Below are 144,179 nucleotides of genomic sequence, written 5' to 3'. Positions count from 1 at the left end.
TGAAATTATTTGTGTATTCGTATAAAAGAGTTGTGTATCCTGACAATCTGTAAAATGTAGGTTTTGGAGAAACCTCCAGTCATGTAATATTAAGTAGCCTAACTAAATGTCAATGATACTGGGTCGTGTTTAACGCAAGAAACCATGTTTATGTGCATTAAACATTCCAGGAGGCATTGTACCATCTCCTGGAATATAATAAATAAAATAACACCATGAATATATTGAATGTACAGTGCTGCGAGATTAAAGACGTATCAATAACCAGCAGACAAATAGTCTCTCAGAGATGGTAAAGACCTTATCAAAAATAAATGGTATTGTCTGTTGTTATGTGTGAACATAACCATGATTCTGATCTTTTTTTATTAGACTGAATACACGAAATGTCTGATTGCTCTCAACTGCTTCTTAAGGTCTGTAATGTACCGAGTTCACTGGAAAAAGTATTGCTTATGTGTTTCTTTTATATTTAATAATTGACCACACATATTGTACAATCTTCAGTTTAGTACATGGCTACTTAGCCACTAGTTACTTGAATCAGAAGTTGTCTTGTGACAGCCAGAGCGAGAGCACCAGCAGCAGCGAGTACTGTTTGTATAAAGCGTTTATTTTGCATTTTGTTTACGACCTTCCACTAAGGAAGGGATTCTATTTGTGTTTATCTGCTCTGCATAGTAACTAACAGTTCTTGATAAAACTTTACGTAGTTTTCGTGTTAGATTTCTTAGTGTTTTCTTGATCGTTTAGAACAGAAAGCGCCCTAAAACCGTCTTTTGTTTGTTTCGCGGCCGTTAGCCACTAGTCACTTGAATCAGCAGTTGTCTTGTGACAGCCAGAGCGAGAGCACCAGCAGCAGCGAGTACTGTTTGTATAAAGCGTTTTTGTACTTATTTGCTGCGCTTAGCTTTTAAATAGTTTTTCTGGGAAAACCTAGCGTAGTTTTCGCGTCTCGTATTTCAGTGAGTGTTTCTTGATTATCAGAGTAGCTCATCAGAAGATTATCTTGGGAATTTGTCACCGTATAGAGTAGGGTAAACATAGTCATGTGTAGGGACTGTGGTTGTTGTGAGCGGACGCAAGGAGAATTGGCCACTCTTCGGGGGCAGGTGGAGGCTTTGTCTGTTAGGCTCATCGAGCTCGAGGCGCAGGCGTCGGCTCGTAGTGGCGTTGGGGCAACTGTGGTGAGACCTATGCCTACTTCGGTGGCCTTGGAATCACATGGAACCCCTGATGTCGCTGCGTCTTCCGGCAGTGAGCATCTTACCGGTCAGCCATCACTCCAGGGTGAATGGCGGACAGTGGTGGGCTCGCGCGTGCCTGGCCGAAAGGCGAAGGTGGGATCTGGCCGCGTGGCAGCTGCCTTACCCCTTTCCAACAGGTACGGGGTGCTTCCTAGTGGTGATGACATCGTTTCCGAGCCACCACAGGATGCCTCGCCTGTTGGGCCAGTGGCCGATTCTCCGGCAAGGTCCCGACAGTCACAGAGGGTGGGCCTATTAGTTATAGGGAGCTCCAACGTTAGGCGGGTTATGGAGCCCCTCAGGAAAATAGCGGGTAGGTCGGGGAAGAATGCCAGTGTGCACTCGGTGTGCTTGCCGGGGGGTCTCGTCCGTAATGTGGAGGAGGCCCTTCCGGCAGCTATTGAACGCACTGGGTGTGACCGGCTGCAGAAAGTAGCACATGTCGGAACGAATGACGCCTGCCGCTTGGGTTCTGAGGCCATCCTTGGTTCCTTCCGGCGGCTGGCTGATTTGGTGAAGACAACCAGCATCGCACGCGGAGTGCAAGCTGAGCTTAATATCTGCAGCATAGTGCCCAGAGTCGATCGCGGTCCTCTGGTTTGGAGCCGTGTGGAGGGTCTAAACCAGAGGCTCAGACGACTCTGCGACTATAATGGTTGCAAATTCATCGACATCCGTTATTGGGTGGAGAACTGTAGGGCCCCCCTAGACAGGTCAGGCGTGCACTACACACCGGAAGCAGCTACTAGGGTAGCAGAGTACGTGTGGCGTGCACACGGGGGTTTTTTAGGTTAGAGGGACCCCCCCTTGGGCGAAACGATAAAATACCTGACGGCTTACCAGAGAGGACATTATCATCGTTGATAAAGAACATCCGTCCTCAGAGACCAAAAACAGGAAAAGTTAACGTAATATTGGTAAACTGCAGGAGTATCCAGGGCAAGGTTCCTGAATTAGTATCTCTTATTGAAGGAAATAGTGCGCATATAGTATTAGGAACGGAAAGTTGGTTAAAACCGGAAGTGAACAGTAACGAAATCCTAGACACAGAATGGAATATATACCGCAAGGATAGGATAAACGCCAATGGTGGAGGAGTATTTATAGCAGTAAAGAATTCAATAATATCCAGTGAAATTATTAGCGAATGCGAATGTGAAATAATCTGGGTTAAGTTAAGTATCAAAGGTGGGTCAGATATGATAGTCGGATGCTTCTATAGACCACCTGCATCAGCAACCGTAGTAGTTGAGCGCCTCAGAGAGAACCTGCAGAACGTCGTGAAGAAGTTTCGTGATCATACTATTGTAATAGGGGGAGACTTCAATCTACCAGGTATAGAATGGGATAGTCACACAATCAGAACTGGAGCCAGGGACAGAGACTCTTGTGACATTATACTGACTGCCTTGTCCGAGAATTACTTCGAGCAGATAGTTAGAGAACCAACTCGTGAAGCTAATGTTTTAGACCTCATAGCAACAAATAGACCGGAACTTTTCGACTCCGTGAATGTAGAAGAGGGTATCAGTGATCATAAGTCAGTGGTTGCATCAATGACTACAAGTGTAATAAGAAATGCCAAGAAAGGAAGGAAAATATATTTGCTTAACAAGAGTGATAGGGCACAAATCGCAGAATATCTGAGTGACCACCATCAAACGTTCATTTCTGAGGAAGAGGATGTGGAACAAAAATGGAAAAAAATTCAGAAACATCGTCCAGTACGCCTTAGATAAGTTCGTACCGACTAAGGTCCAAAGCGAGGGGAAAGATCCACCGTGGTATAACAATCATGTACGAAAGGTACTACGGAAACAAAGAAAGCTTCATCATAGGTTTAAGAGTAGTCGAATCATAGCTGATAAGGAAAAGCTGAACGAAGCGAAAAAGAGCGTAAAGAGAGCAATGAGAGAAGCATTCAACGAATTCGAACATAAAACATTGGCAAACAATCTAAACAAGAACCCTAAAAAGTTTTGGTCATATGTAAAATCGGTAAGCGGATCTAAATCCCCTATTCAGTCACTCGTTGACCACGATGGCACCGAAACAGAGGACGACCGAAGAAAGGCAGAAATACTGAATTCAGTGTTCTGAAACTGTTTCACTGCGGAAAATCGTAACACGGTCCCTGACTTCAGCCGTCGCACGGACGCCAAAATGGAAAATATTGAAATAAACGATATCGGAATTGAAAAACAACTGCTATCACTTAGTAGCGGAAAAGCATCCGGACCAGACGAGATACCCTTAAGATTCTACAGTGATTATGCTAAAGAACTTGCCCCCTTTCTATCAGCAATTTATCGTAGATCGCTGGAAGAACGTAAAGTACCTAGCGACTGGAAGAAAGCGCAGGTCGTTCCCATTTTCAAGAAGGGTCATAAATCAGATGCGAATAATTATAGGCCTATTTCGCTTACGTCAATCTGTTGTAGAATAATGGAACATGTTTTGTGTTCTCGTATTATGACGTTCTTAGATAATACAAATCTCCTTCATCATAACCAACATGGATTCCGCAAACAGAGATCATGTGAAACTCAGCTCGCCCTATTTGCCCAAGAAATTCACAGTGCCGTAGACACTGGCGAGCAGATTGATGCCGTATTCCTGGACTTCAGGAAGGCATTTGATACGGTTCCGCACTTACGTTTAGTGAAAAAAATACGAGCTTACGGAATATCGGACCAGGTTTGTGGTTGGATTCAGGATTTCCTAGAAGAAAGAACACAACATGTCATTCTTAACGGTTCAAAATCTGCAGATGTGGAGGTAATTTCGGGAGTACCGCAGGGAAGCGTGATAGGACCTTTATTGTTTACAATATACATAAATGACTTAGTTGACAACATCGGTAGCTCCGTGAGGCTATTTGCAGATGACACGGTTGTCTACAAGAAAGTAGCAACATCAGAAGACTCGTACGTACTCCAGGAGGACCTGCAGAGGATTAATGCATGGTGCGACAGCTGGCAGCTTTCCCTAAACGTAGATAAATGTAATATAATGCGCATACATAGGGGCAGAAATCCATTCCAGTACGATTATGCCATAGGTGGTAAATCATTGGAAGCGGTAACGACCGTAAAATACTTAGGAGTTACTATCCGGAGCGATCTGAAGTGGAATGATCACATAAAACAAATAGTGGGAAAAGCAGGCGCCAGGTTGAGATTCATAGGAAGAATTCTAAGAAAATGTGACTCATCGACGAAAGAAGTAGCTTACAAAACGCTTGTTCGTCCGATTCTTGAGTATTGCTCATCAGTATGGGACCCTTATCAGGTTGGATTAATAGAAGAGATAGACATGATCCAGCGAAAAGCAGTGCGATTCGTCATGGGGACATTTAGTCAGCGCGAGAGCGTTACGGAGATGCTGAACAAGCTCCAGTGGCGGACACTTCAAGAAAGGCGTTACGCAATACGGAGAGGTTTATTATCGAAATTACGAGAGAGCACATTCCGGGAAGAGATGGGCAACATATTACTACCGCCCACATATATCTCGCGTAATGATCACAACGAAAAGATCCGAGAAATTAGAGCAAATACGGAGACTTACAAGCAGTCGTTCTTCCCACGCACAATTCGTGAATGGAACAGGGAAGGGGGGATCAGATAGTGGTACAATAAGTACCCTCCGCCACACACCGTAAGGTGGCTCGCGGAGTATAGATGTAGATGTAGATGTAGATCACCACTGGTGGCTATACACATAACAGAACGAACGCGGGTTCCCCAACTACGTCAGTCAATGTCACAGTGGCGATTGCAGCACGTGTTGCTGTATTCTCCAGAAGAAGTTCCTCCAGTGTGCGTGGCTTATGTCATAGACATTATCTTTCACAGTTCCCTATAAGTAAATGTCCATAGGTGTTAGATCTGGTGACTGCGGAGGGAACTCAATGGGTCGTCTTTGTCCAATCCAATGCCCCAGAAAATTGTGATCCAGGAAAGCTCGTACAGCTAGGTGGTAGTGCGGTGAGGCTCCATCCTGTTAGTAGAAGACCTCTTCATCAGCTCCACAAGAGCACGTATACCTGGCAAAAATTGATGTGTGGAACATTTCCAATTACACTTCCTCAGTGACAGTAGCATCAAAGAAAAAGGATCCTGCTAAACCCCTAGATGATAGTCCACACCACATATGAGCCCCTGGTAGACTGACCGCTTTATCCACATAAGCATGCGGATTTTCCGTTGCCAAGTATACACTGTTATGCTGATTCACCATTCCATTGAGTTTAAATTGTGCCCCGTCACTCCACACTATCTTTGTCACAAATTGTTCGTCATCAGTTACTATCTGCTGATACCAGTCGCAAAATTACATTTGGCTATCAGGATCATAATAATTAATCGTGTGCAGTAATTGTGGAATGGAAACTTTCAGATTGCTTTGCATGCTTGTACTGCTAACCCCCCACTTCACGTGCACATTGCACAGCAGACTTCTGTTTCCAACATGAGAGCCGACGAAGCAGGACTTGTAGCTATATGCTGTCTTCCTGATCTGTCTTTGTGAATATCACAAATTGTTCCATGCAATTCAAACTTTTCAATTATGCATTTAATTGCTACGCAGATTGGCGTTTCTATTTCAAACTCCCGCATCCACTGACATTGCACTTTAACGGCATTATCAAACTTGAAAAACACTTCACAATACATTTTCGTTGCTCAAATGTCAAGCATGCTCCAGCCATCTTGTCCTATCAATACCGAGATGAAAGTTCTAACATCTGTTGGGAGCTAATAAGTTCACCGGAATTGGATACGATGTGACGTCATTATGACGTATACACGCTACATCGAAAACGATAGAAACCGTATATCGACTATTCGACTTTTGTGAACTTTCGAGAGGTTGTGACAGGGTAGCGCTGTGCTCTGCGCCATTCGCTTGTGAACAGTAGACTCCAAAGCTGAACAGAGTTTATGATGACCAAACACATTGGTTCTTCGAGTAAGAGACCTTTACTGGTGCCATCTTCTGCAAGCTGCATCCAGCAAAAGTAACGAGACTTCTGCATAGTTTAAGGTATCCGCTCATGTTGTGATGCAATTCGTATTTTGCATAATCTTGTCTAGCAAATTATACTGCTGACATAAACCACATTGACATGGCCAGGTACATGCTAAAACTATTGTGGTTGTATACATAACATAATATACAGTACGTCTGGTTTATCATACCACCATGGAATGCTTTGACAGTGCATTCAATCATTTCATACGTCAATCAGTACTAGACACTGACCTTTGGTTAAGATTACAATGAGAAATCCACTTCCCCTCCTATTTCATCTCCGGTCGACGATTTTCCTTCAACAATGCCTCATATTTTTCTTTTTAAGTTCGAAATTCAATCATTCTACACACCAGTCATTACTGGACACTAAGGTACCCGTCTCTGTGGTCCGAGTGTAAAATTACTTGGAATTATGGTTGATAAAAGACTGTCTTGGGATGGACATATAAATTACTTAGCTAACGAACTTGCACGAGTTCTCTTTCAGCTATATAAATTAAGAAAAAAAAGTCAGCAAGAGTATGCTGCTGCAATCTAATATGTACTGACAAGACCAATTGTATGAAACCATACTAAAATGTTGATGATAAATAAATATTATTTCCGGCGTAAGCATTCAATACAACAATCACACAATCTATTCTGGTCGGGACATAAGAAGACTTCACTTTTTTACGAAACGTGTTGTCCATGGTGTTTTCAAGGCCCGGTCGGGAATATTTCCATTAATATCCAGCTCTTTTACTTTTATTTTGGAGAAATACGAAATACATATACGCTGCCACACTGAGCTGTTTTCAGAATCGCACGTGTCAAAACAAACAACTAGCTGACAACAGTTTAGAATCTCGAACGTTCGAAAAAGTCGATATGTGTGTTAATCGACTAAAGCGTATATACGTCATAATGACGTCACATCATAACCAGGTAGGGTGAACTTAGCATCATGGAGGTAAAAATAAGAGGAGTTGTCATGACGTCACAAACTTGAAGCCGACCCAAGAGAAGGTCCGCCATCTTAGCTACCCCAAAACATTCGCTTCTGGTGGTTTGATTGCGTGTAGTCGTGAAGTGTTTTGATAAAAAAATGCCGGCTTGCGTCGCTCACGGGTGTACTAATCGTTCTGATTGTAGTCTAAAGTTTAAACAAATCACATTTCATTCGTAAGTGGACTTATTTAAGCGATATTTTCTTATATATACTTGAAATTCTGATGCACTGTAAAGTTTTACAGTATGGTTTTATTTCTGTGATTTAACTTTCCAAGGCGAAGAGCTGTCTGGAAGTGAGCATTACACTTGGTTTTCACTGTGTGGTTATTCTGAAGTAACTGAAAAGTCCTGGCAGGAAATATCCTGGAAATGGGGACTAATGTTTTAAAATGCAATAATTTAATATAAAACTAATGTAACTACATGTAGTTAATTAAATCTTCAGTAAAATGTGTGGAACACCTGTTACAGTGGTTAAATTATAAGTACTTAAATGTTACACATTTGTTAAAGCAAACTTCCCTATCGAAGTCCAGGCTTAGATAATTACATTAATCACTGTGTTGTCGTATTACCCTGTAAATTTCTGTTCTTTGCCACACTGAATGTCATTTGGTAGGTACAATTTAAAAAGAAAGCAGATGTGGAAATTGCAGTGGGCCTGACAATCTTAAATTCAGTTCTGTTCCTTCGTAATTTAACGTATTTTTCACTTTGTTGACATGACAGCTGGCTTGTTTATATCATCCCTGCATACATCTATGGGACACCAAAGGAAATAAGGTAAGTTTCTTGCAAACGTGAACATTTAAAATTTGCATTTGACTTGAAAATGCAACGAATACAAATTGGTGCCTCTAAAGTATCAATAATTGTTTTTGGAATTCCGGCTTTATCAATTATCGACACAAACACAATGAAATTGAATAGAAATGGATTACAAAAGCACGCTTTTCATAGCACATACGTCTCTTCTCGGTTATTCTAAGTGTATAAACAAAAAGGAATTACAGTACTGAGGCAAGAAGCGTAATATTTTTACGTATTACTGTATTGAATACGCATTTAAGATCAGAAAAACGTTTGAAGTTGCGTTCCTTATGCTGTGTTGTTCACTAAAACCGAGTAACATTTACTATATAAAACAAATATCACGTGTACACGACATAAATAACGAACAAGAAGCAATTGTAAACACTCGTCTGCTAATGTTTTGGGGGATCCAAGATGGCGGCAGGCCCCGCCCACTGACTTCAAAACAACGTACAGCGCAAGTCTGTAGCGCCATCTCCCCTTATTCTACCTCCATGCTTAGCATCCTCCCATCTGTTGAGCCAAAGACCATACTACAGCACACTCGTAACTCAACTCGAACGACAATATCGATATCTCGATAGAGCCTGACAAAGAGTGTATACATTTTCTGGAGGACTCTGTGTTATAGTGATAAGCGAGTTTCGAAATAAATTAAGTCTTGTTAAGTAGAAAAGACTTTCCCTTATGTAGATATAATACTCTAAACTCTTTATCAGGGTAATAAGAGTGTTTAAATTAATTTCATTGTTACCCACCATTATGGCACATAATAAGATTTTTTATAAATGCAGCCAAGGAAGCTGAATTCATCTAAATATTAATACTGAATTTTCTAAATATGGTAAAACTCTAAATATATATTGCAAAAATTTTAATAATTTTGTGTTCAATGTGTCCTTATTGGGGTACATAAGCCGAGTACATTGTTAAATGGTAACCTGATGACAAATCACTTCTATTTTATTATTTCAGATGTTTCAAGAGTAATAACTGCAATACTGTTCTTTTTTGTGCCTACATTTTTAATGATCTGTGACTAATGCACATTTATGAGATGATACTCTAGATTTATGGCCTTGGATTTAAAAATAGTTTCGTGACCTACATCAGATTAGGTATAATTTAGAAAAGACAGTCAAAAGCAACATTAATCAATCTTTGCTCTGAATAACTTACAGTGAATTGATGAAAGATTTATTTATATGGATTCAACGGATTTGCACCCACTAGAAACCAAGAACAAGAATAAGTTATCATTACTTAAATGCATAAGCATATACAACTTACTGATGCTGGTGGTATCTCATGCAGGAAAAAGTACACACAGTGGAGAAATGACAGCACTCACGCAATCGAACTGTAATAATTAAAATTCCTCAGTGGGATGGTGGCGCTGAAATGTCAGTGCTCCAAGACCCTGACACAACTTGCTGACAGTGTGGTGACATCAGTGTACATACACAGCACAACTGGTCACAGACGGAAGGGGAGAGGGGAAGGGGGAGTATGGTAGCCTTCACAAAACAGTGAAATGACAATGTCAGTAATGATTATAAAGAATCCGCCTCGATTGCAAACAGAAACCGGATGTTGACCTAGGTTTCGGCGCGGATAACCACGCCTTCTACGGAACACACTAAATCTAGAAACTGCCTAAAGAGGCATGGTCCAGCATTAATACAGAACGCCCAAAAGGGCAAAAGACTCGCATAAAATGTAAAATAAATGGTACATGCGTACCGTGTCAATAGCTGCGCTTAGCTCAAACGTCAGAAGCGTGTTTCCTCACCCCAGCCAACATTCAGTGGGCCGCAGGCTCTCAGGTAAACTGAGGTGGCGACAGCAGCTAGGCTGTGAGAATGTTGGAAAGAAACGTGCATGCGCAAATTGAGAAATCGTCTTCTTCGATGTGGCTGGCATAAAATATGTTATGAAAGTGTTCCGATGACTGGGTCGAAGGGGCAGGAAGTTAATGTGTGTGTATGTATAATGTCCTAGCTTGAGGACGATTTTATAGAACTATAGAACGTGGATAGGCTGAAACTATATATGTGGGATAGCAAATTCCATGGATGGTCAAAATGCATGCTCGCAGGATAGACAAAATACCATCAGCTATAAGCAGGCTAAAAATATGGGGGATGAATAATCCATTTTTCACTTACTTTGGGTCAGTGATAGTATTTGATGACTTCTCTTGGATAAGTGTGTAAAGTTACAAATTAAATTCTAAGCACTATTGACCAGAAAAAGGTCAAATTAGTATGACAGGCTTAATGTAATTCCGTACAAGGATGTACAATGCCACCTTCATCACCCTTAATACCTAATGACCGACAAAGGTCATTATGTATAGTGCTATCAGACATGTACCAAAATAGTGTAAAAAGAACCTAAAGCTAAACTAGTTCCTTAAAATCGGGTACTTGAGGTACTGAACCATGAAGGTTAATCAAGTGAGGTCTGCGAACGTATATAGCGTGGAATAGACAAATTACCTCTATGTTCTAATAGCTGTTGACGTGAAAGGTCAAATAATGTAACAGGGTTAATATACATGTGTGAAAGGACGTACAACATCGCTTTCATTGCTCTTATTATCTATTGGCCGACAGATGTCAAAGTGATTAGTGCTGTCAGCTGGTACCAGAATGGTATGCAAAGTTATGTGTATATGCATGAAGAGACATACGATGTCACATCAACTTTTTTTTGGAAAAAGTTAAGGATTATTTCCTTATTTTAAGCCAGAGCTCAGACTTGGAATGAATATGACTAAAAACATCCTTGCATCGCCATATTCAACTTGGATAATTATAACTAAGAGGGAATGGCTATTTGGACCATATCAGAAATGTTGGAGCTTGTAAGAAGTGTGAATACTCCGTACATGTACAAGAATCACTCATTACAAGACGTTAAATGAAAGAAAAAAGCATGTGTATTGCATTAGTATGCCCACATTTGTAAGGACAGCTGTAATAACCTAGAGTGTGACTGAACAAATTGACCACCCGTGACACCAAATGACCGCATGAATGCATCGGCTATCTTCTGTGTCATATGGTGGAATGTGAAGCACTGAGCAAGGGAATAAAAAAACCTTCGAAAAAATTTTTGTTTTTTAACTGGTGCTGGTGGTTAAGGATGCAGTCTTTGTCATACCATAGATGTTTGAAAATCACCTTTTCTTCTAATATGTCTAATTTCATACTCTTAACTTCAGAATGAAGCAACTCGGTACTGGCCAGGGGATTAGGCATGTGTGCCACTTTTTGTCAGTCACATGGAAGAAGACGATTTCTCAATTTACACATGCGCGTTCCTTTCTGACATTCTCACAGGCTAGTTGCAGGTGGCACTTCAGTTTACCTGAGAGCCTGCGGCCCGCCGAACGTTGGCTGGGGTGAGGAAGCACGCTTCTGACGTTTGGGCTAAGTACAGCTATTGACAAGGTACACACATTTTACATTTTATGGGAGTCATTTGCCCTTTTGGGCGTTCTGTATTAATGTTGGACCATGCCTCTTTAGGCAGTTTGTAGTTTTAGTGTGTTCCGAAGAAGGTGCAGTTATCAGCGCCAAAACCTAGGTCAACATCAGATATCTATTTGCAATCGAGGCAGATTCTTTATAATCATTAAATTATTCACGATTGCTGATGTGCTGCAATGTTAAAAGTTCTCAATGTCAGCAATTATTGGGATGCTGATGATGCTGTCAGCAACTCTGGGAGTGTTGATGCTGCTATCAGCGAATTCCTTGCCAGAGCCCTCAGTGATCCCCTACAAAGAAGACCATTTTCTACACTGCAAGAAGTTTCTGCATCAACCATGTCACATCCAGAAATTTATTGTGCTGCACCACGGAGCACTGTTTCCACATTGTTCATTTCATCATTTTTTAAGCCTTTTTCTATATAAAATAGACTTTACTGCAGTTTTCAAGAGTAAGTGACTTGTTTCTCATCAATGTGTATCTTGTAAATAAAGTGTTGTTTGGAGTTCTATGAGTGCTCATAAATTTGTGTGCTATAATGGCTGATTACCTGAAAAAACAAACGAAATTTGTTTGGATGGTTATTTGTCTACTGGTTCATAGCTTGACTACTGTTAGTGTAGAGTAAGTTAATTTTGTAGTGTAGCTTCTGCTCAGCTTAAGCACTATAGTCTTCTGATTTACTTGAATTCTGTGATCGTTGTAAGTAGTAACGAGTCCATAGGGTTTCAGTTATAGCACAGAGAAACCCTCACAGCAGCATCAGTAGTAATTAATTTGTATATATAATTTAGTTTAGCAATTTTATTACGTGATTCTATATCAAAATGAACAATAATTATCTATATTTCTGCTTTAAATAGTTGTATTTATTTTGTTGTAAGTGTTTGCATATTTTTGTGTAGTTAGTGCACAGTCAGATAATTTTGTAGTACAGATTTTAGATTTTTTAAAAATCTTGTTTATATTTTTGTGCATTACAATTTGTTGTGCCACAGCTATGTAATGTTTATCTCTTCTTGAGATTGTGCATATATATATATATATATATATATATATATATATATATATATATATATATATATATATATATATATATATATATATGTGTGTATGTATGTATGTATGTATAATTAAACAAATTGCTTGTATACTGTTGACATATTTGATTTCTTTATTTTTTTGCAGCGAATAAATTGTCTTTTCTTTTAAGCCACAAATTTCGTAATTTGTGCACCAGTCATGTTGTGAACTTATTTCTGGTATCCTTGGTTATATTCATCTTCTTCCACCATAACTATTTATCTCTTGACCGTGTGTATAACAGTTCTTAATCGGGCTTCTTCTTCTGATGCAGGCCTGACATTGAGATGATGCACGGAAGAAAAGAAAACTTTCGTGGTTTTGCACAAAAAACGAATTTTAAGATTTCATATTTTCATATGATTATTATTCAGACAACACTGTATTACAAGAAAAACGTCTTCTCGCCATGAGAACTAAAGACAAAGTCTCTCTATTAATTGAGAAAAAATTGAATGTGGTTTCCCTCATTGGTTATTGCCTTCCATCATTAGTGGCACAACAACTGAGAGAAAATTTGGAATACATTTCACATAAATTTTCTCAGCATGTTATAGTGCTCCCTGCCGCCGTTGGATAAGCAGCTGCAGCAGCAAGTCGTATACTCCTAGCTCACTCATTTGTTACATAGTTTAATTCTTAATTTCTTTACGTGTTTTTGGTACTTGCATTGTTTAATTCATAAATTTCGGGCGTATTATAGTATTTGGGAGTTGTAGCATCGCGTTTTAGTACCTGAATAGTGCAAATTCGCGTAGTCGTTTGTCTTCTGTTTTTGTTTTGAACGGCCAGTGTCGGTTGGTCACAGTCAGTGTGCTCCCTGCCGCCGTTGGATAAGCAGCTGCAGCAGCAAGTCGTATACTCCTAGCTCACTCATTTGTTACATAGTTTAATTCTTAATTTCTTTGCGTGTTTATGGTACTTGCATTGTTTAATTCATAAATTTCGGGCGTATTATAGTATTTGAGAGTTGTAGCATCGCGTTTTAGTACCTGAATAGTGTAAATTCTCGTAGTCGTTTGTCTTCTGTTTTTGTTTTGAACGGCCAGTGTCGGTTGGTCACAGTCAGTGTGCTCCCTGCCGCCGTTGGATAAGCAGCTGCAGCAGCAAGTCGTATACTCCTAGCTCACTCATTTGTTTCATAGCTTAATTCTTAATTTCTTTGCGTGTTTTTGGTACTTGCATTGTTTAATTCATAAATTTCGGGTGTATTATAGTATTTGAGAGTTGTAGCATCGCGTTTTAGTACCTGAATAGTGTAAATTCGCGTAGTCTCCTTCCGCCGCCGAGCAGTGTCAGCAGTGCGCAAGTAGCAGCATTACTGCATTTACTAGGCAATCTTGTATTTTAATAACCGTTTAAATTTTGTTGATTTGTTTGCGCTCTCAGTAGATTAGTTCAGACGTTCTTTGCAAAACAGTTTTTAGCATGGATAGGGTCTGCAACTGCTGTGTTCGGATGCAGGCTGAGTTGGCATCCCTTCGCTCGCAGCTTCAGTCTGTGTTGGCTTCGGTCACACAGCTTGAGGCTGTTGCCAATGGGCATCACTGTGGGGGTCCGGATGGGGGTTTGTCGGGGACGGCCAGCTCGTCCCACGCATCCCCTGATCGGACTACGACTGTGGTTGCCCGGGATACTGCCCACGTTGAGGGTGATCCCTCACCTGTGGTAGAGTGGGAGGTCGTCTCAAGGTGTGGCAGGGGGCGAAAGACATTCCGGAGGGCTGAATGGAAAGCCTCTCCAGTTTGTCTGACGAACCGGTTTCAGGCTCTGTCTCAGGCTGATACTGATCTTCGGCCTGACATGGCTGCTTGTCCTGTTCCAGAGGTTGCCCCTCAGTCTGCAAGAACCGGGCAGTCGCAGAGGGTGGGTTTACTGGTAGTTGGGAGCTCCAACGTCAGGCGCGTAATGGGGCCCCTTAGGGAAATGGCAGCAAGAGAGGGGAAGAAAACCAATGTGCACTCCGTGTGCATACCGGGGGGAGTCATTCCAGATGTGGAAAGGGTCCTTCCGGATGCCATGAAGGGTACAGGGTGCACCCATCTGCAGGTGTTCGCTCATGTCGGCACCAATGATGTGTGTCGCTATGGATCGGAGGAAATCCTCTCTGGCTTCCGGCGGCTATCTGATTTGGTGAAGACTGCCAGTCTCGCTAGCGGGATGAAAACAGAGCTCACCATCTGCAGCATCGTCGACAGGACTGACTGCGGACCTTTGGTACAGAGCCGAGTGGAGGGTCTGAATCAGAGGCTGAGACGGTTCTGCGACCGTGTGGGCTGCAGATTCCTCGACTTGCGCCATAGGGTGGTGGGGTTTCGGGTTCCGCTGGATAGGTCAGGAGTCCACTACACGCAGCATGCGGCTACACGGGTAGCAGGGGTTGTGTGGCGTGGGCTGGGCGGTTTTTTAGGTTAGATGGCCTTGGGCAAGTACAGAAAGGGCAACAGCCTCAATGGGTGCGGGGCAAAGTCAGGACATGCGGGGAACAAGCAGCAATCGGTATTGTAATTGTCAACTGTCGAAGCTGCGTTGGTAAAGTACCAGAACTTCAAGCGCTGATAGAAAGCACCGAAGCTGAAATCGTTATAGGTACAGAAAGCTGGCTTAAGCCAGAGATAAATTCTGCCGAAATTTTTGCAAAGGTACAGACGGTGTTTAGAAAGGATAGATTGCATGTTAGTAGTAGTTTATCCTGTAGTGAAGTAGAAGTGGATAGTTCCTGTGAATTATTATGGGTGGAGGTTACACTCAACAACCGAGCTAGGTTAATAATTGGCTCCTTTTACCGACCTCCCGACTCAGCAGCATTAGTGGCAGAACAACTGAGAGAAAATTCGGAATACATTTCACATAAATTTTCTCAGCATGTTATAGTCTTAGGTGGAGATTTCAATTTACCAGATATAGACTGGGACACCCCCCCATGAACCATGGACCTTGCCGTTGGTGGGGAGGCTTGCGTGCCTCAGCGATACAGATAGCCGTACCGTAGGTGCAACCACAACGGAGGGGTATCTGTTGAGAGGCCAGACAAACGTGTGGTTCCTGAAGAGGGGCAGCAGCCTTTTCAGTGGTTGCAAGGGTAACAGTCTGGATGATTGACTGATCTGGCCTTGTAACAATAACCAAAACGGCCTTGCTGTGCTGGTACTGCGAACGGCTGAAAGCAAGGGGAAACTACAGCCGTAATTTTTCCCGAGGGCATGCAGCTTTACTGTATGGCATGGAGAGCTGCATCAAACCAGTTTCAGGACTGAAGACCACAACAACAACAACAGACTGGGACACTCAGATGTTTAGGACGGGTGGTAGGGACAGAGCATCGAGTGACATTATACTGAGTGCACTATCCGAAAATTATCTCGAGCAATTAAATAGAGAACCAACTCGTGGAGATAACATCTTGGACCTACTGATAACAAACAGACCCGAACTTTTCGACTCTGTATGTACAGAACAGGGAATCAGTGATCATAAGGCCGTTGCAGCATCCCTGAATATGGAAGTTAATAGGAATATAAAAAAAGGGAGGAAGGTTTATCTGTTTAGCAAGAGTAATAGCAGGCAGATTTCAGACTACCTAACAGATCAAAACGAAAATTTCTGTTCCGACACTGACAATGTTGAGTGTTTATGGAAAAAGTTCAAGGCAATCGTAAAATGCGTTTTAGACAGGTACGTGCCGAGTAAAACTGTGAGGGACGGAAAAAACCCACCGTGGTACAACAACAAAGTTAGGAAACTACTGCGAAAGCAAAGAGAGCTCCACTCCAAGTTTAAACGCAGCCAAAACCTCTCAGACAAACAGAAGCTAAACGATGTCAAAGTTAGCGTAAGGAGGGCTATGCGTGAAGCATTCAGTGAATTCGAAAGTAAAATTCTATGTACCGACTTGACAGAAAATCCTAGGAAGTTCTGGTCTTACGTTAAATCAGTAAGTGGCTCGAAACAGCAGATCCAGACACTCCGGGATGATGATGGCATTGAAACAGAGGATGACACGCGTAAAGCTGAAATACTAAACACCTTTTTCCAAAGCTGTTTCACAGAGGAAGACCGCACTGCAGTTCCTTCTCTAAATCCTCGCACAAACGAAAAAATGGCTGACATCGAAATAAGTGTCCAAGGAATAGAAAAGCAACTGGAATCACTCAATAGAGGAAAGTCCACTGGACCTGACGGGATACCAATTCGATTCTACACAGAGAACGCGAAAGAACTTGCCCCCCTTCTAACAGCCGTGTACCGCAAGTCTCTAGAGGAACAGATGGTTCCAAATGATTGGAAAAGAGCACAGATAGTCCCAGTCTTCAAGAAGGGTCGTCGAGCAGATGCGCAAAACTATAGACCTATATCTCTGACGTCGATCTGTTTTAGAATTTTAGAACATGTTTTTTGTTCGAGTATCATGTCGTTTTTGGAAACCCAGAATCTACTATGTAGGAATCAACATGGATTCCGGAAACAGCGATCGTGTGAGACCCAACTCGCTTTATTTGTTCATGAGACCCAGAAAATATTAGATACAGGCTCCCAGGTAGATGCTATTTTTCTTGACTTCGGCAAGGCGTTCGATACAGTTCCGCACTGTCGCCTGATAAACAAAGTAAGAGCCTACGGAATATCAGACCAGCTGTGTGGCTGGATTGAAGAGTTTTTAGCAAACAGAACACAGCATGTTGTTATCAATGGAGAGACGTCTACAGACGTTAAAGTAACCTCTGGCGTGCCACAGGGGAGTGTTATGGGACCATTGCTTTTCACAATATATGTAAATGACCTAGTAGATAGTGTCGGAAGTTCCATGCGGCTTTTCGCGGATGATGCTGTAGTATACAGAGAAGTTGCAGCATTAGAAAATTGTAGCGAAATGCAGGAAGATCTGCAGCGGATAGGCACTTGGTGCAGGGAGTGGCAACTGACCCTTAACATAGACAAATGTAATGTATTGCGAATACATAGAAAGAAGAATCCTTTATTGTATGATTATATGATAGCGGAACAAACACTGGTAGCAGTTACTTCTGTAAAATATCTGGGAGTATGCGTGCGGAACGATTTGAAGTGGAATGATCATATAAAATTAATTGTTGGTAAGCCGGGTACCAGGTTGAGATTCATTGGGAGAGTGCTTAGAAAATGTAGTCCATCACCAAAGGAGGTGGCTTACAAAACACTTGTTCGACCTATACTTGAGTATTGCTCATCAGTGTGGGATCCGTACCAGATCGGTCTGACGGAGGAGATAGAGAAGATCCAAAGAAGAGCGGCGCGTTTCGTCACAGGGTTATTCGGTAACCGTGATAGCGTTACGGATATGTTTAATAAACTCAAGTGGCAGACTCTGCAAGAGAGGCGCTCTGCATCGCGGTGTAGCTTGCTATCCAGGTTTCGAGAGGGTGCGTTTCTGGATGAGGTATCGAATATATTGCTTCCCCCTACTTATACCTCCCGAGGAGATCACGAATGTAAAATTAGAGAGATTAGAGCGCGCGCGGAGGCTTTCAGACAGTCGTTCTTCCCCCGAACCATACGCGACTGGAACAGGAAAGGGAGGTAATGACAGTGGCACGTAAAGTGCCCTCCGCCACACACCGTTGGGTGGCTTGCGGAGTATAAATGTAGATGTAGATGTAGATGTAAAATACACCTTTTGCTGACACTTACAGTAGTCGCGCTAATAATTATTAGCGTTGCTTTTCTTACGTACCAATACAATAGCCCCCACACTCTGCGGTGACATGCAATGGAAGTGCACAGTGTTTTGTATTTCTTCTTGTATTTTTGCGTTGGATATGTCAGCTTGTCTCGCTTACACATTACCTTACAGGAAATACATAACTTACATACAGAATGATAGTTCACTAAGTGTTTACATGAGAGCGCTGCTAGAGCGACTACATGTCCTTTTGGCAATATTGCTAGTCTCTGTGCGCATGCACGCTAAATTTCTTTGGTCACTTCTCAACAACCATTAAATGTTCCACATATTATTGGGTATGGTGGTCTGCCCTTCCACTCGTACGTTTGTTGTCATTTTCACTCTGAGTGCCGTACTATCTGTCTAATAATTTGCAGTGGCGTGGTCTCCCATTGTCTCCAAGAACCGATGCTGCAGCAGATAATTCACCGTTGATACAACCCAGGAAGGATCTTCTCCGTCGTATCCACATTTTCAGTGGATGAACACTGCACTTCAACACCCGACATCAAGGTAAGTGATGCTTGCACAATTGTAGTTTGCTGATTAATATATCAGACGTTGTGCAGCATGACATTACCATAACTGATTAGTTGCACTACTGCACATACGTCTGGATACCACTATCTGTTTCGTCGTTCACTTTGGCGTAAGAACTGTTTTCAGTCCTTGAGGTTTTTTCCCTTTCTGTTAGTTTTTCAAGTTCATCTCTTACACATGGCTCGAGACACACATAAAATTCACTTAAACATTTTGACATAACAATGCACATTACAGTAGCTTACATCTAAGGCTGACACTCCACCCCTTATTTGCATCGAACACAGAAAATTCTTAAGTACTACAACATTACAAAATTCCTTCTTCAATTACTGTTCCTGGTTAGTATAGTTTGTTTGTTAACTTCAAAAAAAATTCCTTTGTGCATAAGTACAAGTAACTTCTTTACATTAATTTACATCATGTTACGATCTATCAGTGTTCAGAAAGGATAGATTAAATACAGTTGGTGTTGGAGTATTTATTGCTGTCAGAGGTAGTTTAGTTTGCCTTGTAGCGAAATTGACGTAGATAGTTCGTGTGAAATAGTGTGGGTAGAGGTTATACCTGACAATCGGACTAAACTATTAGTTGGATCGTTTTACCAACACCCCAACTCAGAAGATATATTTGCTGAACAGTTCAAAGAAAACTTCAGTCTCATTTCAAATAAGTACCCCGCTCATACAATTATAGTCGGCGGTGACTTCAATCTACAGTCGATATGCTGGAAAAATTATACATTTAAAGACAGAGGCAGGCACAAAACGCCATCTGAAATTGTACTGAATGCTATCTCAGAAAATTATATTGAACAATTAGTTCATGAGCCCATTCTAAGTGTAAATGGTTGGGAAAGCATACTTGACGTTTTAGCAACAAATAATCCTGGACAAATAGTGAGTATTGTGGCGAATACAAGGATTAGCGGCCACAAGGCAGTTGCTGCTATGCTGAATAACGTAACACCTACAATCATCAAAAAGGCATGCAAAGTATATCTATTTAAAAAACCTGATAAAAATGCTCTATTTAAGAGACCGTCTTCACTCCATCTGATCTGATCATGTGAAAGTGTAGAGGAGCTGTGGAATGTTTTCAAAGAGATAGTATCAACAACAATTGAGAGATATATACTACATAAATTAATAAGTGATGGTACTGATCCCCCATGGTACACAAAACAGGTTAAATCGCTGTTACAGAAGGAACGAAAAGAGCATGCCAAACTTAAAAGAACATAAAATCCCCAAGATTGGTGAAGTTTTACAGAAGTTCGAAATACAATGCGTACTTCAATGCGAGATGCTTTTAATAATTTCCACAACGTAATTCTGTCTCGAAATCCAAAGAGATTCTGGTCATACATAAAGCACACCAGTGGCAAGAGGAAATCAATACCTCCACTACGCGATAGCAACGCTGAAGTCACTGATGACAGTGCCACTAAAGCAGAGTTATTAAACACCAAAGACGACGAAGTAAATATTCCTTAATTCCAATCAATAACAACTGCCAAAATGAGAAACATAGAAGTAGATATCCTCGGTGTAGCAAAGCAGCTTAAATCACTTAATAAAGGGAAAGCCTCCTGTCCATATTGTATACCAGTCAGGTTCCTCTCAGAGCATGCTGATAAAATAGCTCCATATTTAGCAATGATATACAACCACTCGCTCACAGAAATATCTGTACTTAAAGACTGGAAAATTGCTCAAGTCACACCGATACCCAAAAAGGGAAATAGGAGTAATCCGCTGAATTACAAGTCTATATCACTAACGTCGATTTGCACTAGGGTTTTGGAACATATACTGTATTCGAACATTATGAAGTACCTCGAAGAAAACGATTTATTGACACATAGTCACCACGGATTCAGAAAATATTGTTCTTGTGAAACACAACTAGCTCTTTATACTCACGAAGTAATAAGTGCTATCGACATGGGATGTCAACGTGATTCCATTTTTTTAGATTTCCAGAAGCTTTCGCCAGCGTTCCTCACAGGCGTCTTCTAACCAAACTGCGTGCCTACGGAGTAGCGCCTCAGTTGTGCGACTGGATTCGTGATTTCCTGTTACAAAGGCCACAGTTCGTACTAATAGATGGAAAGTCATCGAGTAAAACAGAAGTAATGTCCGGCGTTCCCCTAGGAAGGGTTATAGGCCCTCTATTGTTTCTGATCTATATTAAGGACATAGGAGACAATCTGAGTAGCGATCTTAAATTGTTTGCAGGTGATGATATCATTTACCATCTTGGCCAAAATGAATTGCCAAATGATTTAGATAAGATAACTGTATAATGCAAAAAACGGCAATTGAGAATAGAGAAAAGCATGAAGTTATTCACATGAGTACTAAAAGAAATCCACTAAATTTCTGTTACGCTATAAGTCACACAAATCTGAAGCCTGTAAATTCAATTAAATACTTAGGGATTACAATTACATATAGCATAAATTGGAACGATCACATGGATAATGTTGTGGTTAGAACAAACCAAAGACAGTGATTCATTGACAGAACACTTAGAAGGTGTAACAAGTCTATCTAAAGAGACTGCTTACACCATGCTTGTCCGCCATATTCTGGAGTATTGCTGTGTAGTGTGGGATCCGCATCAGGTGGGACTGACAGATGACATCGAAAAAGTACAAAGAATGTCAGCTCGTTTTGTATTATCGCGAAATAGGGGATATAGTGTCACAGACATGATACTTGAATTGGAGGGGCAATCATTAAAACAAAGGCGTTTTTCGTTGCGACGGGATCTTCTCATAAAATTTCAATCACCAGTTTTCTCCTCCATTTGCGAAAACATTCTGCTGCCACTCACCCACATAGGGAGAAATGATCATCACGATAAAATAAGAGAAATCAGGGTTCGCACAGAAAAATTTAAGTACTCGTTTTTCGCGCCTTCGAGAGTGAAACGGAAGAGAGACTACTTGAAGTTGGTTCATTGAACCCTCAGCCAGACACTTTATTGTGAATAAAAGAGTAATCACGTAGATGTAGATGTTACGATATATGCATTTGCTGCATCCGCATTTTATTTTCCAGTCATGCATGCATCAGTTATGAGAGTTTAATAGGGAGAAACAGAAAGAAACATTTACATCAGGATTTTACTTTACGCGTTGCTGACTTAACTTCCATTTTTCGCCACCACCTGCGATAGGGAGGGTATAAGGAATACTATTCTACTGGTTTATGGATTACTAAGGAAATGCTATTCGTCCTTTCTTAAATCACTTGTCAGGGAACTCCCTTTTCATGGAACAGAAATGCGTTAACGACTCATGTACTATATACCAATGTGTTGCTTATAATTGTTTACATGTAGCTTTGTGTTCGTAAAGCAACAGTTTTCTTTTATTTGCATTACGTTACGCTCACCTCTTTACGGTTAGGTGGAAATGTCGTCGTATATATTCGCATGTGACGCGATATGAATTCGTTAGTTTTATTTGAAGTCACATGCCTCTGTGTTTAGGTGCACTTTATAGTCAGGATTTGTGGGTAAATGTTTTGTAGTTGCACTTCGACGATGTATATTCTTATTCTTCATTTGCTTGATGACCAAAATATACACATAGACATACTAATAACTACAACATTTCTTTGAGATGCGGCCCGTTTTTTCGTCTGGTACCTATAACACCCTCGTAAATCTCTTCTCCTGCGCCGTGTCGATGCACTGGTGTCGGCCGGTGTGGCCGAGCGGTTCTAGGCGCTACAGTCTCGAACCGCGCGACCGCTACGGTCGCAGGTTCGAATCCTGCCTCGGGCATAGATCTGTGTGATGTCCTTAGCTTAGTTAGATTTAAGTAGTTCTAAGTTCTAGGGGACTGATGACCCCAGATTTTAAGTCCCGTAGTGCTCAGAGCCATTTGAACCATTTTGATGCGCTGGTTGCTGTAATATAAAAAATTTATAACTAACTTAAAAACTAATTATGTTTCGTAGCTCACAGGCCATGCGTATACTCGGTCATCACATTCGTTTGCCAACGTTTTTTATATTTCATTGTTATTTGTTTATATATTTATTTACTTGCATTTGTATTCCTTTGATTCATTTGCCCTGCAAAGAAAATTACTTTGACATCTCCCATGGTATCTTATCCTTTTGTTAGTTAACACGTCCTGTATGTTTCATTGTAATGATTTCTTTTAATTCTAATTACATTGTATATATTTTATTATTGATGCAACTTCCCATATTGATATAAATCTAATATTATATTCCTTCGTTCTCTGATAGTAAATATAGTTGTTACATGTTATTATTTATTTCGAAATTGGGCTTAATACTTGTGCAGCTTCGCGTTTCTATTTGGTTGCGCCACGAGTTAGTCTGTTGTGCTTGAGTAAGGTCAATATCTCTTCCATAGTACTGACGTAAACATGCATTGTTGAGCGCGCACAGCTGAGTTGTACGCTGCTCCAGTTTGCATTTCGCTCCTCGTGAAGCTGTGTCTCTTCACTTCCCCCCAAACAAATGTTTATCTTTGCTTGCAAAACAAGAAAATTACTTTAGTTTATACACATTTAATTTAAAATACACATAATAAAACAACTTACTTATAAAACTGTGACATTACTTATAAATGAATTTTATGACAAGAAAACTGCTGTGACTTTGTGTCACTACTCATGAAAATCTTTTAAGTCTTTGTGAGGGTGGAGACCTTTGACTCTCCCCATTCTTTCATATACCAACTTATAAAATCCAGGATAAGGTATTTTTGCAATAATATAGGGCACTGAGTATAGTAATTACCATTTATTGTTCACCTTACCGATTTTTGTCGATTTGGGATGTGTTCTCAAGAGGACTCGTCCCCTATTCTTGCCTTTCCAAGAAATGTGTAACTCGTTTTAACTTTTTGTTGTATATTCCCTTTCTGTATTCTGCAGTATTCTCTAGTGTAATTACTACCATTGGGCATGGATATGTGTGATGTCCTTAGGATAGTTAGGTTTAAGTAGTTCTAAGTTCTAGGGGATTGATGACCGCAGCAGTTAAGTCCCATAGTGCTCAGACCCATTTTGTAATTACTGCTAGCTTGATTTTATTCTGTACAGTCATCTCTTTAGTAGATAATTTTGGTAAAGGTGAATCCCATTCTCCAGTTTGCTTTGTGTTAAACGTAAGTTCATTAGGGGCGAAACCTGTGGAAGAGTGGGGAGATTGTTTACTATTTGCATAAATGGAGTCACGTATTCAATCCATCGTGAATGTTTTTTATGAGCATAAGTCCTTATAAATCTATTGAATTCTTTAAACACCCTCCCCACAGGACTTGCTTCTGGGTGGAAAAAACATATCAAGATGTGTTTAATGCACTGTGTACTCATGAATTGTTTCGATTTTCTTCCCACGAAATAGGGTGCATTGTCTGTTAATATGACTTTGGGTTTCCCTACTCTTCGTAAATAATCCTCTTCAATTATCCTTATGATGCTACTGGCTGTAGTGTTTTGATACCATAAAGTTTGATTTATTTTGTGAAAATATCATAAACAGCTATTACGTATTTGACATCACATTTTGCTCTAGGATATGGCCCTGCGATATACAGAGAAACCATTTCCAGTGGAGCTTTGGTTGGTATTGGGTGTACTTCTGTAGACTTTGAGATATTGGATGGTTTTGTTCTTTGACAAATAGCACACTTTTTTAATATTTTGAAACACGTCGTCGTAAATTAGAAAAGTAACAAAGTTTGGAAATCTTGTCTGTACATTTTGTTACTCCGTAGTGTCCCCATACTTTGTGTGTGTGTTTGATAAATTCGTGGATATATTCCTCTGGAAGGCATACACACCAAGGGTTAGACCTTTCGTGCTTTCGGTGGAACAAAACGGCTTTGTATAACTGATACCATTTACTTACCTTGTGCTTTGCGTTCTGGTTAAAATTTTGCATTGCCTTCTTCCAACTGTTATCTTGCTGTTGTAGTATTCCCATTTGTTTGCAAAAAATTTTGTAGTCTAATTTTTGTGTACTACTTTGCATCAATAATGTACGGATTTCTGAATCGTGTTCAGACAGTTCACTGAACTCGTCTCTAGTCCCTGTGGTAATCTGGATAATGCATCTGCAATAACATTCCTGACTGCCCTTTATGTATATTATTTCAAAATCGAATTCCTGTAGGTACAAACACCACGTCGCTAGTGTTCGGTGTAACAGTTTACATGTTAAGAGAAAAGATAATGATTGGTGATCACAATAGACTTCAGTGTTTTTACCCCAAAGAAAATATTCAAACTTCTTAAACGCCCAAATTACTGCTAAACTTTCCAGTTCTGATATGGAATATGATCTTTCTGCCTCTGGTAAAGTTCTGCTGGCAAAGCTGGTGACTTTTGGTACTGTTTTTCCTTCTCCTTCCTGTATCTGAAACAAATATCCCCCCAACCCCTGAGACGAGGCGTCGATTCTTAAACTAAAGTTTTTGGACATGTCAGGATGACTCAAACTGTTTGCTGATATTAATGCATTTTAATTTTGGTAAAGTCCTCCTGGCATCTGTCATCCCATAAACAAGGCTTATTGGTTGGGATTGGGGTTGTTTGGGGGGAAGAGACCAAACTGCGAGGTCATCGGTCTCATCGGATTAGGGAAGGACGCGGAAGGAAATCGGCCGTGCCCTTTCACAGGAACCATCCCGGCATTTGCCTGGGGAGATTTAGGGAAATCACGGAAAACCTAAATCAGGATGGCCGGACGCGGGATTGAACCGTCGTCCTCCCGAATGCGAGTCCAGTGTGCTAACCACTGCGCCACCTCGCTCGGTGTCAAGGCTTATTCTTTCTTAACAAGTTAAGTAGGGCATCGCTATTCATAAGCTGCTGTGATATAAATTTTCGGAAAAAGGAAGTTAGTCCTAGATATGCTTTCAATTGTTTTCTGTTCCGTGTGGGTGGACAATTACGTATGGCATCTAGTTTCTTTGGGTCTGGTAATATACCCTGTTCTGATACAGTATGTCCTAAAGATTTCACTTGTTCTTTGCCAAAGTTAGATTTTTTAAGATATTCTGTTACTGTGTAATCCCTGAAATAATTTTTCCATTATACTCACGTGTTCTGCCCAAGTTGATGTGGCTATTAACATATCGACAACATAAATGGTAATATTAGTGAACAGTTCTGGTCCTAAGACCTTGTCCAAGGCTGATATAAATGCGCCTGCACTAATGTTTAAGCCAAAGGGCAGAACTTGAAATTCATATCTCCTGCCATTGCAGACAAATGCTGTGTATTTTCTGCTCTCCTCACGTAACTTTATTTGCCAGTAAGATAATTTAAGGTCTAGGGTGCTGCAATATTTGGTGTTATGAAATTTTAGTAACTGTTAATCTAAATTATCTGGCTTTGTTCTTCCTGGTACTAGGATTTTGTTTATGCCTCTAGCGTCTAACCATCAGGTTTGCTAACTGGTAGTATTGGGCTGCAATATGGAGAAAATGATGGCTGTATGATTCCCCATTCGCACATGCTATTGATTTCCCGCTTAACGGCTTCACGCTTTGCCCACGGTATAGGGTAAGACATAACACAAAATGTTTCATCAATAAACACTTCCAGGCTAAGTTGCCGTGGTCGATCTGTAGAACTTCTTCTCCCTGATGTTTCGTTCTCAACTACGGAGAACATCTTCCGAGGTGAGTCAACGACTGGCTGCTAGGAGCTGGGGCCGCCGCTTATATGGATATCGTAGAGGGCGCCACCTAACTCGTTGGCGCCACCGCACGTCACCTGGCGTCGATGTGCAGCTATCTCTGGCTATCGTCTGTTCTCTCGATTGCAGGCAATCGATTGTCACGTGATTGATGCAACGTCGACCGCCATAGCTTATCCAGTTTTAATCCTTCTTCTTTACGATTAAAATTGTATTGATGTTTGTGGATTTCAATTGCCTCTCTATACATACGTGTATAATAATGCGACGTCCTCGCTAGCACGCTTGTTTCACCAAATTTTATTTCGTGATCTCCATCCTTAAAAACATGTTCCGCTACTGCCAATTTGTCGATATGTCCCAAGCGACAGTTTCTTTTGTGCTCCATCAACCGTGTATTGATGCTTCTTTTTGTAGTTCCTATGTAAACCCTGCCACAACTGCATGGAATTTTATATACCCCTGGGATGCCTAGGGGGTGACGAGCATCTTTTGTTGATCTTAGGCATTCACTAATTTTCTTAGTAGGTCTGAAAATTGTCTCTACCGGAAACTTGGCTAGTACTTTCCCAACGCGATCCGTGATATTATGGATGAACGGAAGAAATACTTTTCCAGCTGATGGTTGTTGCTGTCTCCTATTTTTAGGCATTTTTCTATTTGGGTAAAGTGCTCGGTTAATGTCGTTTTTCGTATAACCATTTTTCGCAAAGGCCATTCGTAAATGATTTAGTTCTTCTTGTAAGTAACCTGGTTCACAAATTTTATTGGCCCTATCCACTAGTGTTTTTATGATCCCCCTCTTTTGCCTAGGGTGGTGGTTTGAGTTCTTATGGAGGTAGCGATCAGTATGTGAACCTTTCCTTATGGCCTAAGGTCCCATCCACCCGTTTGATAACTGATACATCCAAGAAATTAAGTTGTCTGTTCTTCTCCTTCTCCATAGTAAATTTAATCTTTGGGTTGATGCTATTTAAGTGTACCAGGAAATTACTCAAGTCTTCTTCCTCATGATTCCATATTACTAAGGTATCATTCACATACTGATACCACTTCGAGGTGCTTTTTTTGGCCGACTGCAGTGCTTGATGTTCAAAATATTCCATGAATAAATTCGCAATTGCGGGACTTAGGGGGCTTCCCATGGCTACCCCATCGATCTGTTCATAAAATTCACCATTGTACTGGAAATATGTCGAGGATAGACAGTGTTGGAACAAAATGTTTTGTGAGGATAGACATTAAGTTTATGTTCATAATCTTTGATTACTCCTGGATTCTTGTTAAAACCACTTGCATGTTTAAAAAGTAAGTCAGAAAGCTCTTGTCGTTGTGTAGCATCTAGAATATTTGATTCATTCAATTTTTGTTCTACTAATTCCTGGTTAACTTCAGTGTTGGTCTCGTGTCCGTTATCACATTTGTTCACAAAATACACGGTGGGATATGAATACTGTACAGTGACATGCGGTCCTGGGTTTACTTTGTCATACCTCTCAGGTGTGTTAATCAGGCTGATAGAAAATCTTTAGTCCTTCACAAAGAAATGGCACTTACCATTACCTATGTCTGTTTGTGCTTTGTAGGTTCTAAATGTGTCCATATCTATCAAGCAGTTGAAAATAAGTTTGTCTACTATTGAAAAACTACACTGCACAGAAAATTGTTCAATGTTCATGGTGATAAGAGCTTGGTGTTTTACTAATTTGGTTTTGCCGCCTGTAGCGGTTTGTACTTTGCAGTTTTGTACTGGCAGAACAGGAAATTTATTCCGTCTTTTTAATTCAGTGAAAAATGCTTGAGACGTTAAATTAGTCGTGAACCCTGTATCGAGTATTAACTGTGTGTCTACAGCAAAAATTGTCATTCTGATTACTGCTTCCACTTGTTGTTCAAGTGTATTTTTCGCCAGTTTTAGTTCATGTTGGTATAGACCGTCTTTTTATGTCTCCTTGTTCATCGAATCCTACGAAACATGTTTGCAAATCTGGTTTGCCCCAATCGCTTATAAGGTCTGTAGTATGGGGCTCAACTATGACCAATTCGGGTTTTACTGCGGTGTATTCTGATCTACTTCGGGACACTTTCTTGCTGTGAAATGTTGTCGCATTGTGATTTTGCTGCGTGAAGGTTGGCTGCGGTACGGCGTGTTCTATGTAATTGTTGTTGCCGCGCGCCTGCCATCGATGCAGCTGACTGTTTTCATTCACGCACGGCGCATAATTTTGAGAGGAGGGATTGAAATTAGCTTGTGGATGGTAATCGTTCCTGTTATACGGACAGTTTTGTTTAAATCTCTTGTTCCTATCATTTCCATTCCCGTATCCATTACCATGGTTAATATATCCTTCCGGTTGTGCGTACAAGCTTTACTGGCTTTTTGTATTGACCATTCAAGTTACGTTGATGTGGTGTCTGGCTGTCTGACGCCCTATTTGTTATTACTTTCTCTTCATATATTAGGTCGATTATTCTAAAACGAATAGAAAATATTCTGCGTCGTGCTCAGGTGTAGTAATTAATTTTTCACAAATATGTGATGGCAAAAGAATTTTTACATTTTTTAAAACGTCCACATGAGAAACAGGATTCGTCCAATATCGCTTTTTGTTGAGATACTTCTCAAGATATCTTCGCAAGCTACCATATTTTTTATTAAAAGGGGTGGAGTTAAAAACCTCTCGCCTAAGTCTCTCCTGTATGGCCTCTGACCAGTATTTGTCAAGAAATGGCCTTTCAAATTGTAAATACAAGGAACAACGCTCAGCTACCTCGGTCGTCCACAAAAGTATATCGCCTTGCCTGTACCAAAAAAAAAAAATTATCTTTTGTGCTTCCGTCCAATTTCTAGAAAACACATGTCGAAAAGCACTAATAAACACAACAGGATTCATCTTCTTACCTTCACTTGTAAAGGTTGGAAATTGATGGCGTCTTAATAGACCTTCCTCAGCAAATATAGTGGACAAGCTGTGTTTACATAGCTGTCGTAATTATTTACATTTCTTGTAGTTACTCGTTCTTGTGTTTTGCCCTGTAAACTTACACTCTGTGGTCTGTCATTACTATTGGCATTGTTTGTACGGTTTGCAATGATCTGTGTGCATACATTACTTTGGTTTGCTGTGGCTGTCACTTTATTTATGAGTACAACTGGTGTTTGTATCAGTTTCACCTAAGTAGTTACGTATCCTCTGCTCTGTAGCTTGCAAATTGGTGTTCACTTTGTCGATAATGTCATTTTCCTTTTGCTGAATAAGCTTTTCAACTACATCATTGATTAATTTACATTATTTCACAACCTTTTCTGCTGCAGTACTGGTTTTGTCTAAAGTACCTGCTTCAGCTTGTGAAATTACGTCAGATAAATTTTCTTTAATTTTGTCTCTTTCCTTTTTGGCACAGAGTGATTCGATTTCAAGTGATGCTACTTTTAAAGTGAGTTCATCAATAGCTATTGGTATATTTTCGTAATTCTTGTGCAGTTTGTTTAATATAGTAGAGATGTTCTTTACTGTGGAAGTTAATTGTGTTTGTGTAGGTTTGTGTGTGTGTTTTTCATCGCTTTTATTTCCTGCTCTACTGTATCATTCTGCTCGTTAAGAGTGTCTAATTTCTATTTTATACCCGTAATGTCATTGGTTACTTCGGAAAGTACATCTTGTTTTAGCTGTTTTTCCATGTCTAAATTTTACATTCATCTCCTCAAGAAAATTCTTTGTCAGATCACTGTTCTGCTGTGTGACTGTGTCCTGAAAATCTCTTAAAAACTTTTTGCTCATGTTTTATGTGGTTTATGTCTTGTGTGACTATGGTGAAGTTTTGCGACAAACTGTCAAATTTTGTATTTATGTCCGTTCGCAAATTGGTGTTCATATTTTTTATATCTGTACCTAAACTGGTGTAACTTGTGTTCATAATATCCAGTTTTTGAAGTATCGTGGCAAGTGCATCAGTTTGTCTGCTATTTAATGTACTTTGGTTGTTGAGAACTGTACATATCATCAAAGTTAGTGCTCTGTGAAAGCTCACTAGTACATGTCATTTCGGTCATGTTCATCTTTGAACTATTTAATAAGTCTAATTGTGGGAGAAAAAAAATGGTTCAAATGGATCTGAGCACTATGGGACTTAACATCTATGGTCATCAGTCCCCTAGAACTTAGAACTACCTAAACCTAACTAACCTAAGGACATCACACAACCCCTAGTAATTGTGGGAGACATGGCGCTGGTACTTCACATGTTCTATCCTGCAATTATACGCCATCTAAGCTCATTGCGTTTCCGCCATTGTCAACAATAATGGAAACTGATATTTGTGTCATTTTGTTTGAATATTAGAATTAAAATTTTTGGAAAACAGAAAACTGAAATATATTATTGTGTGAATTTAATCATACGATTTACGTGTCGTCTAGCGTTAAATATCTGCTTTTCTGACGCACGAAATGTTCTGACACAAAATCTTCAAACTTTTCTCTCGCTAATCATTACATAAAAATTCTGAAAAATTCATTACAATACATTTAGGAAGGGAAATTGAGGAAAGGAATGTCTAATTATCATGCAGGAGATGCTACCAAGCATAGAGAAGCAAGAGAATGCGTAGCGGTCCTACCTTTGCTGCGATGAAACAAACAGCGTATTTCCAAAATTTTCCGTAAATTCCGGTTTCACTTTTACTCATTTTGAATTGGTTTTCTCCACAAAAATTTTTGCTTCTGGTTATTTTGCTCCCAGTCGTGATGTTGCACATGAAAATTTAAAAATAATTAGTACATGCAAGAAAATCTCATACAATGTCGTAAATAATTTTGAATAATTTACACAACTGGTTTTATGGCTTTCTCAATGTCATGTCACGGTCGCCAGTTGCTCAAATTTTTATGTATATTTGAACAAATTCCTTGTATACTATTGGCATATTTGATTTTTTTTTCAGTGAATAAATTGTCTTATCTTTTAATCCACAAATTTCGTAAATTGTGAACCAGTGGTGTTGTGAACTTACTTCTGGTGTCCTTGGTTATATTCATCTTCTTCCGCCATAACTATTTATCTCTTGACCATGTATATAGCAGTTCTTAATTGGGCATCTTCTTCTGATGCAGGCCTGACATTGAGATGATGCGTGGAAGAAAAGAAAACTTTCGTGGTTTTGCCCAAAAAACTAATTTTAAGATTTAATATTTTCATTGGATTATTATTCAGACAACACCATATTACAAGAAAAACGTCTCCTCGCCATGAGAACTAAAGACAGAGACTCTCTATAAATTGACAAAAAAATTGAATGTGGTTTCCCTCATTTGCTATTGCCTTCCATCATAGTAAAATATATCTTTTGCTGATGCTTACAGTGGTCGCGCTAATAATTATTATCATTGCTTTTCTTATGTACCAATACAAGATCTACTTGTTTTTCCTCAATTAATCATGACTAGTTTCGTTACTATTTTTTCGTTATTTTATGTGGCACTGGTGGCCTGGTCTGGAAACGCACCTGTCACATCGTCTTCTGATGGCCGTATATTGTCCTTTCTCTAAGGTAAGTGACACACAGTGGTTTGACCATATCTCTCTGGACTGAAGGCAAGTATGGCAATGGTTGTGCACCGTGCGTTTACACCTTATCGGCAAGTATGAGGTGATGTCCAGCATCGATAATACATCTGAACCAGCACATGACATTTCTTCTATTGGGCTAGTGGCCAATTTTCCTACCAAGTCTTGAGCAACACTGTTGCATTTTTCTACAGGCATGTGCATTTCTCGTTCTTGCTAACATTAAAAGAATGGAGTGTTGTGTCATAAACAGACGTTAAACAAGGACATGTAAAAAAATGTTGTAAAGTATTAAAGTGTTAATATTAACCTTATCCTTGAGAGTTCCACCTTAGAAATGTTGCCTTCCTAGACAGCAAAAACGTCACTCTCCCATTTTCCACAACACTAGGCATACATATCTTCATAAACCTCAAATAGCTACTTGTGTAGCAAATCAGTTGCATGACAATATCCCATCAATAGGAACTTATATATTATCAGATAAAAGGTATTTGGACACCTACTAGCAGACATTAATATGGTGTTTATGCACCTTTACGATGGCTGAAACTCTGCTGGGGACACTTCCAATGAGGTGTCTCAACGTCTTTGAAAGAACAGCAGCCCATTTTGCCTCAAGAATCGAAACCAGAGAAGGTAGTGACTTGGGATACTGACTTCTGGAGCGAAGTCAACTTTCTAAGTCATTCCAGTGGTAATCCATAGGGTTCATGTCAACCCTCTGGACAAGCTGGTCCATTTCACGAATGTTATTCTCCCTAAGAACCATTGTCTCACATATGCAGTTTTATGACAGGGGCATTGTCATGCTGATACAAACAATCACAATTTCAGAACTGTTTCTCTACTGTAAGTGGTACATAATGTTGTAAAATGTTTTTATATAGTTCTGCATTGAGCGTTTTCTTAAGTGCAATAATAGGATAACACATGAAAAAAACCCTTATACTGTATGTAAGACCACCTGTTCTGTACTCCACTGTTGGCATTACACATGATGGCAGATAAAGTTCTCCAGGCATTCGTCAAACCCAAACCTTTTGGTCAGATTGGCACAGGGTATAGTGTGCTTCATCATTTGAAATCACTTGTTTCCAGTCATCCACTGCCCAGTGGTGCCTGTATTTCCCCCAACTCAAGTGTGATTCACATTGATTACAGAAACATGTAGCTCATGAAGAGGTAAGTGCCCGATCATTGTACCCCTTTTTTTAAAATCACTACTCATAATCATTGTGTAATAGGATGACTGGAGTGGGTGACGTGGTTGGGGTTGTAGGGCGTAGCTGGGTAGAAGAAGGTGGCTGTTTTTAGCAATCTTCCTCTTTATTGTTGGTTCGTCATATACATTTTCAAGTAGCTCAGCCCCACTGCTCGTGTCGTGGTGGAGACGTGCTGATGCGCGCAGCCCTGGGAACGCGATGCCGTGCTCGGTCAGCGGATTCGCAGGCAGTAGGAGGTTAGCAGCACGAGGTCGGGCCTAGCTCTCCTCCTGCAGACGCTGCGGGATGTCGGGAGTCGCTGGTACAGCAGAGGGCAATGCCCTCCGCTGACCGGTCCTCGGATACAGCGTTACTGATGACGATGACGCGTAACAGCGACCGAACACCCAACTGGTTGAACCCATGCCGACGCCCACCTCTGATGCCCTTAAATAGCGCAGACCACTGCTAAATCCGCCGGTTACACGGCGCCGTGTTTATTAGAATGTTCTCGATGAGTTGGCTAACGCAACCGCGCCACACGCGGCCCGCGCCTGCATAATTCTGTTAATGCTGCGTTCTGACTGTTGATGGCTGCCATGCACGTACACACATACCGACGCTCGTTGCAAAACTGTGTCACCTGCATAACGCGCCAGACAACCTTCGTTCACCGTCTGCCGTGAGGCTGGCGCATTGCGCACTGAAACACACAAATCACAATTTTGCACCATATTTCCTAAAAATAACCCCTTGTCCTCTACAACTGTATTAGCTGATCTGCTGATAGCACTTCAAAACTCATGGGTGATTCTTTAAACTGATTTCATGTGAAGTTTTACAGCCATCCTGCTGCTCGACAGGCCCGCATCTCGTGGTCGTGCGGTAGCGTTCTCGCTTCCCACGCCCGGGTTCCCGGGTTCGATTCCCGGCGGGGTAAGGGATTTTCTCTGCCTCGTGATGGCTGGGTGTTGTGTGCTGTCCTTAGGTTAGTTAGGTTTAAGTAGTTCTAAGTTCTAGGGGACTGCTGACCATAGATGTTACGTCCCATAGTGCTCAGAGCCATTTTTTTGCTGCTCGACAGCCCATATCCTTCAGTATGTGAGGTTCATTTGGTCTTGGTTGAGCTGTGGTTGCTCTTCCGCATTTCACATTCACATCACTAATAGTTGACTTGGGCAGCTTTAGAAGGGTTGAAATGCCACTGACAGATTTGTTACTCAGGTGACATCCAATGGCTAGTTCATGTTCATAGTCGCTGAGTTCTCCTTACTATCCATCCTCCTGTTACTGCTTTTCAGTGACCACACAGTACTCCCAGCATCATATCCACACTACATCGTGGCATCCAGATGATTTTGGTCAAATAGTATACCTTCAGAATTCAGATAGTGTCTAATAACTCTCAATTCCTAATATAAGGTATTATACTGTGTTATATCTTTAAATTTGTTGAATGGGCCTTCATTTGTACTGTGTGGCCACATACGACTACTTGTCAGTAGAAGCAGCAAGTTGTCACCATTGGAACTACTGCCAACCTATGCCACCTATGGGTGATGCTCATTGAGTAACTGTTGTACCACAACCTTCACTTAAGTAACTTCGTAATCGCTGCTGCAAATAAGAATCACATTTTCACATGAACATTTCTATAATGTACTGTCATGGAACTCAGATGATCAGTATGAGGCGAAAGTGTTGTTGACAGTGAATGAAGTGATCTCTCAATTTTTGCATAATCAACTATGAATTGTGTGCAAGCAGTGATATGAAATGGTTGTATGGCATTGATGGCTGGGTGAACCTACCTTAGGAAGTTCAGCCACAGATTTTGTGCATTTTCGGGTACAAGAGCCTAGTGAACAAAGTGAAAAAGTGACCGATATTCTTAAGTTTTGGTATCTCAAAATGGATAAAACCGAAAATAAAAGTGATGGAATATTGTGAGAAAAGGCTGAATCAGTCTCAAATACCTGGATTAAAAATTGCAGTAATTGTACTCATGGAGAAAATATACACCTAACCAATATCTCTGCTGGCTTCATGTTCTTTGATGAAAAGGACAATAGTCTCCTGGTCAGCACTTCCGATTTATGAAATCACATCGGAAACCAAGAGACAGCCAATTCCCTAAAGTGTAAGATATTATTGAATCCATGGCAACTCTGCATGAAATTATAACCGTGATATAGATGGCATAAAGAGAACATTTCAGCTGGACTGGCTGTCATTGTATCTATGGTTGATTTATTCTATAACAGTTACAGGAGCACTTTATAAGTTGTGTGTTCTCTTTCAGACATGTATAACACATGGAAGTCATAAACCGTCCATTTACCAGCTTCAAAAAGTTTCACAAATCTGCAAAAATGCAAATATTTCGCAAATAAGAAAGAGATACATTTCAAAAGTCAAGTGATTTGGTTAATGTTATGACAAACGAAACTAAGAGGCTAGAAGAACTCATCAGTGAGAATCTTGCAAAATTGGTACAAAGACATCCCACTAAGTTGCAATAAATTGACTCTTGCATATTGCTTTATGCAGTTCCTGACTCGCCTTTAAGAGGAGAACCAAATTCAAATGCTATTTTTCATTATTTATTCCAGTTTAGAATGTAGTCAGATGACGAATTATTGCAGGAACATTTTAAAAGTGTCCCCCTCAAAATATCACATATATTTCTCATATAATAAAAAATGATTAAGATTCTGGAACAAACTGTACAGTTTTATGTTCTGTATTATCCCACAAGTTGTCTGTGAGTGTGAACACAATGTAGCATCACTATAAATTAACATGAAAATCGGTGTTGAATCTTGTGGTAGTGGCTCAAGAGCACAGTGTCGGAAATGTTGTTTATACAAAAATTTTAATGGCTGAAAAACAAACAACTGAAAGAACAAGACATGCATTGGGAGCAACGGAAAATTATGTAAATGGCAAGTAAGTTTAAAATCTGGGAACATAAAACCAGGATTTACTATAATTATGCTGTTAAAGCCAGTTAATACTGGCCATCATGTTTCATCACATCCTATCCCATCAAAAGATTCTGCAATGCATTTATGAAGGTGCCATCCAAGCTCGTCACCCTGTCACCATATGTCATGTCACAGCACCATCAAGGTTTCTCAGGAAGAAAGTTTTGACTGCTGATATCAACCGACCATTACTGATCATGTGATCCCCAAGCTCATTTCCTCCTGATAAATGACCATACCTAGATCTCCATACTCCATTTAATCAAGGTTTTCGTGGTTGATATTATTTGTTTGTTGGTCGTTAGTTGACATAAACTGTTTTGTTTCATTATTTCCTTAGTTAAAATTTATAATAAATGAACTGAAGCAGTGAGGCAGCGGTCTGAATTGTACTTCATGAGCATATTAAATTACTTGCCCTCTAATACATTAATAAAATTGATTTTTACACATTCCAGTACCGTATTTAATATTTTACGATGAAATGGATTGGAATATGACAGCAGCTTTTAGTGGAAAAAAGTACTGTGGGCAGAACCAGATTGAATAATAAGTGGAAATTGTTTGTATATTCTCGGGCACTTGTAATACACACATCACCCCAGTTCCCAGAACCCTGAAGATAGACGTTGACTGTGGATACTGTAACACAAGCTGTGTATCTCCTTCCTGGTGGAAAGGGACTGTGTCTGTGTTACAATATCCACAGTCAACATCTATCTTCAGGGTTCTGGGATCTGGGGTGATGCAAAACTTTTTTGATGTGTGTACTTATGAAATACAGATTCTTCTTCCTTGAGCTTCTTGTGTGGTGTGTGAAATTCTCCTTTTGTATTGCATAATGACATTTTTCGGACCCACACTCTTTTTGCATTGTTTTATACTACTGTCTTCTTTCTCTAACATATAAGCTATCCCTGCAAGCTGCAAACCTTTTCAGTCCAATAAATGCCATTTTCGTTCTACTGTTGACTCAGACATCGATGTATATAAGCTACTGCATTGTGTACATGCACTTCATGTGCAAAAAGAGTTGAAAATCATTTTGCAAAGATTGCAGTGCCCACCAAGTAAACACTTGAGGACACCCATGCGAGTTGAAATCATGTGACTTGAATTTATGTGACGTATCGTGATGTGGCATACAGTGTGAATACACGTTGACATGACAGTGCCATAAAGTGATAGCGCAGTGATGGCCAGTGTGAATTAATCCTTAGCTTGTCTATATTTATACTATTTACCAGGTACTACTAATACACTGTAGAAAGCAATAGAAGAAAATTATGTACACATAACAACATCCTCGAAATTTTCTAAATAATGTGTATGGAGAAATTGACTGGACATCAATACCTGCAGACAGCCCTCTAGGAGGGCTTCAGTGATCATGAGGGTTTGACAACATCAGTAACTGGAGGTGTTACAAGATATGTTAAGAAAGTTAGGAAAATATTTGTGCTTAGGAAGAGTTACAGGATACAGTCTGCAGAGTAACTGAGTAGTTCTGATGATAAATATGAGGAACAAGATTGTATAAAGTTCAAAAGCATTGTACAATGTGCCTTACGCCAGTATGTTTGATCAAGGTAGTCAGGGTTGGGAAAAAAATTCCACTATGTTTCAATAGCCATGCCAGAAAGTTACTATGAACGCAAAGAGAACTTCGACACAGATTGAAGCGATGTTAAACCCTAGTTGACAAACAAGTGATGAACAAAGTCAAAATGAATGTAAGAAGAGTAACGGAAGAAACATGAATTCGAATATACAATTGTGCCAACCGACCTGATTAAAAATCCTCAAGAAAATTTGATCTTGTCTAACGTTAGTAAATAGATTGAAACTAACTATTCAGTCACCGAGTGACCTTACTGGTATCGAAATAGGAGATGACAGAGAGAAGTCAGAAGTACAGAATTCGATATGTTCCAGGAAGAGTCTGACAACATATATATAGCGAAATCATCACGAGATGAAAATCAAAGAAATTAGAGCTCATATGTGGATTCACCTACAATCATTCTTCCATGAGTCATCCGGGGGGGGGGGGGGTGGTTAGTGTTTAACATCCCGTCGACAACGAGGTCATTAGAGACGGAGCGCAAGCTCGGGTTAGGGAAGGACTGGGAAGGAAATCGGCCGTGCCATTTCAAAGGAACCATTTCGGCATTCGCCTGAAACGATTTAGGGAAATCACAGAAAACCTAAATCAGGATGGCCGGAGACGGGATTGAACCGTCGTCCTCCCGAATGCGAGTCCAGTGTGCTAACCACTGCGCCACCTCGTCGGTGAGTCATCTGTGAATGGAACATGGAAGGGAGATGAAGATAGTGTATAAGAAATTACAACTACCATATACAGTAAGGCTGCTTGTAGAGTATAGAATGCCGAGGATACAAGATTTTTGATTCTTTAGTAAATGATTTGTATTGTTTTCTACCGCTTGGAGGTTTCGTTATTTTATAACTGTTTTTTGTTTGCTGAAAACTGTTTTGGTCTGGGATACATCTTTCCAATACATGATGCCATCCTCAGTAATTAATGTACACAAGTTAAGTATATTGCCCTGTTGCTGCTGTGGTCTTTAGTCCGCAGACTAGTTTAATGCAGCTCTCCATGTTCTACAGTAGAGCTGCATGTCTTTGAGATTTGTAAGGGCTGTAGTTTTCCTTGCTTTCAGCCCTTTGCAGCACCAAATCGCAAGGAGGTGTTGACTAACGTTGCAGGCCCAGATAAATCAATCATCCAGGCTATTGCCCCTGCAATTACTGGAAAGGTAGCGGCCCCTTTTCAGGAACCAAGCTCAGATCAACCAATCATCCAGGCTGTTGTCCCTGCAACTAATGAAAAGGTAGCTGCGCCTCTTCAGGAACCATAAGTTTATTTGAACTCTTCGCAGATACCCCTCCAACTGTTTGGAGGTAAGGCATGGCAATCTGTATTGTAGAGACACGTGAACCACCCTACCCCAGCAAGGTCCGAACTGAATATAAAACTTACTAATTTTTGTGATTATTCATACAGATTGTTGGTTATGCGTCATTTTTATTTTGTTGTGTGTGGAGGTTCATAGATTTACTATTAGTATGTGTTTGGTAAATAGAAAAGAGAAATTGACATAAAATTGATGCCTGTGGAACAGCTTGAAATACATTCTGTCAAGATCTGGTTTTCTTATTTCAGTTTTCCAAGCTCTTTTTAAGACAATTTAGCGATGACAGCTTTTATTTGCCCGTACTTCAACCTATTATCAGTAAAGCGACGACCAGTTCATTTTCCATTTTTGACTAGTGAGCTTAAAATATAAACTTGCTTCATTGATTCTTTATATGATATTCTGGAAAAATGTCGCTTCCGAGGAAAAAAATAAAATAATCCCTAAAATAAATTTATTGAATGACATTTATGATATCTTTAATAGCCAGCAGTTAAAATCTTGGTTAAAATTTGTGGACAACAGGACAATCTCTGATAGAGCCATTGATGTTCTGTATCCACTGTCTGAACTTAAAGATCTGAGAAGCGTGAAGAGAGGTGTGTGTGTGGAGAGGCGTCGTGTGTAAAAGTGTGAATGGAAGTGGTATTCTGTAATAATTGATCATTTCCAACAAGGTTTAGGAATGGCGATGGCCATACAGAGTAAAAACACGATCCATTTGGAATTAAAACTAGCTAGGCGTCGTTTGATTACTACTCTTTTTTTACTATGTGTTTCGTCTGACAGTAGTTCATAGTATTTTGTTTATCATGTGTGAACATTTTTGGGAGCCACTAGCGGAGATTCATTTGGCAGTGAGTGAAGCACCAACAAGTGTTAGTGACAGTGAGGGTATCTATTGCCTCTGCAGCAGAGTTTTTATACGGTAATGGTTGCACAAAGAAGTGACAATAAAGAGTTGTTTATGGGACGTGATACAGTGTGTCGTCTGTTATTGTTACAGTAATGCTGAATTTTTGCAAGGGGGAATGTGCGAGAAAACTGATGGAAGTGAGGACGAAACTCATTATAATTTAGATGGTGAAGATTCCTATACCTTAATCCCGCTAGAAGAAAAAGGGAACACTGAAGTAACAGCACTGAAGTTGGTGGGTAAACCAGAAGTAAGTAAACATACATGTCATATTAAACTTCATGCATTCCAGCATGCGATTAAACATGTGACAGCTGTTTGTAAATATGTAATTATGTATGTTAAGCTTGGCAGTTTGTTGAACTCTTACGAAAACCGAATTTTAGAAGCGAGACACTTTACGTCAGACGAATATAAATGTGCAGGTGTATGGATGTTTATTTTACGGATGAAACCAATTGCAACTTGAGATCGTATAGAGTATTTCTCAAACCGCGGAACTGAAAGTGATCGTAGAGAGAAGGTTTTGTGTTCATACATTTTTGTTTTTTCTGTGTTCATCACATCAAGGTTATTAGGCGTAGTGAATAGATTGGGAATTTCTTTTCCTTTGATCCAGAAAGTTTTTGCATCGAGTTTCCTGTTGCTTAGTGGATACATCAGGTCACAGGTTATATATTTGAATAAAACTTAAGTGAGAACAAATGTAGTCATTATTTACATATTTTAAGACTGGTTTTATCCGTTATATATTCAATAAATGCCAGAATAGGTCATTGTGAAATAACATTTGTCATCACTGTGATTTAACTGTAGATCTGTTGGACGTAATTTAATTTCAGCTACCCTCATTTAACCAAATTGTAAAACTTGATTGATCCTTGTCACATGGTTTTTGGATTCACTATACGCTGTGTAGCACATTTCGACCTATGTGTTGTCCGTATCCTCCCACCCACACCACCACCACCTGCTATCTTTCAAGGTGATCATTGGAATAGTATGGACTTTGTTTTTGTGCAGTAGTACGCTGTTAGTGTATGTAATGTGACACACACCTTTCCAGTGTTGTTTTAGTCTCACATGAGGGTCTTGTAGGTACATTGCATTTTGACGTACAGCTGTACAGTAGATTGTGAGATGCCGCCGGAGCTTTAAGGACAAACTGTCTTAGTAGTGGGCAGTTTATAACATTATTTTACTGTGGAAATTATGATTAACGTCCACAGTTAAAGAATGAAAAGTGCTATTACATTTCATTTGTCACTGATGAAATTTGGTAGTCATAATGTATTTATCTAAGGCAAGAACTGTCAGCCAAGTCACATTACTCACCCACCCTTTTCTCCTCTGCCCCATGTTGATGGTATTTATGGACGACGCAAATGTGATAGCCACTGGTCCATTGTTAGAATGCTCCATTTAAGAAGAGGTGTGTGGTACTTCCACATTCCCTGGGTCAGATGACCTGTTTTCCTTTCTGGTGGGCACAGGTTTCCACTATGCAGTTGTAAAGGATGGTACTTTACTATTGGTGAAGCTCATCATCATAGGCAACAGTACACGTCAATCTCAAATATCTTTCCATGGTGTGTGAGCATTGCAAATAATTACTGTAGGTGGCTGCATTGATTTCTGTGTCACATCATGATACATGTAGTGCACTCACTTGAACACAAGTTTTGAAAAATGAGTGGAACTTGGAATTATATAGGGGCCTACCTCAAATACTGCATGTCAAAGCCTGCATTTTGTGTGTGTGTGTGTGTGTGTGTGTGTGTGTGTGTGTGTGTGTGTGTGTGTGTGTGTCACGCCATTGAAGAAAATGAAATACTTCTTTGTCATTACTTAGAGTGGTATCAAAAATCTGTGTAAACTGAATGTCTGTCCATAGACTAAATATTGCATTGTTGCAGTAAGATCCTCTTTGAAGATGGTTTGCATACCAAGGATGATAAATGTTGGTTTCTGTCCCGTGTTCGGAAACATGACACCTAAAGGAAGATTTTAGGTGAAAATGTAAATTTAAATGTAGTTATTTGCTGAAGAATGATAGGTATGTATGTAGTGTCATGAGTGAGACACGAATTGTTGGCCTTGACATATAGTTACTGGTATAGTTAGTGATATAGCAAATTGTGTGATCCATCTTGAAAGAATATTTTGCCTGCTATGTGAGTTGTGGCATCTTCCATCACAGCAGCTTAAGGTCAATATGAAAAGTGGTGGGCTGCCATTTGCTTCTGTGTACAACTAGTCGATGTGGTGCGACAGTATCTTTATGGACATCCTCAAAATACTGGCTTTGATGGAATGGAAGTACATTGAGGGGTTGACGTGGTGACTTATTTTCTTCTGCTGCCATGTGCTGCTTTGTTGTAAGACCTTTTAACTTGGACTACACAAATGCTTTTTTAACTAGACATATTATGACTTGAACTCCTGGGTGGGACAGACTACAAAGTGAAGTTGGGACTCGGACATAACAAGTGAGTGTACATCCGGTATTGACATTGTAGCGCATCCTCCCATTTTTATTTTGTGTGCAGTTGCAGTCTAGATCAAGAAACAAAATGCAACTTTAACTTGTCATTCTTTTCATGTCTGCTAATAAGAGTTTAGAAATATGATAGTTTTGCTCTTGTCTCACTGCAGGAGGGGCATGTGCTGGCATGTTCTGCACACCACTGACATACCTGATACGTGCAGTGAATTAGGTGATTCCAGTCTTCGATGTTGTAGCTGGTCTGGCACAAAGAATATGCTAGCAGTTTGTTGCCATGTAAAGAGGGAATGGTCAACCTTTTAGCATGTATCAGAATTTTGTAATGGCAACATAGGCTGCATAAATATTGGTAATATGGCAACAGGCTGGCTTTTGTAGGAGGTAGCTACTGGTTGAAAAATGGAAGAGACTGCAGTTAGCAATTAGAAACTGCTCCTGTTGCAGGGAACAAAGCATTTACAAGTGGATTTCAAAAAGTAAATTACACATTGCTATAGCAGGCCAAGTAACTTCTATTGAATGCTGCACTACACTTCAAAGTGAGGCACATATGACACTATTTTTCAACACAGCATCAAGTCGCTGTAAGCAACAGTCATAATGTTACACCAACCATTCAGTTTAAGGATGATTGTAATGATCAAGGAGCCACTTGAGAACTGCTTTGTGATCATCCCCATCAGAAAATCTGCAATTGCTGTGAATCAGTTCCCTGATTACGTGGGCATTGTCATCTTTGGTCGATGTTGATGGCCTTCTTTCCCAGTCATCACCACCCATATCTGTGCAGCCTTGGCCAAATTGTTGGCACCATTCCACTACAGCTGGAAACAACATTGCATCTGTTCCATGTGCCTAATACCGGAATGTCATGGTGAATATGTGTGCAGTTAAAGTATTTTGCCCACAAGAATCATGCTTTGGAATACATTTCCATTGTCTTGCCATTTCACTCCACACTGTGATGCACCTGCTATTCAGACCATAGCAGAATTGTGTGCAGGAAACGCAGAACATGAACCTCTTCCAGTGCGCTCTCTCGTTGTGGAATAGTCTTAGTGTGTGACAATATGTGTAACTTCCTAACTGTAGTCCCCTTGTACTACTACAGCTAGAGGCATGTGTGGCAGTGCATGAAATAAAAGTACTGTATTTGTGACAGTGATCTTCAGATCAGTAAAGACAATGTCTACTGCAGTGCAGTGTATCTCGTGGTTTTGAACTTCCTGCAAAATTTGTTGATTGACCTGTGGTAGATGTTGCTAAGCCCAAGAACTGCTTTATATTGCAAGGCTTGAGACAAATGACAGTAATGAAAAGTACCGAGGGACTAAGTGAATAATGTGCAATTAACTATCTGGTAGATTAAAACTGTGTGCTGGACAGAGACTCGAACTCTAGACCTTTGCCTTTTGTGGACAAGTCCTGTACCAACTGAACTACCAAAGCACGACTTGTATCCTGTCCTCATAGTTTTACTTCTGCCAGCTCCTCATCTCCTCCCTTTCAAACTAGACAGAAGTACTGCAAAACTGTGCTACCTCAGTTGATAGTGCACTTGCCGACGAAAGGTGAAGGTCTGCAAGTTCAAATCTCAGTCCAGCGTACAGTTATAATCTGCCAGGAAGTTTCATATCTGTGCACACCCTGCTGCAGAGTGAAAATTCGTTCTGGAATGTGTAAGCATTTCTCCTGCTCTCAAGTTAATTGATCCAGGTATCTACAAACATAAGATAATTGTGCATTAGGTTTTATAGGCTAGTCTATTTAGCACACTGGTCTTAGGATTCAGGATAATGTTGTGCATGGCCATCATGGTATAGGTTAATTCAATTTTATTACTAAATCACTTCAATTAATTGCTTTAACAAGGCTATATCCAACCACCTGTACTCTCCTCAGTAAACACATTTATGTGTTATGACATTATAGGCTTTCCTGGTGTAATAAGTCTTGAAAGTCTCTTCAGGATTGCTGCCGGATCATAGAATCAAGGCAATTCAATAGTCTGGTGAACCAACTGTTTGCCATCTTCAGGAGAATGCTGCTGCGCCCCACTGAGAACTGATGCCATGGCTGCAAATCAACATCCTATATAGGGACTTCAAAATCCTCTGGAAGAGTCTCAGAGTTTGATTAGTGCAAAACTGGATGAAGAGTTTGTGAAGCTTTGTCGTCATGCACTGACATCTATGTATTTTTCATTTAACAGCAACATTTTTGAACAGAATGACGGAGGGGCTATGGGTAGTCCTTTATCACCCAAAGCCGCCAGTTTATTTATGGGAGGCTTTGAGGATATGGCACAGAGGACTTCGGCTATGCAACCAAAATGCTTCTGGAGGTATTTACAGATGGCCACATGGACATGATGCTGCCAACAGATTTTTGCATCACTTCAACTGTGTTCATCCCAGCATTTAATTTACCAAGGAGGTTAAAAGTGATGGGACGTCACAGTTTACAAAAACCAGATGATGCTCTGGGACACATTGTTCACTGAAAGCTGATGCACACTATTCGGTATCTGCATGCTAAGAGTTGCCATCCACTATACGAATGCAATGGTGTCCTTAGGACTCTGGTATGCAGAGCATATACCACTGCTGACATGGACAGTTTAACCCAAGAACTTGTACATTGGGTGGCCGTTTTTAAGGAAAACGGATATTCTGGGAAGCAGATTCGTCGGACCATGGAGTTTGTACTACCCCAGGAGGTGCATAAACAGGAGCATAGATTTGTGGCCTTAATTCCTTATGCTGGCGGCATATCGTTTTAACCCAGAAACTATTCTTCTGCTCTGACTACGCATTTGAATGATCAAGCCATGTAAATACCTATTCTGCAGATGCCACTGGCTGCTAACTGTTAACACGCACAACGAGAAGTGTTCACTATCAGCTGCTTTTTGGGAAGCAACATGCACCCTAGGCAAGTAGAAGGCAGAATTCTTATCTGGCCACTCCCAACTTTTCAGATGTCAGTCTCTGTGGTCTTTCATGAATTTATTGTGACCGTGTGGTGTATACTTAAGTATGTTATAGGATGTATTGTGGGTGATGTGTGGAAACTGTCATAATAGGATACTGTATCCCTATTTCGTGCAAATGATCAAACGAATAGTGTGTCCATGATGTGATGAAGGTATCCATGACTCGTCAGTCTGGTTGTTGAGTGAATGAGACGTGGGTGGTGAGCATCAAGTAGAAGGCTTTAGAAAGATAGAAAATTACTTGAAAAATCATGCTGGTAACAGTGAATCACTAGATGAACCCACACTGAAGAGAAAAATGAGCAGTTAGTGTTATGCATCCAATCCGGATGGCTGGCCCATTTGTAGCATACAAGTGTTAATTATCTTTTGTATCTATCAGAAGACAGGATGCTGGATACTCAGGTAGGATAACACTGTATCTGCCAGGATTGTAATTTTATCTTCTGTGACAATCGATGTCTGCCTCTTGTCAGGTCAGTTGCCATTGCTACTGCCGTATCTGTTAGTTTCCCGTATCTTAAGACAGGTGACAAAAGTTGATTTGTGAATCAAATTTGCGATGTTACCAGCATGTCTCTCTGTGCAGGCGGATGTCTATTTTCGCCTGTGGGCAGGTGCTGTGGGAAAGGTCATGTTGAACACATTAAATGAAGCTCTGCTAGTTGGCTGGTTAGTTCAGAATGTAGTGCCTGCATGGGATCTTCTTCAGAGGAGGTAACAGTGACGTTCATACATCTGTACATCATTAGTATAAGATCGGTTGCCTGTGCCAGAGTTCAAAAATCCCCAGTGCATACTTTCAAAATGTTTTGGATGTTTACAGGTAATTGTGATAGTCATATATTCAATAGTATGTCATTGTTTACATCAACATTTTATGATATTGGAGGGTTAGCAGTGGTAATACCCAAACCTCCAGATGTCAGACACTCAGATTAGTACCAAAAGTATGTCTATAGAGTATGAACCAAAACACCGATTTTGTTACTGCTGTCGTCAGTAAAATGTGCGAAAATGCTAATTAAAAGTATCAACAGAGCTGTGGAGCACAGGAAATGTGTATCTGTGAGTGATTGACTTGTAGATCTCGCATGGATGAAGAGGTAAGTGTTTGGTTGTTGTACTGAAGGTCCTGTGTTTATAGCTCAGTGAAGAAATTTTTTTAAACTGTTTACATGTGAAATTGCTATAAGGGGGAACATTTTCTTGACATGTAAAAGGACTTTTTTGGGGTTTGTAACACTGTTATTTAGCCAATCTGCTTTCGCTTTGTTAGTTGAACCTTATGTACTTATTATTGATCTTATTATTAATTGCTGGCCGCTGTGTCAGAGTGGTTCTAGGGGCTTCAATCCGGAACCGAGCTGCTGCTACGGTCACAGGTTCGAATCCTGCCTCAGGCATGGATGTGTGTGATGTCCTTAAGTTGGTTAGGTTTAAGTAGTTTTAAGTCTAGGGGACTGATGACTTCAGATGTTACGTCCCATAGCACTTAGAGCCATAATTATTATTAATTAATTTTTGTTACTGTGTTTTGAACCCAGGACCTTTGGCACGCCAAACTAACACTTTACCAGCTTCCCCACAGAAGCTACATATGTTAGCTACTCACATTTATGCCCTCGATATCCTCTGTAGTTCTAGTGTTACTTTTAATTAACATTTATGCTCATTCTGCTGGACAACTGCACGTAGTTAACTCTAGATTGGAGTTTCATTTGATACTGTATCGACATACAACATTTGGTAACAGTCTGAGTGTCTGAAATCTGGAGGTTTGATAGGTAAGCTCTTCAGGACATTATTTATTTATTTGTAAGGCGTTTGTTCTCAAATTGGTGGTGGATAATGCATCACTGTCAGTCATCTGCCAACCATGCATATACAGTTATACAAGTATTAGTACGTGTATTTGAGTATTGTTTCATTACATGTTAATGGATAGCAAGACAGTTTTATGGTTATTAAATAGAAAATTATGCGCTATTTTGATAAACATACTCCAGTCACATTAATGTGACCACTGCATATGTTTTCTGTCATTGTGCAATAACTGCCCACAGACAGTGGGTGACAGTACTTGCAGTGCGCAGTGTATAAAGTGTGCTCAGGGATGTGGAAAACAGTGCAGTTATTGTTGTAACGCAGGAATGGAGTGATATATGTGGTGCCCAAAGCGGCGTAATTAGTGGCTCTCAGGCCAAGGATGGAAGCATTTCGGAAACAGCTAAGTTTGCAAACTGATTGTGTGGTTGAAGTATACTGCGCATGGCAAAAAGGCGTTATCCATAACTGGCACTGAGGCAACTATGTTTCACCATGAGCCATAGAAGACGGGGCGAACAACAGCTACGGAGATGAATATGTGCGAATAGACATGCAACTGTTGGGCAACTGACTACCCAAATGAACCAAGTGACTAACAACAGTGTCCCTGAATGAATGTTCAGCAAATGTTGCGGGCTTCAGCAGTAGGCACCTGATTCATGTGGGCAAGCTGACTGGTGTTCATTGGTAAGAAAGGCTGGAATTTGCATACCAGTGCCACAACTGAATGTCCACTGAGTGGCAAGTGGCCTTTTCAGATGAATCACATTTTATGCTCCATCGGAAAGATGGCCAGATCCCCTATGGATCCGGGGGTTAGAATAGGCCCGAGATGTCCCTGCCTGTCTTACTGAAAGAGTGTCTCAGTTTTTGGCCCTATAAGTTCAGCTTGCATTTTATGGTTTGACCTGCCACTTTCCAAATTCTACGGAAGTGCAGGCCATATGGGGAAGGGTGCCTTACGTGGTGCATGAGTTATCTATAGTGCCCTTAGATTCGATCTCCTGAACCGCTTGTCATGTCTTTGCATCTCCACCTGCAGTTCAGCTGTGTGGGTGAGGACACTTTCCAGCGTATGTCATCTTCTTTTGTTTTCTCTTGTCCTCTTTCGCCCCCAAGACAATATTGGATTTCTCTGCTCTCAATATCCAGCACAGTAGCCAGTCTGTTGTGGTGGGGCCGTCATGTACCCATTTGCTGGTAGCCCCTGACAACACAGGGATCGCAGTGCTGATGCCTGAGCTGTAAACTCCCCACATACGCCAAGGAGTAGATGCCTGTCTTCCTGGGGCATTAGGACTCCCGGCAATGGCTGTCCTGCCAGGTGGCCTTTGCTGTGGCCGGGTGGCGCCTGTGGGGAGAGCTCCCAAATCGGAGTGGGTGGCATCAGGGTGGATGACCTGCAATGAAACGGACTAAGTCGTCTCTTGCTGGGACCTTGTAGTGCCAGCAGTTTCCAAGAGGGACAAGATCGAGTACAATGCTGACAGATATCACCCTAAATCTTTTCCCTCCCTCGCTACACCTTTGGAGTTACGTAGGGCTACAGAAAGAAGAAAGCCATATTCACCTCGGTATTTAGTCTGTAGCAGAATGGATGGGGTCTCCTTTCTAACCTATGAAGCCTCAATTTGTTGTTGAACACCTTGAGGATAAGTTTAGGAAAGTGACAGCAATGTCAAAGATGAGAAGCAGCGCGGTCTTGATTCAGACAGCAACCCCAGCCCAATCCCGAGTGTTACTCACTTGTGACCGACTGGGTGATATTCCTATTTCCATCACTCCCCATAAAAGCTTCAACATGGTCCAGGGGATTATTTTCCATTGCATCTCCTCTTGCAGTCTGACAACGAGCTCCACGCCAATCTAGATATATCATTTCATCAGGCATGTTTACTACAGGGGGCCCAAAGACAACAGGGTTGCTACTGGGTGCCTTCATCTTGGCCTTTGATGGTGATTTCATTGCCTGAAAAGGTCAAGTTGATGGTTTACCGCTGTGATGTTAAACTGTATGTCCTTCCCCCTATTCGGTACTTTAAGTGCTGGAAATTTGGGCACGTGTCTTCCCGCTGCACTTCCAATGCCACATGTCGAGACTGCGGAGACTGTGGAGAGCAGCACTCTCCCTGCTTGCCAGACTGCACAGTACTCCTAAAGGAGCAGAAAATCACGGAGTACAAGACCCTGGACCAATTGATTTTCACAAGGCTAAATGTAAATTCGAAAGATTCAACCCTATTCGGTTGACGTCAACGTATGTTGCAGCTACATCACCATCGCCGTCCCAAGTGCCAGTGTCTCCTTACTCTGTGACACAAACAGGCAACCAGAATACATCTATCCCCTTGGTGGTAGGGGGGAAATCTCCTTCCGTTCCTCCCAAAACACCTACTTCAGCAACAAGGCCACCCCCCCCCCCCCCTTCCAAATGTTGGGGACATCGTCCCCCCCACCCCAGCTGGAGAAGCAACAACCCTCTGGCTCCTCTCGTGCGGAAGGGCCCCCATGGGACCCTCTCTGCCAAGGTCTCCATTAATGCCACTGCGGACTCTCACCAGTGGCTAAAGGAGCCAAAAGCTGCTGGACGAAGAGCTTCACGGTCTTCCTCTGTGCCTGAAGCTATTTCGGAGAAATCCTCCCAGTAAGTCACTAAAGAGAAGCGAGAGGGTAAACAAACAAAGAAGTCTGCAAAGAAAAAGGACCCTCCGGTGACCCCAACACCACCACTCCCTACCATTTCTACACCTGAGGATGAGGTGGAGATCTCAGTGTCCCCCGACGACCTGGATCTCACTGATAGGAATGGATACAAATACTCAGTCGGTGGCAGCAGGTGACCCTGAGGCGTAACCTGCCTCCTTGCATGCTTCATGCCTTCCCAGCCTCAAAAAAAGTCACCATCCAGTGGAATTGCTGCAGTTTTTTCCAATGCCTGGCTGAGCTATGGCAACTGTTAAGCTTTACACTTGCTTTCTGCATTGCATCCAGGAAACCTGGTTCCCAGCAGTGCGGACCTCTGTCCTCCGTGGCTATAGGGGATATTACAAGAAACATAGTGACTGTAATAGTGTGTCAGGTGGAGGTTGTGTCTATGTCTTGAACTCAGTACGCAGTGAACCTATGCCCCTTCAAACCCCTCTTGAAGCTGTGGCTGTCAGGATAAGGACGGCGTAGGAAATAACGTATATCTTCCTCCTACTTTCAGGAGATTTTAACACCCATAACCCCTTGAGGGGTGGCACCGTACTTACTGGCCGAGGTAGAGATGTCAAAACTTTCTCACCTCAACCTTTGTCTCTTAAATACTGGGGCCCCCACACGTTTACATGTGGCTCATAGCACTTACTCAGCCATTGATTCATGCCTCTGCAACCAAGGACTTCTCCCATCTGTCCACTGGAGAGTCCACAATGACTTGTGTGGTAGTGACACTGTCCTATTATCCTGTCACTCCCCCAGTGCCATTCCCCCAGACGTCTACCAAGATGGGCTTTAAACCAGGCAGACTGGGAAGCTTTCAACTCTGCTGTCACTGTTGAATCTTCCCCACATGGTACTATCAATGTAGTAGTTGAGCTGGTCACTAGAATGGTCATTTCTGCGGCGGGAAACACAATCCCTTGTTCTTTAGGGTGCCTCCGGCGAAAGTCAGTACCTTGGTGGTCACCAGAAATCACTGAGGACATTAAAGAGCATCAGTGAGCTCTGCAGCAACATAAATGGCACCCTTCCCTAGAGCACCTTATAGCTTTTAAACAACTGCGTGCCTGCGTTTGCCAGCTTATAAAAAGACGGAAACATAAATGTTGGGAGAGGTATGTCTCGACCATTGGGTGCCATATGCCACCTACCCAAGTCTGGATGAAGATCAGACATGTTCATGGGTACCAGACATCGACAGGTGTCACTGGCATTAACATCAATGGCGTTATCTAATTAATTGTAAAAATATTGACATGAAATATACTGATTGGGAAAAGAAGTGTCAACACCAAGAATGAGTTGTGCAGGATAAATGAAAGTTGGTAGGCATGTTTCTACATCTGAAAGATGACGTATGATCAAATTTCATGCCAGTCTCAGAATATGCTACTAGAAGTGCCACTGTAAGGATGCAAATCGGATTTGCTTTAAATATGTGCTGCAATGGTCATGAGTGTTACTTACCTCTGAGACTGGACGTAGTGAGTTGATGGTAGTCAAGAATGCCTTAAAACGACGAAGAAGCCGTTAACAACAGCACACAGAGTTTGAATGAAGTCCTTTGTAATAGGGGTATGAGAAGGTGGATGTTCCTTTTGTGTTGTTGCAGAAAGATTTGGCAGGAATGTAACCACTGTACGTGTTTGCTGGCAGCGGTGGCCATGGGAAGGTACAGTCACGAGACAGAGATGTGGACGGCCGTATGGTATTACCAAGAGGGAAGTCATTTGTGTTCAGCATGTGGCAGTCATGCATCCTACTGTGTCTGCAGCAGCAGTTGGCAAAACAGTGACACAACAAAACTGTTACAAATAGATTACTTAGAGGACAGCTCCAAACCAAACTCTCTGTAGCGTACATTCCACCGACCCAAACCACCACTATTTGCAACTTCAGTGCTGTCAGGCGGCAGCTTATTAGAGAATGAAGTGGAGGTGAACTGTGTTTCCTGATGATAGCTGATTCTGGCTCAGTGCCAGTAATGGTTGTATGATGGCTAGGTGGTGACCAGTTGAGGACCTGCAGTGAACGTATCTGCAGCCTAGACACAACTGGACCTGCACCTGGAATTATGATCTGGAGTGTTATTTCATATGACAGCGGAAGCACTCTCACGGCTATCCCATGCACCAGGACTGTAAATTTGTATATCAGTCTGGTGATTCAACCTAATGTGCTGCTATTCATGAATAGCAGTTCAGGGGGTATTCCCCTACAGGATAATGTTCGCCTGCATACCACTGTTGTAATCCATCATGCTCTACAGTGTGTTGACATGTCGCTTTGGCATGCTCTCGATCACCAGATCTGGCTACAATCGAGCACATATGAGGTAACCATCAGATGACAACTCCAGGGTCATTCACAGCTAGCATTAACTATCCCTCTATTGATCAACCAAGTGGAACAGGCATGGAACTCCATCCCCCAAATTGACATCCGGCACCTATGAGGCACAATGCATGTGTGTTTGCATTCAACATTCTGACGGTTATGCCAGTTGTTAATGTACCAGCATTTTGCATGTACAATGGCCTTTCTCATGCTTACATTAACCTTTGAACTAGCAGTATTAATCATTTAGATGTATTACCTAGGCAAATGTATTCCCAAAATTCCATTACTCTAAATTAATTATTTCTTGGTGTTGACATTTTTTTTTTCTGTCAGTGTGTTTAGAGATGAATGTAAAAATTGATCAAAGCTAACATTGGAGAAGATGAATGTGGTTTCTGGAGAAGTGTAGAAACCTGTGAGACAATACTGACCCGACAACACGTGTTAGAAGAGATGCTGAAGAAAGACAAATATTTGTTTGCAGCACTGTAGATTCAGAGAAAGCTTGTGGCAGTATTGACTATAAGACTCTGTTTCAAGTTCTGAACGTAGGAAAGAGAAAATAGAGAGAGTGAGATATGTGAAAGGAAAGCACTGGTTCAGGGGGGAGTGTGACAGGATTGTAGCCTCTCCCCCATCTTAGTTCATTATTCAGGAAACAATAAAGGGAACAGAAGAGAAATTTGACAGGGAAGAAGAAGGGAGAGGGAGTGGGAAGGAACGAAAATAAAAAAATTGCACAAAGGAGTTAGAATAGCAGATGAAAGGAATGGAATAGTGTCCTGAAAAGGGGTCATAAGATTAACAACAGTATAAGTAAAACAAGGGTAATGGGATGCAGTAGATTTAAATCAGCTGAAGAAATTAGATTTAAACTTAAAGTAAGTTATGTGACTTCACTCTTTCTGAAGAAGATACCCTTAGTTATACTGAAAACTGATGAAGATTTATAACAAGAAACTATGCAACCAATAGGCTGTATACATCATTTATTGAAATGTTAAGTTGTTTCTGAGTGGGAGAGCACAGTCCCCTTGTGATTCACTGAATAATACATACAGTTAGTCCCTCCTTTCTCCTCTGTAATTTGAGTACTTATTGTCCAATTCTACAGTAATTGCAGACATGACATTTAATTACTAACGTTACTGGGTGTTTACTTTTCAAAATGTAGTCAATGTGCTTTCATGCAATAAATTAGTTGGGCTACATATTGTGTGTGTGCAGATCATATGCGATTTACCAGGGATCATATTACATTTCAGCAACCTGATTCACATTATTATTACTGCTACAATATTACTTGATTTGGGGACTTCAAGAAGGACTTAGCTATTTACAGTATCTCAATTTTGCAAATAATGTGCATTGTTCTTAATTATTTTGGGTATGATTGGCTTCATTGTTGTGTACATATGAGTGTTCCTTTTTTTTTTCAGGAGGAAGCTGTGAGCTGTTATTGTAGTGCATCTCACACAGATAATAACTATTCTACTGATGAGCATGACAGTATACGTGGTGATGGTGGAGTTGTTGCTAAAGGTGGTTTGCATCTCAGTGATAGTGGGGCAGATCTGTCAGAGTGTGATGCTACAAATCAAACAGAATGGGAAAGATACTGGTCAATTAATGGAGAACGTCTCATCTGGGAAAGCTGGATTTCAAAGTATGGGGAATACATAAACCCTGACTACCTGAACCAGGTAGATAAATTTAATATTGAAGAACAACCGGCAGCTTCAGAAGGAAGTGCTAATGCAGCAAGACAGTTAAATCAGCATGTAGAATCGCCAACGGAAAAAGCCCCCACTGATAACAGAAATTTTCCACTTGATGCAAGTTGTGCAAATTTGGTGGATACTGATGCAGTGAATACACCACAGTGTATTGTTGATGATAATGGTAAAAGTGATATAGAGAAAACTGAAGAATGCAACATTCCAGACCAGCTGCAAGTTAAGGATGAAATTGAACAATGGAGCCTTCCTTCACCTCCAACCACAGAAGAAACTTCAAGTGACAGTATCAGCAGTAGTGACTACAATCAGCGATTTTCCAATCGCTGTGAGTCTGCAAACAGTGGACTTGCTAACATGACAGGTACCACAGACTCAATGACAAATGTCACACGTATAACAGTTTCTTCCTTGGACTTTAGCTGTGACACTGAAGACTCTGTTCGCAGTGGTTCTCTATTCTCCTCATCAGGTGAAAGTGCCAGTGATGGTCAAGCTCTGACAGAAGCTGATTTGTACTGGCAAGAATTGTGGAAACAACATTTTCAGGAACAGTACGAAAAACATCATCGTGCATTTTTGGAAAAAACATTTGACAGTAATGCTCGTGAAAAATCATTGCAGCCGCAGTGTTCTTATGATCCTTTGGAAGAGCGTGATTCAGAAAATTACTGTAGTTTAAAGCATAGTAATGAAGGCTCTGACAGAGGACTTCATAGAGTGTTGGATGTAGAGGAGATGGAGTCATTAGACATAGAATCTGTAGAGAAATCTGAAAAATGTCAAAATAATGATGAAGTTAGTTCAGTAGGTCATGAGAAATTGTCACAGAATGAAGTTATACCTAACAGTGTCCCCAAAAGCATTCCAGGAAATGAAAATAAAGGCAAAAACAGAAGTGATAAGAAGAAAGAAAGGTAAGCAACTACGAATAGTAAATTATGTTGCTGAAATATAAATTACTTTTGTCCTCCTCCCACCCCCCTACCACCACTACCACCACCACCTCCTCCACCTCAGTATTTGATTATAGAACTTTGATACACTTTCAGGTTTGTATATGACAACATTTTTGGCGTTAAAAATCTACACAAATTCTGCAGGTGCTGGTCATGTAAAGCCTAGGTTTCTCCTTTTTTAACTTTTTTTTTATCAGTGAGAATAGAATTCTGTAGAGAATGGAGCTCAGTCTAACATCATTTTTGTTTTAATTTCTGACAAGTCTCCAATAGAGTTCTCCATTGCAGCCTAGAAAATGTGTGCTTTAAGAATATAAGGCTACACATGTGATTAGATCTGAAGACAGCTTAACAAACAAAACTTTGTAAGGAGAAATCGTTGGAACCTAAAGTGACAGGTGTACCTCAAGGAAAAGTGATAAATCCTGTAGTATTCATGGTGTACACAAATTATCTAGTATATAATTCACGGGCAAGATGTTGATTTTGAAAGCGTTGCACCATTGGGAAATTGTTTCCGAGCTCTGGAAGCAGGTGATTATTTGCTGGCCTTCTAAATTACAAACTATAATTTACAAAAAAGTCAACATTACATTCAACGCCATTGCGGGACAGTCACTGGAATCAGTGTCAACCAGTAGCATTATTGATTATCCATCTGGAGTAATTTAAGATGTAATAATCACATTAGTCTAATTGTGGGGAGAACAGGTGGCAAGCTGAAATTCATTGTAAGAATCTGTTTGTCCACAGAGAAGATTGTTGGCAAAATTTTCGTCCTATTTACTCCTATAGTTTGTTGATTAGCATTGGATCTGTACCAGCTTGGATTAATTGAAAGCAATAACTCTCAAAGAAAGGCTATATAACTTGTCAAAGATTTCTGTAGTCATTATAAAGGTATCACAGAAAGAATGCTCTTAAAAATCTGAGAGCAGACACAAGAACAGCCACACGACATAAATACTTCTTCCTATACACACATTGTTTTATTAACATTACCAGAAAATTAGTGGGTAGTAGTTAATGGATGCAAGTCCATTTCCTACTGTTTTAAGTAAACCAACAGTGAATAGAAAAAAAAAGTGGAAGGAAATACAACTAGTATGCTACATAAGGCATAGTGGAAAAGTACTTTTCCTGGTTGTGTAAGACTGTGGATCTTAAATAAAATGCACTTTTTTTCTTGGTAGTCTCTTTTTATATCAGTCTACTTTACAAAACATTTTTGCAATGAATCATTAGCTCAAAATGTTTTCCAGTCACAAATTTAGGTGTAATAGATGGAAGTCAGAAAGAGAAAGAGTAGACAGATATTTCATGCAGTCATACTTATGAACCTTAAGTTTTTCCATCTTTCTGTGCAGTTTTGTTGCACTGATCAAGTATGATTTTTATTTCTTTTGCAATCCAGACCACCTGTCACATTTTTTTTTTCAGGTAGCCGGTACAGAAGTGTTGCATACAGTTGTGTCCAGTTTAATTTTATGCTTTGCATTGTAATTAATGAGAACGATACTAACTACTCCCTACAAAACATTGGTCACATTGCATCTCCTCGGCCCCCCCCCCCCCCCGCCCCACACACACACACAAAAGGCCCAAACATTCTTGCAGATGAAGCAACAGCTACAATTTTCAGCTTTCATTTATATGGTTTCATCTGTCGATCCAGTTTCGAGATCACCTTCACGCTTAAGAGAAATACAGCCATATTGAATTCACTTCCTATTTCTAAACTATTGAAAGTGAAAAAGCATCCAATTTTGGATGAAGCCCTGCTAAGTTAAAACATTCTAAACAAAGAAATTGACATGCATTATCTCAGTTTATTTATTTGAACTAAACATATCCAAGAGTATTACTTTAGGATTATAAGGGATCACACAACGAAAAGCAGAAGTGCTGAGTTGTTGAGACACACACACACACACACACACACACACACACACACACACACACAAAGAAAGGAAACTTGCTGCTTTTGGAGTAACCCTTCCTTCAGCTAGGTCACTCACTAACTCAATCGCTTTGCTAATACATCTTTTATCCCACTGTGAGATAAGACTGTCATTGCCTTCATGGAAAAAAGTTTTCAATTGCCTACAGAATCATGATTGTATCCAGGTGTCAATTCTCTGTCTGAAGAACATTGACAGCCACAAATGCCTGCAACAGAATGATGCCGTCAGTTGGCATCCCTAGTCATTTGATCTTTATTGTGCGCTTTAATTTTTGAAAAGTGTGCACATACCGCTGTGCGTTAATTGTGGTGCCTTGTTCCAGTAATTCTATGATCAGTGAGCCCTTGCAGTCAAAGAAAAAGGTCCTCATGACTTTCCCAGGCTGGCGTGCCTGCTGTTTAGACTATGCTGGAGAAGTTTCACTGGGAAGCCCTCACGCATCCTACATAGTGTCCCAATATCTCCCTGTGTGATTTCCGTATTGTTTGCAGCCCTGAAGAAAGATATTTGTGGCCATCAATTTGCTTTGGAGGAAAAGGGCATGCCTAGCACAATCAGCATTCTGTAGGCAACTGCAAACAATTGTCCATAAAGGCATCGACCATCTTGTTTCACAGTGTTATAAATGTAGTAACGGTTACGGTTATTACTTTTGAAATAATAAGTTGTTTACTTACATTTTTCCCATCTATCTTGTTTTCATTCTCATGCCACTTATATTTAAATTCTACCAGAACTTTCCAACAACTTCAAAAAGCGATATAAACAAGGCAGCTAGAAATCAAGTTTACATTTGACATATGTTTAACATGTACCAAAATAATAAACAAATAATCATTAATATTGACCCATATGTGTGTTAGGCTGCAAAATTTTTCACTTTACCCTCTTCATACAGGCATACTGGCTTCCAAACTACAGATCTATGTAGAAATGACATATTTGGAAATTGCTTTTATAAGTGAATATTTTGTGTTGTTTACTTTCTTAAAAGAATGTGCTGTTTTAAAATTTTTCCAGCATGAATATTTAACAAAGATTTATCTAAAAGTAATTCCTTTTTAGGAAAAAAATTGATTTTTCACCTCAGACTGAAACTGTAGTTAGAAGCATAGCACCATTACATATAATGTCCATTTCTGCTTTGAGATTGAAGAACACCTTTTCATTTTCCTACCACTTGTTGGCAAGCTAACAGAGTACTACTGTTGCTGATGAAGTTCACCTATGTCACTTGTATAATTTTTTCAACTAAATGGAAACTGAGGAACTGATCTAGTCTGTGCTGATTCCAATTTTTCATTTCATTATTCATCTCTGTATTCTGTGGTGAGTGCACATGTATGTATATGAATTAAAACATTATTACCAGCTTAACCCAAATGATACCAACTGCATAATCACCACCTATTAAATGCTATGTAGGTTATCTTTTCATCTACCACATGGTATTGATTGAATTTTTGAATATTATGTAGGAGAAATGTTGGACATAATTTTGTGGGTTGGGTTATCATGCTATTTGAAACATAGCCTTCAGTATGAAAGTATAGTTTGTGTCATACAGGCTGTGCCACTTTATTCAGTCCAGTTGTTGCCAATAGGATTGAGATTGTGATGACAGTGTTTTATGCAGATGATAAATCCGTAGATCAATGATCATTCAATTTAAATCAACTCTCACAGCATTCAGCTGCTCTGCTGGTTTAGATCTTTAGTATCTTTATTTTTCGGTAAGTCTGAACAATAAACATTCCTTATTCCCATTATATATAAATAGTGGCAGTTACATGGAATTTCAAAATGATTCATTTGATTTTACAAAACTACATTGCCTACACAATTGAAAATAGAGGCGGAGTAAATTTGAACTTTTGCATCCAAACTAAAAGTTCACTTGGCACTAGTTGTAATTTGCCATTTCATACAATTGCCGGTGGAGATCCTTCTGATGCAGCTAACTCCCTCACTTCCTCATTCGTTAACTAATGTGTTTAAGTCAGGATCTCAATAACACAGCAACAAAGGACATTTGCATTCTCTGTTCCAACAGCTGCAATTCAGTAACTGTTGTGCTTGCGTGCTGGTATTTTTGTCCAGAGTATAGCTCTGCTGCTTCTCAATGGCTCTGTGATAGGTTGGTCCTAAGGTACATAGTGATCTGACATTGTACTGTTGACCAAAGTCATCTGACCTTGCAATATGTGATCTTTTTATTGGGGGGGAAGGTCCTTTGAGATATTAGTTTCACGTATCTCCACTTCCAACAACTTTGGGTGAACTGTGGCACCACATAGCGACAACAGAGTTTGACAATTTCCTGGCTGTGTAAAATTGGATGATTCTTTCAAAAACAAAAAGCTTTGTAATTATTCCCAAGTTCCTATTTTTGTTAGAGTAGAAGATACAGTCTTGTGAAATTTGATGAATATTTTTGAAACACAGTGTTTTCATTTGTGTTTACCACTACTAAACAGTCTGACTATAGACACTATCACTAAAGCAACAAAGAACAAAGATAGAATTAGGTAAGGATTCATACTACTTACTTATTCTAGATGGCTGCGTGGCAGGCATTTGTTTTAATTTTATGTGGCTTTTAGTGAGCACAGTAGAAAATAATTTGAAGGCTGGTGAATTGGTGGTTCAATAGTTGTCAGTGTAACATAAAGACAAGCTCATCATTACTCTGAATCCTGGTTATGTAAATTAACTATGCATTGTGTGCTGTCTGAGTAAGTGGTACAGTTATGTGATAGTGAAAGTTCTGTTATTCATTGTTCATGATGTGTCCTATCAATTGTAGAAAAGCATGAGGGACAACCAGCAAGCAGTATGATTTGAATGCAAGGAGTCAGAGACCATGTGTATTATGACCAGTCAATATGTGCGCTATACGAAAGTTACACATTAATTTCTGAGCAGCTTAGACAGTTACTCTGTTTATGAAAATTTGGATTCAAATCTTGTCAATCTGCTACCCTTCAAGCAGCGCTATAGTATTCTCTCGAACCAGTACCGAAGCCTTTATGAGATGCATCTTTGGATAATTTATTCAGGGATGCTTCATAGGCATACACCATCACAGGGACTAAAAATGACAGCCCCGATTGATTTCTTTCATGTCTGAGCAGAGACAAAAAAGAACTAAGAATATTTAGCTAAATCTGAGCTGCAGTGCAGGTATGGAAACTTTGGATTTACGATGAAATGCTTGTATTTTGAAAACTGAAATGCTTATTTTTGGGCTGGCCTTAAATCTTATGGTCTGTCATAGTCAAACAAAATTCCATGTTGGCCCATCTTTGGGCAATTTTCATATTAGTGTGTGTGTGTGTGTGTGTGTGTGTGTGTGTGTGTGTGTGTGTGTGTTGTTTTCATGGAAACTGCACAATATTTCGACAAAGTAGGTGCTTGTCTTCAGGTAAAAGTGCGGGGAAATGTTGTGGAGTGTCAGTTTACATGATAGTTACACCTGAAGGGGACAAGCAGCTGCCTTGGTAAAATATTGTTTATTTCCACGTCAGCATCTGTAGTTATTCCTGAGTACCATTCAAGTTATTATTTCATTGGGAAAATCTCAAGCAGCCATTGAAAAATGTTAGGTATATTGAAGTATATGTACTTGTAGCTTCTCTTGTACAGTTTTCAAGTATGATTGTACCTGTGTGTGACCTGTGCCCTATCTCTGACTTTGTTTGTTAGGCATGCATTATCTTTAGATATGATGATGAATGTTGATTTTTGGTTTGTTTGATTTAAACCCATCAAACAGCAGTTGACAGAACTAAAACAGTTTCAGAGAAAAGGGAAGGAGCCTACGGCAAGTTGAAGGTATAAGTCGGTTTACGAGTTGAGCTGAGATAGTGTATTTGTCAGTGTCTACGAAAAGCACAGATCTGTAAAATTAGAAAACTACAAGCATCCATTTTCAGGAGTATGTGGTATGGTATCAATATACTGTAAATAATTCTCATGTGTAGTCTCCCTTGCAAGATATTAAGAAATTGATGCCAACAAATAGAGGATACAGGTTGTGCTGATAGGTGCAGTGAGCATCCTTTTCAATTATTCTGTAAAATGAGCATCCTTTTCAATTATTCTGCAAACTCTGTGTGCTTTATTGAATAATGGCTGATACTGGATGTCCAAATTGATTTCACCTTCAAGAGAATTTGTCTCTTCTGAATTTGAGCTAATCAGAGATAATGGCTGTGAAAGAAATTCAGTATGTTTACTGCTCAGTACCACATAATTGTGGAGAGTATGGAATATGAACATTGTGATTGTGGGATGAAGTTCCTCATCTCATCTTTCTACTGTGATCATTGAATAGAAGAGACTTTAAAATATTGAGAAATCCATTCTTCACTTATAATGCTGAAAAAACCTGATATCATTCTGTTCTAACAGATATGATGCAGAAATTTCAAAGAATGCATAATCTGTTGTAGTTAAGGTAATGTGTTACAGCATCATGTCATTTGATGCAGTAAGATTCCCAGTGTTTAGAACTGAGTTGAGACAGGTAGATATTTTAATAACTGAGTGTCTGAAAGTGAAATACGAGGGGTGTTTGAAAAGTCCATACAAAGTCGGAGAGATGGCACCACCAGTGCGTATCGAGGTCATGTTTAGTTAGTAGCATCTTTGGAAAGAAAGCACACCAAGTTTCAGCCATATTGGTGTATTTATTTGTGTTTGGCAATCGTGTGAATCAAGGAAGTCGAGTGATTGTCAAAGAGATGGACGAAGAAGAATTTCGTGTGGTGATTAAACATTACTTTATGAAAGGCAAAACACCTCAGGAGACTAAAGAGAAGCTTGATAAACATTACAGTGACTCTGCACCTTCGATTAGAACAGTTTATAAGTAGTTTCAAAATTTTTGGAGTGGCCATTTGGGCACAAGTGATGCTGAATGTTCTGGACGCCCTGTGGAGGTTATGAATCCATAAATCATTGTTAAAATCCATGATATTGTGATGGATGACAGAAGACGTAAGGTGCGTGAGATTGCTAGTGCTGTGGGCATCTTGAATGAACGGGTACATAATATTTTGCACACTCATTTGGACATGAGAAAGCTGTCCGCAAGATAGGTTCCACGATTGCTCTCGCTTGACCAAAACCGAATCGTGTGAAGTGTTGCAAGCTTGGTTTGCAACTGTTCAGGAAGAATCCGCAGGACTTCAAGCGTTGTTTTGTCACTGTGGATGAAACATGGATACATTACTATACTCCTGAGACCAAAAAACAATCTAAACAATGGGTTACCAAGGGAGAATCTGCACCAAAAAAGGCGAAGAGCAGTCCTTCGGCCGCAAGGGATAATCCTCATCGACTATCTGTGAAAGGGTAAAACTATTACAGGTGCTTATTATACATCGTTATTGGACCGTTTGAAAACTGAGCTGCAAGAAAAACGCTGGGAATTGGACTGCAAAAAAGTCCTTTTCCTTCACAACAATGCACCAGCACACCCCTCAGCAGTTGTGGTCGCAAAATTAATGGAAATAGGATTCCAACTTGTTTCACATTCCCCCTGTTCCCGAGACTTGGCTCCCTCGGACTACTATTTGTTCCCCAATTTGAAGAAAGATTTTATTCAAACAATGAGGTGATTGCAGCAACTAATAGCTATTTTGCAGACTTGGACAATTCCTATTATTCGGAAGGGATCAACAAATTGGAACAGCGTTGCATGAAGTATATAATTCTAAAAGGAGACTGTGTAGAGAAATAAAACATGTTTACCCCAAATACGTAAGTAGTTTCTATTTTTGCACGGACTTTTCAAACGCCCCTTGTATGTACTGTTAAGCCAAACATGACCACTGCCTAACACAAGATTGAATCTTGCCTGATAGTGTTGTGAGCATGTGGCATGGCAAGGAAAATATAGCAGTGGAACAGAGATGAACAGGCAACCATTCTAGCAACAAAATGGGCCCCAAACAGGTATATTGTCTGATGTAGGCTACTTCAACAAAATCTGTTTGTTATGGCACACCCCCTGGAAACTGATTTCTTGGAAATTGTAAAGCTGGTTGAGTGTTCACGTCTTCCAGTCACGAGCGTCTGTGAAAACTGGTTTTTAGATGGTGAAACCATGACAACAAGGTGTTGGAGATCCATGCCTCATCACAGAGTATGAGGATCAGAGGCAGATCTGACAACAGCACACTGCTGGTGCTGATACACGTGCAAGTATTTTGAAACACACCATTCAGCGCACACTGTTGAATGTGGGGCTCCATAGCAGATGACTTCTGTGTATTTCCTTGTTGACCTAATGACATTGTGAGTTATAATTGCAGTAGACACTGAATCATGAAGATTTGAAAGTGGTTTTAAAGTGGATCAATGGAAATATGTTGCATGATGAGATGAGTACATGCAGCAGCAACTCGCTTCTTGTATCTGGATACACTGTCATCCAGGCGAACGGCTGCTCAATGTGTACGCCACACCGTAGAAACAGGACAGTGTGTGCAGTATTATGCTATATGGGAAATTCTCCTGGGCTTCCAAGAGACCTATGGTGATAATCAAAGGCATCATAACAGTTTTGCACTGTGTGAACATTATTTCGGATCACCTGCATTTCTTATTGTTCGCTGTTTTCCCTTACAATGATGGCATGTCACAAGACCAGAATCGTGTACATTGATTTGAGGAGCCTGATAATGAACTTTTGTGTGTGTGTGTGTGTGTGTGTGTGTGTGTGTGTGTATTAGCACAAACTGCGGAATGGTGAGACAGTTTTTGCAGAACCGTTATTTACACTGCTTCCCCGTTGTACTGTACTGTGATATTTTGGGACTAAACAAATTAATAAAAGTTTTTCCTTTCTCTTGAAAGAAACTTGTTTCAAGAACATGATCTCATGTTCGTAGGATATTCCACACATAATAGCTGAACTTCATGCATCCAAAATTCTTTAACCTTTAAATGTCACTTTTGAGACAGTCATCAAGCTGACTTGATATCTCTGGACACGTGTTTCGTACAATTTTCTATCAACAAAAATGTGATCTTTCACAAGAGGGAAGTACTAAAATGCCTTCTAAATAGTTTGATCATTTTAAAAGATGGAAACAGAAAATATTTCTTGTTTAAGTAATCTGTGTGTAGGATCTGAAAGCATTCATGATTTTACACAGAAGTTGTTAGAAAGACTGCAACTTCCATAAGAGATTGTTTTCAGATCGCTTATCTAAGATAGCTCAGATAGGCATCCTCTTAAGAGATACTTGTGCAAATTACCAGATATTTACTCTGTCTACAAAAATATTATGGCCAGATTAATGCGGAAGTCATCGAAACATGTTCATCAGCTTTACATTCAAAAGAAAATACTGTTTCTTACACATATTGAGCTTTTTTGTGGCTTTGTTTTGCTTTGCATAAGTAACAGGCTTCTTCCTCCATACCAACACACACACACACACACACACACACACACACACACACACACACACACACACACAGAGAGAGAGTGTGTTAATAATGTTTGGAAGGTACATTAAGCAGGAACCTACTGCACTTCACTTTAAAGCTGGTTGGTTTGAAGATGTATTTTTGAAATTTATATACCATGCGACTGAAATGTGTTGTCATCTATTTAGAACTCTTAAGTTTTCAGTTGACATTAAATTTTGTATGAATTTTCTTTTTATTATTTATGTCCAGCACAGGTATTTTTATCTCTTTTGTGCGTGGGGTATTTTTATCTCTTTTGTGCGTGGTGGATGTAACTTTTACTGTGGATCAGTATTACGAACATGGGTAGCAGCTTGCAAATATTTAAGCTGGTGGAATTGATATCTGCAATATGTTGGTGTGAAGTTGGGTACAGTGTTTTATAGGAAATATGCTTTCATAAAACTTCAAATGTGATATTTCCTATTTACTATGAATGTATTGGAGATGGTAAATATTGAAAAAGATTTAGCACCATCACATTGTGTGTGGCTTATGTGATGTAAGTGTAGGGTGCAATAGTTTAGCCTCTATTCTTGCAGTAGTACTACCAGAAAATAAATAGAACCTTTTCGTCCTTTTCTGTACATAAACTGGTAGTGAAGACTTATAGGTAGTCTTTGTAGGGGGGGGGGGGGGGCGGTTTCCTTTCTCATTTTGATGTAATAAGGGCAGTAACCCCCCCCCCCCCCCCCATGAACCATGGACCTTGCCATTGGTGGGGAGGCTTGCGTGCCTCAGCGATACAAATAGCCGTACCGTAGGTGCAACCACAACGGAGGGGTATCTGTTGAGAGGCCAGACAAACGTGTGGTTCCTGAAGAGGGGCAGCAGCCTTTTCAGTAGTTGCAAGGGCAACAGTCTGGATGATTGACTGATCTGGCCTTGTAACAATAACCAAAACGGCCTTGCTGTGCTGGTACTGCGAACGGCTGAAAGCAAGGGGAAACTACAGCCGTAATTTTTCCCGAGGGCATGCAGCTTTACTGTATGATTAAATGATGATGGCGTCCTCTTGGGTAAAATATTCCGGAGGTAAAATAGTCCCCCATTCGGATCTCCGGGCGGGGACTACTCAAGAGGATGTCGTTATCAGGAGAAAGAAAACTGGCGTTCTACGGATCGGAGCGTGGAATGTCAGATCCCTTAATCGGGCAGGTAGGTTAGAAAATTTAAAAAGGGAAATGGATAGGTTGAAGTTAGATATAGTGGGAATTAGTGAAGTTCGGTGGCAGGAGGAACAAGACTTCTGGTCAGGTGACTACAGGGTTATAAACACAAAATCAAATAGGGGTAATGCAGGAGTAGGTTTAATAATGAATAGGAAAATAGGAATGCGGGTAAGCTACTACAAACAGCATAGTGAACGCATTATTGTGGCCAAGATAGACACGAAGCCCACACCTACTACAGTGGTACAAGTTTATATGCCAACTAGCTCTGCAGATGACGAAGAAATTGAAGAAATGTATGATGAAATAAAAGAAATTATTCAGATTGTGAAGGGAGACGAAAATTTAATAGTCATGGGCGACTGGAATTAGAGTGTAGGAAAAGGGAGAGAAGGAAACATAGTAGGTGAATATGGATTGGGGGACAGAAATGAAAGAGGAAGCCGCCTGGTAGAATTTTGCACAGAGCACAACATAATCATAACTAACACTTGGTTTAAGAATCATGAAAGAAGATTGTATACATGGAAGAACCCTGGAGATACTAAAAGGTATCAGATAGATTATATAATGGTAAGACAGAGATTTAGGAACCAGGTTTTAAATTGTAAGACATTTCCAGGGGCAGATGTGGACTCTGACCACAATCTATTGGTTATGACCTGTAGATTAAAACTGAAGAAACTGCAAAAAGGTGGGAATTTAAGGAGATGGGACCTGGATAAACTAAAAGAACCAGAGGTTGTACAGAGATTCAGGGAGAGCATAAGGGAGCAATTGACGGGAATGGGGGAAATAAATACAGTAGAAGAAGAATGGGTAGCTTTGAGGGATGAAGTAGTGAAGGCAGCAGAGGATCAAGTAGGTAAAAAGACGAGGGCTAGTAGAAATCCTTGGGTAACAGAAGAAATATTGAATTTAATTGATGAAAGGAGAAAATATAAAAATGCAGTAAGTGAAACAGGAAAAAAGGAATACAAACGTCTCAAAAATGAGATCGACAGGAAGTGCAAAATGGCTAAGCAGGGATGGCTAGAGGACAAATGTAAGGATGTAGAGGCCTATCTCACTAGGGGTAAGATAGATACTGCCTACAGGAAAATTAAAGAGACCTTTGGAGATAAGAGAACGACTTGTATGAATATCAAGAGCTCAGATGGAAACCCAGTTCTAAGCAAAGAAGGGAAAGCAGAAAGGTGGAAGGAGTATATAGAGGGTCTATACAAGGGCGATGTACTTGAGGACAATATTATGGAAATGGAAGAGGATGTAGATGAAGATGAAATGGGAGATACGATACTGCGTGAAGAGTTTGACAGAGCACTGAAAGACCTGAGTCGAAACAAGGCCCCCGGAGTAGACAATATTCCATTGGAACTACTGACGGCCATGGGAGAGCCAGTCCTGACAAAACTCTACCATCTGGTGAGCAAGATGTATGAAACAGGCGAAATACCCTCAGACTTCAAGAAGAATATAATAATTCCAATCCCAAAGAAAGCAGGTGTTGACAGATGTGAAAATTACCGAACTATCAGCTTAATAAGTCACAGCTGCAAAATACTAACACGAATTCTTTACAGACGAATGGAAAAACTAGTAGAAGCCAACCTCGGGGAAGATCAGTTTGGATTCCGTAGAAACACTGGAACACGTGAGGCAATACTGACCTTACGACTTATCTTAGAAGAAAGATTAAGGAAAGGCAAACCTACGTTTCTAGCATTTGTAGACTTAGAGAAAGCTTTTGACAATGTTGACTGGAATACTCTCTTTCAAATTCTAAAGGTGGCAGGGGTAAAATACAGGGAGCGAAAGGCTATTTACAATTTGTACAGAAACCAGATGGCAGTTATAAGAGTCGAGGGACATGAAAGGGAAGCAGTGGTTGGGAAGGGAGTAAGACAGGGTTGTAGCCTCTCCCCGATGTTGTTCAATCTGTATATTGAGCAAGCAATAAAGGAAACAAAAGAAAAATTCGGGGTAGGCATTAAAATTCATGGAGAAGAAATAAAAACTTTGAGGTTCGCCGATGACATTGTAATTCTGTCAGAGACAGCAAAGGACTTGGAAGAGCAGTTGAATGGAATGGACAGTGTCTTGAAAGGAGGATATAAGATGAACATCAACAAAAGCAAAAGAAGGATAATGGAATGTAGTCTAATTAAGTCGGGTGATGCTGACGGAATTAGATTAGGAAATGAGACACTTAAAGTAGTAAAGGAGTTTTGCTATTTGGGGAGCAAAATAACTGATGATGGTCGAAGTAGAGAGGATATAAAATGTAGGCTGGCAGTGGCAAGGAAAGCGTTTCTGAAGAAGAGAAATTTGTTAACATCCAGTATTGATTTAAGTGTCAGGAAGTCATTTCTGAAAGTATTCGTATGGAGTGTAGCCATGTATGGAAGTGAAACATGGACGATAAATAGTTTGGACAAGAAGAGAATAGAAGCTTTCGAAATGTGGTGCTACAGAAGAATGCTGAAGATTAGATGGGTAGATCACATAACTAATGAGGAGGTATTGAATAGGATTGGGGAGGAGAGAAGTTTGTGGCACAACTTGACCAGAAGAAGGGATCGGTTGGTAGGACATGTTCTGAGGCATCAAGGGATCACCAATTTAGTATTGGAGGGCAGCGTGGAGGGTAAAAATCGTAGAGGGAGACCAAGAGATGAATACACTAAGCAGATTCAGAAGGATGTAGGTTGCAGTAGGTACTGGGAGATGAAAAAGCTTGCACAGGATAGAGTAGCATGGAGAGCTGCATCAAACCAGTCCCAGGACTGAAGACCACAACAACAACAACAACAACAAGGGCAGTAAACAAGGGCAGAGTGTACACTAATAGCAGAATTTTATTCAGAGTTTCCAGAGCAAAAAATTAAGAGTACCAAAGAGTTGTAGCACAGACAGATCTTTTATCTTGTTGTAAATTGCCACTGTACTATCTTCCTCCTAGGCGGCATGCTACTCTTTGGCGGGTTTGTGCTTGGCTGCCACAGGACCACAGCCTTTGCATCATCTTTTCTTTTCCGTGCTGCATGTCTATCCTCTTACTGTTCTTTTTCCCCTCCCTTGGGGAACATGTCATTTTTTGTGTTTTTTTTTTTTTTTTTTTTTTTTTTTTTTTTTTTTTTTTTTTTTTTTTTTTTTTTTTTGCTCCATTTCCTTTCTTTGTTACCCATCTCCTCTCATTCCTCCACTTTGGCATTTGAGGTTCCTCTTTTTCATCTTCCTTCCTGTGTGCTCCTGAAGGCCGGCCCACATGTCTGACACGACACATAACAGGTGACTGGGTAACATGTAATTCCAAGCCTCGGGTCGACAGGTGGGGTTTGCACGTAGCCCCTGGTACAGACCAGGCCCAAAGAGGGGTGATTGCCTGAGCTGCAACCTTCCCAAATTGCCAATTGGTGCCTCTGTCAGGTGTTTGGGAAGTGTGAACAATCACCCAAGGTAGATGCGCCCCTTGTGAAGGGGGCCCCCAATTGGAAGGAGCACGCCATCAGAGATGCTGGCAATCATGGTGGATTTTCTTGCAATGAGCCAATCATCTTGACAATCAACGTCTACAAAACATAAACATAATGAGGCTAACGATTCAAAGACCCTTCCCATTGCACCGCGGTTCCTCGTGCTCCCACATACTGAAGACGGTCAGTCCTTCGCCACAGTAAATCCGTTTATTATTCAGAAAGATGTTGATGCAGTTTCCGGCCCTATGAAATCTTGCTCTTGTTTATGGAATGGCACTTTGCTTTTGGAGGCTACTTCCAATTTTCAGGCAAAACAACTGCTTGCCGCCTCGCTTCTCCACGGCTACTCTGTTCTTTTTGAGGCTCATAGAACTTTAAATTCTTCCCGTTGTGTTATTTACACTAGGCTGCTCGACTGTCTAACTGAGGCCAAAATCAAATCTTACCTCTCTGGCTAAGGTATCATTGTCATCCATTGGGTGATTAAAAAGGCAGATTCCTCCTTAGTCCCCACTCGCCCTCTCTTTCTCATCTTTGATGGAGTGGTGCTTCCGTCCAAGATGAAAGCAGGCTCTGAAATTATCACAGTCCGGCTGTACATTCCAAACCCGATGTGCTGCTACCAGTGTCATAATTTCAACCACACTCGAATATGTTGTTGACACCCAGTCAAATGTGTAACCTGAGGTAGAAATGTGGACAAGGGCGATTGTCCGCTTCCTTCTCTCTGCTGTATCAGCTGCAATGGTGGTCATGCCACCTCCTCTTGGGATTTTCCCATTTATCTTGATGAGCGGGCTTTCCAAGAGATCGGGTAAAAAAAAAAAGTGCCTTACCCAGTCACTTGTAAGTTATTGGCTATTCACAAACCGTGCGTTCCTCCATCCCGCACCTATAGTTCTGTTTTTGTTACCCCTTGCTCAACGAAGAATATGGCCAAATACTGACAAAGAAATAGAGGGGCTGGCCAGTACTTACCTCAGCTCAGTACAGCCGATAGATACACACAAAACAGAACTGAAAATTTACATTTCTAGCTTTCGGAACTTTGTTCCTTCATCAGGGAGGAGAGAGGGGAAAAAAGGGAAGAAGGGAAAGTGGATTCAGTTACTCACAACCCAGGTTATGAAGCAACAGGGAAAGGTAAACAGGGAGGGTAGCAAGGATGGAGGCATGGTTGTCAGAGGGAAGCCAAAGATATTCTACTGTAAGTACTGTGCCAGCTTCAAACCAAAGAAGATGCATACAGAAGTAAAGAGGTATATAGTATAAAGATAAGCACAACTATGTAGGATAAAAAGATGCGTGAATGGCTGAAGAGGAAAGGGAAAGAGGAGAAGACTGAAGAGTGAATGGGAGTGAGGTTGTTTAACGTAGGTTCAGTCCAGGGGGATGGCGGGATGAAAGGATGTGTTGGAGTGCAAGTTCCCATCTCCGCAGTTACATTCCTAGCTTTCAGAACTTTGGAGATGGGAACTTGCACTCCAACACATCCTTTCATCCCGCCATCCCCCTGGACTGAACCTACGTTAAACAACCTCACTCCCATTCACTCTTCAGTCTTCTCCTCTTTCCCTTTCCTCTTTAGCCATTCACGCATCTTTTTATCCTACATAGTTGTGTTTATCTTTATACTATATACCTCTTTACTTCTGTATGCATCCTCTTTGGTTTGAAGCTGGCACAGTACTTACAGTAGAATATCTTTGGCTTCCCTCTGACAACCATGCCTCCATCCTTGCTACCCTCCCTGTTTACCTTTCCCTGTTGCTTCATAACCTGGGTTGTGAGTAACTGAATCCACTTTCCCTTCTTCCCTTTTTTCCCCTCTCTCCTCCCTGATGAAGGAACGAAGAATATGGCCATGCAGACATGCAACCTCAAATTCAGCTCTGAGGTTGTCAAATTGTCCAGTGTCAAGGTAGCATCGCCATCCTCCCATCCAGCTGTGCAACAAGCCATCAAACTCTCGCCTCAAGGGGCGAAGCCACCAGCTACACCACTGATAGGCAGGCTGGAAAGGACAGGAGGAGTACTCCTGCGAAGACTTCGTACAACCCTCCAGCCAAACAACACCCGAGTCTTCCTCTAACCGGAAAGGCTTGAAGAAGTCCACAAAAGGCAAATGGCCGGCCACCCGAGTCTTCCTCTAACCGGAAAGGCTTGAAGAAGTCCACCAAAGTCAAATGGCCAGCCTCCGTGTCACCGGTGCGCACCACCAACCATTTTTTCAGCATTGGACTCCACAGACAGGGAGCATAAGCAAGCCGATGCTTCTGTGGACCCCACAGAGCAGGATCCTCCTGCTTCTTTGCCCTGTAGCAGCAACTCTTCCCAGGCTGTCACTCAGTAGCTGCCGAGCTGACACCCCTACATCTCTTCCTCATCATGACTCTCCTCCAAAGCAACGTTCGAGGCCTTTGGTCCCACAAAGAGGATTTACAGTTGCTTTTAGCATCTCAGCTTCCCCTTATACTCTGCCTTCAGGAAAGGAAATTCCGCCCTCAGGACCGCTTTGAGCTTTCACATTTCTTCCCGATTTGTTTTGACCTTCCCCCTGAGGTTGGCATTCCATCTCATGTAGGCATCATGCTGCTCATGCGGGATGACATAATAGTCAATCCTCTCCCTGACTACCCATTTTCAAGCTGTTGCAGTTCGCCTTTTCCTTCCCCACCTGACTTTTTCCCCCTGTACCAATTATGTCCCTCTGTCATTCGGTGTCACCAGGGCAGACTTCCCTCAGCTTACTGGGCAGCTACCTCCCCCATTTCTGCTACTCAGTGACTTTAATGCCCATCATCTCCTTTGGGATTCTCCCAGAACCTGTCAGAGATGTGCCCTCTTGGCTGATCGTCTTAATCGACACAACCTCTTCTGCCTTAACACTGGAGCACCCACTTTCCTTCCCAATCCTCGCACACCTATTCACATTTGGATCTAACTCTGCACTGCCCAGCTCGCCCATCGTCTTGAGTGGTCTGTTCTTTCTGACGCCTACTCAAGCGACCATTTCCCATATGCTATCTGTTTCCTGACTCCTACCCAACCTGTGTGCACACCCAAGTGGCAGCTTGCTAAGGATGACTGGCGGCTTTACTCCTCCCAGGCGACCTTTGAAGAAAAACGTTTCCCCAGTTGTGATGGCCAGGTGGAATATCGCACAAACGTTATCCTTACTGCTGCAGATCCTGCGATGGCAAACTGCATTCATCATAAACGGATGCATGCAAAGTGTCGTTGTGTCCTTTGGTATAGCAAAAGGGCTAACTGGACTTCATTCACTAGTTCTTTTAACAATTTCACACCTTCCTCTGTCCTGTGGGCCAACTTCTGACGGCCCTCTGGGACCAAGATCCATTCGGCCAGTTTCCAGCCTGACAGTAGCAGATGATGTTATCGTGGACCCTGTTGCTATCTCTAACACCTTGGGTCACCATTTTGCGGAAGTGTCGAGCTCTTCCCACTATCACCCTGCCTCCCTCGATCGGAAACGAGCAGAATCGTGAGTGCTACAATGCTGCCTTTAGTATGAGGGAGCTAGATTGTGCTCTCACTTCATCCAAATCCTCCGCCCAAGGGCCAGACACTGTCCACATTCAGATGTTGTAGCGCCTTTCTCTAGTGGGCAAGCACTTTCTGCTTAACACATACATCCGCACCTGGGCAGAGGACACATTTCCCGAACTTTGGCGTGAAGCCACTGTCATATCCATACCTAAGCCTGGTAAGGACAAAAACCTTCCTTCTAGATGCCGCCCCATCTCTCTTACCAGCTGTGTTTGCAAAGTGATAGAACATTTGTTTCGTGTTCGGCTGGTATGTTAGTTTGAGTCTCGCAATTTACTAAAGAATGCACAATGTGGATTTCAAGTGTGGCGTTCTGCAGTTGACCATCTCATTACTTTGTTCATCCATATCATGAACGGTTTTCTGCTGAAATCACAGACTGTGGCCGAGTTTTCAGATTTGGAGAAGGCCTGCGACACCTGCTGGAGAACTGGTATCCTCCTTGCTCTTTACGTGTGGGGCTTCCATGACCACCTGCCTTGTTTCGTTTGGGAATTTTTAAAACAACGAGTTTTCAACGTGTGTGTGGGTTCTGCGTTGTTGGACACCTCTATCCAGGAAAATAGTGTGTCTCAGGGTTCCACCCTGAGCGTTGTCCTCTTTGCTGTTTCCATTAATCCTATAATGGTCTCTCTCCCACTGGGCATTTCTGGTCCCTTTTTATTGGCGATTTTGCCATATATTGCAGTTCTCCACAGACCTGTCTCACTGAGCGATGTCTTCAGCGATGTCTTGATTGTCTTTATTCCTGGAGCATCGACAGGGGCATTCGTTTTTCCATTGACAAAACCGTCTGTGTGAATTTCTGGTGGCACAAATGGTTTCTCCCACCATCTGTACAGCTTGGGCCTGTTGCTCTTCCATTCGTTGAAACTACGAAATTCCTGGGGATAATGTTTAATAGAAACACTCTTGGTCCTCCTATGTGTCTTACCTGGCAGCCTACTGTTCACAGTCCCTCAACGTCCTACGTGTCCTCAATGGTACTTCCTGGGGTCCAGATCGATCCACCCTCCTCCATTTGTACCAGTCCTATGTCCTTTTGAAACTCGACTATGGGTGCTTCATTTACACGTCTGCACATCCATCCCTCTTACGCCGTCTCAACACTATCCACCATCATGGCATCTGTTTGGCCACTGTCGCCTTTTACACTAGCCTGGTTGAGAGTCTGCATGCTGAAGATGCAGAACTACCACTGTCCTACCGCAGTGACTTTCTCCTGAGCAGGTATGTATGCCATTTGTCTGCCATGCATGGTCACCCATCCTATGCCTCCTCCTTCCGCCAGTATGGGGCGTGTCCCTCTTCTCTGTTACCTCCTGGATTCTGCTTTCGGCGCTTGCTACAGCGGCTTAACTTCACACTATCTACAACTTTCCTGGTGGGTGTTAATCCTTCACCTTGGCACCGAGAAGTGGCCCATGTTAACCTTGGCCTTCATTGACTTCCTAAGGACACTACTCCAGCCTCTCTCTATTGCCTGTAGTTTCACAACCCTTGAAAGGAACTTCACAATAGTACTTTTGTGGACACTGATGGCTCTCGGAACTGAGCTCTTTGCATTGTATCAGGCCATGGAGTACACGTAGCGCCACAGACTTTTCAATTTTGTCCTCTGCTCAGACTCACTCGGCACCCGTCAAAGTGTATGTGCGCTGTATACCACCCATCCCATAGAACAAAGGGTCCAGGAAAACTGTCACTTGCACCCTTGGTGGTGCCACTGTGGTGTTTATGTGGGTTCCTGGTCATGTTGGTCTGTCAGGAAATGAGGCTGCTGACGCTGCTGCCAAAGCTGCAGTCCTCTTACCTCAGCCTGCTAGTTCCTATATTCCCTCCGATGGTCTCTGTGTTGCCGTCTGTCAGGAGGTTGTGTCCCTTTGGCATCACAAATGGTCGTCCCATCACCGTAATAAGCTCAGGCTTATTAAGCCTCTCCCAGCGGCTTGGACGATCTCATCTCGGCCCTCCCGTTGAGGTCATTTTCACTAGGCTGCGTATTAGGCAGTGCTTTTCTACCCATCGTCATTCGAGAAGTGGCGCTACCCCACCACTTTGTACACATTGTGCCCAAGTTTTAACTGTCTGCCATTTCCTGACGGAATGCCCATTTTTTAGTTGTTTATGTTCCCGCTTGGGTTTTTCGTCTGATTTATTGGCCATTTTAGCAAATGACACGCGGGCTGTGGACCGTGTTTTACTTTTTATACACCAAAGTAATATGGTGAAGGCTGTTTAATTTTTAGTTTTGGACCTCCGTTTCTGTATGGTGTCTTTTTTAGTACTTTTTCCACGTCCCTGTTTTTAACTGTCTTATGTCAATTGGGACTGACGTATAGTCGTTTTTTAACTCCTCTGTCTTTGTGTTCTATAATTTGATTTGGGTGCATATGACCACAGTAGGTTTTGCGCGCTAAAGCGAAATAGAAGCAAACTGTACTATCTTGTGAACACTGTTCAGAAGAAAAATTGAACCGAATATGCCCTATTTTCTCTTCAGCTATAGGACCTGATAGAAGTTAAAGGCTGTAGTAAAACTTTAGAACTGAGTTTTTTCTTTTAAAAATTAAGATTCAAATCTTGGTAATTTGTGGACAGGTTTTATACCAAAGTTGTTTATTCATTCCTCTCCTTTCCTTTCCTTTCGTAATATTACTAATGCTAAGACTTCATTGTGCTTATCTTTATGTAAGATATACATAGATATTTCTTTTATATTTTACCTTTGTTTCTTCAGGAAACTGATGGATTCTGTAGGACACTTGCTAAAAAATTTGAGTGTGTCACAAGCAAATTCACAACCAGATGCTCCAGATTGTGATGATATACCTGATGAAGTAAAAACTGTTACTCGGAAGAGGAGGTATGGTGCACTACAGTTGATCTGTTTCTTATGTGATATTGAATTGATACAACAGTTAAATGTTAATGAAAATTTGTATGAAAAGAAGTAAAATGCTAATGTTTTGCTCATTTGTGCTAGCATTAACGTCAAAGAACATTTTGTTTTGTCCCAGAGCATGTTTATGGTGTTGATGGTTGATATTTCAAAAAATATTGCCATTTGAAACCCTGCATCTGTCATATTATCACTACTGCACTACTGAACAGCTTCTTAAATGACTCAGATTGTAAAAAAAAAAAAACAACTTTTTGTTGTAAACTATATTGCACTATTCCTTTTCAGAAGTAGGATTGTGATGATTCTTAATTGTCTGTGATTATATTAACAGACAAGTGCTGCAGTTACAAGAATAGTATTTTTTACTTGTGGCACATGCTGTGTAGATTACCACTGAAAGTGTTAATCAGTATGTGAAAAATAAAATATTGATAAGGTATACCACAAAACAAGTGATACAACCTGAAATGGAAAAGTGTTGTGGATAGACAGAAGAAGTCAGTCATCCTTCGAACCTTGTAATTCTTTTTTTCCACTGTTATGTTATCATTATGACATTGCACATATTTGTATGTGTTCTCTGGCTTTAGCAAACTTGTGCTACTCCGAATAAGCTTTATACCAATTTTAATTCCCACTATTCTGTACTTGAGCTATCCGTAAAATTGTTTGACAATAGGCCCATGTTTACTTTTATGAGTTGAGATCATCATTTGATTCACTTCACAGTGTTTTATTTGAAGTTATTGTACTGAATAGATTGAAATTACGTTCATCGCTTGCCCTTGCATTGAGATATGTCCACAAAATATGTACATCATCATCATAGTTAGAGCCACCTGCCAAACGTGCGTGCCCTACATCTTTCATCATCATTACTCTGTCCACTCTTTGTAATTAATTTCTTGAGACAATGCCATAGCTTTTGACCCTAGATGCAAAACTCTTCAACTGTTCCTTTGATTGTGAGGATAAAGGAACTAATAACCACATTTTTGAGGCTTTAGAAAAATCATCATAATGATCATTTAAATGGGCATAATGAAAATCTTATAGGGTTTTAAAGATAAATGCACCATATATTAGTGCTGCAATAAGTCTTCTATGCAGTATCATTTCAGAAGATTAAAATATTCATTATTAAATATTTTTTACTGAAAACTGGAGAAACAGAGGAGACAATTTACAGGCCAGTTTTCTTACTAGCAGCATTTCTGAAGGCTTTTACAAAGGCTATGTATAAAAACAGTAGCAACACATCTTGTCACTAACAATATTCTGTCAGTCACATTTTGGCTCCAGCATCAACAGAAAATGCCTGTTATTTTTGTGTCTGAGGCAGTATAGAACTATAAAAGAAGTTGGCAACAGTAAATATCTTTTTTGATTTAAATTTATATATTTATGTAACTGTGGACTGACTATACTTTTGCAAAAATTGGTGTAGCGTGGAACTGAAGGAAACGACCCTTCTGTGTCTTGGAAATGTAAAGCATATATTGAAGAGGCATAGAAGCAGTGTCAACAAAAAGAGAATAAATATGACTCTAATAGAGATGCTATACACAGTAAGGATTGGGAGCATGAGTACAAGATTCCACTCTATGTTCAGTGAAACATTAGCTTGCAGCTTATAGTAAACATATTTTTTCTTACCTTCACCAAATCACTGTTAACACAGAAGTATTGAAATTTTGTCATCAGAGGATGTTCAAATAAAAAAAAAACAGAATGAGATTAGGAAAAGCAAATGTTGCCATGACAATATCACAGTAATAACAGAACAAGTGAGAAAGAAATAAACAATATCCAGAGACTCGTAAGGCATTTGTAATTATAAAGTGTAACACAAAAGGTTAATTTTTTGCAGTATTTGTTAGTGTTCAAACTAGTTTTTTTTCCCTTACAAAGCCATAGTCATACAATAACAGATTATCATAGTTAAACGTGGGAGCATAGTGTAACAAGTTTCAGATAGATATTGCCCAAGAGTGTGGCTAAGCCATGTCTCTGCAATATCCTTTCTTCTGGGAATGCTAGTTCTGCAAGGTTTGCAGAAGAACTTCTGTGAAGTTTGGAAGGTAGGAGACGAGGTACTGGCAGAATTGAAGCTGTGAGGTGGGTCGTGAGTCGCGCTTGGGTAACTCAGATAGTACAGCACTTGCTCGGGAAATGCAAAGGTCCCGAGTTCGAGTCTCTGTCTGGCACACAGTTTTAATCTGCCAGGAAGTTTCATGAATCTATGAGTGTTCAAAGATAAATTCAATTGGTTTTATGCGCAGATTTGTTACTCTGGATGAGACATGAGTCCACATTTTTATGACAGGAACAATATTACCAAACGACTGTAATTCGATGGCCCAGCATCAATAAAGATGTTGTCGGTTTTGTCTGCCATAAAGCTAGAATTTTTATTTTCTAGAAATCAGAAGGGATTATTTTTACCTATTGCCAGAACAACCTAAAAATCTCCTAGAAAATTTTGCACTTATTCTCTGAGCCAATGAGAGTTTGAAGTATGAATGGCGCAAACAAACAACTTATTCAGTAAATTTCCCATCCTTAGACTTCCACCTATTCTCACAGGGATTTTTAAAGGTAAAACTAGAGACCATTGTAATCTAGTTTGGGTATCCTCGATACCTTTTAAAGTTACATTTCAGAGACGATATCTACTTATTGGGAAAACGTTGAATGAATTTCGTTGTTATTAATGGTGGCTACATCGGAAAATAAAAGAGTTTTGGACATCATGAATTTAGTGTTTCTGAACTAGCTCATTAAATTTTCTCCTGGCCATAAGAAAATGATGTTAAGTATCTGATGGGATCCTAATTTTAATATCACAACTTTCAAGTGTTAAAAAACAAACCAGTATCATTAGGGATTTTTGTATGTTCATATTTGGTATTATAATCATGACAGGATTATAGAAAACATTAAAACTAATTTTACTCTGTATAATTCTTCTATCTAAGTCCAAAAGCTAATACAGTCATAAGTAGCTTAATTGTGCCTTGGTTAAGTGCCAGACTACAAATCCAAGGTCACAGTTTCAATCCCCAGTCAATCTTAGGATTTTTGTCACTTATTTCTTTCACCTCTGACAATGTTTATTGATCTGAGAAATGCTGAGTTGCACCGTGGTTTGGAATTCAGCCTATGCTGTAGGTCCCAGTATAGCTGGGGCTGGGCAATCAGTCCAGAGGTCAGGGGAAGGTAACAGCATGCTACCTCCAACAGAACCAGGCTGATTAAGCACTGTAGTGTTCAAAACAATCTTCAGATTGTTGGCTGCTTTGCTTTATTTCCACCCACCATTAATGTGTACATGAGGTTAAGTGTCCTTATCTTTTTATATTGTTTCTGTGATGGGATATTCATCAAAGTATTGTTGTGGTATTTAGTATTTCCCATTATTTCTGAGCTACATCAGTATATTTTTCCTTGGTTTTACTTCCATTCAACTTCATTGATTTCCAAAAGTAAGAGAATTGTCAGTGGAATACATTGTATATGCTTAAATTCATGTTGGTGCCTTAAGCTATTGTCTTATAGGCAGGGTCGGTTCTTATTTGCAAAAATAACTAATTACATATGTGCATATCTGTGAGGTATGGCTATAAATTTCATGCTCCTGAGTGTAATTTTGCTGTTGAATACTTTGCATGGGCATTAGTCTTAATTTTTTTCTTTTTCTTCCTTCCTTTCTTTCTTCCTTCCATTCTTTCCTTTTTTTTTTTTTTTTTTTTCGTTGTTTAATCTATATTGTTTATCTTTTTAGAGAATGTTTTCTCATAGTGTTTCCATTTTCATATAGTTGCCCACTTGTAACTTAAATGTTTTCTATAAACACAATCACCCCCAGGGGACTTGCCTCTCTTTGGCGGGTTTGTGCTTGGCTGCTATGGGGCCCCAGCCTTAGCATCATTTTTTCCCTTCCGTGCTGCATGTCTGTCCTCTTCCTATTCTTTTTCCCCTCCCATGGGGAACATGTCTGGGGTGTTTTTCAGAATGTGTTCCACATTTTCGGTGGCAGACAGAACAGTCTCGCCACTGGTTTTCGTTCCTTTTTTCTTTCACCTTCTCCTATCCATCCTCCGCTTCGGTGTTTGAAGCTCCTCTTTATTACCTTCCACCCTATGCACTCCTGAAGGCCGGTCCACACGTCTTGATGCATAACAGGTGGGTGGGTAACACAAAATTCCTAGCCCTGGGTTGACAGGTAGGATTCACACATACCCCTGGTACAGGCCAGGCCCAGGAAGGGGTGATTGCCTGGGCTGCTACCTTACCAAATTGCCAATTGGTCCCTCTGACAAGTGTTGGGGAGGTATGACCTGAGATGTGAACAATCACGTAAGGCAGGTGAGCACTCCTTGCAGTCAATGTCTACCGAACGTGAATGGAATGAAGATCCCAACTCAAACACCCTCCCAGCTGCACTATGGTTCCTCATGGTTTCACGTACTGCAGATGGTCAGTCCTACGCAGTGGTAAATGAATTTCTAATTCGGAAAGGTATTGATGCAATTTGTGGCCCTGTGAAATTCTGTCCTCATTTATTCAGTGGCACTTTGCTTTTGGAGACTACTTCTCTTTCTCAAGCAAAACTACTGCTTGCTGCTTCGCTTCTCTACAGTTATCCTGTTTGTGTCGAGGCTCATAGAATTCTGAATTCTTCCCCATGGTGTTATTTACACTAGGATGCTCAATGGTCTGACCAAGGCAGAAATCAAAACGTACCTCTCTGATGAGGGTGTCACTGCCATCCATTGGGTGATAAAAAAGATAGAGAGGCACCCTTAATGCCTACATGCACCCTGTTCTCACCTTTGGTAGAGTGGTGCTTCCATCTAAGATCAAAGCAGGGTATGAAGTTATTACAGTCCGACCCTATATTCCGAACCCGATGCGCTGCTACCAATGTCGGTCACTCACAAGTTACTGGCTAGTCACAAACCCTGTGTTCTACCATCTGACACTTAAAGTACTGTTCTTGTATATCTTGCTCCATGAAAGACATGGCCAAGCAGACATGCGACCTCAAATTCAGCATTGTGGTTGTGAAATCGCCCATTGTCATGGTAGCATCGCCATCTCCTAGTCTAGCTGTGCAGCAAGCCACCAAACATTCTCCTCCTGGGGTGAAATCACCTGCTACGCAACCACCAGGCCGGAAAGAACAGAAGGAATTCTTCCACGAAGACTTTCTGTGTCCCTCCAACCAACAAACATCTGAGTCTTTCTCTGCCAACTGGAAAGGCTCCAAGAAGTGGAACAAAGGGAAACGGTCTTCTCTTTCGCCGACTCAAAAACCCTCTTTGATGGTGTTGCCATGTGATACCTTAGTTCAGCCGACCTCTGTGTTACCGGTGTGCCCAGCCAATCGTTTTTCTGCCCTGGATTCTGCAGATTGACAGAAGGAGAATGCCAATGATGCTGCAGATCTGATGGAGCAGGATCCTCCAGCCTCTGCACTTCTAGCAGTGAATCTTTTGAAGGCTGGCACTTGGTCAGGGTGACATCCTTTCATTTTTTTCCCTCCTCCCCTTTCCTTGTTATGACTGTCCTTCAGTGGGATGTTCACGGCCTTAGGTCAAACAAAGAGGATTTACAGGTGCCCTTAGAATTGCAGTGTATGCTAATTATCTGTCTCCAGGAAACAAAATTGCTTACAACTGCTTTGAGCTCTTGCATTTCTTCCCGGTCCATTTTTGACTTTCCCCCTGATGATGGCATTCTATCTCATGAGGGAGTTGTTTGCTGTCTCCTACCCCACCTACGTGCACACCCAAATGGCGGCTTACTAAGGCTGACTGGAGGCTTTACTCCTCCCTGGCAACTTTCGATGAACATCATTTTCCCCAGTTGTGACGACCAGGTAGCATAGCGTAGAAACATTATCCTTACTGCCACAGAATGTTCCATTCCTCGCATTTCCTCTTTACAAAGCCGTCTCATGATCCTTTGGTGGATTGAGGTATGTCACTGTGCAATTCGCGCACAGAGATGTGCTCTCTGCATTTTTAATCATCGTCCTACAATGGCAAACTACAATCTGTATAAACAGTTGCATGCACAGTGTTGTTGTGTTCTTTGGGACAGCAAAAAAGGTAGCTGGATTTCATTTACTAGTTCTTTTAACATTCTGCTACCTCTTCTGTCATGAGGGCCAATATCTGGCGGGTCTCGGGAACCAAGATCCTTTCCCCAAATTCTGGCCTGCCAGTAGCACATTGGATCCTATTACTATCTCCAACACCATTTTGTGGAGGTTTCGAGCTCCTCCCAGTATTGCCCTGCCTTCCTCCATCAGAAACAAGTGGAGGAGTCTCAGGTGACACCCCTCTCTTCTCAGAATCATGAATGCTACAGTATCGCCTTCACTATGAGGGAGCTATATCATGCTCTCTTCATGCCAATCCACAGCCCGAGGGTCAGACAGTGTTAACATTCAGATGTTGCAGCACCTTTCTCTTGGAGGCAAGCACTTTCTCCTTCGTATATACAACCGCATCTGACCAGAGGACACATTTCCCAGACTTTGGCATGAAACCACTGTCATACCCATATCTAAGACCAGTAAGGACAAATACCTTCCTTCTAGGTACTGCCCCATTCTCTCACCAGCTGTGTTTGCAAGGTGATGGAACGTATAATTCACACCTGGCTTGTATGGCGGCTCAAGTCACGCAATTTACTAACCACTGCATAGTGTGGATTTCGAGCTAATTGTTTTGCAGTTGACCATCTCGTCACTTTGTCCACCCATGTCATGAATGGTCTTCTGTAGAAATTCCATACTCTGGCCGTGTTTTTCAATTTGGAGAAACCCTACGACATCTGGGAGAGGACTGGTATCCTCCATAGTCGCTACAAGTGGGTCTTCCGTGGCTGCATGCTCTATTTCGTTCAGGTATTTTTAAAACACCGAGTTTTCAAGGTACATGTGGGTTTTGCCTCGTCAGACACCTTTATCCAGGAAAACATTGTCCAGAACATCATCCTCTTGTCTACTGTGATTAACCCTATAATGGCATGTCTTCTGCTGGTCACCTCCAGCTCCCTTTTCATTGACAATTTTGCCATCTATTGCAGTTCTCCACAGACTTGTCTCACTGAGTGGCATCTTCAGTGATGTCGTGATCATTTTTAATCATGGAGCTTTGCCAGTGACTTTGTTTTTTCACTGACAAAACTGTTGGTATGATTTTCAGGTGTGCAATAGGTTGCTTTCACAGTCTTTACGTCTTGAGCATGTTGCTCTTCTGTTCCAAGAAATCTACGAAATTCTTGGGACTCTTATGCTCAGCAGGAAACTTTGGTCCTCCCACAAGTCTTTCCTGGCAGCCCACTATATGCAGTCCCTCAGTGTCCTATGTGTCCTCGGTGGTACTTCCTGGGGAAGAGATCAAACCACCCACGTCCGTGTATACCAGTCCCGTGTCTGTTCAAAAACAGACAATGGGTGTTTCGTTTATGCACCTCCATGTCTGTCCGTCTCAATACTACCCACCAGTGTGGCATCTGTTTGGTCACTGTTGCCTTTTACACTAGCCTGGTAGTGAGTCTTTATGCAGGAGCTGGCAAACTACCACCGTCCTACCACCATGACTTTCTCCTCAGAAGATATGCCTGCTGTTTGTCTGCCATGCTTGGCCACCCATCCTATGTCTACTCCTTCGATGGCTCCATCACCAGTATAGAGCATGTACCGCTTCTTTGTTACGTCCTGGAGTTCGCTTTCGGCTCTTGTCCCAGCAGCTTAACTTCGCGCTACCTGCAACTTTCCCAGTGAGTGTAAACCCTTCATCATCTTGGCTTTGTGTGATGGCCTATGTGCACCTTGGCCTTCATTCACTTCCTAAGGACACGACTCCAACCTCACTCTATGGCCTTCAGTTTCATAATCTCCACACATATCTTCGCAGTAGTACTTTTGTGTACACTGATGCCTCTCGGACTGACTGAGGTGTTGGCTGTGCCTTCATCATTGGCACCAACATTTTTCAGTATTGCTTCCGGAACACTGCTCAGTGTTTAGAGTAGAGCTCTTTGCCCTGTATCAGACCATGCATTAAAACCAGCGACACAGGTTTTTCAATTGTGTCATCTGCTCCGTTTCTCTGTGCCTTTCAAAGCCTCTGTTTGCTGTACTCCATCCATCTCTTAGTGCAACATGTCCAGGAAAGCTGTCACTTGCTCACTCTTGATGGAGCCATTGTGATGTTTGTGGGTTCCTGGTCACTTCGATCTGACAGGAAACGAGGCCACTGATGTTGCTGCAGTCCTTGTACCTGAGCGCACTAGTTTTTACATTCCCTCAAATGATATCTGTGTTGCCGTCTGTCAGCAGGTGGTGTCACTTTGGCATCACGCCTGGTCCATCCTTGATGGGAACAAACTTCAAGTTATTAAGCCTCTCCCAGCAACTTGGACCTCCTCTCGGCCCTCTCACCGTGAGATCATTTTAGCTAGGTTCTGTATCGGGCACTGTCTTTTAGCCCTCGTCATTTGTTAAGTGGTGCTTCCCCACTACTTTCTACTCATTACACTCAACCTTCGACAGTCCACCGTGTCCTGACAGAATACTCTTTTTTTTTTTTTAAAAAAAAACCACTTACATTCTTATTTGTGTTTGCTGTCTTGAGTTACAGCCATTTTAGTAAATGACGCACAGGCTGTTGACCGCATTTTCCTTTTTATCTGTCTTGAGAATATGATGAAGGCCATTTAATTTTTAGTTCAGAGCCTCCGTTTCTCTATGACGTACTTTATAGACCTTTCTCCGCCTTCCTGTTTTTAGCTGTCTTCTCTTCCATCGTTTGGGATTAAAGTGTAGTCATTTTTAACTCTTCTCTTTGTCTTTTTGTTCTACAGTTCTGACGTAGGTGCATATGACCCTAGTTGTTTTTGCGTCTGAAAATAAAACGAAAGAAAACCAAACGATATAAACACAAATAATGCACTCATATTTTATGATTGTCATCCCCTCCCCTCCCCTCCCCACCACTCCGCTCCACTCCCCTCTGCTCCACTCCCCTCCCATGCTAATGATGTTTGATACCATACAACTTTGACCGAAGATACCTCTTCAACAATTTTTCTTCATTTTTCAGCCATGAGAGTGATTCAGATGAAGCAAGCTTGCAGAGAGTTAAAGCTGCATTTTCCTTAATGGGCTACGCATTTCAGCCTCACCGACACATTCCGAAGAGTTCTGTGCTGTACCGAAAGCGTAATATAAGAGTACAGAATAGGCAGTTGAAAATGAACTTGAATCGTTCCATGGCATCACGACACATCTATTATGACGACGATGGCAATGAATGTGAATCTGCTCTATCGAGGGTATGTTGTTTTGCTTTTCTTTTTATGATAAGAGTGTATCAGACAAAAAATTTTCTTCATTGCTTGCATCGGGAGGATTTATTCATTGTTTGTGGTATTTTGTGCACACATTAACATGTTACGGACTGTCTATGTGTGTTATTAGAGAATTCAGTTGAGAAAATGTAAAAATACTAGGAGACAGCATAGGTGGTCTGTTTTTATCCCCCAGAAAATAAAATTTCAGTTCTACTGATTGGAATACTGAAAAGTAAAGAAAACAGAAGCTTACATTTTGTAACTGTTTTCTTTCTGAGTGATTACTCTTGTCAAGTCTAACTCACTAAAGTTCATTAAATGCTGCTAAGATTATTAAACTGCAGTTCATTAAAGTCTGTTGTATAGATCTGTTAAGTTGCTGTAGTGAATTGAAGAAAAAAAAAAAAGAAAAAAGGAAGTAAAGAAATAGATCTTCTTTGATAACAATTTGTGTTTATTGGACAGGCTTCTCATTGTCTTCTAGAAGTGAAATAATTAACAAGACAGTTGTCATAGAATTCTGTTTGTTCCACACTGCTGCAGCCACTATTTCTTTCGGTACTGTAACTTGGAAAAGGATTGAGCAGAGCACTTTAGACAGATTGTAAACAACCATGCAATGTAGCGCTCTACATGGAGTAATAATCACTGGTCTGCATAAGGAGAGAATTTGTGTTTGATGTAACAACTTTAATCAAAACGATTCTTCCATATGTAAAGCTGGACTGAAAGCAGGCTTGAATTCACAATCATTCCTCAGAGATTCCACCTGTCTGAATGTTGTCCGTCCGTAGCGGCTGTAGCAATTATTATCTCAGTAGGTTTTATCGAAGAAAAGTATTTTACCATGTTAAATATCTTGGATTTATGCAGAGAAAACCATTTGCTAGCTAACAGAACACTTTTACACCTATATAATGCCGTAGCCCCATCCAGAACTAATGTAAAATCTAAATCCTCTTGTTACATACCATGATTCAGAGGTAACCTATCATTCCCGAGTAAGTTTGCACTTGTAAGAGTTTATATATAGTTATCACTGCTCGCAACTAACTCATATTTGCGAAAAAATTCTCATTTACTATTGTTGCATGAAAGATGCCCAAATTACACTTAAATAAATAGTCTCAGATCTGTGACCTGTACTAATACTATTTCATGTTACTATGTTTTAACTTATGACAAATTAATACTCGCACATTGTGTCGTGTCGCATTTGATCCATTATAAGGGAAAGGTTTAGGAAGGAGAAGCAGGTAGGTCAGATCCTCAACCTAAGGTTGAAGTGAAATTCACATTTGCATGTTATGACATTTGTCCCATATATTACAAGGGGGTGATGCTGAATTTTGATCAGTGTCCCCTGTTGGTTTGGAAACTTTATCACAGGCACAACCTTGCAGCCATACTATCCAGTTGCATGCATGGACATTGTATGTAGCCTCCCTTTTTCAATGTTTCACAACGGTTGCGGGTAAGATAGGAGATGAGTAAATCCAAGGGGCTTAACTATAAAATAGAACTGAAGTAGACATATAGTGAACAGGCGTGGTGATCAGTTACTGCCATAATCAGGTAAGAAAGGACCCTTTTCTCTCTCAAGAACATTCATACTTACCCTCTGTAAACTACATGGAATTGTTACTTTAAGGCCTGTGCAGTACTTAACACTTATTCAGTGTTTCTTGTTTTCTAGACAAAACAGTTTTTGAACAGTATTACAACCTCCAGTGCACAACCTTATGGAACCACAGCAGCTATTATTACTGATACGCACTCAAGCTCAGATGAAGATATTTCACCCGCCCAACGACAACAACAGAAAAGTGTTGTGAGGAAAGAAAGGAAGCGACTTTCACTTTGTGGCTGTGACACAGATCCAGCAAGCACTGTAGAACTGGCAGAAAGTTTACCTGATGCTGAAAAGTCTTCAGTGCTTGAGGTTGCAAACAGTGGTGATGGAGAGTTCGTTGCTCTTGCAGATGACCAGGAAATAGTCAAGAAACCACAGCAGAAAAAGAAACGAAAGAAAGGAAAAAGGCTGAGTTCTAAAATCCCAGAAGAAATTATATCCAATCCCAAGCTTATGAAGTACTGGGTTCGACGATACCAACTTTTCTCGAAGTTTGATGAAGGAATTAGAATGGATAATGGTAAATTATTATTGTACATTTCAGTGTCAGTTCAGGTTTTCATTATATTACAGGTGTTTTATTATTAATTTGTTTCTGTATTATGACCTTTGTTGTGACTGATTGCTTGGTGTAAAAACTACATTGAATGAAAATATAATGCAACTGCAGCAGTGTAAAGCAGACAGCACTGTAAAAAATTTTGTGCATAATTTTTGTGAATAGCTCTTAATACGGACAAACGTTTCATCTTAAATTGTTCGTAGTTTTGAGTTTAAATAGGTGTAAGGAAGGCATTAATAGAGCAAGTAGTGAGGCAGGTTGCAGCCCATATCTCACGTTTAATATGTACATTGAGCAAGCAGTAAGAGAAATTGAGGTAACATTTGGGAATGAATCTTCAGAGAGAAGAAAAAAATATTTAAGATTATCAATTATTCTGTCACATTTGCAATAGCAGTTGAACAGTGTCGATAGGGTCCTGAGAAGTTGTTATAAGATGAACATCAAAAAATTTAAAGTAAATTCTATGGAATGACATCAGTTTAAATCAGTTGATGCTGAGGAAATTGGATTATGAAGTGGGACACTGAAAGCAGTTAACAAGTTTTAGTGTAAAATTAAGGTGATAGCTGAAGTAAATAGGATATAAAATGCAAACTGGTGACAGTGAGAAACAATTTCTTAAAATAAAGAAATTTAATGGTATGGTTTTGGGTGTTCAGTCGAATTGTAGATTCCATTTTTTTTGCACAATATTTTGACAGCCAATAGTTATTTTCTTCACCTACTCTCAGCTGTATTATTATGTGCACTTGTTTCTTTGACTCGGAGACCATGAAGGATTGTTGGTGTTGCACAGCTATTTATAGCAGACTTTGACTTGTGGAGGCCACCATGTCTTTGCTGCTGCTTTGTTTCTTGGAATCAGCATTACTACTCTGTGAAGTGCAAATTCTCTCAGCATTTACTACCTCTGATGAATGACGTGGCCAGTGGGATCTTGATAACCTGAGTGCCAGATCACAAGCCTTGCTTAAAGCGAAATCTTCATTCCAGCTCATAAGGTATTCTGACATCATTGCATTACTATGCTGTTCCAGAAACTTCGTGTTTGCACCATGATACTGATCTTGTCAGCTTTAATTTCATTATTATACTTGAGACTGAGCTTAGTGACAGAAGGTATGCTTGGTTTTTATATGGGTATGCCGCTGATGTTCCTTGCACCTCTCTTCAACTGTTCTCATAGTCTGCTCCCACATAAATACATATCACTCTGGCATGAAATGCACTACGTACCCAACTTTTGAGACCTAAATCACCCTTAACATCGCAAAGAAGACTTTTTATCTTCATTTATGGAAGAAGAAGAATACATTGGATGCCATGTTTTCATAAGGTTCTACCAATTGTTCTGGAGACTGGACCAGCACACTGCAGATGAGCAACTATTGGATTTTTATTTTCTTTCTCAGTCTCGACCTCCTTGGGCACTGATTTTGCTCCAATTCCCACTCAGTTTGGTGAACTGGGTACACGTTTCCTGAACCATCTTGATGCTCCCTTCTACCATCAGCTTTTCTGATCTGTGCAGATGGGAGTTAGTCTTACAACACATTTTCTGCTCTTGTTATCATCGTGGCCTTAATCTATGGTAACATACTATCCTCACACAGTCTGTCCAACAGTGTCCTTCCCGTCTTTCATATCTCCTCTCAAGTGTCGTCTCCTACCCTCTTTGTTTGCTGCCATCTGCCAATGCAGCCACCCATCTTTCCCCGCTCCTCTTCTTTTTCAATCCTTTTTTCCCGACCACCCTGCCCCACAACCTGATGCTGTGCCTGTTGGCATTCTAGTCCCTACACAGTCCATCGGACAGCTTCCCCCCCCCCCCCCCCTCCCCCTGAATACTCTACTTCCCCTTCCCCTTCCCTGTCCCTCCAGATTGCTGCTTCCATTCCAGGTGATAGTTCCTTTGTGGCCCGAGCTGCCAGAGCTTGTAGTCAGTACACTTGAGGTATTCTCGCTTGTGTGCATGAATGGTGTGTGTTCCTCTTTTGCCAATGAAGGCTGTGGCCAAAAGCTTGACTAGTGGATAGGTTGATACGACACAACTTAAGACATTATGGAATAGTTAATTTGGTGATGGGTGGAATTGTTGTGGATAAAAACTATTATGAGAGACAAAGGCTTGACTCCAGTAAGCAGTTAAAGTTGATGTTGGGTGCAGTGGTTGTGCCAAGGAAAAAACTCACAAAGGGCAGCCTAGTGTGGAGAGTTGCATCAAACCAGTGCTCAGACTGAAGGGACTGCAGGAGCAGTAACAGTAGCATATATTAATTTTGAATTGTTTGGTTTCAGATATTACATTTCATTTATTTTGTGGTTGATTATCAGTTTTTTAATAGCATCATTACGTTCAAAATTGTAAAATCGTCATACCTTGAAAAACCACTTTTTGTGCATTTCTGAAGAAACACTTAGTTTTTAGAGACATCAAAATTCTAGCTATCTTCCCAAATTAATAAATCGTATCATGCATATTCTGTATGACTCATAGCAGTTGCATAGGTTAAGTTACAAAACAAAAGTAAATCGATTAGAACATTATTTTAATAAAAAAATCAGAGGTTGAAGGAAGAAAAGCTAAAGTAGTTATATGTTATGAAATACAGTTCAAATTCTCCATAATATATTTATTCATGTAATATGGAATCAAGTTTTCTATAAATATCAGCAGTAATAAATGTGTGTGACATTCAGAGAATCAAAAATTTCTGCTACATTGCTAACACTATCCATGCCTTTCCCATACTTACATGTTTCTGTTTTCTTGCATCTCTTCTGCTAACCTTATTTCTATAATTTCTAACGTTTCCTTGAACCAGTGAATTTCTCCACATTTTATTCATTCTGTACTGTTTCCATTCATTTCTGTTAAATGCCAGGATTCACATCAAACAGGCATGCTATGAGGAAACTTGCTTAACATTTTGTTGGAAAAGACTGACATTTCCTAAATATCATATGTTAATTTCTATATATATTGTTGTTAACATCACCATCATCTTGCAAGGTGAAATAAATGAATAAAAGTCTTCATATAACTGGAAGACCTTGATATAATTATTAATTAAATCTGCACTGCAAACTGGACAGTTAATCTTATAAAAAAACTAGAGGAAAATAATTTTTCATTTAAAAGAATTCTCAAAAACTGAACATGTGATCTAAAGCAGTGCTTTATAATGAAGAAACAAAACAAATACAAATGGTGTTAACTTTCCTGACAGTAGCTATAAGACAAATAGATAGAATTGGCTCTCAAGCTGAAGGAATATTCCCAGTTAGCGACACAAAATTCATTAAAAAAAAGAAGTCCATTAGATTTACATGGTGGACATGTTATGTGCAACTAATTGAACCATTGCTTGCAAACTGCAGGTGATAGTTATGTGCAAATTCTGTCAGTGATAACTGTAGGGTGAGCAGGGCCAGTTTAAGAGTGCCGACACTTGGGGCTCCAAGCTGAGTGGGGTGCCTCTAGTGTGTATAAGGATGTGTCACTGTTAGTAGTGGACACCTGAGACGCCAAGCTGAGAGGAGCGCCAGGGATACACAAGTGCAACATTTGTGCTTGGCACAAATAGTGGCGAAGACTGACAAAAGTGAATATGTGTGAGGGAGGAGGGGGCAAACTGTAAGCTGATTGTGTGAAAATGAGACTCGGACTTGCCCTGATTGTGAGGCTGTCATCAATATTCTCAGTTGCCTGCAAGATGTAGACCCTATGTGTAATTCTAATTACTTTCTTTTGTGAAGTAAATATATTTTGCCCAAATGAGAAGCTACCTCATTGAAAATTGCAATTATATTTATTTACTAATTTCTGTGCTGCCCAAAGTTAATAGTTATTCTTATAGCAAAATTAATTGAATCTAAATGTTTAGCTGATCTATGACTAGATTTATCTGGTTTCAGCTTTCATTGGTATGCATACCCGAAAAATTTTAACTTTCTAACTTGTTAATTACTTTTTCTTGATTCATTACATTAATAGGTGTGAGGTATTACTGACAGTGCAAAAATAGTTGTTCTTTTCAAATTTTAAGACTAGTCCATTTGTGCAAAACATGTTAATAACTTTACTAATACTAAAAAGAAAAATGCTTTGAACTTCCCTTTAGTGAACACGAGGCACATAAAGGAGTGACATTCACTCCTATAGAAATCTTTGACAAACATCCAATGAAAATAAAATGTCTGAAAGACAGCAGATGTGTCTTCAAGTGTAGGTTAAAGTCATTTCTCTGTAACAACGTCTTCTGTACAGTAGAGGAATCCTTGAATAGTAATTAGTAGGCAATTACAAACTGGTAAATGAATTGCATGTAGCCATAAAAATACTTTATTCAATTGTCATTGCAATCTCTCTTTTTGTCATTGCAATCTTTCATTCAATTGACCTGTCTCACACCATAATGTTTGCCATGAATATGGGGTATGAAACCTGCAACTAAATAACAAATATTTTTATTACTTTTAGATAGTTGGTTCTCAGTGACACCAGAAAGAGTTGCAGAACATATTGCTGAGAGATGTCAGTGTGACCTGATTGTAGATGCTTTTTGTGGCTGTGGTGGGAATGCTATACAATTTGCATTCTTCTGTGAGAGAGGTAGGTTCATTGCACAATTAAGTATTTCTGTATTCTCCTGGAGTTGTGATCACTGTCCATATATATTTTTTGTTGTGATTTTTTGTTTAATATTGAAAAATACAATAATATTTTGGTGGTAACAGAGAATAATAATACATGAATAAATAAGGCTTTATCGGATAGTTTCTCTATGCCTAACAACAACCCTGTTTGAGATTTTTCTCTTCCTTGCATCTAGAGATATATTGCAGTATTTAAGCTATGATATTTTTTGTGTCAAATATTAATTCTAGATGTAATAATTTCGTTTAATTTATTTGTAAATACGCAGAAGTAATAACATTCCTACTTTGCCTGAAAGCAACAGCTACATATTGCAAGCTGACTGCTATCTGAATACACAATATTCATACAATCTATGGTAGATACATCATGATCATGGTAGTAACTTCTAGGGTAGTAATGAGCACAATCCATCATTCATTAATGTTCAAAGGGACACAAAAACTTGTAACGTTTCTAATCAATTACTTTGTATCTTCTTCTGCTCCAAATATTTCATGGTATGGCTGTTTAACAATTTATGAAAAGTATTTCAACAACAGGCACTGCTGAAACAAATTTATATCTTTGTACTTTTTGTGAAGACACAAACGACATTCCAGTGCTGTCAGACATACAGCCACAGTCTTTACACAAAAGATATTTTTGTACTGCTGCCTCATGGGACAGGTGTCATTCTTTACCCAGGAACCACTGTAATAGTTCACCGAGCGAGGTGGCACAGTGGTTAGACACTGGACTCGCATTCGGGAGGACGACGGTTCAATCGCGCGTCCGGCCAACCTGATTTAGGTTTTCCGTGATTTCCCTAAATCGCTCCAGGCAAATGCCGGGATGGTTCCTTTCAAAGGGCACAGCCGACTTCCTTCCCTGTCCTTTCCTAATCCGATGAGACCGATGACCTCGCTGTCTGGTCTCCTTCCCTAAAACAACCCAACCCACTGTAATAGTTCATGCTGCACTGTTCAGGTGGATCACTTATTTACATCCATCTTTACAAATTACAAATATGAATGCCAATTATTACAACAGTCTTCACTTTAGGTTTACACTTCAGCTATTTCAACCATTTCAAATGGGTCGTAACATTATCCGTGCTAAAGATTGCATACAATCTGATACACTCCTGGAATTTGGTAACAAATAGGTTCATCATTATTGGCAGTAATATAATTATTTTCATGCTCTTAAATTAATGACAGGTGCATTGGCTCACTGTGCTCTGCAGAAATCACTATTGTTCTTTAAATAAACTTTCTTCAAGAAAGTATCGAGTGAGGTGGCACAGTGGTTAGCTGACTGGACTCACAGTTGGAAGCACAACAGTTCAAATCACTGTCCCGCCATCCAGATGTAGGTTTTCTGTGATTTTCAGAAATTGCGTATGGCAATTGCTGGCTTGGTTCCTTAGAAAGAAGACAGCCGATTACCTTCCCATTCTTTTCTGTTCTGTGCCTGTGCTCCATCTCTAATGAACATGTTGTTGACGGAATGTCAAACATTGTAGTCCAATTAAAATTACTTTACAGTTAATGTATTCAGTTGCTGCTATTGTTGCCACATCGACTGCTGGCGAGCACTCCGTTGTAGGCGACGCACAAACCCAACGGGGACATCTCACAAATGCTGTTAATGTGTAATGTGGAGCAATGTTGGAAGCGACCACCGCGAGATATGCCAGAAATGTGAGATGCTCTTCTGATAGCTGATTTAAAGTGTGAACAATGACAGATTGGCAGCATATGACGTGTTTCATAGCCCCAAATTTAAAATCTTATCCAAACCTAATCATAGTCTCGTGGTGGGCAATTTATCTTGAAAAATGATGGTCAACATTCTACGGCAGAACTAAAATTGTGATCTCTTTGCTCATGGCGTTTAAAGCTAACCTCTAAGAGCTGACTCGACACAAAAAAAGTTTGAGCACTGAAAGCAAGCTGTAATTTCTTTCTGTCATTGGTTGCCAGAAACTATATTCACATTGGTTACCTGTGCTGCAGGGTTACTAATTGATTAGCAGGCCTGGTTGGCATTTTGTAGCAGATTATAGGCAACACTGGAAGATTCCAATCAAAAAAGTGATAGGAAGACAAATAAGAAAAAATAAAAAAGTTAATGTAATTAAGGAAAAGATGCAGAAAAGTATTAGAAATAAAAAAAAATTACATTTAAACCAGTTAATTGAGTAAAAATAGTAATCAGTCTTTTGATTAGCTTTATAAATAAAAAAAATCATTGCATTTGACAGGATTTGAACCTAAGACATTTTAATGTGCAAGAACTTGTAACTATGGTGACGAGGTTGTAACAATGAATTGAAGCCTTAAAAAATTGGGAAAATTTGGTTTTGTGCAATGTACGAAGCTTATCTCCTGTAACCTGATCTTTGTGATAATAACTGCATATGCGGTGCTCAATCATATTTATGAGGAAGGATCCAGTAGTGTTTGGTTAGTGCTGTGTAGGAAATGTGTCTATTTCATTAGCTGTGAAAAGTGTATTTCATTAGCATTGTTTTTTTTGTGTGTGTGTGTGTGTGTGTGTGTGTGTGTGTGTGTGTGTGCGCGCGTGCGTGCGTGCGTGTTGCTTATCATGTGTGATGAAATACAAAATGGACCAGACCCAGTGCCGTGGCTGCCCACTTCAGACATTATAGTGCCTATGGCATCGGCATCCTACTTCACGTCCAACCAACATGGGATGCTTGCATCACGGGACGTGTATTCACCAGGAAAACCTATGTCATCTGTGTTGCCAACACAAATACACTCCTGGAAATGGAAAAAAGAACACATTGACACCGGTGTGTCAGACCCACCATACTTGCTCCGGACACTGCGAGAGGGCTGTACAAGCAATGATCACACGCACGGCACAGCGGACACACCAGGAACCGCGGTGTTGACTGTCGAATGGCGCTAGCTGCGCAGCATTTGTGCACCACCGCCGTCAGCGTCAGCCAGTTTGCCGTGGCATACGGAGCTCCATCGCAGTCTTTAACACTGGTAGCATGCCGCGACAGCGTGGACGTGAACCGTATGTGCAGTTGACGGACTTTGAGCGAGGGCGTATAGTGGGCATGCGGGAGGCCGGGTGGACGTACCGCCGAATTGCTCAACACGTGGGGTGTGAGGTCTCCACAGTACATCGATGTTGTCGCCAGTGGTCGGCGGAAGGTGCACGTGCCCGTCGACCTGGGACCGGACCGCAGCGACGCACGGATGCACGCCAAGACCGTAGGATCCTACGCAGTGCCGTAGGGGACCGCACCGCCACTTCCCAGCAAATTAGGGACACTGTTGCTCCTGGGGTATCGGCGAGGACCATTCGCAACCGTCTCCATGAAGCTGGGCTACGGTCCCGCACACCGTTAGGCAGTCTTCCGCTCACGCCCCAACATCGTGCAGCCCGCCTCCAGTGGTGTCGCGACAGGTGTGAATGGAGGGACGAATGGAGACGTGTCGTCTTCAGCGATGAGAGTCGCTTCTGCCTTGGTGCCAATGATGGTCGTATGCGTGTTTGGCGCCGTGCAGGTGATCGCCACAATCAGGACTGCATACGACCGAGGCACACAGGGCCAACACCCGGCATCATGGTGTGGGGAGCGATCTCCTACACTGGCCGTACACCACTGGTGATCGTCGAGGGGACACTGAATAGTGCACGGTACATCCAAACCGTCATCGAACCCATCGTTCTACCATTCCTAGACCGGCAAGGGAACTTGCTGTTCCAACAGGACAATGCACGTCCGCATGTATCCCGTGCCACCCAACGTGCTCTAGAAGGTGTAAGTCAACTACCCTGGCCAGCAAGATCTCCGGATCTGTCCCCCATTGAGCATGTTTGGGACTGGATGAAGCGTCGTCTCACGCGGTCTGCACGTCCAGCACGAACGCTGGTCCAACTGAGGCGCCAGGTGGAAATGGCATGGCAAGCCGTTCCACAGGACTACATCCAGCATCTCTACGATCGTCTCCGTGGGAGAATAGCAGCCTGCATTGCTGCGAAAGGTGGATATACACTGTACTAGTGCCGACATTGTGCATGCTCTGTTGCCTGTGTCTATGTGCCTGTGGTTCTGTCAGTGTGATCATGTGATGTATCTGACCCCAGGAATGTGTCAATAAAGTTTCCCCTTCCTGGGACAATGAATTCACGGTGTTCTTATTTCAATTTCCAGGAGTGTATTTACCAACAGCCGCAACGCAACAGAACACCAGTCTCCGCCAATGGCCTCAAGGGCTGCTACGTGTTTGCGGAGCCTGCAGAACAGGTTTGTCAGAGGTCGCAGCTAGACCAGGAACTACTTTGATATGCCAGGCACTTGATCACAAATAGTTCCGGCAGATACATGCGCCAAACGGTCTTTATAAGGCAGCGTACTGCCGGCAAAGGGCAGTTCGATACACCAACTTGAAAAGTCTACAGAGCTGCAGCCACGGCCAGACACCTCTTGTAGCTAGCCGATCTCTTGCAGATGGGCTTGGTATAATCAATGAACATCTCGACATTGTGCAGTTGTTTGATTGTGATCCCTCCCTGTGAAGTCGTGTCTTTTCTATTATTATTTGTTATTGTATATTGTGACAATCCGCAGTTGGGATCGCGTCTGCTGTTGTTTTTGAGATTGTATTTTTATTTCATTTTGATGAGTCCAATAAACTGTTTTCGGACTTGTGTTTTCCGCATATCTATTTTGCTAGTCCAGATACTTCAGTGGTTACGAGTTGGTTTAAGTTTCCCACATTTGCTCAGTTGTTCACCGCTATGACAGACAGTATTCCAGGTCTGGATGAACCTACAGTGCGAGTCATAGCGCTGTTAGAATGTAAGCAAAACCGAACAAGCTCATTATTCAGGGGTTACAGGCGATGTCTACCCCTCCTATTGATGTGCCTACGCAGGGGTCCCACCCAACATCCCTGCTTTTGGGGCTTCGGGCTGTTTCCGCTGCGTTTCCTAAGTTTGACAAATCTGTTGCGCCTTGGGGCAACTACGTGGCTTGTCTTAATTGCTCATGATGTCACTGGTGACGTTCAGCGTCGCGCGTTTTTCCTCGCCTGTGTGAGCCCGGATGTTTATCACCTTCTGCAACAGTTTCATCCTGATACAAAACCTCGTGCTCTCTCGTACGAGGTGTTGCTAGCCTATACAATTATTTTGACTCTCAGGGCCACGTGGCGGCGGCATGTCACAAGTTTTTCTGTTGTCAGAAGCTTCCCGCGTAGTCATACAGGGAAAGTGTTGCTATGCTGCAAGATCTCTCCCGTGACTGTAGTTTTTTCTGTGGCAACTCCCATTGCAAGCAGTCTTATGCATCGGGTCTCATTCATGATGCGATTCTTGTCCACGCCCCGCATGATACCATACGGACTGATCTTCTGAAGCTGAAAGATCTCTCTTTAGACACCTGTTTATCCATTAACCACACTCATGAGCAGTCCTTTGCTCTGCTTCCACACTGCAGTCCCCAGTGCAGGTCTTTGCTGCCCGCATCACCGCAGCTGCCGCAGCAGCACCGGGGCCCCTTCCTGAGGCCGCGCCCGCCCTCCAGGACCTGGGCGCTGGTCCCACCTGCGCCAAAGGCGGCCGCAGTGGCAGCAGCAGCAGCAGCGAAAATGGTTGCACCCATGGACTGCCCTGCTTTGGACACCTCTGACTCTGTGGTGGATGAGATGGACTCGCTGCCACCAATTTCCTTCATGCAGTCGGTTTTTCTGCACATGACGCCAGCGATCACTCTGGCTGTGCAGGTGGATGTCACTCCTGTCCCTTTTCAAGTGGATATGGGGTCCTCTGCCAACAATATCGATGGGGATTCCCACCGACAGTTGGTTTCACTGCTACTTAGTCAGTTCCATACTTCTCTGAAGGGGTACAGCAATGACGTCATCCGACTACAGGGGTGGTTCTTGGCTGGGTCCAGTGCCTCACTCACAGTGTCACAGCCCGGGTTTTGGTCCTCACTGCCCCCAAGGCCACCAACTGATTGTGAATGGATCTTTCCCCCTTACTGGGCCTCGAGATACATGACTCGGACCTGGACGTCCAGTCATTGTCGGCAGACAATCACTTGCAGCAGCTTCCAAGATGTGTTCTCTGCCACATCTCCAGGTTCAAAGCACATATTGAACTCCTCCCCTCAGCAGTCCTGAAGTTCCACAAGGCTAGTTTAGTACCTCGTTTGCCCTCTTTGGCGAACTACAGCAGGAGCTTCGTCGTCTAGAGGCTGAGGGCATCCAGACCCCAGTCCCCCATAGTCGTTGGGCTACACCCATCATAGTCCTTGAGAAGTCTAATGGATCTCTTCATATTTGTGGGCATTTTAAGGCTACTGTCAGTGCTTAGTCTGTTATTGACTCCTGACTCATACCCAAGGTTGGTGACATACTGCCCAGGTTGGCTGGTGCCAAGGTGTTTGCCAAAATTGACCTGTGGGACACCTACCTCCAGTTGCCTTTGGACAAATCATCAAAAATGATCTTGGTTATCAATACCGCTTTTGTGCTGTTATGTTACAACAGCCTCCTGTTTGGGGTTGCTAATGCTATTTGGAAACATTGACAAGAGACATTCCGGGGATGTCTAACTACTTTGGTGACAGGGGATGTCTAACTACTTTGATGACATCTTAGTCGCTGGCATCTCCACCCCAGACTTGGCCCGGAACCTCTGGCACCTCTTCCATGTTCTTCAGGACGCCGGCTTGCTTTGCAATGAGGAGAAATGTCTTTTTTGCTCCCTCAGGTGACCTCCGTCAGCCATGTTTTGAGCACTAATGGCATTCGACCGACACCCCAGTATGTTGAGGCTATTCAGCGGCTGCTGTCCCCGATGGACATCTCCCAGCTCAAGTCAGTAATAAGTCACCTCAATTACTACTGTCATTTTATGCCACATGTCGCAGCTCTGGCGGAACCCCTTCACTGCCTCCTCCGTAAGAATGTTAACTGGGACTGGTCACCGGCTTGTAATAGGGCGTTCTGCCATCTTAAGTCTTTTCTCCTGATGCCGGCTTGCCTTGTCCCTTATAACCTCATCAAGCCTCTCACCCTGGTTGCCGATGTGTCAGACTACAGTGTGGGGACCGTCTTGTCTCTCATCATTAACAGAGTCAAGCCCCTGGTAGCCTTCGTGTCCAAAACGCTATCTCTGGCTCAGGGTAACTACAGCCAAATTGAGGAGGAGGCCTTGGCCATCTTTGGGTTTAAAAAATTCCACGATATCATCTATGACTTCTGCCTCACATTATACACCAACCACAAGCCTCTGGTCTTGTTGTTCAGCACTATGTCTGCCATCCCCATGAGGACAGTTTGCCGCCTCCAGCACTGGGCCTCGTTCCCCACGGAATATTTGTACGACATCCATTTCCGGGCCACAGCTCTTCATGTCAGCGAGGATCTTCTGTCTCGTCTCCCACTGGGTGATGACCTTGAGTTCAGTGCTGACCCGGTTGCCTGTTTCCAACTGGAAGACACCCCTGCCAAGGCAGTGGCTGATTTGCCACTGGACGCCAAACTAGTAGCATGGCAGAAGACCCGACCCTCCAGGCACTAATGCACCATGTTCAGCATGGGTTGCCATCAGACATTCATCTACTGCCGCAGAGGAGGTCCAGGCCTACTGGCATCGCTGCCAGGACCTGTCTGACAGAGATGGGGTCCTCATCATCTCGGGTGATAATGATCGTTGGCGGGTTGTGCTGCAGCCCTCCCTCCACCAGCGGGCCATGGAGTTCCTGAACATTGGTCATTGGGAGATTGTCCTGACGAAATGGACTGCCTGCCAGCACGTCGGCTGGAGGGGGATGGATGCTGCCATCACCTGAATGGTGGCCTCATGTCCAACGGCACCAGAATGCACCCCTCCGATGCCTGTTACTGTGAGCTCCTCCTCCTCCTCCTCCTCCTCCTCGGTTATGTTTGCACTTGGATTTCATGGGTCCATTACTCCTCGGCTCCTCCTGGCATATTCTTGTGGATGCAGGCAGTGGGTTTTCTTACATCTCCCACATGTCCTCCACAACGTCCCCCCCCCCCCCCCCCACCCCCACCCCTCCGTATCATCCGAGCTCTTTCCCACATCTTTGCCATTGAGGGCCTTCCAGAGACATTGGTGACTGATAACAGCCCTGAATTTACATCTGCTGAATTTACCTCCTCCTGCACCATGCTGGGCATCCAGTTGATTTATACCACTTTCTTTCATCCTGCATCTAATAGATTAGTCAAATGGTTTGTCCGTTCATTCAAAGCCCAGATGTCAAAATTGTGTTCCCAACACTCCCTGGACGAGGCACTTACCATCTTTCTTTCCTTCTACTGGTCCACTTTTCAGGATGGGTCATCCGCAGCTAAAAACTTCACAGCCGCTCTTATCGGTCCCCCTTGTTTCTCCTGTCTCCGTCTTCTTGTTGTCCAGCTCCTCCACTTTCGGCAGGCCCTGTTTTTCTCTGCAGGATCCGGTCTGGGCTGTGGCGTGCACCCAGAATCATCCTCGATGGGTCCCCGCCAGGGTCTCGTTGCTCATCAGCCACAGTATGGTGGCTGTCACCCATGCCGATGGCATGGTGTGCTGGAAGCACATCAACCAGCTTTGCCCCCAGTGTGGTCCACAGCCAGCTCCTCTGCCATCTCCAGGGTCGTCGGCCCTTAGGGATGACGGTGCTTCTCTCCCCGTCCAACCACCACCTCTGACAGCTCTGCCGGTCACACCCCAGGCAGACCCTCCAGCAGCAGTCCGTATGCCCATGGAGGTGGATCCTGCACCTGTGGCCATCCCCCCAGTATCCTGTTGCCGATGACCCCAGGGCCCGACATCAAGATAAACCTTCTACTTAGCCGGTGGAGGGGTTAGGTCTGGTGTGGCCGCCCACTTCTGACATTGTAGCGCCTACGGCATTGGCATTCCACTTCACATCCAATCAACACAGGATGCCTTCATGACAGGGCATATATTCACCAGGAAAACCTTATCATCTGTGTTGCCAACACAAATATTTACCAGCAGCCACAACACAACAGCACACCAGGTCTCCATTAACAGCCGCCAGGGACCACTACCCGTTCGCGGAGCCTACAGATCAGCTTCACCAGAGGTTGCAGCTAGCCCAGGAACTATTTTGATACGCCAGACACGTGATCGCAAATAGTTCCGGTGGATACATCCGCCAAATGGGCTTTGTAAGAAGGCACATTGACGGCAAAGGGCAGTTTAATGCACCGCTTGGATGTCTAGAGAGCTACACCAAGGCCAGGCACCTCTTCTAGCTGGCCGATCTCTTGCAGATGGACTTGGTATAATCAGCGAACATCTCGACATTGTAGAATTGTTTGATGGTGATCTCTTCCCGTCAAGAGTCGGGTCTTTTCTATTATTATTTGTTATTGTATATCGGTGATGATCCACAGTTGAGATTGTATGTTTATTTCGTTTTGGTGAGACCAGTAAATGGTTTTCGGACTTGTGTTTTCCACATTTCTGTTCTGCTAGCATGGATACTTCACCCAAGATTTGAGATCCAAACACATCAAGAAAGAAAGCCAGATAAGAAATTGGAAGTGAAGTGACCAATTGTTGTAGGAGTTTGGCAGTGACAAATGGTTCAAGTGTCATGTTGAGCACTCTGATTGGAGGAAATCAGCTCCAGTTTGGAAAGTGTCAACCATCAAGTAATGTTATTCAGGCTATAATCTTCCTTCCTTTTTTTCTTTGTGGAAATGCTCTGCAAAACTAAGAAATGGTTCTCACAGTCCTTTGTTAGGTGAATATCAGTTGGATCACATAATGATCTCTCACATTAATAAAACGGAAGCTACGAAACTCGAAATCCTCAGATGTCTAGACTTACATTTGATCACTACTACAAAATTTTTCATAGATCTGATTCATACGAAGAAAGAAAGAAAGAAAGAAAAAAAAAAAACAGAAAATTGAAAATGAAAGCTCCAGAACACACAGATTATGTAGAAGACTTCAAAGGAAAGAAAATTTCATAGAGGAAACAGAATAATCAGATCCACAAAATTCAGAAAGTGAATACGAAAAATACAAGCAATAGAAATATTCAATAAATTAGTAGAGAACCTTAAAAATAAATCCGCCAAATATGCTCCATTGTCATTTCAGTTCAGAAACAAACATGGCGAAATTGCACATACCAAGAGTAATACTTGTAACATCCATGCTGAAAACTTTCTAAATTACTTAACTATGAAAAATATCACAAAAAATGTGTTTTATGTATACACAGTGAAATAGAGATTCAGAGCCACCAAGTATGAAGAAATTAAAGGACATAATTAAATCTCTGGACGAAATAAAGTTTGAGAGTGGACAAAAACAAGAGATAATTATGGAAAAATGCAGGAGGGGGGGAAATTAGACATTTTTCGTGAAATATGACAATTTGAAAAAATTCCTGAATATTTGAAGATGGTAATAGTACATCCACTATCTAAAAATGAAGATAGGCCTAAACAATAATTGTGGAATGTCAATACTTTCAGGTACCTGCAAAGTTTTGTCCAAAGCTCTCCTCGACTAAGCGGACCTACAGCTAGATCAACTTTTTAAATAATGTGATGTACTCAGAAAAGGGCGATCATATGTGAAACAAACTGGGAATCTTAGGATTCGAGTAAATAATTTCTAATGCACAACAAGCAAAAAAGTCATAAAGTTTGTCAGTTTCAAACATTTTTAGTAACAGCATAGTCCAAGAACCTCTGTTTGGAATAGTTGCTGAATTTGGATTAGATCAAAAGACAACAAACATCATAAACATTCAGAGACTGTTCAAAAATGAAATTTAATAGAGAATTGAGCAACAAAGATAATATTTATAGATTCATAAATTTTCATAGTTAATTTATTTTCAAGGAAGAAGGAAGAAAAGAAGAGGCCTTGGAAGATTTATACTTTCTCAATAATGTAGTCACAACTTATTTTATCAAGGACTCCTTTGTGTAATGGCAGAAATGAAGTTTCTTGGTATACCCTTCTGTAACAGTACAGCATCATGTCAATTCCTATGGCTACTGCCAGGACGCTATTTTTCTGTGATTTTTAATATTTTTCTTTTAAATGTTAATAAGGCTTGACTTATCATTCATGAATGTGCTACTAGTATGACAGAGAATGATAGCCTTCAATCTTGCACACACTATTTTGTACAGTTAGTCCTCATTCTCTTTCATTTTATAACACCGTACAAAATTTTTACCAGACTGTTGTATTACACTGCACAATGCAAGCATGCAGCTGCATGATGCATTAATCTTAATAAACAAATTTTTTAATACTGAGCAAAGTGGGACAATGAGGAGACACTGGACTCTCATTTGGATCGGTGTTCAAATCACCATCCAGTTTAAAATTTTCTGTGGTTACCCTTAATAACTTAAGCCAAATACCAGGATGATTACTTAACTTCCTTCAATCAAAAGTTCTGCTCCATCTCCATTAAGTTAGTTATAAAAATGACAATAATATTCCTTCCTTCATATTATGTAGACTAAAATTGGTGCATAAAGCCGCACAGGGTAGCAGCGCTGTCAGAAGCGCTTTGTCATGGTCCATGCGGCTCCCCCGTCAGAGGTTCGAGTCCTCCCTCGGGCATGGGTGTGTGTGTTGCCCATAGTGTAAGTTAGATTAAGTAGTGTGTAGGCTTAGGGACCAATGACCTCAGCAATTTGGTCCTATAAGACCTTACCATAAATTTCCAATTTGGTGCATAATGCATTGCTCATAATGTTAAAATGGATGTAATACATTGAATCAAATGTTGTGTTGAGACTTTCTTATCCATTGTTATTGATTAAAACAATTTACTTTGCTGGGGCACTTTCCTGTTTAGGTATTTTTTCTACATGTGGAGTACTGTTACGGGTTTGATGCAACTCTCCATACTAGTCTTACCTGTGCAAGCCTCTTCATCTCTGCATAACTGCTGCAACTTGAACTAAGTTGCTGTAGTCCAGCTTTGGTCTCCTCTTACAGATTTCCACCCCCCCGTCCCCTCTCTTTCCCTGTCTTTGACTCTCTCTCTCTCTCTCTCTCTCTCTCTCTCTCTCTCTCTCTCTCTCTCTCTCCTCATACCGTGCTCCATTTCTTCTCAGAAATAGATTCAGTACCTCTTCATTCATTATTCAATCTATTCAACCAATCATCAGCATTCTTTTGTATCACCACTATTTAGAAGTTTTTATTCTCCTCTCGTATGTGCTGTTTTATCACCCCACACTTCTATATAATGCTACATCCCAGACAAATACTTCAATGTCAACAAGTTAACTTTTTCAGAATTTTTTTTTTTTTAGTTAATTCCTGCGTCTGCCATTATCACCTGATACTTTGTGTCTAATTTCATAATCTAATTCCATAAGTATTGTCTTGATTTTAGTTGAATACACTCCGTTATTGCTTCTGTTGATGTTCATCTTATATCATCTTTTTAAGACACTATCCATTCCTTTTCAGCTGATCTTCCAAGCCCATTGCCGTCTCTGTCAGACTTAAAATGTCTTTGGTACAGCTCAAAGTTTTTATTTCTTCTACCTGAAGATTAATTCCCAAATTTCACAATCATTTTCTTTACTGACTGCTCAATGTTTCACTACCTTCTCACTGACTCTGTCCCGTTCATGTTCTTAGACACTTATACTTGCTGTCTGGTTTTTAGTCTTTTGCTCCCTGTTTTCTGTTTCTGATCACACCAGAGCTTCAAAGAATTTATTCTAGGCAATGTTGTTTAAACTTTTCCTATACCTACAAATGCTGTAAATAAGTGTTTGTCTCCTAAGATAAGTGAAAGGATGCCTCTTTCTTTGCATGTTCCTTCATTTCTTGGGAAACCCATCTGGTTATCCACTAAGTCAGCTTCTACTAATCATTCCATTCATCTGTAAATAATTAATGTTAGTGTTTTTCAGTGCTGACTTACTAAATTCAATTTCAATTGACACAATTTGTAAGACCATGTTAATGTCTGCTAATATATCACACCCAAGTGGTGTTAATAATCATTGTTGTAATGTTACTAAAGCATAAACTTGTTTTCTTTGGCAGTGATTGCAATTGACATTGATCCAGAGAAAGTGGCTATAGCAAAGCACAATGCTGGAATTTATGGTGTGGCAGATCGCATAGAGTTCTTAGTTGGTGACTACCTCAATTTAGCTCCATCTCTGAGAGACATTGATGTGGTGTTCCTTAGTCCACCATGGGGTGGTCCTAAATATCTTGACGTTGATGTTTTTGATATTGACCACATCATGCCTCCAGTTGGTGGTAGTCATTTGTTTGAAATTTCAAAGGCTATAACTGAAAACATTGCTTATTACGTCCCACGGAATGTAAACACAGACCAGGTAACTACTTTTTTGTGTTCTGCTTACAATTAATGTGAACGTCAAATGAGTCTTGAATGAATTATGATAGTCATAGGTTAAGCATACCATAGGAATTATTTAGCCGTATCGTGCAGACTGACAGACATGCACATTAAGCTTGCTGCATAGTTTAAAACACACATCCTCTGAACCAGTTTCCGGAAGGTATAATTTTGATAGTACTAGTATTACATACAGAAAATAAGATACATAAATGGACAATATTCAAAACCTCGCACGAATGTTATCTGCTATAGTAGAGACTTGACTGTTTTTTGGCAAAAAGAAGTAAATTTTTCATAAATAGTTGATTACAAATTTAAAAATTTCCCAACCTATGTGCCTGAGGACAAAATTCATTGAAAAAGAAACAAAAATAAAAGAAAAGAGAAATAAAAACAGTCATTAGAGACAAAATTATGATAAAAGAGAATAAATAGTTTTTATTCTCTATGAGAGCTTTTTGAGTGGAATATTTGCTACTGCAAGAACTTAGTTTTTTCCAAAATGATCTTTGCTTGTTAACTTCTATTGGCTATATGTAAGCTTTCAGCAAGTGGTTGTTTCTGTTGAGAAGCAGCAGCATTTTCTCACTTTTGAAGGGAGTACATCCTTTATTTAAGGTATTTCCCAACATTCTTTGTGTTCCATCCAGTTCAATAATTACAGAATCAGCAGAACACCGATTTCAAATCTGTCGCCCTGATTTTCTTATTGCAGAGTCCTTTGAAGGGCTGTATGACCCGCACTTGACAATGCTGCAGATAGAACTAACAAGCTATTTACAGTGGAAGTAGAACCCAAAGTAACTCTACTTCCATAACTCTACTTCCACATTATAGGGAGACTTCGGGTGGGTGCAATAAGAGAGTGGTTTGATAAGTCTGGTAAATTTACATGAAAGAATTGAAAATTTTTGGTGTGTGTTCATGGTTGGCAAGTTTGATAATTCAAGTATTCTATAGAGAATTTCAGCAATGTACATTTAATTCATTGTTGACGGCTGTCTGAATTGGTCAGTGTGCCAACTGCAGTTGAAAATAGAGAAAACAGAGGTTTGTGCTGTTGTTAAATATTTTAATTTGAAGGGTTGGACTGCTGCACAAATTAAAACAGAAGTGGGTGACATTCACATGGACTCTGAGCCATAATTGAAGACAATTTACTTTTGAATTAATGAATGTAAATATGGTCAGGCAAGCACCAAAAATGAAATGCGCTCCAGCCGTCCAGTTGAGTTCGTCACAAAGGAAACCATTGACAAAATCCATGATATGGTAATGCAAGACTGCTGAATAAAAATTCACGGAATTTCTGAGACTAGGCATCTGAACTAAGTGGGTGCATAATATCCGGCATGGAGAATTGTCTCTGAAGAAGCTGTGTGCAAGATGGGTGCTGCAATTGCTCACAGTCGACCAAAAGTGTACCCGACACAACATCTCAGCACAACTTCTGGCGATGATTAATCACAGTCCACAAGATTATTACTATTATTATTATTTTCCGCCTTGGGTCCATCATTACACACCAGAGTCGAAACAGCAGTCAAAACAATGGACAGTAGCTGGTAAAAGTGCACCGAAGACAAAGAGTATTCTGTAAGCTGACAAGGTGACTTCTTCTTCTCTCTTACCCCCTTTTTTGTGGGGGGGGGGTCCCAAGGAATAATATTCATAGATTACTTGGAAAATGGTAGAACCATCACCAGATCCTATTACACCTCACTGTTGATAGTCTAAACCTTGCATTGGCTAAAAAAAAAGTCCAAGGTTGACACACAAAGTGCTCTTTCACAGTGATGATGCACCATCCCATACATCAGTGATAACAATGGTGAAAGTACATAAACTGGTCTCTCATCCACCCTGTTCACCAGAGTTAGCCCCCAAGCGACTTCTTCCTGTTCCCTAATTTGAAACTTTTTGCTTTCTGGGAAGAAATTTTCATCAAATGGGGAAGTGACAATTACGGTTGTAAGTATTTTGCAGAGTTTGACTGAACCGATTTTCCTGATGGGATGAAAAAGCTGGAAGATCTCTGAACCAAGTGTGTATCCCTCACAGGATACTATGTTGAGAAGTAAAATGAGTTGTTTAAGAAACAAAAATTTTTCTTGCTTTTTTACAAGACTTCTCAAACCACCCACTGTATGGGCTGTACAATGCAGTGGGCAACCACAAACATAAACAAACAAACAAGCAAACAAGTACCTTTAGCGTCTGATAGTTTTGAAGCAGCACAGGTGGAAAATGCCCCAACTCCCTTGTGCAGGTCAGCCAGTTTTTACTCATGTTCTTAGTTTTTGCAAAAGCACAGTTGACACATGAATTGTCTATCTCTTTTGATGTCATGAGAGCTGTACTCGAACTTTGTTATGAACAGGCTTACCTCTTCGCTCGTTTCAAAATACAAAAATAGCAAGCTACACAAAGAAAAGCAGAGTGCGCAACATATTTGGTAATGGGTAATGTGCAATTGCCAGCAATGGTTGGCAACAATGTAAATCATGTTGTTAGTTCAGATCCAACCTCTACCACTATATTACACAACCATAATTCAAAACACCTCACACCCAAAACTGTCTTGTAGTCCACAGTTTCAAAGAATGCTAACTTTAACCAGCAGGCAAATGTTTCTTTGTTTTAAAATGTCAGGTCCCACATTGCCATAACCAGTATATGGTGCATATATTTTGGAGAGCATTCAGCCTTCTACTGTTTGACTTGAGAATGGAGGATAACTTACGACTGCTCTGATACATTGTTTCATTCATGCATGGGTGCGCTCCTATTTTGCAAATTTGTTCTTATACACATTCTCTTTCTAAATTGGGCTTTGTTGGATGCGCAATACCATTAACTAAAAATTAGTTACTATTTCAATGCTTATAAGCAGAAAATGAAGGTATTTCAAACTGTCAGAGATAAAATAGTTCAGTATTTTGAATGCAATTGATATGGAATGGCATCTATTACACAGATTTGTATTTTGAGACAATCTACATTTATTGCATTTGCAAATGTTCCAGGTCCTTTAGTACAAGCCAGACAAATTGTACCACATTGCTGCAAGTGAGTTAAAGATATCGCAGGTCAGGTGTTTCATTGTACAGGTTTATATGGTATCAGTTTGTAAATGGTGACTGAGTAGTAGTTCAGTAGAACTGAAAAGGTGGGTGTTCATTATTTTTCTTTTTGCATCACAAGTCACTCAGTTTCTGTGATGGGAAACAATTAGATTTATTGTGCATAATGTCATCTGTGAGGAGGTACCTAACACACTAAATGAAACATTTAATGTGAATCCACTCATTGGAATGAATAGCAGCAGTTGGTGAACTTGATAAGATTAAGCAAAAAGATGCACAGTCTTTTTATGCTCGTAGCATCGTTGTCCCTTCCAAATTATTTTTACTTCATTAGCTGGGTGCGTGCGAGCTAACCAGCATCGGTACATTCAGAATGTTGTTAGAGCCGTTATTTTGCTGTTCTTACAATAGGAAATGGTGGGTTGTCCCAACAGGATAATGCTCACCCACGCAGTGCCTGTGAAACTCAGTGTGCCATGCAAGATGGTATATGGACATGTCTCCAGTCGAGCAAGTGTTGGATAAGACAGGACAATAAATGACCCTCCAACCAACAATTCTTTCAGAGCTATGTGACCGTGTCGAGCAGGTGTGGCCTAATGTGTCGCAGGACACTATTTGCTATCTTTACAACTGACTGGATGCCAGAGTCAGTGCCTGCATTGCTGCTCATGGAGGCTACACTAATATGGGTGTTTCAGCATGGGTTGATACCTGGTAGCGCAAAACTGCTTCTGTTATTGATCTGTAAATGTAATCAAGTCATTTCATGTACTCCATATGCACTGTTGCAACAATAAATCTTGAGTGCATTGGAAATTCTAATAGGGTGTACTAATTTTTTTTTTCCTGGAAATGTAATTGAGAAACAGTAAGGAAAAATGTAACATCGAATAATAAGTATCTAAATGTATTAATGACAATGAAAGAAGGGTGCAGCCATCAGTGTAAGGTGAGATCCATTAGTTTGTATAGTGAAGTACCCATCTATGAAGTTGAAAGTGGTGATCTCAGGAGACAAATTAAAATTCTGTGTGTAGTGAAGCAGCCACCAAAGTTGTGGTTAATGTATTGCAGAGTACTTACTACTGCAGGATATTGTACGTTACCTGGATAGTCCATTTTACTGCTTGGGACAAATAAGCGGTCCGCCTTCTGCAGATTCAGAACCCTCGTTCATTTCTTTGTGAACAGATTATACCTTGTAGGGGGGGGGGGGGGGGGGGGAGCCTTCGGGCTCTCAGACTGCTGCTTCTGATTTAATAGCAAGTTTTCCATTTCTTTCTGTGTCCGGTGCTGGCTGCTATTGAGCAGGATGCACCATGAAGCCAGCCAGGTCCGTGGTGGCAGTATTGCAGATGCAGGAGTGGGTATGCTGGCAAACAGTGCCATGGTCAGCTGTGTCAGTATATGTAGAAGTGGAATAGAATTACCCTCCTCTAGTGGCAGCGAGACGAGTGGGATTCTTGTAGGTGGCTCCGATAAAACATTCTTCAGTGGCAGAAAGTCAGAAGACTGTAGGAGGGGACGTAGTGCATCCTACATACAAGCTACCGTATTCCAATTGTAGTGCCTCTTCTGCTGTCATATTATACCATGCTATTTTATATTCAGTATACTTCTGCTTGCAGGTTTCACTGCAATTCTTATCTGGGTATCCAGCAGTAGATACACTAAATAACCCACTCGAAATTGCATTCAGGTACGTTGTGTAGCGTGGCATGTTTTGCACATTGTACACCACTGTGTTACTATTTTTGGGTGCAGCCATAACTGAGGCATTCATAACATTGCTTGAAATTGTCAACATAAGGTTCTGCGGCGCACCTCATATTCATAATGCAGACTGCTGTCAGAAGTATGTGACCAGCGAAAGCAGTTTAACTGATCAAGATGGAGCGTATTTAATTTCCCGATGGCTCAAGCCTTTCTTTTAGGCTACCGTGAGCATGAAGAATTTTCATTTCTGAAGCCAGTTCTCGGCAAGTACATTGTTAACTCTTTGGAGCACGGTGGTATACATAGTATACCACCTTTTGAAAATTTTCTTGGCTCTTTGCACAGTGGTTTAACTGCACGACCACCACTCTAATATGCTCACCTAGTTCTCTACTTATCAGACAGATGGCACTCACTGCCTATAAGGAATCAGTTCCCGCCAAGAATTGCATAGATTACAACTGTGAAAGCTGCGTGCTGAGTTGTGCATGGTTTTTGCGTGTGAATAGTGGTTTATAACGAATTTCTTGTTGCGCCTGTGTTTTTTCCATATCTTGGACGTCACAGCTACGGTATGAACCCATGTATACATTCATATGCACAATCTTCCGTTATTTATATACAATTTATTTTGGTGGTATATTATTTGTACCACCGTGCATGTAGCAGTATTCTATTGCATTTCGTTTCCTAGTATAAAATTCGAAATCCTCCGCTACAAAGTTTAGTTTTTAATTGTGTTGTGACTTATTTTAGCTCTTTCTCCATTTTGTTTTGCTTACGTATTCTTTACTTGGATTCAGGCTGTTGTTTGAAAATGAAAATGTCAAGAAGAGGCTTACGAGATGAAGAAATCGAACGATTATTGTGTGAAATTCCATCAGACGAGGATTCCACTGTTGACACCACAGATGACGAATCTGATTATGAAGCAAGCATTGTTGCGGAGGCTATTGTGTCGTCTGAAGGCGAAGTTTCAGAGAGCGAGGAAGAAAGTGAGTCCACTCCGCCAAAACGCGCTGCTGACACAGCGCCAACTTGGGGACAACAATTCAATGCTACCTCAGGAATGCAGTTCGACAGTGAATCAGGACCAAGTGCTTTTATTAGGGACATTGATGATCCAGAACCTATCGATATATTCGAAAAAATATTTCCAAAAGAGCTAGTTGAGCTAATCGTTTTCCAAACAAATTTATATGCGACGCAATCTGGCAAGTCTTTCACTCCAACAACTGACAATGAAATACGAACTTTCCTGGGAATCAACATTTTGATGGGTATAAAGCGTATGCCAGCATACAGAGACTACTGGTCTAGTGCCCCAGAACTTCATGATCGTTATATTGCATCTCTGATGGCAGTAAATCGGTTTGGATGGTTACTGAGGAACATTCATCTGAATGATAACACATTGCATCCAGAAAAAGGACACCCAGGTTATGACAAACTGTACAAGCTGCGACCAGTGATCAAGATACTATCTGAATCTTTTTCCAAGTGTTACCAACCCAGCAAACACCTAGCAATTGATGAGTCAATGATCAAATTCAAAGGCCGCAACAGTATGAAACAATACATGAGAGATAAACCCATAAAGCGTGGTTACAAAGTGTGGATGCTGTGTGACAAGACCTCTTACAACTTGAAATTTGATATTTACACCGGAAAAGTAGGTGACACAGTGCAAACAGGCCTTGGGGAGCATGTAGTGCTGAGTTTGTCCTCTGAACTCGTAAATAAAGGCCATTATCTTTATTTCGACAACTATTTCAATAGCTATAACTTGTTGGCTGGTTTACAGCAGAGAAACATATATGCCTGTGGGACAGTTCAACCAACAAGGAAACATTTACCCAAATTAAAAACAGACAAAGAATTAAGCAGAGGTGAATTTGACTGGAGGGTCAGCAACTGTGGCATCCTCTACTTGAAGTGGAAAGATAAGAGAGCTGTTCATCTCCTTTCAAATTTTCACAGTCCTGAAGTTACTACAGTGACTCGCCGTGAAAGAGATGGTTCACGCATAGAGCTACCTTGTCCTCAAGCAGTGATGGATTACAATGCACACATGAACAATGTCGACAAGTTCGACCAACTGAAAAAATCATATGAAATAAGCCGGAGAAGTAAAAAGTGGTGGCACCGAATATTCTTTCACCTGCTTGATGTCAGTATCGTCAACAGCTATATAATTTGGAAGGAACTAGGCGATAGAGAAAAAATGACTGCCAAAGTCTTCAGGATGAGTATCCTGCAAAGCTTAGTAACCCAGAAAACACCATTGAGGCCATCTAGACTTCATGAGAGTCAAGTCCACGTAAAGAAAAACAAGCCATATGTTTCCTCACGCCAGCGTCTCGACAATTCATCCCACCAGCCAGAGCGTACTACCGCCAGACGTTGTGCGAAATGCAGTACAAAAAAGAAGCAAGTGCGCACTTTCTGGATGTGCGCTGAATGCAAAGTGCCTTTGTGCCTTAGCAAAACAAAAAGGTGCTTTCAAGATTTTCACAAAAAGGAATAAGAAACATATTTTATTTGTAAGGTTTGTAATTTGATTTTGTATTGTAAATGACCAATTGCCAGAAATAAAATTATTTTACATTAATTATACTAATTATTACTGCTTAGAGTAGAATTTAAAGGTGAGTTACAAGCACAAACCAAGATATCTCAAAAACTTTAGGTACGGCCCTAAGTGGCATGGTGGTATATTATATATACCACCATCTAAAACCAAAATCAATACAATAAAAAATTTTAATTCATGTTTTCCTTTATTAGCAACCCCACCAGACATAGAAAATGCATGTTTTATTAAAAAATTAATTAAACATAAAATCTGTGCATCAAAGAGTTAACGATGTTAATATCTACATCTTGTATCAAGCCCTGCTTGACAACAAAGAAACCAGGCACCAGGTGTGTAAAATTTCATTAACTTGGGGCGTGTGTAGCAAGAACACTGTTTGCCCACTGTGGCAATTTGAACTCAATCTGCCCATGGTTTCTACCTTTCTTTTTGAACACCAGACTCCATTAATACTACCATACATAAATTCAAGCCCGGAACGAACTACTTCTGAAAACATCTTAACTTTCACCTTCATATAACAAAGCAAATGTGTCAAATTACCTTGCGCAAAAGGTTCCTGACACACAATACTCCAAAATAGACCAAACAGAAAGAATAGTGTCAACAAAGTGTTGTTTGCCACCAACAGAAGAAGCATCGACTGTGATAAGAAAGGAATCTCTACTCTTTTCATACCCATGGCGGCGCGAAGCAGTTGCTTCACCGTCTGGAACATGTCCAAGCCGGTCAGGCATGTCCTTGAAGGATTTGCGCAAGACCTAAATTGCGCCACTAGTAATACTAGGTGGCGGCGATTGACTTTCTTCGCCGGGAGCACAGGACAAGTGAAGACTCTTCACAATCTCAATTTGACGACGGATGGGAAGTGCCACTGTCACGCATGCCAGCGTACCTATTCGGAGCTGCAGGGGCATCCTCTGAGAGTGAAAACCCTGTGGTAGCCTCATTAGAAAGTCAATCGCCGCCATCTAGTATTACGAGTGGCGCGATTCCGCGATTTAGGTCTTACACAACTCCTCCAAGGCCGCCTGCAGGCCAGGACGTGCCTGACTGGCTTGGACATGTACCAGACTCTGTGCACCACCTCACAGATTAGTATGCTTACTGACACAGTTGACAAATGTTACACTTTGAATTGCTGAGAGGCAGAGAAATACATTCAGCATATATAAGAAATGAGTTAGAATCATCTGTTCCATATTGGTGGGAATTGCGTCAGTCTCGTCTCATTTCTTTAGTCTACTTTTGTGGTATGTGGCTTCTCCATCTCTCGAGAATTTCCATCTCTTCTTTATTCCTCAGATTGTCTCAGTTCTCTCAATTGGTGCTGTTGACAGTGGTTTTCAACTAACTGAATTGTTGTGTTCCCCTTCACATGCTACAGCAGATTTTATACTATCTATTTTGTGTACATTAAGCTTGGCTCTACTGTTGCCCACAACACGATTCCCTTTCTTGACAGTTTTCAATGCTTCTTGTACCACAGTAAGTGTACCCACTTTCTTCGGGTCCACTGTTGGGTCACTCATTTCTTCGATATTGCACTTACATTTTTGCCGTAAGTTCACTACCTTTGTCTTCACTTGCATCTTCCAGTCCTGTATTGTCCAGGTTGACATAATTTGCAGTTATAATGTTTGATATGTTACCCGTCAGTGCTAATGCATTGTCCTGTTTGTTCATTTAGTGCTTTTTCTCTCAGTTTCCATGACTCAGTTAGCCCTAAGGGCTAAAGCCCTATAATAATTCCAGACAGTTTCCTTAATGTATCTGAATACTGTTATTGCTTTTGGCCAAAACAAGGAGGGAGTAAACATTTATTTTAAATTGGGTTAACCTTAGTTCATTTACAAATTCAGAAAATCTTAACTCTGGCAGAGGTGTTCGTAGATATGTTCCACACCATAAAAATACTATGTGAAAAGTATATGCCTTTAAAGAGGTAATTTGTATAGGAATTGGGGGGGGGGGGAGGGGGGGTGGCGGGCGGGGCAGGGTGGCGCCTCAGTAGGGTGGGAAATTTTGTTTTGTACCAGACTACTCAGGTAATAGTAAAGTCATTAATGAGAATTTTCACATATTCCTATAGGAAATTATCATTTAAACAGATAGGTGTCCTGCAAATGTCACAGCTACGTGGGAGATAGTGTTTGAAATGGCAAGTACAGCTGTTTGCTCGTGGATTTGACATATATTGAAAATGTACTTCACCTTTATTAAGACTGCATTCTACATCAACTACAATGGAGGAATATTTTCTAATTTGAAACTTGGCAAAAATTGTTTATTTAGGTGACCCAAAGAATAAGATAAAGCCTCATTCCTGTGGTCTCTCTGTTTGAGAGTGAACCTCTTAGAAGAAAAATGATTACTGTGCCTGTGAAATGATCGTTCAGTGAAGGATGTTATATATTTGGTTTTAGGCAAATACTCATTGGAGTGAAAAAAAAAAAAAAAATTGCTTGTGTTAATCAGCTAAAGCTGACATACTTTAATTAGTGATGCTTTTAATTGATCAGTGGTGATATAGTCAAGTTTGTGTATCTTTCAAAGGAAACTGGAAAGCTTGCTGCCCAAACTGTGAGGTTAGTTTGTGTTTTCAAAAACAAGTTTTCTAAAACTTTAAGCCTGTCTGCTTACTTCAACTTTCAAGGATCTATTTTATATTTGAAATCTGAGGAAGGATCAACTGTGATGAACACTCCTGGTGCGTAGAAAGAGAACATCATGCATAACAGTGTACTGTTGGTGCACGTGTTTGAAAAAGAGCTTAATGACCCTTCTGTTTTACAAACTCATTGGTTGTAACTCCAGTGTAAGCGATTCCTGGAGTTGTATTTTTGTTTCAAATCAGGTAAGAGTTTGGTCTCTTACATAACAAAAACCTTGGTACATATTACATTAAAAAAAAATTTGTCTGGTAATTGATGTAATTGTTTCATAATAATTATGGCATATCACTATGATGCTCACTTACTAACCTTTGCAACACACAATGATATGGTTATTTTATATTTCAGCTGGTGATGCTTGCAGGTCCAGGTGGTCAAGTAGAAATAGAACAAAATTTTCTCGACAAGAAACTTGTGGCAGTCACAGCGTATTATGGAGAACTTATACATGAGTAACAGTTAGGCAATTAATGTACCAATAAACATTTTTTAATATCATTTGATGACTCGGTGTTATTTATGAAAATGTAACTCATGTACTCAGTGCATTGTGAAGGAACTGATGTTAAAGAAAGGCGACTCCTCATAAGTCTTGAGCTATGTTTATGTATTACCCAAAACATATGTCTGTTTTAAAAGTTTTGTGCATGATCTCTGAATATATTGACAAAATTTATAATAAATGCAGATTGTACTTCAAAGTATTGAGTGTAGTGTCAGCCTGCTAATCCTAAGTGACTTAACAGATATTTGGTTCATCTACATTTATACTCCGCAAGCCACCCAACGGTGTGTGGCGGAGGGCACTTTACGTGCCACTGTCAGTACCTCCCTTTCCTGTTCCAGTCGCGTATGGTTCGCGGGAAGAACGACTGTCTGAAAGTCTCCGTGCCCGCTCTAATCTCTCTAATTTTACATTCGTGATCTCCTCGGGAGGTATAAGTAGAGGGATGCAATATATTCGATACCTCATCCAGACACGCACCCTGTCGAAACCTGGCGAGCAAGCTACACTGCAAGAGAGGCGCTCTGCATCGCGGAGTCTGCCGCTTGAGTTTGTTAAACATCTACGTAACGCTATCACGGTTACCAAATAATCCCGTGACGAAACGCGCCGCTCTTCTCTATCTCCTCCGTCAACCCGATCTGGTACGGATGCCACACTGATGAGCAATACTCAAGTATAGGTCGAATGAGTGTTTTGTAAGCCACCTCCTTTGTTGGTGGACTACATTTTCTAAGGACTCTCCCAATGAATCTCAACCTGGTACCCGCCTTACCAACAATTAATTTTATATGATCATTCCACTTCAAATCGTTCCGCACGCATACTCCCAGATATTTTACAGAAGTAACTGCTACCAGTGTTTGTTCCGCTATCATATAATCATACAATAAAGACCTCAGTTACAGTTGTCAGTGATTAATAGAGCCATTAACATGTATATAATTAAAATATAGTATGGAATAGAAGGAAGTGCTTACACCAGTGTTGAAGATCAAATGGGAAGTATCATATAGTCAAAACAGTCAAGTCTCAATATTTAAGGAACCTTTTGCAATTATTGTTGGAAAAAATTGGGGAAACAAATATGTAGTAAAAAAATTATTTTACCTCTGAAGATCACATAAATAAAACATTACATCCAACAGATTCAGATTACACTCTGCACTCTTATATTAGGCTTTAATTTCTAAGAACGAGTATCCCATTACTTTCTGCAAACATTTCTTTATGCATGACATGGGTGGTGCTAAAGTGTTACATATGTGAATTTTTTGCTGTTCATCCTATTACATGTGTCGCACACAAATTCTGGAATGGTAACAAACGAACTGAGAAATGATTTATTGTGCATTAGCGTTCTGGTTCCAAGATAATGGAAGCAAATACGTGTTATGTTTAATCATCAATGAATCTGCCCCAAACTACAGTTGTCTATACCATCCTTTTTGTTTCAAATCCAATGCAACAGTTAGTAATTAGCTTGGCAGATTCATTATAAAATGATGCATGGAAGGACATGGACAACCACTGGCTATAGAATGAAATGATGATGATAATATGCCAGACTGCAACTCGAACCCAAATTTCCTGCTTATCGTGAGTGGTTGCTTTACCATTTGGCTATCCATGCAAGACTCATGGCCAGACACGAACTTCCTTGTCACCCATGTGTCTACAAACTGTTCTCAGATGTCCATCATGTATATTCCCATTATATGTAAGAATTTTACTTGAAAATCGCTTACCCGGTGCCAGTGGATAAATACAATATTGCAGTGCCTATGTTAATGTTATTCTGAATTAAGATGAAATGTACCTTTGGACATGCACACATCACCAAAGGAACAGGCACTATGGCAAAGCGGCACGGAAAACAATGCCAAGGTGTGTGTGTGTGTGTGTGTGTGTGTGTGTGTGTGTGTGTGTGTGTGTGTGAAGATAATTTGATAAGTCATTACGCAACAGTTTCAGGGTGAAGGTTAAAAGAATTAATGTGAGAGCAACAAGTCTTCTTACACCATAAAATAGTACCACAGTGTACAAACTGAAAACCTTGTAATTTTTAAAAATAACATTAGTGCAACAGAAAGTAATACATATGTGGAGGAAAGGAAGCGTAACAACAAACCTATATTGGACACACACACACACACACACACACACACACCCCAAAGGTCCAGCAAAGAACAATGGGTAACATTTATTTTTGGAGTGCAGTATCCCTTGGTAATCAAAAGTTAATTTATTTCAAGCAGAACTTGGAAAAACAGTTTAAAGAGTAGAAGATGGAGAGGAGAGCAATGATAAATAGAAAAAGCATAACTGTCAGCAGAGACAAGATGAAAATCTATTTATTTTAAGAAAATAGAGAAACCCAGCAAGATGTTGACTGGAATATAGGCTACACATACACCATCAATCCAAAAAGTTCTGAGACTGCTTATATTCCCTGCATAAAGCAACATCAGTGCAGTAACTACGGTGGCAGCTTGAACTAATAACTGTGAGGTCTTGATTTGTGTCACACTGGAACAATGAACTAAACATATCTAAATCAAGTGTTCAACACCTTTTTCAGATTGTGTTGAAGAAAAGTCTGTGCAATGATTGTCCCTCAGACATTGATCATCGATTCAAGAACAAAAACAGTGCCGAGTACACACTGCCATCGCTTGATTAAAATGTCAAACGCAGACAATTCTTTTCTAGAAAATTCACATCACAGGAGATGAGAGTTGGTGTTATCAATACAGACCTATGACAGAATTCAATATGGGTTCCTGATGGTTCATTAAGACCAAAGGAGATGGGAATGTGACTTGAGTTGAACTGCATCCAAACTACTTTTCTGAATGTTTCACATAATGGTACAAGCATTCTGTGTTAACCGCAGCTTGGGGAGACAATACAGAGCCACAAAAATAAGAAAAAAACAGTCTTGAAACTTAAGTGGCAGATTATGTTAGAGAGATGGTTCTTATCTATCATTGGATAAACTCACTATATCAGAAAACATCTCTCTTGCACCTATAAATTCTTTTTATACCTGCCATTATTGCCACCACCACTGCTACTATGATGACTACTGTTATCACAATTAGTGGCAGCAGCTGCAGCATTAAAACTACTGCCAGTATTAACTTTATTTATTCATTTATTCATTCATTCATTCATTCATTCATTGTCAGTATTATATAATCCCATTGCCAGTTAGGCACTAAAATCATTTTATTATTATTTCTTAGGAAAAATCAAACATTGGAAAATCCAGGATGGAATTAACAATATTATGAAAAGGATAGTTACCATCCACCACAGTGGAGGTACTGACTCACAGGCATTACAAAAAGATTGTTGGAAAGTGAGCTTCCAACCAACAAGGCCTTCATCGGGCATGCGCGCGGCACCCAAGTACTGTTGGCTTGGGTGAGTGAGTTGCATTTGCCATTGAGAGAGAGAGAGAGAGAGAGAGAGAGAGAGAGAGAGAGAGAGAGAGAGAGAGGTGTGTATTTCAGACGAAGGCCTTGTTGGCCGAAAACTCACTTTCTGACAGTCTATGTTATGCTTATCTGTGACTCAGCATCTCCACTATATGGTGAGTAGCAACTATTTCATAGGAAGCTATGATGTAAAAAAGGTCCTACTAAGTGTGAAACCTTAGACCGATGTAAGAGAATCAGGTTAAATAAATGAATAAAACAGTGCACAGTTAACTCTGGAGGTGGTCTTTATTTAGAAAGGATGTCAAATGACTGATGAGTGTGCAAATTAACACCTAGATATTTTGGCACAGTAGTTGGCTCCTTTTGAAGCGATATTCAGATTAAACCCTGAGAACAGGTAATCTTTTGCTCTTACAGAACTGAAACTAAAGCTAAAGACTTCAAACACAGTTAAGGACTAAGCAAATTGAGAATTTTCATTCCAGATTAGTGTATTAAATTCTTCGGATTCCTGAAATCATATCCATTCAGAAAACAATGGTTGTGATGACCTTAACAGCTACAGGCCTAACTCCTTCTTGTGACATCTTATGAAGTTCTGGAGACATTGTGCACAAGATGAACAGTTCCACAGCAGTGTTTAAAATAGGTACTCAAACTCAGAATAGATCACTAGTTTAATTTTAAGGTTAGTTTTCAGTTTACTTGATCCAAGTTGTTCTTGTATTAATGGCATCTGTGTGTGGTTCTGCTGTGGCCAGCATCAGACTATTGTACAGCCAGCAGTGGCCTTGTAACAGACTGTGTTAATCTGCGAAATACTGTTCGTCTAGCATCTTAAGTTTTGCTGACCTCTTATCAGATTTTCACTAGTCTTTCTTTGCTTCAGAAGTCAAGATCAATGTTCTGCACTAGGGGGTGGGAAATAACAGTTAATGTCTCAAGAACATCTCTTTATTTCTCATAAGGCCAACTCATGAGAATGTAAGCAAGCTTCTGCCACTCTCTGGGTCCAAGGACAATAACAGGCTTGGACTTCTTGCAGAGTGGGGTCAATAGGCAGTCATAGAAAGCATGGCTCATTCACAGTGAAAGCATACACGTGGTCTTAAAGCCTTCAACGCAGACCACCCTATTAAGAAATTAGATAATTACGCCCAAGATATTTATTTCGTATAAGTAGGAAAGAGCTTTACTAAACAATACTTTAACTGCATATTGATGACGAGAAAGAGGAAATCATGGGACTGAGAACATTCCACATCACGTGCATGTGTTTTTGATATAAATGATTTCACAAAGGTCGAGTGTCATTGAAAGACAGCATTTGGCCAGGACAGGCTCCTCATTACCCCTTCTGTCACTGCTGCAGCGGATGCTGCCATCACAACTGACGGACAGCAGAGTACATTCGGCTCACACTGAGCATCAAAGTACTGCGCACACCATCATCCCAGAGCATCTGAAGTTCCTGAATATTTGTGTGGAATGGGTTCCCCACAGCCTGACGGAGGAGCAGAAGTTGAACAGAATTTTGACATCACTGGAATAGTGCCATGAAGACAAATATAATTTTCTGCCCTGTACTGTCATGGAAGATGAAATATGGTGTCATATTTTGAACCAGGGAGCAAGCATCAGAGCTAACAATGGAAGCACACGGATTCACCCCCAGCAAAAAAATCCGTGGCCTTGCACACCAACTCCGGGCAAGTCATGACGACTTTTTCCTATTGCCTGCTGCTACTGACTTTCTGGAACACAGTGCCATAACTGTGTTGACACTGCAAAAACGAAGCATGCCATCAAGTCCAAAGTCCAAGAATGTTGAATGGCATTCTGTTGCAGGATAATACCCACCCATCTGTGAAATGGTTGTCTCAAGTACACTGCAGAAGTTTCGCTGTGAAGCCTTGCACATTTGATAACAGTGCCAATCTCTTCCCGTGCAGTTTTTTTAGCTCAGGGGAATAAGATCTGTGGCTGTCAATTTGCTTCAGGCAATGAGGTAACCCCTTGGTACACTTATGATTCCATAGGCAACCGCAACTTTTTCCATGAAGACATCAGCAGTCTTGTTTCACAGTGCAACAAATTTATTAACAGTTGCCGCAACTACTTTTTGAATACTAAACAGTTTACTTTTTCCTATCTGTCTCATTTTCATTTGACTGCCCCCTTCCACATTTTCCTCAGTATGTTAGTTCTCAAACAGTAAATACAATGAACACAGCTCATTTGAATAACAATGAAATATTTGAAACCAAACACCAACTAGTAGCTCTAGTATGTTACTCTCTTGAGGATTAATGTTTTTTATATTTTTATTAAGGATAAAACATTTTGATTTTGTCACCATACGTATGACAAAGTAAACCAATTTAATGAAACTGCTTACTTACCAACCTCTGATCTCTCTTCAGACTTGTAGATATTTTGATTTTGGAGTTTGTTTAGGTGACAAATTAACAAGAACACGTGCCGCAATTTTAGATTTATGTTACATAAAAGTTGTAAAATCAGAAATTAAATAGCAGCAAATAAAATAAAACTACGCAGTATTTCATTCCATGTGTACACACTGTATTTGAGTACTTAAAAGAAAAAAAGCTGACTGTACTGCTTAAGTGCTATAGTGAGCTGGCCTTGTTTCTTCTGCAAAACTACTATTTGAAAGCATTTATCAATTGCACATCAGTTTCAGTGGTGCCACTGCCCATATTTTGCCTCATGCATTTTAAAGTGGCTTCATCAGATTTCTTTTAGTGCAGGATTTACCATTTTCCGCAATTTTTATGTATTTAAACCAAGAGAATGGCATGTGATCACCTGTGTTGTACAGGTACCATTAAGAATGCAGCAGAGTATACTGTATGTACCACTGTTTACAACCATCAGTATTTGCTCATGTTCGACTTCAGTAAATCAATATTTCATCTTAACCCTTCTTCACTCAATGATACGCAGATTTCCGATTCCAGGCCAATTCATTACACAGCCCAAACAAGCACCAACTTGCCTCTACATCTTAAGCAAATATACAGGGTGCTGGACATTTCATATTACAGGTTCTAGGTCTAGAAAGGTCTTCGTACATAAACTTTTGATAAGGCACCCACATTCAGAAATGTACAATATGTTTCAAGATCAGATCCCATTAAAATCTCCAGCTTCACAGTATGCACACAAAATCATGTCTGTAGTAATTATAAAAACACATACCATTTGTCAGACTACAATGATTGCAAGAAACTAGTATGTATGTAAATTGAAACTTTACCTTTTAAGTTCCCTCTACAACCTCTGGAAGCCTGTAATAGGAATTGTGAAACAGCTTCCACAGTAAAATCTGTATCTCTGCGTGTTTTTTATTTACTAAACATTTATCATTTTATTTTAATTTGTGTAGAAAGGTTTTGAAAAAAGTCATAGGCTAATTCAATGTTTGAGCAAGTACAGCTTCACTCGATAAAATGCAGTAGAACACTTCTTTCTAAATACCCTCTAAACAGGATTTAGTTTTGTCATTTCTTTTTATAAATAAACTTGTCTCCAAATTTAGAGCAGGTGATGTGGGATATCAACATAAAACGCAGCATTTAAAACCATCTTTAAGTATGATAAATTGCTGCAAATGAATTCATTGTATGTGCATTGGGCTTGGAGTTGGTTCCTATGCTAACAATAAGGTGATCTGCATACCACATTAAAGAGATGACCAGGCAGTTAAACACATCTTAAGATGCTTTAAGAGGTTCTCAAGAATACGTCTTTTTCCTGGAGGGGCTAGAGCAGCGGTCGTATAACTTCGGCCCAATGGACACGTGCAGCTTGAATTAAGTAGTCTTGCTGCCTGCGTTTCTCAGCTGTGTGTTATAAATCTAGCGAATAACAGCTGAATTCAAAAACAACGTTAAAAGCTTCTTCAGAATGTAGTTTTCCTTCTCAGTAATGAACAAAAATAAATTAGCAGATAGTCTTACTATTTTACTTCTAAAACTCTGTCAAAACTGCATGTGCCAACACACTACTACCGTCAATACATCCCTGAAGGGCCAATTGTTAAACCAGCACAAGGCAATTTAAAGTAATTAGTCCCCATATTGAAGGATTTTAATATCATAAACAAGGCTGATCACTGTCAGCTGCACAATAATTTTATTCAGTGAAGGAATCCAGTACAGGCAACAGCTGCAAATGGTTAAGTATTTATACTTATTTCAAAAAATAAACACTTTCACAACTGTTGGTTGTACCTGACTTCCTCACTGAATCAAAACCATACTGGAGGGGAGACAAGTGTGCAATATATTGGCTGGTCATCTCAGAGACAAAAGCTGGGCACAAGAGCAGACTGATTTGTCACTGCAGGGTGAGAGGATGTGATAGGGAGAATGCTTTCTTATTTGTCTTCAAGTGTCAACAACTCATGGGCTTGCATGGTTATAACGAGCAGCCGCTATGTTATGAATTTCAAACTGGAGGTAACATGGATTCATGAGTGCATATTATAGAGACAGTCATTTTCGAACTCTGTACATACTTGTAAGAAGGAATATGAAATTTAAATTTATGCTGGTGTAAGGCAACACAATGAGTAGCAGAAATGTAACACTCAAAATGCAGTAAAATTTGTGATGTCACATATTGCATTATGCACTTCAATGTAAGGTCTAGTAAACAATCATCTACTGACACAGACAACGTAACACTTCATTAGGCAGTTATAGTGTCACAACAATGGAGTTACTGAGGGTGGCAGCTACCTGAAACAGAACAGTATACACCAAGTGTTCCGAATTGTACAGACTTAACGATATCGAGCCATGTGAACAGCTTATTACAACTTAATATTTCTGGTCTACGGGGGGCTCTTAACATACTAATTTATGTAGGTTCATAATAATATTGGTACATAAGCGGCCAGAGGTGCCATCCCACAGTATCAGTATTGGCTCTTGAACAAAAAAGTTTGAAGACTGGTGCTCTAGAACAAGGTAAATTTCCACCCCTACCATGTGCACTGCCTGAAGAAATTCAGAGCATTGTTACACAATACTATTATTAAAACACGCAATCTATATCTAACATCAAAATAGTGAGCTTGCCTTTCATTTTCACCAATATAATTGGGTGGGTAAGTAAAAGTAAATTTAATTAGATATTAAGTGCTTTAAACATCCAAGATAGCAAATTCTTAGACTTCAGTTCCATTACAAAAGCAAATTAAACTGCAAGCAGTGGCAAGACAGCCAATTGTACCAACACAGCAACTGAGTTTTAGTTCAGATTATACAAGGTGGCAAGGGAACCTCCATACACCTTAAGTAATTTCCTTTGCACCAGATTGGCTCCTAGCAGATTATAACTGTATTGGACTGGGACTTGAACCCGCAATTTGGCCTTTCACAGACAATTCTCTTAGAAAATTAACTATCTTGTCCCTGGATACCTCAATTGGTAAGGTTATTACCTGAGATGGTCCAGGTTACAACCACAGACCAGCACAGTTTTAATCTGCCAGAAAGTTATGACAAAGCACATTCCATAGCAGAATGAACATTCTGCCTCAGTATCTTAATGATTATGCTGTCTAATTCAGTAAATGTGAAAGACAACTTTACCACCAGCAGCTCTTTCAGGGCAAATGGTGGCCGAGTGGCCTGAGTACAGTAAGTGTTTAGCTGAACCTGTTGGCTGTTGCTGCTGACCATTTATCACTATGAAGGCAGTGGTCTAAATCAGGTCAAACCCGAAGAGAATATAAAAATCAGATGAAACCTACTTCTCCCAAACCTTTTGCTTTTTCAGTTTTACACTGTAAAGATTGCATGAAATTCCTTCACGCACGAAGATGGCACTGGCCAAGAGTTGAGGAGTTATACAGCCTATTAGAATGACGCAACACATATAGTCACAAAAATTGTATAGTCAAAGGTTATCTCAGTCGAGTGTTTTAAACACAAATGGTGTTATCGTGATATGTCAACTGTCACAGACACCATGTTTGCTATGAATTTGTTGTAAAATTTATACATATTCTTATAAAATCATCTATTATTATGGCACATCATTCTACACATGTATCTGTTTCAAGGAGGCTATCCAAGCACCATTATTTGCCTCATCTGATTTTTCAATATTTTATATAAGGGACAAACCAGCAACTCCAGAATGTGACAACTGTTAAACACATTGTACTTCAACTTAATTTGCAAGATAGAATCATTTTTCAATTTTTTTCCAATCTACCTCAAACTTCACTCATATTGAGCACTAACCAACTACATTACAGCCATTCTGTTTTAGAGTGCAGTAGACTTTCAATGACTTAGAATTACCGCAAATGTATACATTGGTAGACAGCATAATGAGTGTTACAGCTTTGTGTAGTGCAGTTGGGTCTAGTGAAGCAGGGGATACAACCCATCGGCTTTGAACAATGACGTGATTCCTTAGTCATAGATAGTAATGTCTTCACTTCGAGGCATAGATAATAAAGCAGTTCTGTGTTCTAATAAGCGCTATCATTAAAATAATTGAATGTGAATCTAAAGGCAATCGCTTGATATTCACTAATTCATTAAACCTGTGATTTAATTAAGTTAATTGCAAGAATGTTTGTTTCTTATTCAGAGGTTGCAAATGTAACGTACATGTATTTCCACCTGTTCGTAAGTAGGATCAGTTTATTCTATCTCGTGAGATTTTTTTTTAAAAAGCCAAAAAACACTTATCAGCTACTGAAGCATATGTATCTTCTAATGGGTGCGGGAGTTCCGACTCCTGGGGAGGTGGGTGGGTGTGATTCGGAACTCCCGCACCCATTAGAAGATACAGATGCTTCAGTAGCTGATAAGTGTTTTTAAAAAAAAAATCTCACGAGATAGAATAAACTGATCCTACTTTACGTTAGTAATAGTGGAGACGAAATAAACAGCACATCTACAATTTGTATCCCGTGTTCCATTTAGGGTTTACTGAAGCGGAGGATACATCGTTCAGGTGAAGAACAGGACAGTAATGCTAGTGAAAACGAAGAAATCACCTTACGACAAACTCGTATTCCGGACTGTACTTAAGCAACACTCTTCGAATGAGCTTTTAATTTGTATCGGGTTTCATTTGCGGTTTAGTGAAGCAGGGGATACATAGTTCAAGTGAACGACAGGACAGCAATGCTAGTTGAAACTAAGAAATCGACTACGCTGAACTTGTATCCCGTACTGCACTTAAGCAATACAGTTCGAAAGACTTTCGAGATACAACTGACATACATGTAACGTGATGTATTCTTTGCTAGTAATTTCATTCATTTCTTTCCATTATATTTTGCAGAGAAATATTAAGATACAAACACGCGATATCGTTAATGTGAAAATACAACTGGCCCTTACATATGTGAAATAAAGTTTATCTCTCTCGCATTCCTTTGTTTCTCAACATTCTCCTCAGCTCTCATCTTTGTAATACATGCTCTCTGGCGACTTCTGATGTCATTGTTCAAAGCCGACGGGTTGTATCCCCTGCTAAACTAGACCCGTGCAGTTTAAAACCAATAAGTGAACACTTTGCATTTGCAGTAGAGTGCTCATTTCGAAGTAATGATTACACTGAGATACAGTACGTAACAATAAAAAATGATTAAGGTGCCAATACACACAACCATTTTGTCATAAATAAGTCAGTTCAGATCAACTGTTTCGGCCCTCTCAAAGAATCCAGGCCTTCCATGATCAGTTCAAACACTTGAAAATGAGCAAAGTCTTAACATTCTTGCAGACAACAATCTGTTGTTCTACAACTTCTGGAAAAATCAGAATAATTAAGACTTAAGTTAATAGAGCCACATACAATACTGTAAAGCCCTCTATGGAATACAAACATCACACTACACCGCTGGCATTGCAGCCCAACTAGGCTGACAGGTTACGTTGGGTGAGAGGAATAAGATGAAGGGAGAGGTGAAGGAAAGGGAGGACAATATCTAGAGCAGTCATTCCAGTCATCCCTCTTCCTCTTTTCTGTGCTGCTCTTCCCCACCCCATACATTTTCGTTGCATACCACTGGTATGAGCAGTCCAGTGCTACATTCCTATCCCCTGCACTGTCACTGTATCTTACTCTGCCCCCTAGCCTTCACTGTTGCTTTCACCCACCCTCCTGTTTTCCTCTCATCTTCATGAACTATCGCAACAGTTAACATTAGAAAAAGACTAAATATGAACTAACACTTACTGATACAAACTGTGAAACAATTTAGTTAAGAAGCAGTGACTTGTGCTCATTATGGAAAATAAAGTTATCAGATGAAGCTAAATTTCAGCTACAAAATGTCAACAAACATTTTTGACAGGCTGCTTTAAATAGAGGAAAGAAAGATTGTTGTATGCTGTGCACTTAATTCATTTCACATTTCGGAGAAACACACACGCTCTCCAAACAGATGCTATTCAACATCTTTCATACAGAACTCTGCGTCAACAGAAAATGGGTTTCCCATTGCAAACAAAATGATTTTTAAATCTGAATTTTCTGAGCCCATTCCATAGTGCAGTTCCAAGTTAGTGAAGTGTGTTATTCATTTTATCAATAATACATTAAAGGAAAAGTAAATCATGAATAATCATTGCTTCAGCAGTGACTGCAATGCTTCTGCATGGTGGTAGCAGTCTCCATGGGCCAGGATGGTGCTGTCACTGCTGGAGTACTAGTTATTCTGGAATATAATGGAATCTTAGGCACCTTTAAATTGAGTGTTATGCGGAAAATGCAACATAATATATGTTTGAAATTTTAATGCATCATGTGTCAACTGAAAATTAATTACCACTATTACACGCAGAAACCATCGAATCAGCTCTGCCACACCCTGTATAAATTAAACTGCATTCCCATCAGGAAAGCCCACATAACAATGCTTTGTAAAGAAAATTTAGGAGAACAGACATCCTTTTCATCTGGAAGACCTCAGGAAACACACACACACACACACACACACACACACACACACACACACACACACACATTTCTATATCTCCAGATTGGTAAACTTACTTGTTACAAATGTGTGTTTTTCGATTTGGACTTATTGCAGGTAAAGCAATTTTTTTAGTTGCCTCCAATCATCTCATTTCGTATCTGCAGTTAGAGAGATGGTCACATCCATCCTAATTCAGTTAATACTTGTTCACTTTTCCCCTGCCTAATGTGTGTAGAATGGAGGGACTACACCTGAGGCATGGATGCATTTCAAATGACTGTACAAATGACACGTATTACTCTAAACAGAACAGTTTCTTTCCCCATCCAGCATGACACACATAGGTAATGACACTGCTTAATAACCTGCATTGTACTACTTTATACTCTGCTTTTGCAATAAAATATCCTAGCGATTGACACAGCAGCAACACACTAATTTACTACATAAAAGTGCAAGCAAAGAATAATATATAAAATGTTACAACTTTTTCGTAAAAAAAAGGAGTTTGTTCCACATAAATAGTAAACTGACCAGCAAAATCCCCCATTTTTTCAGTGTCACTATGTAAGAAAAGTGTATTACCCTATTAGTCGCAGAATACATCCAAAAGTACAGTTCAGTACCACCAAGCCAATCATGCAAAATTTAAACAATTAACCTACATAATAAAATCGACAGTAATGTTTGGCTTTTTTTTAATAAGAATTTCTAGAGAAACACATACTGTATAAAAGTAAAGTCTTAAATTAAAGCACTATGTCAATGTACAGACACACAATCAAGTTTTTCATTCAGTCTTTCATTTCACCTTCTTCATCCTCCTCTTCCACTCCACGAATGTACAACACATTGTTGCACCTGATAAGCACTTCGCCCAAATTGCCTGTAGGAGAGCCGTCTATATGTTCCTCAGTATTTGCTAGCTGCATGTTCATGTAACCGTCCACAGAAACCAAATATCCTTTGTATTCGTGGCCCCATTTCAGTTTTACCATAACTGGTTTTCCCGTCAAGCTATTAAGGAAGGGTTTGGGGTTAATTGGCATAGCAGCAGACATTTTGAGAGCTGGAAACAGAAAATACACGTTATAATTTATTGTAAAATCAAGTTTCAGGCTCTTGCTTTAACAAGTAAGATGTCTTTCATATCTATGATGATAAAATGCTTCTCTTCTTCGGAAACTTAAGCCTATAATTGTACTATTAAAGTCTAAAAAGAATTATTTTGTTTGATAATATCTTAATCTATATGCAATATAAAACGTCGGACGAATGTTGGAATTTTCACTTTTAGTTTATTAGTTCGTCCAAACAAAACTCAACTCGCCCCAAATCTAAAATTAGATTGTCAATTGAATTAAGGCTTTGAATAAAGATTACGTGAGAAGAAACAGTAAACTTCACGGAAAACTTCAAGGATAATAACACACTTACATTAAATTCGACAAGCTCAAACGAACAACACAATATCACCCTGCTTAACCTCAAAGTCTCAAACCAAAACTGCCGTACCCGCCGCTCTTCACCAAATCTTCTGCTAACGGCTCAAAGATAATATAACAACTCCGACAATGATCAACGCCATCCAAAGTCAGGTCTCCAGAGGCATAAATTACTGGCGCTACACCCACCCCCGAGAATACACTTACATGTAAGCTGGCGTTTTCACAAAGCGAAGTTAAGCCGCCGACACACGGGGCGAGGCAGCTAACGTTGATGTACATACAGAAGGTATACCCAAACCCACGAGCCTACGCTAGCTCTACGGTATTTGAAAGCATATTTCCCCTCTTGTCCATATGCTAGTCATGTTGTTCTGCCTGGGTATACACAAATAAACATCTAAGTACCCGTAAATGTGTAATTAGACAAAAATTAAAGATACATGTCCACTCAGTTCACCAAATCGAACAAACTCAGAGCTCAGTAGTGTGTTTACATTTTGCGGCTTGCGGTTGCAGCTGTAGCGGTTATAAAGCTAAGTACTGACAAACTTATTTGTGCTCTGTTATAAAGTTATTAAATCTAACAGTTTTCAGCGGTGTTTCGTGTTGTTTGTGGCGAAATAACGGTTTAATAAACTTTTTGGAAACGTTCGCTCGCTGTGTTTTTTAGTGTTTTCTGTGTGTTGAAGTCGTTTAGTAAATTTCGTGCTTTAGTTTTCAGCTGACGTTTCTTATGGTCTCTAGTGAAATATTTCAGTAAAATTTTCTTTCAGTGTTTTAACTTCGTTGAGTGTTCCAGTGGCCGCTTCAATTTTTGGTTTTAGCTAATAATTTTGTGAAGTTTTGTTGGTATTGGTATTATTTATGGTTTAGTAGTATTAATATAAGTAGTTGCTTTCTTAGTAGACAGAGAGTTTCGACTCCGCTATTGTTAGTTCTATAAATAGTTCTGCTGGTGTAACTGAACTTAGGTAACGCAGATGTACAGTTTTTCTCAGTAACTGTAAAATTTTAGCAGGAGTGAGAAGTGTGGGCTCTGTTGTAGGTTTGTGAGTAGTGGGTTATGGTATGGGATATGTTCGAAGTATTTTCATTGGGAGGAAAGCAGTGGGGAAGCCAGTGGGCATTCTAGCGAAATCCTCTCCTGCGAATGCAGTATCCGTAGTAGAAATAAGTTGATAGAGGAGCAGGAGCGTAAGATCTGTGACCTTAAGGTGCAGTTACAATACGCAAAGGAAGAACTAGATAGGTTGAGAAGGGTGAAGGGTGCTGGGGAATGGGAACTGGCAGTTGGCAAGAAGGCATCTAGGAGAAGGAGGTATTCAGACAGTTATACTTTGCATATATGCAATAGATTTCACCAACTGTTGGAGCTGACTGGAGAGGAGCCCCTCGTAGCTGTAGGTGTAAGGAACATGCAGCAATCCTCAGTAGTTAGGACGCCTAGGTCAGTTGCAAAGTTTTACAGAAAGAAGATGGTTCGGCTGCTAGGTAGTTCGTATGGTAGAGGTGTGGGCCAGCAGTTGCAGGAAGTGTTGGAGGGTGAGTACCAGGTCACCAGCATTGTGGAGCCTAGTGCAGGGTTGGCTCAGGTGACTAACAGCATAGGGGAGTTACGTAGGAAATTTACAAAGGAAGATCAGGTAGTGATAGTGGTTGGAGCAGGGAACAGGGAATATGATGGAAGTGGTCGCCTGCTAAAGATAGCTACTCAAACCGGTGACACTAATGTGCATTACATGCGACTGTTTCAGCGTCATGATTGGTCTCATCTTAAGGTGGCTGTTAGGCGCGTTAACGTGGGGCTGGAGAAGACACTGATGGCAGAGGGCGTGGGTCACATTTCAGTGGTGCCAGTTGAGTCTATAAGTAGATCGTGTTTCAGTAGGCATGGCCTGCACCTCAATAGGTGTGGGAAGGGGAGGCTGGCAAAGCTTACTGGTGACACAGTGTAGTGGGTGGTGGGATCACTCATGGAAAAATTCCTGTTGTAGTTGGTGTTAGAGCTACACCTTTTTTAGATTGAAGTCAGCTGATAGGTATACCTGCTTAAAGGAAGTCCCTCTATCTAAAGGCTCACCTTCAGAGAATGTCATGTTTCTAAATAGAGAAGGAATTAGCCTATTTCATCAAAATATAAGAGGTATTAGAGGTAATGTTAGTGAACTGATTATAGATGTTGACTCTGAAATTATTGGTGTATCAGAGCACCAATTAAATAATATAACAAGTCAGAGGCTTCCTTTACCAGGATACAGATTAGCTGGCTGTATTTCAAGGAAAGTCCTTGAGGGGTTGGGGGAGTGGCCATGTGTGTAAAAAACAGTATTCCACTTGAGTCCATAGATGTCTCACGGCACTGCACTGAACAGATATTTGAATGTTGTGAGGGAGCAGTTGAATTTAGTAAAAATAAATTTCTAATTGTCGTTTTTATAGGTCGCCTAAATCTGACTTCAGAGCAGTTAGAGAGGGTTCTCGGTTCACTTTATAGGAAGTATCAGGAATTCATATGATCTGATGTAGACTGTGTTTCTTTCAACTTGGGTGCAGGGGAACAATAGCACTGCCATTGAAAATATTTATGCCCGTTCTTCATTACTAGATGGGCCTTCTGTTAGTAAAAGGGTGAATGGCCTTTCAGACCATGATGCACAAATTTTAACACTTAAAGGCTTTTGTACTCAAACAAATGTCACATATAATTACAACTCTGTAGGAAAGTTAATCCAACAGTTTTCTAAACCTCGTCACGGAACAAGAGTGGCAGGATGTTTACAGTGCTGATAACATAGATGACAAATATGATGCTTTTCTTAACACATTTCTCATGCTGTTTGGGAGTTGCTTCCCATTAGAACGTTCTATACTGGGTACTAACCGTAAAAGACAGGCTGGGTGGCTATCTGGTGGGATAAGAATATCATGTAGAGCAAAGTGGGAATTATATCAAAATGTTAGATGTAGTCATAATAAAGCTACGGTAGCCCATTACAGACAGTGCTGTAAGGTGCTTAAAAATGTTATAAGTAAGGCAAAGAGTATGCAAATAGAATAGATAATTCACAGAATAAAATTAAAACCATATGGTCAGTTGTGAAGGAAGCGTCTGGTCAGCAGCCTAAGTTTGATGGTATAAAGTCAGTTTGTAGTAAAAATATTTATGTTACTCTTAAATCATATATATGTTGTGTATTTAAAGATCATTTTCTGAGAATTGCTGGTGAATTAAGTAAAAATTTAGTTTCTACAGGTAATCATATAACTCTCTGGGCCCAATGTCTTTCTGAGATTGATGTCTGAAATACTCCTCTGTGATACAGACAAGGGGAGATTGAGTCAATAATTAAATCACTGAAGACAAAGGACTCATGGATATGATGGAGTGCCTAGAAGGATATTAAAGTACTGTTCTGCATATGTTAGTCCTGTATTTAGCCATATTTGTAATTTTTCCTTAAGGATTTGTCAGTTTCCTGAACGATTAAAGTACTCAGTAGTAAAGCTGCTTTATAAAAAGGGAGAAAGGGATAATGTAGACAATTTTAGTCCTATTTCTATGCCATCAGTGTTTGCTAAAGTTATTGAAAAGGCTGTGTACGTAAGGATAATTGGTCATTTTATATCACATAATTTGGTATCAAATGTACAGTTCGGTTTAGAAGTCGTTTAACAACTGAAAATGCTATATTCTTTTTCTCTGTGAGGTACTGGATGGGTTAAACGAAAGATTTGGAATGCTAGGCATACTTTTTGATTTACCTAAGTTCCTTATTTATATAAATGATATACCCTCTAGTATTATGGGTAACTCCAAAATATTTCTATTTGCTGGTGACGCTAGCTTGGTAGTAAAGGATGTTGCTGCAACATTGGCTCAGTTCCAAATAATGCAGTTCATGACATAAATTCTTGGCTTGTAGAAAATAAATTAATTCTAAATCACAGTAAGACTCAGTTTTTACAGATTAAAACCTGACGTTTTAATTTCATAGAATAGGCATGTGTTTAGTAAAACTGAACAGTTCAAATTTCTAGGTGTTCAGGTAGATAGCAAACTGTCATAGAAAGCCCGCATTCACGATCTTATTCAAAGACTTAATGCTGCCATTTTTGCTATTCGAATGATATCTTCAAGTGAGTGATCGTTCTACACGAAAATTAATCTACTTTGGTTATTTCCATTTGCTTATGTATTATGGTATTATATTTTTGGATAACTCTTCCCGTTATAAAAGGATATTTTTGGCTCAGAAACGGGTGGTTCGGGCCATAAGTGATGTAAGTTCACAAACCCCTTGTCGACCCCTGTTCATGAGTCTGGGTATTTTGACATTGGCTTCTCATTATATATATTCCTTACTGTCATTTCCTGTTAACAGTATTAGCTTATTCCCAAGAATAAGCACTTTCACTCAGTTAATTTTCGGCAGAAATCGAACCTGCATTTGGATTGGACTTCCTTAACTCTTGAGCAGAAAGGTGTGCAGTATACCGCTGCATCCATTTTCAATAAGCTACCACCAGAAGTCAAAAATCCTAGCAGCAATCCACGCGCTTTCAAATCGAAACTGAAGAGTTTCATCATGGGTCACCCCTTCTATACTGACGAGGAGTTCCTTGAAAAATTGATCTGATTCTTGTTCTATTGCTGATTCATTTACTTAAACTTATTGCTTGACTATTTTCGGCTTCATAAACATTTTATTTTATCTGTTATTACTTTTATGTTGTAATTTCATGTACTGACACTTTCATGACCTTGGAGATTTGCTCCTCAATTTGGTCCTATGGTACCTGATGTGTAAATAAAATAAAAAAAATGACAGTGCAGTTATACCCACCTAACGTGAAATATTACAGAAATTGTTTCTGATAGGCCCAGTTCACACCGACCATCGCATCACGTCATATTCTGTCAAAACTTCCACAGTGATTTTCAAATGGCAGCATCCAATTTAGCCGTCACGCCACATCACGTCTCGTCATGGCACTATCATGGTTTCCTGGGAAGAAAGTTTTCATGGCTTATGTCTTTGTTCATTGTTGATCACGTGACCCCAACCTCGTTTGCTCCTGATACACAGCTGAGCGCTCAACTTCCATTCTTGGTTTCATCATGCTTTGTGTGGGTGATATCAGTTGTTACCCTTTGTTATTTGTTGTTTTTGTTATATGTGTTCCTTCTTCCACTGGGTGTTTATGAAACACTACACTCATTCGATGTTAGCAGTATTGCCTGGAATTGCAAATTAATATTCTGCCAATTTCAATAATTCTGAATAAAATTCTTTGTAATGCACTTGCTCTGCGTCTAGGTTGGTTGTGACACTGTATGTTAGGATCGTTCGGCCTTTGAAGAAGAACATAGGATATGAACATAAGAATACCATTGTTTGATATATGTACCCTTATATTCTTATAGTATATCTCCCTATTCTTCCTCATGCTTATTACTCATGCTTACAACATCTGCCCAGAACAGGCTTTAGTTGAGCTTTCTCTACTTCATTGCTACAAAACCTAACAAAAGCTGTCTATCTGGCTGGACACGGTCCTAAAAAGCTAGGCATGTCTGACTAAAGCCAGAGATGGTCGAGTGTCAGTGCAGTGTGCTAACTTGCCCCCACCTGTTCTGTATGGTAGTTTTTGACTGTGGTTCTCGGACATCAGTTTTATTTCAGTATGGTACCACCCCTAGTTCATGAAAGTATTTTACAAAGTGTGGTAGAAAAATATACAATGCTACATTTGCTTTAAAAGTATTAAAATGGGAGGAGGCACAACAAACCTGCGACTTCATATAAAGAGAGAACATCCACTATGTTCTTTGGAAGAGAGGGTAAATTTGATTGATACACATTTAAACTTATTGGCATGCTATAAACTTGGCTTAATAACTGAAGCTTTAAGTCTGTGTGTGCTTTGGGGTGAAAAATTCATACTCTTCAAAAGTGATGATGCAGGGAGGTCGTCAGCTTGTGACGTTTCACTCTCACTGTTGCCGCATCACCTTCGCAATCTCTGCTACAGACAATGAGAACGATTCCTGCCACAGGCTCAGCCTGGTATCGATCATGATCTACTCCTTCATTGCTATTAGAATTTCCACTTTTTTTTCGAGTCTACGTTTGTTACTGGAAGTAATAGCAAAAAAAGAGAAAATCGCTTATTTAACAAACTGGTTATTATGAACAGTTTTAACAGTCACGTTAAACTGGAAACGAAAGAAAAATGTGTAAGCGAAAACCAGTTGTTTTAGCGATAATCGCTATCACTAATGGATGATGGCTCCATAATGGCTTTACATGAAACAGAATGGGTCCTCTGGTCAAAATGTACCGATCATTGACTGGAAATGGTTATGTTCAGCTACTTAGAGACAACTTGTGGACTTCATATTCCGAATAACAATGGATTTTTTTTGGATGACAATGGACCATGCCACTAGGCCAAATTTGTTCGAGGTTGGTTTGAAGAACAGTTTGGATATTTCGAGCGAATGATTTGGTCACGTAGATCGTCTGACACGAATCCCATCGAACATTTACGTGACATAATCGAGAGGTCAGTTCGTGCACAAGATCCTACACTGGCAACGCTTTTGTAAGATTATGGAAGGCTGTGAAGCTGCATGGCTCAGTATTTCTACAAGGGACTTGTTGAGTCTATGCCTCATTGAGCTGCTGCACTTTGCCGGGCAACGGAGGTCCGACACGATATTAGGAGTTATCGCATGACTTTTGTCACCTCAATGTAACGTGAAACTGGGCAACTCTTGCAGAAGAGTGTTTGGTAAGGAAAGTGTCCGTGCTGAAACTAGAAATAACAGTACATGGGTTTCCCAGTTTTCTTCTGTGAACAAATTAAAGCCAGTGAGTACCTGTTTCAAGGACCTGGAAAATACCAATAACAAATGAAGCAAACCAAATAGACCATATACTGATATTGAAGAGGTGTTGATCTGATGTGGAAATCTGTTCACTTCCGGAGGAACTAATTGCGATCCTGACCGTTATCTAGTAGGAGCCAAAATGAGTCAGAAATTCTCTGTGGCTGTCAACATAGAAAATAAAAAAGAAAGAAAAAATGGAACATAGAGCAGCTGAAAGATAGGTCAACTGTTCAAAAGTAACAGAACAGATCGAGACAGGACTTACAGACGAAATATGGTGAAGTCCTTATGGACAAAGAATGGAACCCTATTAAAAATGTCATTCTGACATGTTGTAGAGATACGCGGGGAAACAACGAGACTTAGGAATGAAGACTGGTGTAATAATGAATATAAACAGGCAGTAGAGCAGAGAAAGGAAGCGAGATTGCAGTGCTTATTGCAAAATACAAAATCAAATCAGGCTTTATATAATGAAAAGAGAATAGAGGCAGTAATGTTATGTAGGAGAAAAAAAGGGAAGCCATAAGGAGAAAGAAGAGGAGATGGAACAGTGCTATCAAAGGAAGTTTTTTAAGAAAGTTAAAGAAGGAACTCTATAATATAGGCCGAAAATAACAAAGAGGGAAATTTTCTGACAGATACAAAGATGTTTTGTGTAGATGGAGAGAATACTGCACTGGAATTCTGGAGCTCAATCGTATCAGGAGTGAGAGCAACCACTCTACTACTCTGCAGATCCAGGAAGTGCACTGGAATACTATAGAACTGTTAAAAAATTTTCCACAAACGAATCCACAAACTTATCAAGTTGATACTAAATGATGAAAGAATCCTAGAAGAGTGAGCCTTTGTGGTAATCCAACCAATCCACAAGAAATACCGAGGAATTATTCTGCTAAACGTTACCTATAAGACTCTTTCTAGGATTATCTACAACATGCTAGTTCCAAATGCAAACGAAATTCTAGGAAAATATCAGTGTGTATTTCGGTCTAATAGGTCAACAAAAAATTAGATGTTTGTGTTGAGGCACAAACATGAAAAGGTATATGAGTATAATATTGAGTCCCATAACTCCTACACAGACTTCAAGTAGATCTTCGATAGTCTTGACAGAGCAGAAATGCTAAATGATTTGATACTGCTTGGTATACCATTCAAGTAAGTTTCAGTTATTCAAGCAACATTGGCTGCTTCCAAAGGTGCAGTACAAGTGGATGGAGAACTCAGTAAACTGTTTAGCATTAGTGAAGGGGCCATACAAGGACACATCCCCTCTAAAAGTCATTCTAATCTGGCTCCTGAAGCAGTCATTCAAAAGCTTCAAATATCTATATCATCAGCTGCCTTCAATTTTGAACATGTGCAGAACTTTGACTATGTGGGAGCTAATAGTAACAGGACGAATTCCATGTCAACTGAAATAAAACAGCACATTCTCAGTGGTAATAGATGCTTTCTAACATTTAGGAAATTGTTGGCTTCTAGGTTACTACATAGACAGAAACTTCAAATTCATAAGGCTATGATCAGGCTAGTTGTAGCCTACAGATGTGAAACATGGACAGTACCGAGTACTGATGAGCAGCATCTCAGGATATGTGAACACAAGTTTCTACGCAAGATCTATGGGATAGTTCAAGATAACAATGGTTCCTGGAGATCTAGAACGAACACTGAGCTGGTTCACCTGGTACAAGGAGTTGACATTGTAAGAACAATAAAAGTAGGAGAATAGCCTGGCTTGGACATGTCTTTATGGAGGATATTGGATGAACAACTAAAACGATTTTTGAACGGAGGCCAACTGGAAGAAGGCAGAGAAGAAGGAAATGAAAGTGGTGGGCAGACAATGTGGAAGAAGATACGAAATCTCTCAGAGTTAGAGGATCTGAAAGAAGGGCACTGGAGAGGACAGAGTGGAGGAAACTTGTCGAGGAGGCTAAGACCCATTCAGGTCTGTGAGGCCATCAGAAGAAAAAGACAAAACGATAAGCCTACCTTGCAGTGTAAATATTATTGTCATACATTGCCATAAAGTGAGTTAACACTCGTTTTTTTCATGTTAGTTACGACTCAGGCCTGACCAACGTGAATGCTTGCTCTTCATTAGGACCACTTAGGGACAGGTTAGACCGACGTCGTCTATTTGTAAAATGACAAGTTTAACTGACACATAGAGTATCATGTTACATCAATTCATGAGTCATAAAAAGGGAAACTAAGCATGAATCAAGGCTCAAAGCTGAGCAATAGTGAAAACTGCAAGAAACAATGAGACCATACACACACAAAACTTTCTTGCTATATTTAAGACCAATATTTACAAGTTTTTGCAGAGTACTATATCTAAATCATTTTTGCAACTGCTTGTGGTAAAATAAATGTGCAAGTATGAACTGGTTGTCGTCCATAGCACAGTATCATTGACCAACACTCTTATTGACTCCAGAAGTACTGGGAACATATTTTGAGTGTCCTGTCACCTAGCTTAAACTACTAAATAAAATTGCTCTCACAATAAAGCTCTCACGTCAAAAGAATTACTTGGATAAAGAGTTCTGTGTTACAGTTTCGTCACCTGTCCTTTAACATGCCAACATTTTAGACGAAAGATACTTTTCGTTTTTTCTTAATTGCTACATCTGCGTATCTTAAAGAATTAAAGCTTCTTATTTTATTCCTTGATCCATATAGTCAAATTACAGATTATTATTATATTGCTTATGCCCAATCTTACTGTGTACTGACTAAGTTACATACTTAACACTAAAGCGTTTGCATTTACATTATCTTACACCTGTAATTTACATAATTACATAATCTGCTAATAAGTTTAATACTCCAGGTGGAGCAGTGTCTAGCAATATAGTGCACTCAACTTGCATAACCTGTAAGTAGGAGTATATCTCATTCATCTTTTACTATTCAAAACTTCCTTCTGGCAGGTCTTGCCAATTAAGATTCAACTCATAACTAATAGTTGCAGTAAATATTAACATTAATTCAGTGAGGATAAACTATTTTTTTCACTTGTGAAAGTATTTCTTCAGATCATGATCGCCATACAGTTTAACATATTTCGTTTGCCAAACCTGATTTACGACCTCTGCCCTCTTGTCATTGAGACAGATGGCAAATTAGTTTTTGTTGTGTGTATGTGTGTGTGTGTGTGTGTGTGTGTGTGTGTTTGTGTGTGTGTGTGTGGGATGAGGGGAGTTCCATATGATACTGGTACCTTTTAAAAACACCAGGTTTACTTACAAATACATGAAAATTGTTTAACAACAAATCTCTCAGTTCTGCTTGTTGCAGTGTATCATTAGTGATGGACTCAGCAATGTAGCCTTTCACTGAACTTTCTATACCTTCAACTAGACCGGAGTGTGTATGTGCGTTTTTGTCCTAAGTAATTTTACTCCCAACATGCTGCAATTTGTTTTTTATCAAACCTACCACGATTTCCTGGGTATTGATTTTCAGAGTACGTTTCCCCTGGACCAGTCTTGTGCAAGAAATCTATGTCCAAAATGCATTTGACTATCCATCTATTCATGATTAGGAACAGGTATTTTACTACTCAATTTCCTAATTTCACACCCACTTGCATCTGCATATTGACATTTTGTGACTTTACACCAACAGCCCCAGTAATCCTACAGTTTTATACTGAACAGGTTGGTACTTTAGTAATCTCATGTGCTTTATTAAATAGATTAGACGATAAAACACTCACCACAGCACCTGTGTCTAACATGATTGTAGTCGTTATTCCACCCACTAATGCAGGGATTGTGGCCTGTACAATGTACGGCAGTTGAAATGTTCTCTGATTAATTCTTCTCAGATGTCCACGTCATCATTGTAACATAACTAGTTTAGTTTGTGGTATTGGTTGCCAACACTCTAAACCCCAGCTAACATTTGAGGGCTTAACGTGGCAGGAATTAATTTGTCGATGTCTTACTATCAAGTCACAGCTCCCCCAGGACCTTAATAATTACCAGAGGAGCGTGTCTCGTCCTACAATCGCCTTCAATCGTGCGCCTTTGGACCAGGACATCTTGCATGTTGAAATTATTTTGGTTCTTGTTATTGTTATCGTTTATAAGTGGTTGGTTTTGGTCTCCCACACGAGGGTTCCATCGATTATCAATGTAACATACATTACTGTTAGGCTAAGAGTGATTACCATTGCCACTGAATCCGAGATGATACCGGTTGTCGTTTTGTTTTCTCTTATGCAAATTGTGTGGGCTGCGGTCAGACTGTTGCACATGAATGCAGGTGGCAGATCTAGCTGTACGATGTAACCTACTCGATGTTCTACTGTTCCACCATGACTGTATCACGGTGCGTGTGGCAGAGAAGACCGCTCCGTGCGGGTATTGTCATCGATGCACAGTTTAGCACCGTCTTGTATGAGGGTCAACGAGTTGAATATGGATTTAAACTGTTCTAGATCGTCCTCAGGCACATGAACCAATGTATCTCTGAGGTCAAGTAAAAAATTTGCCTTGAACCCATTAACATACAATATTGGCCATTAAAATTGCTACACCAAGAAGAAACGGGTATTTATTGGACAAATATATTATACTAGAACTGACATGCGATTACATTTTCACGCAATTTGGGTGCATAGATCCTGAGAAATCAGTACCCAGAATAACCACCCCTGGGCGTAATAACGGCCTTGATACGCCTGGGCATTGAGTCAAACAGAGCTTGGATGGTGTGTACAAGTACAGCTGCTCATGCAGCTTCTACACGATACCACAATTCATCAAGAGTAGTGACTGACGTATTGTGACGAGCCAGTTGCTCGCCCACCATTGACCAGACGTTTTCAGTTGGCGAGAGATCTGTAGAATGTGCTGGCCAGTGCAGCAGTCGAACATTTTCTGTATCGAGAAAGGCCCGTACAGGACCTGCAACATGCGGTCGTGCATTATCCTGCTGAAATGTAGGGTTTTGCAGGGATCAAACGAAGGGTAGAGCCACGGGTCGTAACACATCTGAAATGTAACGCCCACTGTTCATAGTGCCGTCAATGCGAACAAGAGGTGACTGAGATGTGTAGCCAATGGCACCCCATACCATCACGCCGGGTGATACGCCAGTATGGCGATGACGAATACACGCTTCCAATGTGCGTTCACCGCGATGTCGCCAAACACGGATGCGACCATCATGATTCTGTAAACAGAACCTGGATTCATCCGAAAAAATGACGTTTTGCCATTCGAGCATCCAGGTTCATCGTTGAGTACACCATCGCAGGCGCTCCTGTCCATGATGCAGCGTCAAGGGTAACTGCAGCCATGATCTCCGAGCTGATAGTCCATACTGCTGCAACGTCGTCGAACTGTTCATGCAGATGGTTGTTGTCTTGCAAACGTTCTCATCTGTTGACTCAGGGATCGAGATGTGGCTGCACGATCCGTTACAGCCAAGCGGATAAGATGCCTGTTATCTCGACTGCTAGTGCTACGAGGCCATTGGGATCCAGCACGGCATTCCGTATTACCCTGCTGAACCCACCGATTCCATATTCTGCTAACAGTCATTGGATCTCAACCAACGCGAGCAGCAATGTCGCGACACGATAAACCGCAATCGCGATAGGCTACAATCAGACCTTTATCAAAGTCGGAAACGTGATGGTACGCATTTCTCCTCCTTACACGAGGCATCACAACAACGTTTCACCAGGCAACGCCGGTCAGCTACTTTTTGTGTATGAGAAATCGGTTGGAAACTTTCCTCATGTCAGCACGTTGTAGGTGTCACCACCGGCACCAACCTTGTGTGAATGCTCTGAAAAGCTAATCATTTGCATATCACAGCATCTTCTTCCTGTCAGTTAAATTTCGCGTCTGTAGCACGACATCTTCGTGGTGTAGCAATTTTAATGGCCAGTAGTGTAAAATCCCGAGTTATCTCGTTTTTGTTATTTTGACAGAAACTTAAAATCCCAAGAATAATCGGGAAACTTAAGAACAGACCTTTGAAAAAAGGAACTGCGTAAATATGGCTTAGCCGCAGCTTGGGGGATGTTTCCAAATTGAAATTTTCTCTCTGCAGGGGAGTGTGTGCTGATATGAAACTTCCTGGCAGATTAAAAACTGTGTGCTGGCTCGAGACTCGAACTTGCTTTTCGCGGGCAAGTGTTCTACCGACTGAGCTACCCAAGCACGATTCGCAATCCGTCCTCATGGCATTACTTATCTCTTGCCTTCCATGTTTCCATAATATCCTTTCTTCCGGGAGTGCTGGTTTTGCAAGGTTCGCGGGAGAGCTTCTGTGAAGTTTGGAAGGTAGGAGACGAGGTACTGGCGGAATTAAATCTGTGAGGACGGGTCGTGAGTCGTGCTTGAGTAGCTCAGACGGCAGTCGGCTCTCAGCCGTGGCAGCGTGCGGACGGCCCCGCGCGCCGGCCAGTGCTCCGCTGCAGGCGTTGTTTACGTCCGCGTCGTAGCTTCAAGGCTTGTGTCCGTCCACCGTGAACAACATGTCGAGCGCTTACCGCCGTGCTACCCTTAAAGTTTCCTTCCCAGCTGAACATGCGCGACCTCGTGCACATGAAGTTGAGACGTTCATACGTGAAGAAGTTCGTTTAGATCCTAACCGCGTTATCGGAATCAATTTTTCGATCATGAGTAGTGTCGTTTATATTAAAATGACAAACACTGAGGTGTGTGAAGATGTTATTCGCCGCCATGCCAATGGAATTAAGTTCAAATACTCTGATGGTCACGTCGGAGCTGTAACACTTGAACTCGCAGAGTACAGTCACCGCACGATTAGGGTGTTTGAACTACCTTTTGAAGTGTCGAAGGACGAAGTTGTCTCTGCGTTACAACCATACGGTAACGTCATCGGTTATGTAGAGGAAAATTGGCAAACCTTCACGACCTACCACGTCCTTAATGGTGTGCGTCAGGTCAAAATTGAACTGAAAAAACATATACCATCATACCTGACAATTGGCGGGGTGCGAGCCATTGTCATGTACGACCAACCCCCAACATTTTCGGGTTGTGGACAAGAAGACCACGTCAGATCCGCCTGCATGCGACGCCGCCTGATTCAGACGCCGGTCGGAGAGGAAGCGTCCCCAGCGGTGATCACTCAGATCCCTGTCACATATGCCAAGGTTGCCAAGGAAGGTAGTACCTCTCCACAGGGTCTTCCTGCTTGGTTGGCGTCGTCTGATCAGGTAGATGCAATCGCTACTGAGAATCCTTCTGAGGTGCCTCAGACGCCAGACCCTCAGACGCCAGATCCTGACCTGCGGAATCTTCGCAGCAAT

General features: G+C 40.7%; 1 protein-coding gene across 1 annotated transcript; it reads left to right on the top strand.

Moving 5' to 3' along the window:
• The first annotated feature begins 39,879 nt into the window (after positions 1–39,879).
• LOC126475470 (trimethylguanosine synthase) lies at positions 39,880–116,285 on the top strand. Its single transcript, XM_050103357.1, has 9 exons — positions 39,880–40,244; positions 40,323–40,482; positions 54,046–55,259; positions 75,712–75,837; positions 84,999–85,230; positions 86,945–87,401; positions 91,930–92,061; positions 105,181–105,482; positions 115,933–116,285. The coding sequence occupies exons 1-9, from the start codon at positions 40,129–40,131 to the stop codon at positions 116,038–116,040; spliced, it is 2,847 nt and encodes a 948-aa protein (XP_049959314.1). The 5' UTR covers positions 39,880–40,128; the 3' UTR covers positions 116,041–116,285.
• Positions 116,286–144,179: the final 27,894 nt, after the last annotated feature.

Source organism: Schistocerca serialis, chromosome 4 (assembly GCF_023864345.2).
Source record: "Schistocerca serialis cubense isolate TAMUIC-IGC-003099 chromosome 4, iqSchSeri2.2, whole genome shotgun sequence".
Classification (NCBI taxonomy): domain Eukaryota; kingdom Metazoa; phylum Arthropoda; class Insecta; order Orthoptera; family Acrididae; genus Schistocerca; species Schistocerca serialis.
The sequence above is the reverse complement of the archived record's forward strand: the minus strand, read 5'-3'. Positions and strand labels throughout refer to the sequence as shown.

Excerpts from the sequence above, each read along its gene's own strand:
- LOC126475470 (XM_050103357.1), top strand. The coding sequence starts at position 40,129 with ATGTGTGAACATTTTTGGGAGCCACTAGCGGAGATTCATTTGGCAGTG. Across the intron at positions 40,245-40,322 it reads TGCAGCAGAGTTTTTATACG|TAATGCTGAATTTTTGCAAG; the intron begins GTAATGGTTGCA and ends TTATTGTTACAG. Across the intron at positions 75,838-84,998 it reads ACTGTTACTCGGAAGAGGAG|CCATGAGAGTGATTCAGATG; the intron begins GTATGGTGCACT and ends TTCATTTTTCAG.